Source organism: Akebia trifoliata, chromosome 9, assembly GCF_017979445.1.
Source record: "Akebia trifoliata isolate Shusen 1 chromosome 9, ASM1797944v1, whole genome shotgun sequence".
Taxonomy (NCBI): domain Eukaryota; kingdom Viridiplantae; phylum Streptophyta; class Magnoliopsida; order Ranunculales; family Lardizabalaceae; genus Akebia; species Akebia trifoliata.
In genome coordinates, this window is record NC_141383.1 from 26471848 (window position 1) to 26614563 (window position 142716).

Here is a 142716-nt window from a genome sequence, read left to right on the forward strand (position 1 = left end):
CTTCGAAAGTATCTTTTTTTATTTGGTTAGCTTCTCTTGGTAGGATTCTTACGTTGGATAATTTGATTGTGCGGGGTTGGATCACTCCCAATTGCTGTCCCCTTTGCTTGAGAGATGGGGAATCCATTGATCATATCTTAATCCATTGCCCATTCTCGTATAATATATGGTCTACTTTCCTTGATCTGTTCCATATAAACTGGGTTCTTCCTCGTAAGTTTTCCTCGTTGTTGGTCGAATGGACCAGTAATGCTTTCCAATCCAAAAAACGGGTACTGTGGACTATGCTTCCTTCGGCTATTGCTTGGGGGGTCTGGAAAGAGAGAAATAACAGAGTGTTCAACAATAAGACTAGTAGCGTCCATGCAGGTTACTTGGAGATCCTGGGGTGTTTATACATGTGGTCTAAGCAGGATATAGAGTTCGCGGGGACTACTTTTGATGACTTTGTATTTAGATGGCACTCCCTTTGTGATCATTGACGTTCTAATTTCTTTTTCTTTTCTGTGTTGTTGTCTGGAAGGCCTTCTCGGCCTCCTTGTACCTTTTTTGCCTTCTTTATCAATATATTATACCTTTCAAAAAAAAAAAAAAAGCATGATACAAGGCCTTCATATGACATGATTGCACAAATGCTGATTTTTTTTTATAATTGCAAGAGAAGCAATTACACATAAATATTACAAACCCACATCCATCACCCTAAGAAGTCCTCAAAATGCACATTGATCTATACCATACAAATCTGAGAAAGAATCACACTTGAAAATTTCCCTCTTAACCTTAATATATCCGAGAAAGAAATTACTTTCCACCAAACATAATACAATTGCTGCCTCCATACATTAGATAAAAACACAAAAGAAGATGCATAAAAATAAACATTTCACAAACAAATAACTTCTAACTCCACCAGGTGAAATTTAAAAAGAAAGAAACTACTAGTACCATTAAGGAGCTAATAAGCTAAGCATGAGAGATAATTAATATAGACAAAATAGCCAAACTAACCTAGTAGAAAGACAAAACAACTAGCAACAAACCTAAATCAGCACACCAATACACTAGCCCACAACTTTTTTCTGGCATCAAATTCAAAGAATAAATATAATGATACCAGAATGTCTCAAGTCCTTCCAGAAGATCAATATGTTGATCTCCCATCACCCTCGGTAATCACATCTTTGAAGGCCCCACCACTGGGAATCATGGGCAGTACATGCTCTTGATGAGGTACGATGACATCCAACAAGTATGGTCCTGGGGTGTCCAACATTTTCTGAATTGCCTCCCTCACTTCAGCTTTCTTAGTCACACGGGCAGCAGGTATACCAAAAGCTTCCGCAATCTTCACCATATCTGGGTATATCTCAGACTCATTTGATGGGTTTCCAAGGTACGTGTGAGCCCTATTTGCCTTATAAAACCGATCCTCCCACTGAACAACCATACCCAAGTGCTGGTTGTTCAAGATCATAGTTTTGACAGGAAGATTCTCCACTCGAATGGTCGCCAATTCCTGGACGTTCATGATAAAACTCCCATCACCATCAATGTCTACAACAATGGCATCAGGATTGGCAGCAGCGGCTCCGAATGCTGCAGGCAATCCAAAACCCATCGCACCTAATCCACCCGAAGTTAGCCATTGCCGGGGCCCTTTAAACTTGTACCATTGGGCAGCCCACATCTGATGCTGCCCAACACCAGTACTGATAACAGCATTTCCATCGGTTAATTCGCTCAAAACGTGAATTGCATACTGAGGAGGAATAGCTTCTCCGAAGGTCTTAAAACTCAATGGGTGCTTACTTTTCTGCTCTTTAAGCTCATCCCTCCAAGCTGAGAAATCAAGTTTAAGTTTTGGACTCTTCTCCTCTAACAGCCTATTCATCCCTTTTAATGCCAGATTCACATCGGCACATACCGACACATGGGGTTGCTTATTCTTTCCAATCTCAGCTGGGTCGATATCAATGTGAACAATCTTAGCCCGACTGGCGAAAGCTTCGATTTTTCCTGTGACCCGATCATCAAATCTGACTCCAAATGCAAGCAACAAGTCCGAACCATCCACGGCGTAATTTGCAAACACAGTCCCATGCATTCCAAGCATTTGGAGAGAAAGTTCATCTGAACTCGGGTAAGCCCCAAGACCCATTAGAGTACTCGCAACGGGTATACCAGTTAACTCAACAAATCGTCTCAATTCCTCACTTGAATTCAAACACCCACCCCCAACATACAAAACTGGTTTCTTTGACTCATATATCAATCGTAAAATCTGCTCTAAATGATATTCTTCAGGAGATTTAGGCAATCTCGATACGTACCCGGTTAGCTTCATGGGTTGATTCCAATTGGGCACAATAAACTGTTGTTGTATATCTTTTGGGATATCAATTAGTACAGGACCTGGTCTACCCGACGAAGCAAGGAAGAACGCCTCACGTACAATACGAGGGATATCTTCTACATCGAGAACGAGGTAATTGTGCTTGGTGATTGATCGAGTGACCTCGACAATTGGAGTCTCTTGGAACGCATCAGTGCCAATCATTCGTCGAGGGACCTGACCCGTAACCGCGACGAGGGGAATGCTATCCAGCATTGCATCGGCAAGACCACTAACGAGATTGGTGGCGCCAGGGCCCGACGTAGCGATGCAGACGCCTGTACGACCCGACACACGTGCGTAACCCTCTGCGGCAAAGATGCCACCTTGTTCGTGTCTAGGGAGGACGTTACGAATTGTATTGGAGCGTGTGAGAGCCTGGTGAATTTCCATGGACGCCCCTCCTGGATAGGCGAAGACATTGGTAACGCCTTCGCGTTCTAGTGCTTCAACAAGGATATCCGCGCCTTTTCTAGGTTCATTAGGGGCAAATCTGGAAACAAAAGGTTGGGGAATGGAGGTGGTGGTGGTAGTGGTTGGGGTTGGGGTTGTGGTGGTGAAAGGTTTGGGAGAGAATTCAGAGAGGGTGTTTTTAATGAAATGAAGACGACGATGAGTGGTTTTTCGGTAATTAGTGGAAATGGGGAGGGTAGTAATGGAATTTGATTTCAACGAATTGTAGTGAGGGAAAGGAGATGGATTCACAGGAGTTGTGTGGACGAGATTTGCAGTTGCAGCCGACGCCATTGGAAGAGAACTGAAGCTATGATTAGGGTTTTTTGAGGAGGAGAAGAAGCGGTAACCACAGCTTTGCTTTTATGTCAGATTTAAAACGCCCCTGTTTTGTTTTAGTTACTCTAACCTGACTAACTTAGTAAGATTCTAAGAACTAATTCTAAGAGGAGAAGAAACGGTGACCACATGAAAGTGTTTTTCTTTCTGTTTGGGGGAATAAGAGTTGAGCCCTTTCGGTGGTCCCATGTCAGATTCAACTTTAAATTACTTAAGTGCCCCCGTATTTTCTTTCCATTTGATGAATCAACTTTGCCCTTTTGTGGGCGAACGTGTCCTCGTGTAGCCACCACGTTTGACTTGTCTAATCGAAATGTTACGTGTCATAAGCGATTACTAAACATTTAGACTGAGGGTTTTCACGTTCTACTACTGGAGTTAGAAAGTTATCCAACTCTTAGTCACCGTTATATATACAGTTGTCCCTAAGATGTTTGGTGAACCTTTTTTGATGGACATTGAAAATCAGTCTGATCAGTGAATATCAGCCATTGATTTGGACACTAATTGTATTATACATTTTATATATTCTATATTCGAGTCACGATTCAAAATAATGTCCCATTCCTAAGTAAGCAACATCAAGGCATTTGGAAATTAAATTGTATTCCATGAATATAATATCTATCTCGTGTGATGTATGAAATATACGACATGATGAAGGTGGAGTATTTCTATAATTGGTCATGTCACATGGTGTCTACATGACATATTTTGATTGGATGTAAAATACATTGGATTGTGTGCACAACTTATTCAGATGCACTTACCAAGTAGACATCATTTATATTTTTAAAGGAATGGGACACCATTTTAGATCATGATTCTTAAACGTAAGACTAATGTGTATATTTTACATGACATCCCTTGAAGCACGTGCAGCTTCTCCCCCCAATTAGGGGTGATAATTCCTAACATAACTTGACAACGACACGAAATTTGCCAATTTGAGGTTAGTTAAATCGTGTTTTGGTTCATAATCCTCAGAGGCACGCTAGTCCCCTCCCCCGCATGACATCCTTCGAAGTCATGTGTAGTTCCTTCCCCCTCCTCCTCTGTTAGGGGTGATGATTCTTAACATGACTTGCAAACACAATTTGAAAACGGCACAAAGTTAGTGAATTTGAATTGAGCCAAATCGTGATTGGGTTGTAATTGTGTCAACACATCTACTTCGATTATTAAACAACATATGTTTAGGTTGGAGTGGAAATAGATTCATTTTTCGTCATAATTAATTTATGACGATGATAGGTAGATGGACATGGGTTATAATCATATTTGTGTTCATGTTCCTGTTAGATTGTAATCATATCATGTTCACAATTTATGTGTGCCAACTTGAATATGACACAACCCAACCTATTCCTTAAAATGGGTTACACATGTCGTGTTGTATTACTTGTCCAGAACCCCGGTTCCGGATCTTTTTTTATTGAAATCAATTAGAGTCGGGTCTAAAATAGAATTGAATTGATAGGAATCGAAACCATTATGTTCTATCCAATGGGTACTCAGAACTGATTTATTTTGTCATTTCTTTCCATCGATAGATGATTTAAGGTTATTTTTTTTCAAAATAAATGTATGTTATATACAAATTTTCATATAAACTATCGATTGAAGCTTAAAATGAGTTATTTTTCCAAAAATTTATTACTTTTAACAAAGATAATTTTTTTACTTTTGAAGAAAATTATTAATTTGTATCATTAGTATAACAACTAAATTAATAATTTTGTTGATAATATGTTAATTTTTTTAAGGAAATTTTTTGTTATAATGATTTGAAATACTTTATTTCTCATGCGATTCTTGAGAACCGGTACCAATGGGTATCCGTGATTTTTGGCAGTTCTTGTTCCATTTATTTTGGAACTGGACCCGGAACTAAACTAAATGTAATGGTTATGATTCTAAGTACCTTAGGAATCGAACCGGAACTAACCCATTCACGCCCCTAACCTCAATACAACCTAACAGACTCATCGCCACCTGACCCATGACACCTACTAATTTTTGGGATAATCCTTGAGGGTGGCTCTTAAGGTGGAATCCAAACTCAAGACCTAGACTTCTTGAGGAGTGGTCTTGCCATCTCATCAACCCTTTTGGGGTTAAATAATCAATTGTTATACTAAAAAAGATTCATTGAACCTTGCTGCAATGACTCGAAATAATACTGTGTGAACCATCGTTTTCCTCGAGTGTATAACATTCCTAACTTGAGAAACACATCTATGGTTTTCTGCATACTCATGTACCTTTTCATGGTACTTGGAGTGTAATTTCAAGTCAATTTAGCATTTTTCTTCTTTTTTAAAATGAGAGATCAATGTAGCAAGATCTAGAGTATACCATATAAAGAATCGATTTTATTATATTGATTCAAATCCAACTTGGATCCTACTAGATAAATCATATCCAAATCATTTTACTTTCACGTAATCTGAAATTGAATCCAACTTGACCAAATTGTTTGATCCAAGTTGGATAATTCTGGACCGTTCAACATTTTCCAACTAAAAATCTTTGTTAATTACTATAACATTCTATTTTATCATTGTACTCCTTTCATTTTATAAATATTTAGGTTAAATTAAAGTAGTAGAAAAAGATATTTTGAAAAACCTTAAAAAATGTAATTTTCAATGTAATATGTCATTTGGACCTAGGCAAATATAGGAATAGATCCGTAGTTGACTTGGATTCAACTTGAATCAAGGGACATCAACCATATTTGATCCATTTTATTATTCGGATCTACTCCAAAAGTCCAAGCAGTGCTAAATTCAGATTTCGGAACACTTGTATTTTGAATAAAATTCGACTTATTTTATTCTCTAGCAAGATTTGAGCTTTGGGGAAATTCCTCCTCTCCTAATGTTGTTTTTTTTTTTTTTTGCTAAGCCTCTCCCAATGTGTATTATATGGACTTTAAATAAATTTTAACGAAAGTAAATCTACAATAAAGCTAATGTTATGTGAATAGGTCTGTGAAGTAGTACAATCAAGGGTTAGTTGAGATGGTAAGGAATATTAAGTTTGCTCCCCAAGTCACATCTTTGAATCTCTATATGCCCCTCCATATAAAAGTAACTAAATTTAAATATTGAACACGTGCTGGGGTAATTGGTATATGCCTCCAAAGTATATAAAAAAAAAAAGAAGGTTCGTGAGGTAGTGGGCAAACATATTTGGGTAAGTATAAAATGTCACGTCTCTCTATCCCTTTTCATGAATATTTGTTATTGCCCATGTTCATTCCAATTCTAAATCATTATGTTACTTCTCTTGTTCTTATTGCCAAACAAGAAAGGTGGTTAGTAGTCGAGTGAAAGTAGTCTCAATGGGATTTGATTCTAGGTGGGATCGACACTCTACACTTCTTTTCTAAGTTGTCCCTTTCAAATCTTTTACGTTCTTTTGAGGAATAAAAGGAACAAGTTATGCCATATTCCATTCCTTCTTATAGAATGGTGTCTACGTAGTCTATTTTAATTGCAACCGTTCTTAACATGGTAGGGTTACAACTTAGACAAGCCAGACTCGAACCCAATGGGTTCAACCCGGCCTTGGATCAGGTTTGGGCACAATTAAGTGGGGTTCAAGTTTGGGTTTGGGCAAAATAATTTTTGATCCAATGAAATTGGATTGGTTCAGACAAAGATATCAAATTGTCAGTGCCCAAACTTTTCTCGATTTGTTCGAACCAACACTTAATATAGTTTATAATCTAAAAATATTTTTAAATATCATTTTTTCTTTCTCATTCACAATTCACATTTCAAACTTTTGTTAATCATCATCTTCTTCTTCTTGACAAATAATTATAAATATTATATTTTTGTATATACCACTTATTTTTTTCTTATAAACTATTATTATTATTATTAAAGAGAGTTACTATTGCCACTCCAACTGTGTGCAATTCTTCTGTGATTTACATGGGAATTGGTGTGGCATTAGTAAAAGTTGGTATGGCAATAACAGTTTTCTTATTAATTAAATTATTCAGGTATCAATGAAGAATGAGGCAACCCGATCAACCTGACTCGGGTTGAGTATTTTATGCCTGAGGTCAGGTTGGGCATGGGCACGGGAACAGGTTGATCCCAACCCGGCCGAGTTGCAGCCCTATTACGTGGAACACAAATACAAAACTGATATATTTAATATCCAATTAAAACATGCCACATAGACACCATTTCTAGCTATATGAACGAGACACCTTACGAGATCGCAACTCATATATAAAAAAAAACCTCTGTGAGCTTCTTAGTCTAAGTTATTGTTGAAATAGAAAATGGTACAATAGAAGTATTAATGGGCCATTAGATATTACCTCCATCAACATAATAGTCTTATTGATAAGCTTGCCACTGGATTCAATGGAAGTATTAATGGGCCCAGACCGGGCTTGATTTCAATAAGTTTCAAATCCCCCCGGCCTAGCCCATTACACAATACAAAATTCAGACCTGTGAACCCTGCATTGACACCACTACCTTCAATCTCGGACCATCACATATTTTTCAATGTTACATGGTTCATCGGTTTGATAGCTTGGTTTGAATTTCGGTTTGTAATTCATGGTTCATTACTCTAGGATGAACTCGTTTCGTTTCATATGATTTGGAAGGAATAATTTATTTCTTGGATCGCTAATTTGATTAGCTTTGGTTGGAAACGTTCAGAGGCCTTAAAGAAAGCCAAACATTTTTCAAAATAGGGGTGGGGTTAGAAGTTTTGAAATGAACTGATTTTTTGTGAGGATGATCTCTTACAAATTGAAGAATCGTGGACCATTCAATTTTTGTAAACTACTTTTGATGCGGTTTGAAACATATGTAAAAACAATCATTTTACAAAATATGAAGAATCTGATCTTCCTTTCGACTAGAGGAGGAAAAGCAAAAGGTAAATTCATTGGGACCAACTAGTTGCACACCAAATTTAAAAAATTTCTTCTTTTGTTTTGTTTTTTTATAACTTTTATTAACCTATAGGTTGCACCTCAACATGTAGCCTTCTAGGGTTTAAAATTTATTTGTCTTCGTGCATTTTGTATTCTTTGCTTATGTTATACTTTGGTTGTGATCTATTTTTCTCGTGATTAATCTTACACTTGGATTTTCATGAATCATGATCTATCCAAAATATTGACAAAGATGTTTATTTTTACTTCTATATTGTAGAATCATTGTACTTTTATTTACTCTCTTGCAATTGTTCTTCTTTTAAATAGAAAGAAGAAAAGAATTATAAAAATTAAGTGCAACATTTTTTTAAAACTATTTTTGGAGTGTAATCATCTAAATGGAGTACAAAAGGTAATGGGTGGTGTGCAACTAGTAGGTCTCAAATTCATTTGATGACAACTAGAAGATAAGATAAAAAAACAAATAGACTTTTCATTGACGATGACTTGCTCATAAAATATATGGAAAGATCAAAGATGCCTTTGATTAGATTTAACTAAGGCTATGTTTGGTAACACTTATGAAGTCTAGAAACTAGAAATCAAATTTCAGAAGTTTCATTTAACGTCCTCCCATCACTGGTTCAATACTTCTGAATTTTAATTATGAAGTCTGAGATCTGAAACGAAACAAACAGAAATAAAGCTTCTGAAGTTTGTTTTAAAGGTACATCACCTCCTTTTAGATTTTAGAAGTGTTACCAAATATACTAAAACTTGTCAGCAAAAACGTTGTAATCGCATTTAGATTAGTCTCAACTCTCAATACTATATGCCTATAATTAATCTATCGAGCCCCATTAAAAGATTCGACAAACCGTGAAGATTGGATTAACAAACCGCGAATAAAGGTTGAGTAAACTACACTTAACCCTAATTGTCTGACATCACTACTAATATGAATCACACAACAATAGATCCACCCATCATAGGAAGGTCAACACCATTCAAATAAATCATGCCATGTGGTGTCATGCCTGAACATCAGATCTTGATGTGATTACGTCCTAGTGAATCAACAAAAGACCAAGTGAGAACCTTGAATCTAAAATATTCTTGAACTAAATGTGCCCTTTGATTATTCAATTTTTTTTAAAAAAAATTTCTAAACATGATTTGTCTAAGTTTTGGAGGCCTACCTTTCTCCCTCTCTAAAACTACATTTCAACTGAAAAAAATAGTAATAAATGTAGCATGACATGTCAGCCAACAAACGCTGTACCCAATTATTAATGAGTCCGACTAGCCTTACTAAGTTAGTAAGGATTTCATCCTCACTAAGGATCTTAGGGCTCAACTTGTGGCATCCAAAAACACGATCCAATGCTTCTGGGTTGTAGAGGATAAAATTCTATGTACTTTGAAAAAAAAAGTTGTTTTACACCGTTGAATTTCAATTTTAAGTTTGAGAGTTATGTGAAAGTTCGTTATCCGTCCATTTTCAAAACCATGGATCAAGTTCAACAAAAATTGTTTTTCAATTTTTTTTTTTTTGTAACTATGTTTTTGAAGCAACTTAGAGGGTTGAGGTGTTCGATTGCTGAGGTGGTAATCCATTCGAGCGAAATGACTCTTAGTAAGGTTCAAAAGTTTATTAAGTCAGTTAGGAAAATGTTTCTCATTATTTATTAGGGATGTACACTATAGCATATACCTTAGGACTTGGTCAGAAAGAATTAAATTTTTTGCAATTTGAGTTCTAGAATTTAGTAGAACTAGTGAGGGAGAAGACCACATAATAGCAATTAAAATAAGAACAATTCAAGGTATACCATTGCTATCCAAGACTTCATACAATAATTATAATTATAATTATAATTTGTTTGACTTGTCAACCCATGTGGTGGAAGATTTTCAATACTAAAATCACAAACTTATATATATATATATATATTTAATCCTTTGAGGGTGAAGTCATGTTGAATTTTCTTGGAAATTAATTGAAATTAACCAATAATGTCGAGTTCGTTTTTTTATTCACTTTCGATTTCACCACTTTTTATTACTGTCGAACTTCAGGTTTTTTATTTAATGTCAAACTCACCACTATTTATTATCAAACTCACCATTGGTAAAACCCACCTAATTTTGAGTTTTTTTATACAAAAATATATGGAAAGATCGACAAAAAACTTGAGACAATAACCTGTTTAGATGATTTCAACCCAAAAGAATCATTCTTGATTGATTTTTATAAAAAAAAATTAAGAAAAAAAAAAAGTGAAAAGACCCTTTGAAATTGGCTTCTTATTCCTTCTTAAATCCTTTCCGACGGAATTAAGCCTTCAAAACTCGGTTGAGATGTCCAAAATCCAATGTTTTAGATGAAAACGACGAGTTTGAATGGTCAAGGCATTCAATTGTGAGAAATGTGGGAGATGAGGTCCAGGGATAGTTTAAAAAGAAAAAAAGTTTACTAAATGAACTATTAAGAAACCGTCCAAAACTTAGGGATTATTTAAAAAAAAAATCCTTTCATAGGGTCCATTAAGTAATTTTACCTAAATGTTGTGTTGAATCATGGTTTTTAAACTCGGTATCGTGTCTCGTCTCGTTCAGCTTCGATACCGAGTCATCTCGAATGAGTTTTCCGAAACGCTTGAGATGTCTCGTGAGATAACTCGAAAAATTGTACGTGAGATATAAAACGCGGTCAAAAAAATGACTTTGTGAGTTGGTCTCGTTCAACTCTGATACCAAGTTAACTCGGATGATATGTCTCGATCTCGGACGAGTTTAAAAACCATATGTTGAATTGTTAAAAAAAAATAAAAAAATGTGACTGTTGGGATGGTAGGCCGTATCAATTTTCCACGACCAAAAGTACAACCATGAGCCTAAGACCAAAAGTTAAATGTTATCTTTAACTTGTGTGAATGTTTGATGTGGGCATGTGGTCGGTAAGACTAACGCTGAAGTGATCTCGAGATTGTATCTCATTTCGCACACCTTGATAATGCAATAATGCAATAATCAAGCATCCTATGATCATAAAATATATTAGAACACTAGGATTTGGTGTAGTGTTACTTTCATTAATGTAAATTACTAGTAAGGCGGTGCACGAGAGAACCTTCACCATTCCATAATTAAAGAAAATTCAAACTAATAACCATTCATCAACATTCGAATTATTTTTCAAGAATAATGCTGAAGTGACTTAAAGATTGGACCTCACATCGCACACCTTGACATGAAAATGTATGGGAATCATAGATGTCTTTCCTTGAGATACGAGAGAAAAATCATCAATGGTTCCTATCCACTTTCAGGTCAAGATGTGTGGTATGAAGTCCAAACTTGAGGTCACTCCAGCACAACTCTATTTTCAAATGTTAGTGATCTCATCAATTTTGTTAAATACTCATTTTCTTAATGAATTAAATTGGTGGGCCAGCAAAAATTTCACCAAAGAAAGATAGGTTTTAATTAAGCCTTTTCATATTTATCTTTGTCAACATTTTAGACGTGTACGTTAAAAATATTTTTCAAGTAAGTAAGGCCTTTAGACTTTTGATCTTATGGGAGCAAGTGAGATGATGATGATGTGTAAATACCTGATTGGATTTGGATTTAGACACGCTCAAGAGGCGCGTATTGATAATAACCAATCAAAGATTAAAATAATAGATTGGGTTGCTTGATGATGAGTACTTGGACCAAGTGTTCATGCACCAAATATTTGCAAAGAAATTATTAGAAGAGGTCACCCTTCTCTTGTTATTCAAATTATGCAAGTTGTATTATTCTCTTCCCTTGGGTACTTTATATAGCCATCCATGGATGAGAGGGAGGGTGTTGAGAAAGGAGAAGATTATTAGTTCAACAACTAAGGAGATTAATTTTAAGGGATGGAGTCAAGGAGAGGGTTGTATTTGATGTTGGTGTTCATGATTCTAGGGAGGGGAGAAGGACAATTGATGGAGAATTTCTATGCCTCGAGTTGCCCAAACGTGGAGTCGATCGTGAGACAAACAGTTATGACCAAGTTTAGCCAGACGTTCGTCACTGTTCCGGCCACTCTTCGTCTCTTCTTCCATGACTGCTTTGTTCAGGTATCTTTATTAATAATCCTGGTTTTAATGGAAGCTAGAATTTTTTGCATGCACCATTTAATACAGAAATATGGTTTGTTTGTTTGGTGATATGTCATTGATATTGCATCTTATCTCGAGGAATATTTATAGAAGTGTATGCTCATTTATCTTGATGATGACTAAGCTTTTGAATTTTGTTTGAAGCTATGCGATTAACTTTTGGATTAATTTTGATATCTTCGTCGAAGTTCATTTTTAACTACCGGAAAATAAATTGGTTTTTAGTTTTGAGGGTGTGGGTATTGTGAAAGAACAACATTCGGAGGACACAACGCCTGGCTGTAATCACCCGCTCCTTACCAGTCGATCATTCAATTTTTAGGTCAAGTTATGCAGCAAACTTAGATTTCTGTTTTGCCTTGCAGGGATGTGATGCCTCGGTCATGATTGCATCACCAAATGGTGACGCAGAGAAGGACGCACCAGACAATCTGTCCCTCGCAGGAGATGGATTTGACACAGTCATCAAAGCAAAGCAAGCAGTAGAAGCTGCATGCCCTGGTGTTGTTTCTTGTGCTGATATTTTAGCCATTTCTGCTCGAGACGTCGTTGCCCTGGTAAGCTTCAAACCCTACTCCCTATGTGTTTCGTATCGCGGCACTTCCTCACACATCTCACATTTCTTTCATGTTCTTTGTTTGTAAAATACTTGAATTGAATAGTCTGGTGGTCCTACATTCAACGTAGAACTGGGGCGCCGTGATGGGTTAATCTCTCAAGCATCTAGTGTCGCTGGAAATCTTCCGGAACCCAACGCCGATCTCAGCCACCTTAACTCCATGTTCAGAACACACAACCTCAGCCAAATCGACATGATTGCACTCTCTGGTGCTCACACTGTTGGATTCTCCCACTGTAACCGCTTTGCAAACCGCATCTACTCATTCAGTTCCTCATCACCAGTTGACCCTTCCCTAGACCCGGACTATGCCAAGCAACTGATGAGTGCTTGTCCTAAGAATGTTGACCCAAGTGTCGCCATCGACATGGATCCCCAAACACCTCGATCGTTCGACAATGTATATTACCAGAATCTAGTGGCAGGTAAAGGCCTATTCACTTCTGATGAGGTGCTCTTCTCAGACCCAGAATCTCAAACAACAGTGAATGATTTCTCTACAAACCAAGTGAACTTCTACGGAGCCTTCGCCACGGGGATGATAAAACTAGGGAGGGTAGGCGTGAAGACAGGTAACCAAGGAGAAATTAGAAGAGATTGTTCAGCCTTCAATTCTTAAAGACCGTGGAATTTCTTTGCTAAGCACACAAAATAAGATGACAAGGGCTAGGTGCTGATGGAGTAACTAGTTCTTGCCCTTCTCATGCCACTCCTGATTATGGCAAGATTCATTGGTTTTAGTTGTAGTAACTTGTTATCCGGATATTTGTAAGTAAATCACAGGGTGTTCATAGTTTCCACATATTGATGCATCCAACCTTCCTTTGGTGTACTGTACCATGAGTTGTCTGGACTATCAAAATAAAACTACAAACAATTATCTTGGGTGGTTGTTTATCTGAATAACATTGTTGGGAATCAGTTTGCTTAGCTTCTTTCCTGACTAGAACCAGGTAGTTTTGTAAACTAAGATTATGTTCATTTTAAAGTAACAAATAACACAACACTAAAGAATCCCTTTATAACACAAAATTTTTATTTAATCATATTTTAGCCTCTTTTTTTTGTTCTACCGGCAATGGATCTTAGAATTTTCAACAACACACTAACCTTTGAAATATTTAAGAGGGTTTTCCAACTAATGTAAAAAAATCACAGACACCATCAGGACAAGTAATGCAACTATAAACTGCCCACAAAAAAAAAAAAAAATTAAAGTAATGCAACATGAAAAGAAAATTTTCTCCTTTATTTATTTATTAGATACGAAAAATCACTAGAACAACTCATGTCCACTGTTGCAAATTCATTTGCTCGGTAACATTGCAATGTCCTACTTAATGCTAAAAACTGAAAAATAACAGACCGAAATGGCAGATGTTGAATATACCAAAGCTACCCACTGCCAAAGCTTGTAATCTATATCTTCAGGCCATGCCTCCGCTTGTCGCAGTCCGGATTATCTGAAATAAAGCTGAAATGGAGCAAATAAAATTCAATTAATAAACCAGCTAAGACACCACACAGACAAAAAAACAAACCATTTCACTAGAAAATAAATGTATGATGCAGGATTAGGACAAAAGAGATAATTTCCATTAGTTGGTTTAATCATGAATAACGCCATTGGAAACAAGCCATCGATATCTATCGGGTAACCTGAAACTAGGAATCCTTGTCAGGGAACAAATAACAATCTCTTTTCTCTGTGTTCTTCAATTGGGTATTCAAATTCTTAATGAACTCCAACGGATGGGGTAGTCCTAATACTACTAAATTTTCAGTAGTTGGCCTCTAACATTAAAAAGGGATGATATTATTATCAATCCCAAGTGTCCCAGCTTGTGGCAGCATCTTGAAGATTTAAAACATCGAAAGTCAGAACCCATGGGATGATCCAAACCACCTAAGCAGTTGTATTCTTTATTGGATGATAAAAAATACATGAGTGGGCAAAGTTTCTACGAATCAAATGGAAATAGCTAAATCATAAAGTCATTATCTTGGTCAAGAAGGTCCCCTATATGGTGTCCATCAAGCAAACAATGCACATTTGTAAGATAAGATACATGGCACTATAATTTTTTTTTCTTTTGTGATAGAAAACTATCAAAGCAAATTCTATAACATAACTAAATAAGTCAATGCTGACGATCCAAGGAAACAAAGATAAATGTTATCTACATATCAAATGGCAGTATAAAATCTAGGTTGTTGGAGGTCCAGAGTTTGGCCGAAAGAGGATCCTTTGGAATTTGATTCCCCCAGCCATCTGTTGGGGTTTGTGGAAAGAAAGAAATGGGCGAATTTTTTAAGGGAAGGAATTGTCATTGCAGGTAATTATCTTCAGCATCATGGGTTTGTTGTTTTATTGGTGCAAGCAATTTAAGGAGTTCAGGGGATTCCGTTTTGAAGATTTTTTGTTTAGGTGGGATTTGTTATGTAGCAAGTGATCTCGTGGGATCAGGGCCTTTTCTTTAGTTGTTTTCTTTGTGGTTTGTTTTTTCTCTTCTTGTTCTTGCTTTGTGCTTTTTCTTGAGGACTTCTTGTTCTCCACTACTAAAATTTTGGTTATCAAAATAATAATAATAATAATAAAATAAATAAAAGGGAAAAACATGGAAGAAGCATACATGATCCGATTACAACAAACACGAAGAAGCCGAGTACAATGGGTCCAACAGGATAGTCTTTCCCTTTCTTTGTAGTTGATTCAGGCACTGTTCCTCTCCTAGAAATGTTCTTCTCAAACCTCCCCACCTTCCTGTCTGCGAGTCGCCTTGAAGTTGTCTATAAATATCATTTTTTTTTTCAGAAAAATAAGTAACAAAGATAACAACTTGAAAACAGGTTTAAACATACACAAAGAAATATCAAACAAGCATTAATTAACAAGTACATTGAACCTTATGTTCATCTCATCTACAAATAATGTTTAATTTGGCTAATTCTAAAAGAAAATTTGAATTTTTATGCGTATGCAGCTCTCCAAGACAAATAAAAATCACAAAATAAAACTTTTTTCTCACCAAAAAAACCCTTATAGCGCTAAAGTTGACAAAATCTAAACGAGATGAGATAAATCCACAAAAACCCTAACTCCAACAGAGGGATCTAAAAATCGAGCACCAAAGATCTAACAACACAATAACAAAGTCAGTCAGATATCGGATCCCATCTTCTCTTAAAAATTTAAAATTAAACAGAGAAACACAAGGTCGAACCAACGACGATCTTCGTAGAATTGTGTCAAATCAACACATTGAACCGTGATTTTCAAAATGTAAAAAAGAGAACAATAGAATTAGGGTTTCGAGATTACCATGTTTACAGTGGCAAAACCTGCAGACGAAAACGGAGAGAAATTGTGTTCTGCGAGTCTTTCGGTTTTCTTTCCTCGTTGAGAAAGAAAGAAGAGAACGTGTTCCCTCTGTAACAAAATATCGGGTAACAATAAATTCCGAAACGGTCTTGTCTCGTCGTTATATACACAGAAAGAACCGTAAACGCGGAGTCCGAGTCGATAATGACCTCTCTCTCTCTCTCTAGTTTCCTTCTAAAACTACGATTCTGATTTGGGTTAAAAGCTAAAATAAGGGTGATTTAGGTATACGCCTCTACTTTTTGGATAATATTTGATTTACCCATATGTTTTCAAACTGATTAAATCTCCTTGACCTCAGTCTTCTCTGTGAACCTAATGAAGAATGACCCATCACCCCTCGTTTTTAACCTCTACCCAGAACCCTTTGATTTTTTTCCTTCCAAAAACCAGTCATCTTCAATCTGGGATAGAATATTTTACTCGCATTCGTGTTCCTTCCAACCTTGAAAATTCACATGAAATGACCTAACTATCGTTATCTCCAACCCATGGTGAAAATCCTCTAATTTCTTTTCAAAACTAGTAATTTCCAATCTCTTTAGATAAAAAAAAAATCAAGCAAATAAGGATTAGATTGAAAATAATGAATTGAGGGGATTTTTATTTATTTATTTTTTTTTTCGCTTCATCGGACCGCACGTACCACCATCCTACATGACCTGTGTACAATAATTAATTAACCACATTTTTGGTGGAGAGATATATAGAGATTTGAAGTCATGGCTTGAGGAGCAAATCCAGTCAATCTTACCATCTCAACTAACTCCAGGTGGTTGAAATGAAAGGAAGGTTAAATAGTTCAAAAAATATATATATATACCGTAAAGATTAAAGAGCTTGAATGTATTTTAGAAGGAATAAGAGATATTTATCTATAAGATGAATGTGAGGACATTTAAGTTATTTTCTATTAGTCTTCCATAATAGAATGAGGTCAAGGGGGGGGGGGGGGGGGGGGGGCGGCATGACATTATTTGAAAACACATAGGTTATTTCAAATATTCACCAAAACATGAAGGGACTTTGCTTAAATCAACCTTAAAACCACCACCACCCATTCACTCAATGGACCAATACAAATTGACTAATAATAAACTGACTCAAAAAAATCCACTCGAAATTCACTCGCTGGAATGGATGTGTGAATGGACCCATAGATCTTTTTCCTTGTGTATCCTGAAGAAAAAGATCTATGGTTGTATGCACATGCCACAAGTAACTTTCAAGTGGCTTTTCTCGGTTCAGTTTATCAACTCATACAAATTTCTTAGAATTCATTTATGGTAAGAATGTCTAGGACTAGCCTTCCATTTCATCAAACTGGTCAATTTCGTGCCCGTGTTCTTACATGGTTGAGATCGTGTGTTTTTTCTAGAGTAATTTTTCTCCAAGTCAACAGAACCCAACCTGAAGCCAAACTTGTACGTGTATCTTGATCTTTTCAATGTTTGGCTAATTGAAAAACCATTGTTTTCTTCTCTCTTCTCACTATGATTTGATGTATGTTAGATTGTTGTTCCTCATAAGTCTTGTTTGATTCAATATTTGTTTGCCAAAATCTATGGAGCATGGGCTGTCCGGAATTTTACCCCGACAAACCCAGCAGTATCCTCATCCTTCAACCCATTCTTAACTCGACCAAATGGCGCCATGGACACCGCCTTCTGCACCTTTGAAGAGACCATGTGCCTGAACGTTCATTCCTTTTGAAACCAACTATAAATGGATTTCAAACACCGCAATATCTATGCTTCGATCTGGTCAAGAAACAATGTAGGATGATAAAAGAGTCGTACTAGAGTGACCTCAAGATTATACCTCATATCGCACATGAAAGGGGATGGGAACCCGAACCATAGATGCTTTTCACTCGTATCTCGATGAAAAGCACCTTTGGTTCCTATACACTTTCACGTCAAGATGTGCAATGTGCGGTACAATCGTTAGGTCACTTCAGCATTATTCGTGATAAAATCTTGTGGTCCATCATAACCCAAAACAATGTGTGTGTGTGTGCGCGTGTGTATTTGTGTGTGGGTGTTGGGGGGGCAATTACAGCTCAATTTAGATTTTACAAAAACGGCATTGATAGAGCCTTTTTTATATATATATATAAGAAAAAAAGAGCTCCTCTATGGTGGCCAAAGCTCGAGAATCTTTCAGCAATAGCAAGCTATGAGATGAAGCTGAGCTTGTAACTGTGAAATTTAATGCAGCTTGTATCATATTATTAAGCAATGAAAGCGAGGTCTACACTCGCTGCAATTGTGTTTCAACCCGCTTTGACTGCAATGGGCACAAAATGTAGTAGAAGTAGCTACTAGAAAAACCAGATATTGAGAGAAGCTCTAAACTCTCAAGCAGCTCAGAACCTAGTCTAAGAATCAGATCCAAAAAGAAACCATCTCCTGCAATTAATCAAGCTAGTAGAGCTACCAATTGGAACCTCTCAAAAAATGGCATAAAAAAACGGATTGAATAAATTTCAATGTCCTTAATTTGAATGAAAAAATTATCATCAATTGCAACAGTGCAAAAAAGTATGTCGAACCATATGTTGAACAAATTTGCTTCACAAGCATTGTGAAATTCACATAACCAAATCCCGACATACGAATAATTGTAAAAGCAATCGTCAAATTACAATTTCTAGCATCTTAATACACTAAAGCAAGTGTTGGTTTTGAAACATAAATGAAATTTAGTGTGTCTGAACTCTGAACAGTCTAGCAGTCTAGGTAATAGACACCCCTTCAATGGGTCCTGAAGAAATCTTGGTGGGCATTACAGATCTTTGATCTATGATTCTGTCTGTCAAAGTGATGGATGAAGTAGAAAGGGGTTCACATACAGCTTTGGCTGGTTGGTACAAAGAGATTATGTTGCTGAGGAGGAGGAGATGTGTGGGGGTATTACCCTTTTCTCAAGGAATTTGTGTATGGTTGACAGGGTTCAGAAGTTCCTACTTTTCCACGTGATTCAACAATGCAGAACTAAGGTCAAGGGGGCGATCTTTGTTGCAAGAAATACATGGGGGGGCTTACTAGTTCAGCCTATTCTTTGGGGGTAGTACTCAGATGCCTTGGCTCACCACTTGTGTATTTGATGGGAATTTAATGTCCAGCTACATTCAAAAGTGAACCACTGATCAAATAGTTGGCTTGGGCAGGACACAAAAGTGATTGCGTTTAAGTAACTTGACAATCTTTCCATCCATCTTTCCAATGAGACAATTAAGAAGGCATTTCCGTGCTTAAATATTAGCCTCCACGTCTACAAAGGACCAAAATACCATCATCAGTATAGCAACTAACGGTAGATGCATGCAAGATCAAAGTTGCTGGAGCGTGAGAACCTGACCTCTCACCCGAGTCAAAGTCCTTTTGGGATTTAAAATTCCCAACTAATAAGATGATTTGTCATCAAAATTTTATCTAAAACAGCAATCCCATAGGGGGAATGCCTGGATTCCACTCTGCTTTACTCAGAAGCACCTCTATTTTCTTAAGACACATGAACTACCTTACTCTCAACTCTATCCAAACAAGCAGAAATGATGTTAAGCTCTAAACATTAACAATTTTTCTAAATTTTTTTATAGGTTTATTTATGTCAAGGGGTGGGTTTTTATCCCATGCTTGTAGTGTTACCATACCCAATCTTTGCCACCAAAAAAGCACCATTTGTGTCCTTAGATGACACTCAGTTATAAGAGCTCCTCAGACATTAGATAATGTGTGTAGGGAGTCCTGGCGGATCGTGCTTCCCCATACCATAAATGTTCCCAAATCCTCAAAGCTTCCTAACTCCGCCATAAACCGATTCGACCAGTGAAAAAAGGGAAACATTCATAATAACTTTTCAAACACCAGAAGTTTCCAGCTAAGCCTAGTTGGTAAATTCTATGGTGATGATACCATAGAGCTAGGTTCATTTCCCACCATTAAGTTACTGATCTCATTGAAAACAGGATTACCAATAATTCAAAAAATAAATAAATAAACCCAAACACCAACCCGTAAGACAGCCTAGGTTCATTTCCCATAGAGCTAGGTTCATTTCCCACCATTAAGTTACTGATCTCATTGAAAACAGGATTACCAATAATTCAAAAAATAAATAAATAAACCCAAACACCAACCCGTAAGACAGCCTAGGGGCCTTTGGAAACCGATAGTTGTCCTTCAAACCATACAATCCACAACCTACCTCCCTAAACAGTCATAATCCTCATCATACCTCCACAACCATACTCCAAACAAGCTACATTCGCATCCTTAAGGTGTTTGAAGACTAGGTCAAATTCAAATTTGGATCTACAAGCCCTATTACAATCAACCAAAGGATTTGTAGCAGTCCTCCCTATTATCCATTTCTCCAAAAAGAAAAAAAACACTCGTCAGCTTGGAGATTAGTGTACTTTTAATTAAGTTATCCTATCCCCTTTCGATAGATACATATTCATCCAATTCGCTAACTTTCTTTCCATTCAAATCAATAGCTTTGGATCTATAGTTAATGTGACACTATAATTTTCATTTCCATGTAGAGCACTGAGATTTTTCACCATCGTGATCTTAAATACTTGCATATATGCAGAGTATAACATTGTTGATCTTCATTTCCACATATGGCCACTTATTGTATTTTGGTAACTCAATAAGTGTGTTTTAAAGTCTACTTTTCATTTTCCATAGTTTAAATGAAAATTTCCTCAATATTTTCACGATTTCCACAATATTTCCTTCATGTCCAAAAAAATGAATTTATTTTCACATTGATTGAATGTTATCACAAAATACTTCCATTTCCAAGCTGACTGAAATAAACACCAAAATTGAAATCTAATACCTTGGTTATGAATGCAAGATGAGGTGCTTTCTACCGTCTTTTCAAGCATTGTTTTGCACCCATTTCTCTACCTAGCAATCATGCCATAAAAGAATGCGAGAAATGAAACAATGGGGAGACCATCCCGCATCTATGCCACGTCAATGCGCAAGAAGAGGATTTCCTCCGCACCTATGCATGCCTTCCTCAATAACCCTTAATGCCAAAGTTATTCCAAAAGCAATGTCCAGTTTTTTTTTTTTTCCTTCTAAACCAATGTCTGAGTCCCCAAAAGATATCACATTCTCCTCTCCCCCTTCCTTCGCAAATTCTAATTGAATCAGCACTTATTAGCTTCCAAAATTTACATTTCAAGCGAGAACCGAGTTGTGTAGCAGTCGATCCAAGAACAATATATAAAAATAAACAAAGATACAAGCAAACAAAGAAACACCGAGATTTACGTGGTTCCCTCAAGATTGAGGTTCCCTTCCATGGATCCATACTTTTTTATGGGTAAGTTGGACTTGAACCCACGACCTTAAAGTTGCTTTGCAATGAGTCAAACCAACTGCGCTACAAAGAGAAAACTGATTCCACTACAAAGAGAAAACTCTCTGTACATCTTACACCTCTCACCAAATAAATGGAAAGATATACCTCTTAAAAAAAATAACTAGGGCTTTACAAGTCATCAATGAAAGCTGTTGAATGATTAGCAATAACTCCTTGCCAACCCGTATTATTGGGCTCCACAAATCATAACAAATGCGTCCAACCGACAGTCCAAAAAAAGTCTCCTAAACTCGAGGCTAAATATTTTCCCAAAATGACACCAACAGGTTATCTTGGAATGGATTTTATTGCAAACCCATCATAAAAATAAAAATTAAAAAATTATTGCAAAACCATACTACCAAATTCAACTTCAAAGATCCAACTCTAGTTCTTGATTCAATTCAAATAACTTGGTTTATTTAACTCCCAAAACAACAATAAAAAGCAAATAACAAAGCTAAGAATATCTCCAAAAAACACAATCACACATTAACAACAATTATATAAGAACATAAAAATACAAATAACACAAACCCATTGCATCCATTTCATTTACTAACAGAAATCCAAATAAGATTAAATGTTTTGCTCTTTTTCTAAATAAAACCCACATCACATAATCTTAAAAAGTCCACATTTTCATAATCCCTTAAACCAAATCCCTAACAATTCAAATTCTACATTCATTCATTCTTTTTTGAATTAAGAATCAGGCGAAGGTTGATTCACATACCCTTGCCCATCCAAATTAGCCTGACCACCACTGCCACCTCCGCCATTCGATCCACGATCCGATTGCCAGACCGACTGCCACGCCTGCGATGGCGGAGGAACATAAACCCCTGGATCAATCCCAGGCAAAGCAGGCCTCCCAATTGTAACACCTGGAGGTGCATAATAAGGAACCCCTAACCCTAACCCAGATTCATCCTTGATTTCATCTCTCGGAACAATATCCACCAAGAAATCGAATATATCCGTACGAGTAATCGCTGCAGCGATGTCGTTCTTCTGAAGGGTTCTTCGTTTGTTCTCTTCTGCGTGGATCCAAGATCTGATTGTGAGTTCGAGAATGAAAAGCTCGCATGCCTTGGCGAAGATAATGGGTGCTTCAGCCGAGATCATGCGGACATCTTCATCAGCTTTCATGATCTTCTTGATGCGGGCCAATGGAAGCTGATGGTTTTTGAAATCGTTCGCTTGTTCGATCTCTTGACGTTGATAAGTCCAGAACATTTGGAGTTGTTGTTGCTGTTGTTGCAGAAGTTGATGAAATTGGGGTTGTGGTGGGTATGAAGGTGGTTGATTGTTCTCCATTTTTATTTTTTTTCTGTTAAACTGAGTAGAGATTTTGGATTGAAATTGAAGATCAAAAATGGGGATTGGGTTTCAAAGAGATTAGGTTTGAAATTGGTACAGATTCTCACGCACGTTGTCTGTACCGTATCAGTTTTACCCCTAAAAATTTGGTGTGCTCTTAGCAAAAGTTGGTGTAGCAATAGAATCTCTCAAAATTTATTGAAAAAAGTGATCCCATGATGATATGATACAAGTTAGTATAATACATTGACTTTAGGCCATTATATTAAAAAAAATTATCATTTTGTTAGGAAGTTTTCTTTAAAAAGAATTTATATTACCACACCAACATTATTAATATATTTTTTTTTATTACGATTATAAAATTAAAGAAAATTCCAAAGACGTGTGATAATTTTACTTAATTTATCATCATCAAATCTCAACCATGGTTTTCAAACTCATTTTCACGTCTTGTCCTGTCCATGAATGAGATCGAGTTGTCTCAGACGAGTTTTCCAATACATTTGAGTCGTCTTTTTCAACAATGAGACAAATGAACCATGATTTTAAATTTCGTCCGATATATTTAACTTGTCTCAGACGAGTTTTCCAATACATCTCGCTATTGGACGATACCAAGATGTATCAGATAAGATTTAAAACCATGATATCCACCCCCACCCCAACCCTGTTTATCAGACAAGAAATTAGCTCACTTCTTGGGTTGCTCTTAATAAAAATTGGTGTGGCAATAGAAGCTCTTGAATAGCGACCCTCTGACCAATACAGGATATCTATCTTTTTAGGCTCAAATTATAATCTCAACATTATCATAATGGTTCAAACAATTTCAATAGTTGTTTACAATTAGGATTAGACTCATGTAAAATCCTACAGGATTTTTCTCAAATTGTGCCCAACATATGTCCAAATTCCAATTTTTATACACTGTTTATTTTAATTCCCAAAACATGAATTTCGAGTGAATTCATCACTTTTATAGTCAATGAATTTACTTGTAAATCTACAAATTCGTATTTGTATTCTATTCGTAGATATTAAAAGTGACGAACTTGAGTTCATAAGTTATAAAAATGAGGAATGCATATTTTTAGAATTAAAATGAACAGTGTACCTAACTCAAAATTTCATCATATTCAACGCACGAAAGGAAGACTCACCCAAATCCTAAACCCAAAAGAAAAAAAAGAAAGAGAACTTCTATTAACACTCTTCTACTTATTCTCAAGGGTGAATCTTCATTTCATGCTCTAAATACGATGAAATTTCAATTTCAAATACACTGTTCATTTTAATTCTCAAAACATGCTTTTAAAGTGAATTCATCACTTTCATAACATTCGAATTCATTGATAAAATACCAACAATTTTGCCTTATAAGCAATCTCATTGGTGATTTATCAATGAGTTTATGAAAATGACGAATTCACCAGAAAAACATATTTTGGGAATTAAAATGAACAATGTATCGAAACCGGAATTTGAACATTAATAGCGCACACTTTGGGAAAAACCCCTATTCTTCTCAATCACTCACTTATTTTCTTTATTTTTAATTGGAGTGTAACACGTAAAAAATTGGGGTACCACTAGCAGCTCCCTATTTCATTTTTGCCAAGTAAATAAATTTCTTTATCAAAAGGAACTCGATATAAACCAAAAAAGAAAAAAGATAAAAAAAGGACCTCCATGAAAGGTTGAGGAAACTTACCAAGCGATCTAAAACCCAACCCAGCAAAAACTACAATCCAGACCACCACATTTCCATCCCAAAGAACTCACAATTACATCATCAAAAATCCCATTTAAATACAAAATCCTCAAAAAATAATTCCCCTCGAACTCTCTCCCTTCTTCAAAAGTGATACCACGTACATGTTTCGATTTCTTCGTAACTGTTGGGAAAAACTAATTCCACTTCATCGGTCCAGCAGCATAGATGAGCAGCTCCACGAAGTACTCAAGAGATTCGAATAGAACTCGGATAAAAAAATCCCACCTTCACCCACTTACCTATCAAAAACAAAAAACAATATTAGCCATAGTGAATTGTGCTACACTCATTAAGAGATGAGTGAATCTGGGAAGAAAGGACTTGATCAAGAATGTGTATCAAATTGCAACCCATTAACAGAATGGTCCATAAAAGAATTGGCAAGTTTAAGACATACCAGCAACATTTGTACTTAAGCACAAACTGGATTTAAATCATTCATATTGTAGGCTAGAGAAGTCAACTTGTTCTCCCAAAACCAGATTGTCACCCCTGATCATCTTTCAGCATAAACTTTGTTGTATTTTTTTGATAAGTAGAAGTTTTATTAATGAGAGGACAAGCAGTCCTTGAAGGAAAGGAGCAAACAAACAACAAGCAAAACAACAAACAAAGATACTATCACTCCCTCGATAAATTTTCCCATCTAAACATAAAATCTTCAAAAAAGAAGTTCCTAAACTCCTTCAATTGCTTGCACCAAAAGAAGAGCAAACCAAAAGTATTAAAGAGAAACTCCTGCATATTGCTCTCAGTCCCATCAAACGTGCACTTATTCCTCTCTTTTCACAAACTCCAATATATTGCACAGGTCGTTGACTTCCAGAGAATCTTCAACCTCCCAGAGAAGGATGGGGACTTCCAACCAAAAAGAAAAGAAACAAGCAAGCAAGGAAGACACCAAGAGACCTTAAATAGAGAGAGAGAGTATCTTGTTGTATGCTTAGTTCTGTTATGAACTTGAGATCACGTGTCAGATGCTAATTGGCTGGTACTACCAATGTTAAGGAATGACATGTAAAACAATGACCGTTTAGTGTTAGCCAAGTCAGGGGTAAAGCTTGCATCATCAAATGTTAAAGGGAAAAAAATTACTTATGTCTATATAAAGTAGATCGATTCCCATATTCCCCATCTCCACCAAGCAATCAAAACCTGATTTTAACTTTTCAGTACAAAAATCAAATGCTAGAGATAGTTTAGGATTGAAAATAAGAGAAACTAAGGGTCAAGAACAAATGGCATGTATAAGAAAAGAAATTAATATTCAAGTTCTCACTCATACCATTCTACACAATTTCAAGCCACTTTAGCGAAAAGAAATGAACAAATAATACTACTGATCAACAAGCATAGGTTGAGCAATAAATTCAAATCGACTTATAATCTATAATATTCTTTTGGATCTGTAATGAGAGCCAAGTCACAAATGAAATGGAATTCCTCAGATAAATATAGAACAAGAAAATCAATTAAGTAAATATTGCACGGTACATGAGAAAAATGGTAGCCCATTGGTACACTTAATATGATTAGCTACAACTTGTAGAAAAATTGTTCTTTGAGGTAGAAAAACAGTTGCTGTAGTACAGAAAATGAAGTCCCTTACCGTACACATCTTTGAAAGGAGCTCCAATTAGTAGAGTAAAAAAACTCCCAAAAATCATATCTCCATGATTATACAGCCATGGAAACTCAAGAAACACAGAAAGAGTCTTCCTTTGGTTTTGCATCAAAAGATCAATTCTTCTATGAATGGGTGGCCTACATAATCCAGAATACAACTAACTGGTTGTTGTATGGCATTTTTTTGCTACAGCATTTCCCACGGAATTCAACTCTTCGTCCTTTGCTTCTATTATTACCTGGAGAAGTTCCACAGGAGTAGCTGCCGGGTCAAGCTCCCGACAACCCTTTGGAGCATTTTGAGCTTCATGACCCGTAAGCAAGTAAGAAGGAACCTGATGAGAGAATCGGAACAACTCTTGTTTCGGGATCCTCTTGACTTCGTCAGGGTCCAAGTGTCGATGAAAAACTGTCTTGAAACCAGCGACCTTAACTAGAGGAGTAACAGACACTCCTTGCTCCTCATCATAATCATCAAACACCTCCACCATGTCATACTTGTGTATCACTTCTTTCGGGGTTTGTTCATTCCAATCTGGGGACCAGTTGCGGTATAGGGCCCACACATCACCCTTTTGGGGAAATATTCGAACAGCTCCTCTTGTTCCTTTAGTCCAGCTAACCTTATGTGAGAAAGAATTGAGGGAGTTGTTAACTTCATATCTTCCCACCCTGAAATCCCCACAAGTTTTGGAGAAACCAGATTTGATCCAGTCTAAGGCGCCCAGTTCACTGTTGGTTTTGGAGTTGAGCCAGCCAATCTTCATCTTGAATGGATTCAATGAGATCACACTATGAACCATAGCATAATACCGTGGCATCCCATCATCAACATCGTATGCAGCCCAGACCTGGTTATCTCCAAAAGATCTTTCGGAGCGATCCATGTCGAAATCATGAAAATCAGGATCAGGAACATTGATCGACACGGGTTCACTGACTTCAATATCCAAATCCACACTAGGGGTATCAAGAGATGCCTTAGTATCAACGGACTCACTTGACTTGTTCCGATTATATGTGCTACCATTTACTACATCTGTGTTTTTCTCTCTCTCTTTTTCTATCTTGTTTTCTATCTCTGCAGCCTTGACTTTAGCATTGGAACTCCATTCACGTAACTTCTTGCGAATTTCAATCCTTGCCTTCAATGCCAACATATTCCGAACCTCAAGCTGTGACAACTCTCTTGTACTATTAGGTTTATTACTAAAACAAAAACCATTAGTTCTTCCCATTTCAAAACCACGGTGTTTAAATCCTGGGCCTCGATTTCCTGCACCAGTTTGATTTACCACATTTCTTCCATAATCATTCCCACTACCATTGTCTACACCTCTTTTTCTTTTTATAGGTTTATCTCCTTTGAGAACAGGGCTAGAACCAGTACCAGAGAACCCATCATGCTCTCTCTTCTCTTTCCCATAAGCCTTATGAACCTCATTCATAGTTTGAGCAGCAGAAGTCGAGGCCGTAGGTCTCTCAACACCAGCTGTTCTAGAGAGTGGACCCCACTGAAAGTTTGTTTGATTAAATGAATCATGACCAGTGAACTCAACAGGTCCCACATTTGGTGCAGTACCAGTGTTCCTTCCTGGACCATAAGCATTCTTGTCTGACATATGTTGGGAGGACACCGGCGTGGATGAATTAGACACAGTTGATGGTGGGGCGGCCGTTTCTACGGCAAAAAAGGAACCATGGCAATTGGGGCATAGTAGATTCTGGTTGAGATACATCCGCACATACTCATATTGCATCTTGCACCGATGGCATGCAGTCCAAAACGTATTGGATTTTGGAGCAGTTGTGGGACCCACCCGAGTAGTTTTCTTATGAGCTCTCGAATTTGAAGTTGTACCATTGGCGACATTATAGAAAATGTTTGCACCCGATGGGACGGCCGACTGACCCCGACTTGAGGATGGAGCTTTGTGTTGGACTGTTTTTGAAACCCTCTTATAGTCATAAGCTATTTTCTTAGTCTTATCAGACAACAAATTCCATGCCTCCGAAACAAACTTAAATGCTCCATCTGCTCCGATTGACTTGTTCTTGTCAGGGTGAAGCAAGAGAACAAGCTTTCTGTATTGTTTCTTGATTACCTCATCATCAGCAAATGGACTCACACCAAGAATCCCATACCAATCCTCTTCCCCATTTATTTTGCTCTCTGCCGAGAGATACACGTCAAGAGTTGCCAGCATTTGAGGAAGACCCTCGAGCCCAGAATACAAATTTTGGGCTTTCAAAGCAAATTTCTTTGCACCAGTAATGTCCCTTGCCATGAATTTTTTTTCGGCAATTTCCTTCGCCCTGGAAGCCTCATCTTTATTGCATTCCATTTTTCCACCCCGCCTTGCTCTTTGTTCTTCGTCTTCTTTTCCTTTTTTTTTTTTTTAGTTCTTTAAAACTATTGGGCCACCACCAAATCAACAACTCAACCACAATTCAAGTAATGAGCCACTTACAGTTCTTCACACCCTGATTCACAAAAAGGAAAACCACTTCAGCCAAAAGGGAGGGGGAGTCGAAAACCCAAAAAACAAACCTACAGAAATAGAAGCTTTTTATTTTCAATTGTCAAGCACCCCAAGATCTAAAGTCCCTTCCAAGAAAATAGGAAAAAAAAAAAAAACAATGCACAGGCAAACAACACAATTTTAGGTACCCAAATTTCCAAACCAGGCACTTTGTGTGGAACTTGAAAATTAGAATAAAAAATCTAAAAACACTGACAGACTAAAATATCGTTGAGCTTGCAAACAAAAAAACAGTAATTCTGACACTTAAATTTTCAGAATAGTGGAATTGGATTGACATTACAAGCAAGTCAAAATTTGATTTGCAACAATACCATCCACATTAATACCTAAGTATCTTAACATGGTGAACAAGAAATAAGTCTCATTTATGTGCAAACTTCAAAACCCTAATTTCATTCATTTTCTTCTTCCCATAAAAATTGTACATGAGCTCTAACCTACCAGATACTTCAAAGAGAAACAAAAAAGCCAGAACATATAAAACTTGATAGAGTAACAGAAGAACAAAAACTAAAAGCACCAACTTCATAAATGGCTCCAAAAAAAAAATTCAAACAACAGAATCAGTCATGGATCCACTTGAGATCGATGTTTTAAACTACTTCTAGAGGTCGGGATTTGACCTTCGAAGTCCCAAATTTCACTACTTTACTGAAACCCTAGAATGTCGGATCTCGGTCTACAGTTCACCATACGCAGTAAAATTATATGCGACATAAAGTTCGAAAGAAGAGTAAAGCTGGAAGAAATACCCATTTAGTCAGAGACCATGTTTGTGCAGGAATTTGAATCGCAGAGCTGCCATGGAAAGACCTTCATCCCCAATTTTGCCCCTTTCTTCAAACCCAAATCCAAAATCCTCAAAAACAAGACCTTTGACATACCTCAAGAACCTAAACAATTTTTTTAATATATACTAACATATTATTAAATATAAATATTGGTTTTTTTTTTTTTTTAGAAAAGAAAAAGAATATTAAAGGTGGTGCACCTAAACAACTCTTTTAAGGGATTTTTCTTTAAAAAGACTACCTGTTACCGGAATTAAACGAGATTGTAAAATGGGTTTTTTTTTCTCTTTTTTTAAAGTTTCTAACCTCATTCATCTCTCTTCCCCTGTATAATTTCATAATATAATTTCAAAAGTTCTTTAGTTTTTCTGATATTAATCCAGAAATATAAAAAATTATAATACAAAAAACTGAAAAAAAAAAAAAAAGCAGAGTAACCCAACTATCCACTTTTTTTTTCTATTTTCTTCTTCCCCTGTAGTTGGTCTCTTTCAACTTTCAAGGTTGTTCAGTCGTACATAGGTACCCATCACCAAGTCCAAGGACACCTCTCCTTCAGACCTTTGCATCCATTGGACCCCATACCCTAGATTCTCTCTGACCATTTCTCATACCCAACTCACCAAACTTGATTCTTGTACTCCAGGTGGTCAACTCAACACTACACAACAGCCGTAATCCATAAAGGTCCAATTTTGGTGCAGAAACCCAGTTTTTTGTCTAGAAAAAAAAAATTACCATTTAAGAGTTTTAAAGTTCAAATTTTTTAAAGGTGCACTGGGTTTAAATGATCACATTTCTTCTTTTTCTCTGTCTGAAAATTCTCTATGTAATCTTCTTCAGTGAAGTAGCTCTACGAGGGAGAGAGAGAGAGAGAGACTGTTTTTTTGTGTGGGAAGAAGGAAAAAAAGCAGAATTCATAAGCGAGGGAGACGAGTGACGCTCTGTTTCTCTATGGTGGAATAAAGTAAAGGAGGGGTTGTAATAATTAATTATTAATTATTAATTAAATTAAAAAGAGAAATCTTTTACTTGTAAACCTTGGGCACCGGTCATCAAGTGGGTATTTTGTCGTTTAGTGGGGTGGTATTTGTGCAACCTAATTTAAAATTAAAAAAAAAAATAATATTTAAAAAATAATAATTATATAATAAAACACAATGGTGGATCCCATTTTTTTATCTCGAGATTTATAATATTAGAATGTATCTCGAGATCATATTTTATATAGGATATTTTAAAAACACACTAGTTAAATAGGTGATATTAGGTTTACAACCTTATAAAATGCCCTTACAATAAATCAACGTTATTTTTTCTTGATGATTTAACAATGAAATTTTGAATATTTCCAAATTTTGATTTAGTAATTTAAATATTTGAAAATTATTATAAATAATTTAAAAAAATCAAAATTTCATTGTTAGATCATCGAGAAAATGTGATGTTGACTAACGATTAAGGGGTGTAAACCTAACGATTAGGTTTATCTTTTTTCCTTAATCCCAATTTGCCATATTTCTTTGTTCTTAACTTGGAGTGATTTGAATCTCCTATTCTCAAATCGTGGGGATCAAAGAACGAGAATCCCTATAAAAATGGAACACAATCTCTTTTGGTAAATTGTGATTGACTCGGTCAATCACTCGTGGATTTTCTTTTGGTCTTATTTCAAAAAAGAGCAAGACCAAACCCTAGAACCTTTCCTGTTTTTTGTGATTCTACTTTGTGCTCATAACCCATATCTACTCAAGCTAGGCTGGGCTAGATGCAACTTTGGGTACCACTGATCTGAGTTAGATTCCTTTTTACTCAGCCTTCACTCTTTCCTAGATCTTTGCACTGCAAATCATCGCAAACACAAAACATTACGTTTATAGAGTCTTGCATTTACTGTAACTTATTCAATTTTTGGATTGTATTGTTTGGTTGGGTCCAATGAAAAATGTTACGTTTGCTTGGTTACCCCAACAAATGCCAAAAAACACACACACACACACACACAATTTGTATTTTTTATTTCTTAAAATTTTGTTTAAATTTAAATAAAATGTAAAATATGGCTTTATATATCATTTTAAAGCAATTTGAATAATTACAAACAAAACATTTTCATATGAAATTGACATTTGGCCATTAACCTGAATTAATTTATTATATCCAAATGACATCATAAACATATTAAACCATGAAAATCAAACCCATTTCAAACTATATAAAAATATATAAAAACACAAGATAAAAACATAGATAAATATAAACCCAAACCAAAATAAATTGACCAAAAAATAAATTATAGAAGCTTACATTTACCAATTTTCTTAGCACAAATATCTGTAAAATAAATAATAAAAAAAAAACATTACAGAGATATTAACCATAATAAATAGAGATTGATTATATTATAAAGTAAAGAGATTTCTGTGTGAAATTAGTTTACAGATTGAGTAAATCTGTTTCCAAAGTGTTTGATTTCTTCAGCATAAACACGTTCAGTGTGAGAGAATGGGAGAGGTAGAGAATTACACACACACACACACCTATTTTTTTAACAAAGAGAAAGAGAGAAAGAGATGCATAGTTTTCAAGTGGAAAGTGCATAGATAAAAAGAGGTGAGAGAGCTGAGTTGCTCGGTTGTATGGATTTAGAAAACGCATGACGGATGAGGAATTGAACATAATCATAAAATTTTGTGCAATTATTTCCTCTGCTTTATTTTACGGAGATTCATATAAGATTTTGACTGAATTTTACCTTACTTTACCGTGGGGCACACTATATTTATAGCACCCAAGCACACGCAATCAGCAAAATATTGTGAAAGTATCTTTTTGTGATGATTTGTGGCGCAAACAAGTGGGGGCCTAAATTCTACTTTTACCCCATAAAATACACAATTGACTTATGATGCCTCATTGTATCCAAATACCTCTCATTTTCTTTCTTGTTTGATTGGTTCTTCATAATCAATTTAAAATCATCCTTTTTGAAAGAATTTGTATTTTGATTTGTCATATATCCTTTCTCAAAAAAAAAATTATATACAAAAATTAATGCTTTACTTATTTATTCATTCGAAACTCATTATCATTATCATTCGATTTTATAAGGTGTGTTTTTCCTTTTGTAAACAAGAAAAAGGTAGAATCATAAGAGATCACAAAGTAAGATGGCATTCTATCTAAACAACAGATCACATAGATGTCAAAAATGCACTAATTTGAGACAAATCACACACACACACACACACACACACACACACACACATGTTTTAAAAATAATATGATCAAAGATCTCACTTTGATTTGGGGATGATATTTTTTTTTTTTAAAAGGTACTTACCTTGATCGACAACTTCAATTGGAGATCGACATTCAATCAACTAGCAGAAACCTTTCATCAACATTTTGGTTTCTGGGGTTTGAAGAAGTCCAACTAGTTTGATGTTTTAGTAGGACAAATAATGGAAATTATGCAAACATTGAGGGGGCATTAATGCCTTTTTCTACATATTGTTTTAGCTTTTTGACATCACAATAATTTGAAGCAAGTTTATCAAACTTCGGTGAATCACATTTTTGTGCTTCTCAACAAAGCTTGAATTTGAAGCGATATCATAAACATGATTGAAACAAGTGCTTTTGGTGCAAAAAATGTCGAAAGGGCGCTTCTAGCACATTTCAACAGCGTTGTCAAATATAATCCTATTTTGTATTTGGAAAATTTCATCGACATGCCAATATATACCAAGGGCCCTCATATTCTTCAAGTACCTTTAAAATTTAGAAAGATGTTTTGGGCACCTAATTTCAAAGGGCACTCTGATTTCAGCTACTCTATCGAGTTCGATGACTTCATCCACTCTAACAAGGTTTATTTATTCAATGTTTACTTGATACAGTCTGTGTTTAGAGATAAAGTCTTGGAGTGTGAAAGGAATCTTTTCAAATGGGCATGATCAAGATTATCAGATGTGGATGAAGAGGAAACAAATGTTTTATATGTTTAACATGGATGAGGGCATTGTCAACAAACAAACACATATCAAAATGATGTTTGCGTAAAAAAAATATATCGACGTTATTCATTGGGTTAGATGGACCTAGTTGACATGACTTTATCTATGTTGACAAGTTCTTGTTGGCAGGGGTTTTGCTCTAAAAATATTATTGATGTGTCGGATGGCCCTTGGTGACATGGATTTGGCCATGTCGACATGCCCTAAATTTGATGAATAATTTTGAAAGTTATGTTTATGAAATCCATTTGTTTTAAAAATGGGTATTGTTTGATCTTGCATTGCATTTCTAATCATCTAAGACTTACATTGCATTGCATCTATTAGGAGAGAGAAAAAAAAAATCAATGTATAACTTGATTTAAGAGATTTCAAGAGTTCAATCATGAATGAACATTTGGCATAGTATTAAGATGGATGAAACCTTTTCCGACGGGATTTAGATGTTTTCGACGTCTAGAATGTTTATTGTAATAGTGTTCGACGTCTAATTTTTTTTATTAATTATTTACATCACCATAGTGTCTTGATCATGTTTTTTGGTACATATAACCCATGAAGAAAAGAGATCGGAGGGAAAGAGTTGTAGTTGAGAAAAGAAGAGGAAGAAGAAAATGAAGTGCCTTTGAAAATTTTAATTTAATTTCAAAATAAAAAATAGGAATCCCCTATAAAATTCGTGGTGTGTCAATGTAAAAAATAAATTTTTGAATAATGCTGAAGTAACATTAAATGTGCATTATGGGGAACATTTCTAACGTGAAAGCATCTATGATTCTGACACACACTCACATCAGAAATGTCTCCTACGATGTACATTTCAAAGTTACTTCAACATGGCTCTATTCTTTTTAGAGTAATGACAGAATGACTCTCCCATGTGGCATACTCAATCGACTCCCTCGACGGTTGACATGACATGTGTGAGTACTGAAGACTTGTACTCCTCGGGATACACAACAACACATCTCCATAAAAATTATAATTGTGTAATCGGAGGAGTACAGATCTACAGGCCTAGTACATTTCACGTTAGCCATCAGGGGAGTTGATTGAGTATGACACATAGGGGAGTCATTTTATCAAGATTCTTTCTTGAGTCATATGGGAGTAACCTCAAGATTGTACCTCATATTGATGAAAAACATATATGGTTTCTATATACTTTTACATCAGGATGTGCAATATAAGATACAATTATAATCTAGAGGTTACTTCATTGTGATCCTTATTAATTTATTTAGATTAAGGTTGAAGGTGAGAGAATCTATAAACAAGGAGGGCAACTAGGCCATTTTTTATTACGTTTTAGGGTATCTCAAATATTCAACCAATTGTGGAGTGTTATATATCTAAATCACCCATTAAAGTCCACAATAAGACAACTGCCGAGCACCTTAAGCTCGTTCATAATTCCCCCCTCTCCTCCATTCTATATAGAGAGAGAAGAGAAGAGAGAGAGAGAGAGGCGAGGACGATGGATCCCGACTCTGTGTCAAAGGCGTTTGTGGAGCACTACTACACGACATTCGATGCGAATCGTGCGGGTCTGGCTAACTTATATCAAGAGGCTTCGATGTTGACCTTCGAGGGCCAGAAGATCCAAGGGTCACAAAACATAGTTGCCAAGTTGACCAGTTTACCTTTCCAGCAGTGTCAGCACAGCATCACTACCGTTGATTGCCAACCATCGGGCCCAGGTGGTGGCATGCTTGTCTTCGTTAGTGGTAATCTACAACTTGCAGGGGAACAACACGCCCTCAAGTTCAGTCAGGTATTTCATCAAACACCTTACATCCCAAACTACGTTTTTAGGGTTTTTTTATTTTTTTTTATTTTTTATGATGGGGTTTAATAGTTTAATTTCTTGGGGATTTTGATTGACCCATTAATTGATTTGATATTGAAACTCGATTGATGTTAATGTTTATGAATTAGTTGATTCAAGATCGAAATTTGATGACTGTGACTTGTGATGCGGAGTTGTTTGAGTCATCAATCGCTTGGAAATTGTCTGTGTTTATTATTACTTCTTCTATATATTTTTTAGATCTATTTGTATTTGTTTCCCCCCCTCTTTTCCCTTCATCATTTGGCGTTTGTTTGATCACAAATATTGATGTTTTTTTAGTAATTATTTTAATCTCGTTGCTGCTCTTGATTTTTTTCGATTAAGGTTTACTTTATTTCATTGAAAATTGTATTCGATATGCCGAAATGCAAATTTCCCAGACAATAGAAAAAAACATCAATCACTATCAGATCACCAAATAGATGATTGTATTTGCAATGTAATTGGACCCTCATGTCGATCAGAATGAACCAACCTTTCCACGACGGAGTTTAGTCTTTGCCTGGTAGGCAAGTGGTTATCAAGTTTCAAATTCTGTCTTGGTCCAATGTATTTATATTATTGTCAAATTTGTCATGCTCATCAAAGCCTTATCCCCATAATCCATGTTTGGCTGCTTAGATATGATGGTTATGACTTAAGTGTTGATTTTTGCTCAAGTTATATTTATAAAAAAAAAGTGTTGATTTTTGCTACAAAAGAAACTATATACAATATTAAATTAAATTGCAACAATAAATTAAGGATTTGGGTTTCATTTCATGCAAGATTATTATTATTATTATTATTTTTTTATAAATCTTCGTATATGATTTATGTTGTTGGCCACAATTGACCCGAATTAATATTTGGGATAAGGCATAGATGATAATATTATGTGGGTTATAGAGTGCTCATTGTTTGTTTTGTTGATTAGTTGTTGTTGTTGGAATGATTCACTCCTAGATGAAATATTTGTTTTAATTCCTTTATTAACCATTAAGTGAAGACAAGTGAGCTGACAAGCTTGAAAGAAGTTGCATGCAATAAAATTTATCATATTGATGTTTTAATTCCTTTCTCAAGTTTTGGATAAGATAGAGAGAATTTTCCAATGAGGTTAAGCTTTTACTGTTGGAGCTTGGACCATCCCAAGTTGTACCATGTGAATTCATCAAATTTATGGCAAGGTAATCTTGTTCACTTTCCATATCTTCTTTTTCCCTCCTCACTCTGGTTGTGTAGATTTGTTTGCCTTGGTAATTAGGGTTTGGTTTAAAATAATGGTCATAATTATGATGACAATGAAGATGATGTTGATGACGAAGATTGTGATAACTAAGTTAAGGTATTTTTAGGGGTTTGAGGACACAAAATCTAGTCACAGAAATTCTAGTTTATGAACTTTGATTTCAATGATAGAGCAAAACAATGTGTTTTAATTCTTTTTAACCTGTGTTGTTGTGCAATTCTATTACTTGTCACGGTGTCAAATTCTGACAATATTTGACACTGATGCTTTAAAATGGCTGTCATATACATACTGTATACTTCAATTTTAATTGAAAATGTCTTATCCATGTATTATTGGTCTCGTGTCCATGTTGTATCTCAATTACATATAAAATAGAACTCATAAATGCAACGTAAATGGACTTTTTTATTTTTATCAACAATTGATTATTTTATTTTCTTTTAGGGTAAGTTTTAAACGAATGAGGTGTGTTGTATAATTTTTTCCATGTACAACATGTGTATGAGACAATGTATCACAACAAAAAATATTTTATCTTGGTTGCACAACCATGAATTAAAGAACGAAGCTGAGCTCGAAAACTGAAAACAAAGCTGGTGGTATATAACTGATTGCATGATAAGGAACAACAGAGAGCTATAGAAATTTAGGTTTCTCGAACTAGGGGTTTGGGGTATGTGTCAATATTCTCAACAAACATTTAGGTTACTCGAGTGATGGTTTTTTGTTGAACTACTAGAGCAGTCTGGAACGGGAATTGGTAATGGGAAGCAATCCTGATGTTTGAACATGGAACAAATCAAGGAATAGTTTGATTGAGTAATGCAATTTTGTTACTATTATGTCAAATCTGGAGAATAAGAATTTCTTTTAAAAAATTTGGTTGTTAGTATAATTAAGGCATTTTTTACTCATCACTATGTTAGGATTGGAGAATAAAACACTTCTTTTTTAAGAATTTAGAAAGTGTACCAGTGCCTATATAAAGGGTTACTTCTAGGGCTGGCAATGGGTCGGATAATATCCGTTTACCCGACTCATCTTATCTGAGATATTTGGGTACGGGTACAAATTTTTTATCTGATTAAGAATTTGGGTAAATTTATCCGCAATTATTTTTATCCTAACATTTTTAGGGTCAGATATGGATATACGTCCTATCCAACCGAATATCTGTTTATCCAAGTTTAGTACAATAAATTCACAATAAAATATATGTATAACCTAAAATTAAGATTTTTCCATTATCTTCACAGTTGAGGTATATATATCCAACTTGAATATTCGCTTGAACTTTGGGTAAAAGTCGGATACTTAAACACAACTGATCACATAAAAACACTCCAATATCCTTATATAACGAAATCCATGTGCACTTGTCATTTTTATTTTTATGAGAAAGTTAGCATTACTGTTCAACAAAATTCATTTTGACCCTAACATTTGGTTTTCTGTTCATTTGATAATGTTATTGACTGCATTCCTTTTACTGTGCTTCCTCTCAGTTGTTCCATTTGATGCCGACACCTCAGCAAAGCTTTTACGTGTTGAACGACATATTCCGCTTGAACTATGCTTGATGAGATAAGAGAGGACCAATCTGGGAGCCTCACAACAAGCATCAAAAGAGGAACATGTGTCGATTTGAATGTCAGGGCTTGTGTCAAAGTTTTCTTGATTCTGTTTTTTGTTTTTAAGACTAATTAAACAAGGATTGGGGATTTTTTTTGTTCTTCGCTTGTGCTTTTAGTATTCCAACAGGAATACCCATGTTCTTGTGATTGGATGGAATGATAAAATTGTTCCTAAATACCTTTCTTTTATCTCCAGTAATGTGTTGTGCTCAGATTCCTTGCGTTTCCTTTTTTTTTTTTTCCTTCTTAAGCAAGATTACTTCCTTTTGTTCTTTGGTGGGATATGTAACTCATCCTTCTATATCCCGGATAATCAATCTCAGTCTTGAAGGTGTCCCCAGTGAGATGTACAATCGTTCATCTTACTGAGGCTGATTTTGGAAAACTTGGCTGAATCAATTCGCTTAATTTATTTTCATGTATGCGAATGATTGCTTTTAAGAACCAAATATCTGTTAATCCGACCTATAATATGTAAAGATATACGATCGGTGCCTCGTGATTTAAAACATGAAATACAATGATTGGGGTTTATCTTTGGAATTAGTATCAATGGGGATATGTATTATCACTATATGGATAAATTCAGACCATTGGATTTTGTATTTTAAAGGTCGAGATCAGATGGGACCCTCATTTAAATTAATATAATATATTTAAAACTGTTTGAAAGGGCTCGACTCGTCCGAGTCATCTAATCTTAATGGGTTTAAGAGATGGTAAATCAGTTAGAAAACAGCTGGTAGAGGAAAAACTGGAGATAATTTTTTCACTTGGTTTCTCTAATGGTTGTAGTCAAACAAATCCCAGTCACTCTTTAGGCAGATATAATTAGAAAGCTGCTATTAACACACCAACTTCTACTTAGAGCACACCAATCCATATGTAAACAAGTGCTTAATTTCAAGGGCAAATATCCAAAACGTGCACTGAATATACCGAAATTCCAGTTTTGATATACTGTTCATTTTAATTCCCAAAACATGCACACGGTACAATGTCCACTTTTTACGCGAATTTGTAACTTTTGTCACTTTTAAACTTACTAGTTTGTAGACGTGTAAAAGTGAATAGTGTACTACGTGCATATTTTCGTAAATAAAATGAATGGTGTATCGAAATCATAATTAGAACAGAAGTAGTTCATGTTTTCGTAAAAGTTGGTGTGGCAATAGAATTTCTCTATGCCTATGAATGGGTGGATCCATCACTGATGCAACACAAGCATCATGATGGTCCCACCATTTTCAACCACACAATGAGATAAATCAGATGTAGGGGTCTTTGTTTCACTAAATGATGAATAATAGGATCCTACTTCCACATAGTCTTACCAGCTAATGGCAGCATGGTTTTAAGACTCATTTTGATGTCTCGTCAATGAAAGAGACCTAGTCGTCTCAGACGAGTTTTATAATATGTTTGAGTTGTCTCGTCCAACAATGAGAAAAATAAACCATGGTTTTAAATCTCATCCGATACATTTGACTTGTCTATCTGTCTCCTTGGTGGATAATAACTAGACGTATTGGACGAGTCATCTCGGTCTCTGACAAGACTTAAAACCATGAATGGAAGGAGCAGTTTATAATACATTAGTACTTGGTTTTAAAAACACATATATTTGTTACAACTGCAATGGCATACATACCAGTGGTGTACTAAAACTATGAAAATGGCACAACATGACTTCAAGATTTAAGATAAAATTATGTATAAAGTTTTATAGAAAATGTATCAGAGGAATCAAAATGGGTTAATAATGATGAATTTATTAAGGGTGGGCTGTGGATCTAGTGGTGAGAGATGACCTCATGTCTACAATGGCAGACTCTTGTGCACCCAATCTGATAGCCTCTTTGCTTGCTCTTATAAATCTTGACACTGCGCCTTTCACATACTCATGTGCCTCCTTCACCTTCATTTTCTTACTTATCTCATCAGGAAAGCTACTCAAGAAGTGGTCACCATTAAGAACTGCAGCCAAATGGACTACCTCACTTTGAAACTCCGATAGCCCGCTATCTTCTTTCGCTTCTGTGCTTCTCAGAGGCATCACATCGGGCAGAAACTCTATGGTTGATCCACAATACCCAATTGTTAAAACTTTCTCCTATTGTGATCAAATTTGATTGAAACTAGATTATAGGGGAACAAGTAAGAGATACCTGGACAATCGGTTCTGGGCGAGGTTAATTCTCCCACAACTTGCTCAAATGTCCCAGCCCAAGCATCTCTGTGAGTCAAGAAGTTAGAGGAGAGATTGAACATCTTCTTTATGGTTGCAGGTATTGATGAGTGCTCGAACTCGGAGTTTGAAGTTGGGCCCTTTGGACCACTTATCACTGAACAACACAAACCCGGATGAATATGTAACATGGCTTAAAGAAATATTGGAGAAGATTTCTTAGATCAGTATCCATCCCCTCCAAAACATTCAATCACACACACACACACACACACACACACACACACACGCACACACACAAATATTGGAGAAGATTTCTTAGACCAGTATCCATCCCCTCCAAAACATTCAACCACACACAAATATTGGAGAAGATTTCTTAGACCAATATCCATCCCCTCAAAACATTCAACCACACACACACACATTAAAAAAAAATCTACCCAAATGTGATTAGATTAATACCATCTTGTTGAATCTATTTCCTTAAATGTAGTTCTAACTTCTAATAATTAAACAGCATTAAAGTTCAACAAGAAGTAAAGAAGAGGAATGAAGGGAAGAACAATACCAATTCCTTTCTTGATCCAAGGAGATACCATGATTGTCGGCACACGAACTCCCAACCGATCAAACTTGAAGAAATAAGGAGCAGGGCCTGTATTCCCATCAGGATTGGGCACATTCACATATGGAGTACTAACATGATCGAAGAACCCACCGTGCTCATCATACGTAATTATCAAAAGTGTCTCATTCCATTGTGGACTAGATCTCAAGGCCTCATAAACCTCCTTTACGAGCTTCTGCCCATTGGCGACATCATGAGAAGGGTGATCGTCGTTGGCAGGAAATCCTTTGAGATCAAAGTAACTAGGCTCGATCACAGTTAAACTAGGCAATTTCCCATCTCTAGCATCCTTTTTGAACTTCAAACCAAACTGATGGAACTTAAAAATGTACTTCAATTTCCTCAAATTTCGATAAAACAGAGTTGTGGGTATGTTTTGAAAGTAGATTCCGAAATCCTTACCATTCTCATGGAGAGAATCAAAGATGGTTTTTTGTGGGTACCCTTTCGCTAGATTCCCCTTAACATGACTCGTCGACCCATGCGAAGTTCCCGAGTAGACGAACAATCTATTAGGCTGTGTTGGTCCAGGAATTGAAGAGAACCACCTATCAAATACGGCGAATTCATGAACTAAGGAAGCGAAAACAGGTACTGATTCGGGTCTAAAGCCTTTCATCACTGTTTGAGAGAGGTTTGATGTCATGGTTAAAGCTTGTTCGACAAATCCCAACATTGAAGGAATGGGATTGGAGCCAAATACTTGTTGTTGGACAGCTTCAAAAGAGTGACCAGGATCGGGGTCGACGAATTCTGCATTGTCGTGAAGCAGATTGATTGGGTATTTGGAGATTGGGTTGAAATTGGGTTGCATTCTTTTCCTGTGACACCATTGATTGATGGGTTGATGGATTTTTTCATCCATCCAAGCATGTGATCGAATGATCGATTTTCCAAAACAAGGACTACAATTGTTTTGATGGGTTGTTGGTTTGTAGAAGCTAAATGGGTTGATTGGATAATAGAAGAGAAGGCAAGGAGGAAGAGAGTGAAGAGGAAGGGAAATGGTTTGGTTCTCAATCTTTCCATTTTTTAGGTGATGAAGATAATGGGTCTGTTGTTGTTTCTTTTCTCTTCTTTCATGGCTTCTCTTTCTCTTTTATTATTTATTTGGAATGAAAAAGCTGGTGGTATAGAATTGAGAATGGTACAATCATAGGGTGACACGTGTGTATAAGTTCTTATCAAGTATGTGGCTCTTCCATGGCATGTTATTGATGTTTAAGTGGCTCTATGCCAATGGACCGACTACAAGATCAAATGAGCTTATTATATTATATAGCATAACTTGATAAACAAATTAAAATTTATTTATAAATGAGTTGGGATAATCTGATGCCTCCCCTCTGACATACACCCCCATCACAAGAAAAAGATTTATGATTTTATATATCCTAAGATAAATGATCTATTGATTCTATGATGGGGGCGTAAGGGGGTATAAGTCTGAACGAGTGTTTGAAAGTCACTATTCTTTATAATATAAACTATTATTTTCTTCTATTTAAAGTAGATAAAAGATTTTTTTGTCATAACGATTATTAGCTTTGTCTAGACAGTTGTCAAGATCACCTTAATATCTCACTTACCTAATAATTGTAGAAAATATGAATTTTATTGAGATTCTTGGATGAATATTACAAAAGCCCCAATAGGGTATTTATAAGCATTACATCAACCAAGATATATGAAAACTACCTAATATAACTATTCTAGAATATCCTAATTGATATATTCTAAATATCAATATCTGTTTTAGAATATCCTTCATCACAACCTTCCATTTGTGTGAGATACACTAACAATGATACAATGTATCTCATGCATTTTAATACAGTTCATCTTATTCTCTAACAATAATTACCCTTATATTTGACTTAATTTCCCACCTTACAAAGGTCTTAGTTATCAACAAACTACACATTGAGAGAGAGAGAGATAGAGAGAGAGAGAGAGAGAGAGAGAACAATCGGTAGTGTTGTATGTATCACTTAGAAAAAAGAAAAAAGAAAAAAGAAGGAAGAAAAGCTGGCGATGATAGGGTGAAGATCCAGTTTATCTAGGAAAAAACAGTTTTTTAATAAAAATCTATGGGTAGAGATTGAGAAGAAAGAAGGTGGTTTTGGTATTTCTCTTTCGAGAATAAAATAAGCTTTTTTTTTTAATCATTTGAATTCAACTAGCCTTACTATGTTAGTAAGGATTTCACCCTCACTAAAGGTCTTTGGGCTCAACTTGTGGCATCCAAAAACATGATACTTCAAGATTGTCAAGCATATAATACTATGAACTTTGAAATTAAAAAAATTAAAATCCCAAAAGATAAATATTTTTTTCTGTTGATTTTCAATTATAAGTTTTGGAGTTATGTGGAAGTTCCTTAACCGTCCATTTACAACAGTTTGGATCAAGTTTAAAATAATTATTTTTGAATTTTTTGTTTGTTTGTTTTGAATCTAAGTTTTTCTAAGGTGGTTATCCATTTGAGCAAAATGGTTCGAATCTTTACTAAGTTAGTTACGACAATGTTTCACTTTTAATTTTGTTTTGAGAATAAATCATAATAATTTAACTATCCAATGTGTTAAACTCAATTGACTACCTTGATGTGATAGGTTCGAAATCGTAGATCTGCGCTCCTCGAGGTACACGGTGGCACTTCATCCCCACCCAAAAAAGGTGTATCTCAAGGGAATTGTATATGCTGAGGAGTGTAGATTTACGATTCCCAGGGGCAGAGCCAAGATTTTCTTGTAGTGGGGGCAAACTATAGTTAGTTGTATGCTTGAAGATGAATGATTTTAGCGAGAAATTCATATATTTTTTGTTAAAAGTTGAAGAAAAGAATATTTAGGTAATCTCCTTTTAGTATGACCTGATCAAGAGGCAATGTCATCAATAAAAAATTGAAAGGAGGGAGAGGGGGTGGGGGCAAATGAAGAGAGAAGAGAGGGAGTGGGGACAAATAGGATATGTAATTAGTTGAAAATATAGGGGTGTCTCAAAGTTTTGTGGGGGCAATTGCCCCCCACCAACCCCTTACTAGCTCCACCCCTGGCGATTCCCAAACTTGTCACGTCAAGTAACGAAATTGATTGAGTTTGCCATATGCATAGTTAGATTATCACGAATCTTTAAGAATACTTCGCTCACTACCTTAGTAAAATTTTAATCTTACTAGGTGGGTCTTTTGAGTTCAAATGGATTACCAATTGGCAATCTAACTCCAAATCCCTCTAGAATTTTGTGGAAAAACTTAGGTCTAATTTTTTTTTTTTTTTCTTAAAAAAAAAAAGTAATCTCTTTGGACTTGATTAAAAATTTTGAAAATGAAAACTTTAATAAAATTTAAAATAAAAAAATAATTTTTTTGTGAAATTATTTTGTTAAAGTTCATATAATTTTATCTTCTACATCCCTGTGGCATGGGATCATGTTTTTAGATGCCATAGGTGAGTTGAACGACCTTTAATAAGATTTGAAATCTTACTAAGTTAGTAATTCTAGACTTACTCGTTTATTTTTCATATCTGAACTCTGAAGTCTGTACTTGAGCGAGGAGTCATTAATGAGATGTGGACATTTGGGAACCTGGGAACCGTTATTCTCTTCCTTCAGAAATTGTAAAATATCTCGTACCGACATTAATTACTTAAATTACGGCTAGTCTGGGTTGCCACTGCAGACTCTATACCCAAGGTGAACACTTAAACGTCTCTAACAATGCTCTTTAAAACTTTAAAACAGAGAGCATCTTTTATTAAAAAAAGTAAAAGAAATGTTATTTTAATTAGTGTAAAATTTGATTCCAACACAACACTTTTTCACTATTCTTAATATTTAATATTATTTTATTTTATTAATAAATATTTATCTACTTAAATCTTGTAAGGGTAGTGGGCTCACATCTTACATCTAAAAACATGATCTGATGCCATAGATTTGTGGAGAATAAAATTATAAGAATTTTGAAAAAAAAAAAATTATTTGTTAAATTGTGTTAGATTGTCGATGTGGTAATCCATATGGGTCCAACGACTCTTAGTAAGATTTAAAATCTTACTAAATTAGTTAGGAAAGTATTTTTTATTTTTTAATATTAAAATAACTAATTTATTGGGTCTCTACATGTAGAGTGTGAAAGTCCCCTCTTTATTTTAATATTTACATTTAAAGAATTTTTTTGAAGATATTTTCACATTTCACTATTTAAAGTAAAGAACCAACAAAATATAAAGAGTCATGATTTTCTTACTCAAGTATTTTCACTGAGTATGACATGGCAAGAACACAGAATCATTGATCGTTTTCATGGGGATTCTTCTGGATACACAAGAAAAAATCAACGATTATGTGTCATTGCCTCGTCAGATGGAGTGAAAATACTCAAATTAGAAAATCATTAGCTAATTATAAATAGAGGTAACTAGTTAACACAAAACAACTTTTCATTTATTATATTTTCTCTTTAGTAGAACAGAGGACAAACAAGAAAATTAAGAACAAGACTAATGATTTTCTAGTTCGATCTTTTCACTTGGCCTGCATTCGACTGACATGGTAAAAACACAGAATCATAGATTTTTTCTCCTTGTGTATCTCAAAGAAAACGATCTATGGATTTGTGCCCTTGACATGTCAACCAAGCACATACTGAGTGAAAAAAATCGAGCTAGAAAATCAGGACTGTAAGAACAAACACCACACCATTTTGATTTCACATCACAAGTTCACAACTTCTCTACCTTTTGATCCATGATTCATCTGATGCAAGTCATGGAGATCACTCGGTGTATCTGATTAACGGTGAGGATGATGTGTTGCATGCTATAAAGCTACAAAATAAAGTAGCACGTATGAGGTGTTATTTAATCATGTTTTCATGAGTAAAAGCAAGTCTAGTCAAAAAGCACGTTGATTGCGCTAATAAAAAAGTCACATAAAGGCAGTGATTTGGTCGTAAGTGAGAAAAAAGAAAGTGAGAGAGGTCAGACCACTCACCGACAATTCAAAGTGGGACTGTTGCAAAGCTTGTTTCTTTTAGGCAATTTTGTTAACGTGTGCCCTTGTTAAGGTGCAATAATTGGAAATTGGATTTTGTACTCAAAATACCCTTTAAAAAATATTGTATTGTCCAAAAATCTCCTTAATTCCAAGGTGTATTTATTGCACTTTAATGTGTGCCCTAAAGGCACACATTAACATAACCTTCTTTTAGTGATTAGGGTTTCAAGTGATTCTCCCAATCCATCTTTGCCAAGCCAGTTCACGATAATGTTAGATATTTATCAACTAAATCAAGTCACGACTCAACAGTATAGTCCCACGATAAGCATAAGAGTAAGCAAGGGACCTACAATTGGATCCCATCTCTTTGGTGAAAATGAGAGTATGTAACAAGTATTATTATCAGAGTACATTAGCCTAACTAACATGATCATTAAACTCACCTCGTAGCCTCTAAAAACATGATCGGATGCCACATGAATGTTGAAGATAAAATTCTATGTTTTTTTTTATTAAAAAAAATTATTTTTCATAGTTAAATGTTAACTTTAAATTTGGGAGTTCGATAGAAATTCAATAGTAGTATATATATATATATATATATATATATATATACACACGGTCAGGTTCAAGGGCCATATGAGAAAACATATGAGAAAACTTTCGTTTTTAATAAAATTTTAAAATATGAGTTAGAAATTTTGGATTGAGCTGATTTTTGTGAGGATGATCTCTATGATGGGAAGATCATTCAAAAAAAAAAATCAGCCCAATCTGAAACTTCTAACCCCATTAAAAGTGATTTAGAATGTGGACCGTCGATTTTTTACCACTTTTTATCACTAATTTGTAAATCACTTTTGATGGATTTAGAAGTTTCTGATTGAGCTGATTTTTTGTGAGGATGATCTTCTCATCATAGTGACCATCCTTGCAAAAAATCAGCTCAATCCAAAACCTCTAACCCTTATTTTGAAAAACGAAAGTTTTCTCATATGGCCCTTGAACCTCACATATATATATATATATATATGTGGGTAGCGTTCAATGGCAAACTTTTCGGCAAAACATTTTTCAAAATATTGAGTTAGAAATTTTGGAATGGGTTGATTTTTGGTGAGGATGATCTCTATGGTGAGGAGATCATCTTCACCAAAAATCAGCCCATTCCAAAAGTTCTAACCCATGTTTACAAGCTGAAAAATTGTGGACCGTCCATTTTTTGTAAACTGTTTTTGATGGGGTTAGAAGTTTTGGAATGGGCTGATTTTTGGTGATGATGATCTCCTCACCGTAGAGATCATCCTCACTAAAAATCAGCCCATTCCAAAACCTCTAACTCATGTTTTGAAAAATGTTTTGCCAAAAAGTTGGCCACTGAACGCCCCCCTCTATATATATATATATATATAATAACATTTCTTTTTTAAATCGGAATTTTTCCATGAAATCTAGGGGTCTTTGGAGTTGGATTGCCAATGTGGTAATCCATTTGAGCTCATCCAATGTTGGTAAGATTTGAAATCTTACTTAATAAGAAAAATGTTTCTTTTTATTGAAAAAAAAAATGTTTAACTCAATAACGTTGAAGGGATGTTCTTGAAAATGGGAGAAGATGATAAATAATATATAAAGTGAAAAAGAAAAGAAAATTTAAAATTGTCCACAAGATTCATGATGAGATTAAATCTCAATTCTCAACCCTTATTTATAAAAAGAGAAAGATCGAGATAAAGAGAAAGTAACAACCATCCTGTTTTATCAAATAGATAGATTACTTGCGGCAATCCGCTGATGAAAAATTCTTATATCCCATGATAGATTTTTGGTAGGTCTATAATGCTACAAACATTCCCATAAATTTTGAGCCAAAATAGTATCTTATGTAGTGGTTCCACGGAACTCCACATGTCTATAAATTTAGGATATAAACAAGTTTGTTTGGTGGTTAGGATTATAATCACGATTAATTACACTCGATTAGAAAAAAATTATTCAAGTTAAAAATCTCAACAAAATATATATATATATATATATATATATATATATATATATAAAAGAGGAAGACCCAAAAGAACGTAGTTAGAAGATATAAATAAATTTTTGAAGAAGATATTTCTCTGAACATGATAGAATAGGTGATTGGTTTAACAAACCCTAAATAATTGAGATAAAACTTCGTTGTTGTGGTAGTCAACTTGAAACATATTTCTACATAGGTTGGTGCTTTTAAATCATCAAGAGACCAAGACCTCTAAATATCACTTTAACATTAAGCAATAAAAAGTAGGAAGCGTAGCTTATTTGTAAGAGCAAACATGATTAATAAAGAAATATTTTCCCTTGCCTTTGTTTTGAGTGAGAAAAAAATTTCAATCCTCACCATTTAAACCCAAGACAGACAAATCCATTTGGAGGAGCTCTGTGATGTTAATAGAAGGGAGAGAACGGGGTTTGATCAGAGAACGCTTCAATGCAGCCTCGAACTCATTCAAGCCAGAATCCTTTACAACATTAGCATCACCACGATTTAGAACCCCGGAAATCATATTTCCAAAGAATCTAAAAGGGTGGCTCAATTTATTCTTCACTATCAATATGATTGAGACCTTGGATAATTGCCAAACAGCAGTGACGACAATCATGATCGAAAGAAGCCAATGAGTAATGGAGTTTTGCCTACTCAACTTCCTTAGCTCTTTTACTATTTCTTCGGTTCTCATTCCTCCGGTGTTTACACTACGCGGCTCACCTTTATCAGTCTCATCTTTTGTGTCCTCTTTGACAACTGCAGAAGAAAGTGAATCCTTTGTCTCTGTTGGTTCAAGCTGCTTAGAAGTATTATCTTCCTTTAATGATTCCAACTGTTAATAAGAGAAAAGTTTGGATATAAAGGTTTTAGTAAACTATAGATGCTTGGATGCTTGTACACTACACATACACACAAACATGTGCACAAGAAAATACAAACTCATCCACCCATCTATCTACACAGATGTATATGAGAAAATATACATTCTGTTTGTCCGATTTTCAAATAAATTTCTCAAGATTCATTCAATCCGGATTCTTCAGCTATTTAGTAAAATAGCTACATAATGTATTTATATTTCAACTATATAGATTACCAGAACAATTCAATGATAAAAACACATACCGATCTGATTTTTTGTTGGTAAAAGAGCTAACTTGCAACATGTCAACCAACTGAGCTATGGGTCCAAGCCCCTTTCTTCCATGTGATAAATAAAATAGAAGCATAACTACCTCTTATTTAGCTTCCAAGATGAGATCATGGAGCCGGGCATATATTGACTGTTTTTTTTAATTAATTCTAATTGGTTTTGTATTAGAACATGTATTTGATTGTAACAAATGAACTATATCTCCAAACGTAGTGAAGATCGTTGTGGGGTGCTCACAGACATCTAACACACAGACGGTGTTACTGAAAAAGAAGGATAAAGTAGAGGATCATGATATGAGAGAGGTGGAAAATGTTGGTACACAAGAGATGCATGATAGCTAGTAAAGATGGAGGTTAAGTTCAAAATATGAGAACCAAGGATGTCAATCTCATATCCAAGTATGATTATCACTTAATTTACCAAAATCTATATAATAAAACACAACTATAAACACTACTTTGTTACAATTTTATTGGAGACTAACGTCTCATCTAGTTACAAAACTGTGGGGGTCCTCCATACCTACTTTATTGCATTTCCTTTTCACCCCCTTCACCTTTATTATCTTTCCTCTGCCCCCCTTTCTATTTTCAATAATATCCCTCCAATTTTATTATCTCTACTTTTTTAACCATTTTCAATAACACTCTTCTATCTTTACTATCTTTCCTCTTTTACACCTTTAGCCCGCTTTATTGTTTTCCTCATTTCCACCTCTGTTAATAATACCCATTCAACTTCATTATATTTTTCCTTTTTACCCCTTTAACCTTCATTTTTCTTTAATACCCCTTCAATTTTACTATTTCTCTTTTTACCCCCCCCCCCCCACCCCTTAACCTTAAAGAGGATGCTCGTGCGTAGAACTCTAGTCTATGTAATAAAACATAATGATGGGTACTACTCCAACTGCATCACCTCCTTCAACTTTATTATCTTTCATCTCCCTTGCCTTTAACTAACATCCCCCCAATTTTACTATCTTTCCTTTTTTACCCCAATTTTCAATGATCCCCCTCTAACTTTATTATCTTTCATCTTTTGCTCTTTTAACCCCAAACTCTAGTATCCTTATAAATTATAAGTTATTTATAATACAATAATAAATATTACCGGACACCTGGCGTACATGATGTTAATTATGTTGAATATTTTCAAAATAAAAATCAATTTTTGTGGTTTATTTGTTTCATTTTTCTTAAGTTTGATTTTGGATTTTTAGAGTATATAAGGTTTAGTCTCACATTGCTCACAAGTGAGAAAGTGATGTACCTTATAAGTAGTAGTTAACATAGTTAGTTATACTTGTGCAACACTTTTAAAGTTTTGATCCAGTACTTCGAGGTGGTGTCGTATGTCATGCAAAAGGGCGATTGGGCATTTAAAGCGCATTGGGCAATTTGAGGTGCACTTTGCACTTCGCAAGGAGCTAAGGAGCCTTAAAGTTTTCGGGATACGAAACCATCCAACGATTGCGGTTGATCCGTCACGTGTGATGGATCAATTGATTATACGCGATCAGAGCCATTAGATTATATAGATTCAATTAAAAAGTGTTGATTAAAAGACATGAGACACATACCTTCAATAGGATGCGATCTGAATCGTAAGATATGAGATTAGACACAATTCAACAGCTATTAAGCCAAGAGACATTAAATCTTAACTCTTAGTCAACAGACACAAAAATGATTATAAAAAATCAACTAAAAATCAGATTTCTTCACTGAAAATTTTTGTATTCTCTTCTCTTTCTAAGCTTAAGCTCTTGGCATCCTCAATTTCTTATTATTCCTAAGTGTTCTAGACTAAATCGGACCGTACATAATCCGATTTAATAACTTTAGTGTAGACTTTTCTGTATCTTGAAGGCACTTGTTCTTTGATCCCTTGTGTACTGTGGTTCTAACTAGTAGGGGAGAATATTTGTCTAAAAGAGATCAAATCATATTTGAGCCTAGAAGTTCCTTTCTTCCTTCATTGAATTATTTCTGATTTTAAAGGTAAGAATTTCTAACAAATTATTTCATACAAGCAATATGACTACGCGAGGATGAAATTTAAATTCTCATAGACAATTCCCCTAGCTAAAACCCAAATTTAATTTAATTTATTTTTTAATCAAAGTTTTAATAGAGAATTATAGACCATCATTGCGGATCCTCTTACAGTATCGAAGCATTAAGAAACCCTAACAATCGAAATTGATCTTTTTTTACCAAAAAAAAAAAAAACATTTTTTTACCTGCGAAAGCAATCTGGAGAGCAGAAGCTGGTCTTCTTCATGTCCAACGAAGCTATCTCCAGAGTCTTCGTCCCTCAAACCTCTCTTACACTCTATAATTCGCTGGATCGCGAGGCTGATGAGCTCCACGTCATCCTTCGCCTCCATGGTAGGTAACACTAGTGAGGACTGATGAGCGATCATTATGAATGAATCTCCACTCTTCTAGACACAATTCATTTGAACCCCTGAGTCAAACATTTCCTCGAATGACACGTGGAAGTAAATCCTACTTCGGCTTCTGCTGACCGCTTGATTTGGACAGTCTTAACCATTTTTATAATGGGCCCAAATATTTCTTACCCATGGTCCAGACCCATGATAATATTAAAAAAAACTCAATTACTACATGAGAAATTCTATTGGCACTCCAACTTTTACTTATTACAACCCAACAAAAAGTCCATACCCCATTTGCTTAACATAAGATTTAACATTTCCCCATCAAAATTTTCTTCCTCACAAATTGCCAAACCAATAAAAAAGAACCAAGTTGACATCAACAACAATCGTCTACTTCGACCTCTTGATGTTGTTCTCGTGCTGTTCAATCTCTCTCCATTAAAAGAAGAAAATATTGACACTATTAATTTGGTTTGTTTTCTTTCAAATTTACTTGGGAGTGTAAGTAAGTAAAAGTCGGATGCCAATAAAAGCTCTTTTACTATATTTGAGTTAAAACCAATACTATTTTCAACAACAGCATTGCTTATTCAAAGACCATATACACCAATTACATCATCAACAAAAGGGCGTGCTAATGATACACATATTCCCTTGTAAAATCAAAACATTATTTACACAAATCATTAATTCTATAAAATCATCTACCAACTTAAATACTAGGTTTCAGCAGAAACCCCCCGCATGCACGCACACGGTTGTTGTCATCAAGTTTGCTGCCACGAGAACTGAAGCAACCCATTGCTGTCATCATTTTCCATATTGCCATCACTGCCAGATACTTCAACCTGAAAATATGATATGTTAAATAAATAATTTAGAGAGCCCATGGAAATACAATTAGAAGGGATACAAGTGTAGCATAGGAAGGGTGAGCAGCTTATTCTCGGCCTTGATATCATAAGTTAGTGTGGCAATAGAAGTTCTAGACCAGCCTTGAGTTCATTCAGTTCCAGAGTGAAATTCTGTAGCCCACTTACCTTAGCTTGCATGTAGTTTTCAAGGATGCGGCTGTATTGTCGGCGGGCCACGGGAGATTTGACCATGGATATCACCTGTTCGAGAGCTTCATCTACAGAGACCTCCACTTTCTGTTTCCGGAACAGCCTGAGATAGACCTCATATCCACTTTCATCATTGGATTCCAACTGCCTTCGGAATCCTCGTAAACCAGAAGTTCTACGGCGCCACCGCAACACACCCTTGTCTAGAATACCAACAGCCCATAAAATCACCTTATACTTTTGCCTTGCCTGATAGCCTCGCACACGAGCCTGCCAAAACAAAATTGAATAATGTGTAAAACCCACCATAATTAATTAGAAGGATTTCCTCATATATTTAGGGGGAAAAGGGTCACATAAAAAATATATAAAAGTACTCTTTTAATGTCTAAACGATAAGGTAGAACTGTCCAGTTCACACCAGTATCAAGTATCAACATAAATAGAGTCTAAATCCTGTTCTACAGAGCATTAAAGAAATATTACAAGAAAAGGAAAACTCCAACGTTGTAAAATATTTCAATTTCTACACAGATAGTAGACGTTTTCCAGTTTTTGATGATCTCCGAGAAGTATCGCAAGAATTTTTTTTGTTTTTTTCAGAAATTATTGGTACTTTGATGTTAAGAGTAAATTACCTGTATAGTCACTACTTTCTGGCGCAAGTCTAAGAACTCCTTACGCCCTTTCCATCCACGGTATTTCTTCTGAATAGACAGAGCTGCGTTACTTAACATTCGATCACGAAGACGACGGAAAGTCAACTTTGATGCTACAGAAAGCCTATAAATTTCATCTGGAGTGCTACCAAATGCTTTCTGTTGCCTTATTCTGAACGAGTATGCTCGGAAGGCAGAGTGTATACGTGCAGCAGCCAGAGCTGCATTCCTGACTGCAGCCAAGGAATCTTTGAGAGAGAATTGATCTTCAGTGAAACGTAGGCCCCCATTTAAGATGCTCTCAACAGTTTTCTCTGCCTCCACGGCAGCAGACCCTTTAGAAATCTCATTTTCTTCAATTGTGAGGGATGAAAGATGGCTAGTTAGTGCCATCTCTGAAAGATATCCGGCAAGTCCTTTGTGGCCATTGACAGCTGCAATGGAGCCCGGGCTTTTGCCTGCTGGGTCTTGTGGAGTAGGATCTGTCACTGCCCCAGGTGATGCACCAGCAGCTATAAGTGCAGCAACCATTTTCTCCCTGTGATATGTCAATATTGCAATTAAAAACTCTTACACAACCAAATTTCTTTCAAATACCCAATATTGAATTCTATGAGTTGCATAGGATCATAACTTTTAGGTACCAATCCAATAAGAATTTGATTGGATCCGGTACTGGTCAGATAAGTATCGGATCTCAATATTATGTCCCAGATCTGTTCCATTAACAATCGGATCAGGTAAACCCCGATTTTGTATACAAAATCTAAATAAACTTCATATATATCAACAAATATATAATATAATTTATATACTTTCTAACATATTATCGGATCGGGTCCTTATCGGATTGGGACATGATTGAACCAGATCTGACCCAATAAGATATCAGATTGAAACCTTACCAGATCAAATCCTTATCAGAATCCAAAGCATCGATCCAGACCCAAAGTTTTCAGATCAAATTTTGGTTCTGATCCGATCCTCTATTTTTTTTTTTTTTTTTGACAGCCCTACTTTTAAGTAACAACTTTCCAATCTATATCGCTCACAAGGACATCCTTCCAATTGGCTTGGTGGAAGATGTATGGATGCAGGGGTGATCTAAAGAAAAGACCTTTTGATGATTATAAAATCCAAGATATCAACTATTTTCTTTTCTTTTTTGAATTTTCTCCTGGTTGGGATCCCCATGCATGGATGGGTGTTTGCCCACCTCTACATGAAGAACCCTCTTTACCAAATTGGTTGAAAATTCCCTTCGCCAGTGTCAAGGACATCTATAGAATTATATATTACAACAAAACTACCACATATGCTAGGAAGAACATATACAGAATATTCACTTACCTTCCAAAACATGCAGCCCAGTGAAGGGCAGTCCATCCCTTGTTGTCACGGAAGTTTACACCGACTCCATAATCAAGAATTGGAGTTAGGGACCACTCGAAACCCAAGCAAGCCACCAAGTGTATTATCCCTCGCTCTTTCTTTGATAGGGGACAACCTGACGTGTCTCCTTCGTTGCATTTGGATGAAAGCCACTGCTGAAACTTTTCTTTTAGAAGTTCTTGCAGAAGCAACTCCATTGTAAAAGCCGGAGTCTCACTGCCAACAAAGATTGTCTCTATAATATGTCCCCATGCATCTTCATTAACTTTTGATTTTCCCAATACATTCATTAGTGATTCAATACCATCTTGTTTATGAACAAATGTATCACACAAAAGCATCTGTGCAAATCTAACAAGCAATATCAGTTCCTGTGTGCTCTTAGTCAAATCTCTTTGGGGTGAACTACAGTTACCACAGATCCTTGGGATAGAACGATATTCAAATTCTCTTACTTCACTGCAGGATTCCCGATTGCAGGATGTTATGCACAGAGTGACCTTTCCAGGACTGTGTCGAGGAGCCTGGCATTTGAGAACACCTTCCTGAATGATTTCTACTGGAACCTCAATGTCACCGAACATACATGTCCAAGTACACTCTGACGGATCACAAAGAAAAGATCCAGTAATGATGACCTGCATTGAGTAGTTTATTGTTGAGAATGTCAGACTTGTGAATGAAACACATGTTTTAAAAAGTATGCCTCAAAAAATGTTACCCATACAACACAAGGAGAGATGCAACTGCAAGATACAGGCCTCAAGTTTTTTTTTTTTTTGGTGACCCAGGTAGAATCCTCACATTGGTAAGACTATAACTACCTGGGGGCCCACACAGAACCCACAACCACATGTGCCATTTTAATCAGGGGGAGTTTGTAATTACTCAGTTTCGAACTCACAATCAGGGGGAGCAAACCCATGCTGCTACGTCTTACCGCTGAGCCCCCACCAGGTAAGACTTCACCCAGATGAGAGCCATAAAGCTCAAAACAGGAATTGAAGTCGAAGCTTAAACCACAATTGTGTGTGACTACACACATGCCAAACATGGTTTTTTTGTTTTTTGTTTTTGTTTTGAATCTCACCTTTCTTTCCCAAATTACCCTAGCAATAATCTATCTGCCAAAAATAACTCAATTTTCTACCACTTACTTGAGTGAAAACTTAGAATCTAACTCTTTGACTCTAGTTTTCCATTGTGGGAGATTTAGGGGGCGATTGATTGCGCTTCAAAACGCAATTTTACCGGCGTTTGCGTCAAAACGCGGCATTTTATTTTATTTTTCGTGTTTGATATAGCGTCAAAACGCGGCGTTTTGAAATTTTTAACGCAAATTTCCGATATGTACCGCTGTTTTGAAAAGCGGATGGGAGGAGTTTCGCACAACAGCGTTTAAACGCAATTATATGAAATGACGTTTATGCCCTTCAACATTTTAAAAAATTCCAACAACAGTCCGCGATTAAAACGAGCTTACCTTCTTCTCTTCTCTGTTCGGTCTTTCTCTATTCGGTCTCTCTCTCTCTCTCTCAGATCTCTCTCGGACATCTCTCTCTATCTCGCACATCTCTCAACCTTGTTTTCTCTTCTCTGTCCTTTTCTCTCTTTCAGGTTTCAACTTCTCTTCTTTGCAATATTGTCCTACACTACTCATCCTTCTCCATCAATGGAGGTGAGTGTAATAAGGAAAAAATAAAATAAGTCTTCTGCAGAGTGAAGACTGAAATCTATTGAATCGATAGAAGCTTGCCGACACCCACATCGATCATGGGTTCTTCCTCTTTCGTATTGGGATCATCTGAATCTGCTTCTTCTTCGTCCAATCCTCACAATCGCGTTTGTTCTTTCTTTGATCATGGGTTCTTCTTCTCTTTAATGAATTAATTGATTTAGGTTGGGTTCTGGCATGGAAGTTGTTGCTGGTTCACGTCCCTTTGGTGTAAGATATTTGCAAAAGTTTGCAGAGGAAGAAACTAAAGCCGAAGCCACCAACTCGTCGGGTTTCCCAATTTTACAGAAGTGTCGATGCTCATCATTCGATTAGTGCCTTGTAATTCCATCCCTTTGATTTTTAATTTTTTTTTTTTAATTCATTCTTTCACTCTGTTATTCTATTTAAAGTGATTGAAGGGAAGTTGTGATATTTCCATGGTTCGTTTGTACTTTTATCTTATTTTTGTTTCAACAATTATTTGGAATTCCTCTACTTATTAGTTGTTTGATAAAATGTCACAATGAGTTTGTTTAGTTTGAGTACTTCTGAACTTTTTACACCAATGGATTCAACAAGTGTTTGGAATTCTTCCACTTATTAGTTTGTTTGATAAAATGTCAAAATGGGTTTGTTTAGTTTGAGTACTTCTGAAATTTTGACAGTAAACCAGAATCTTATCTTATAATAACGTTGTTTTGGGTTGAAAGAAGAATTCTCTATTATTTGGTGATTTTGTACCCTCTCCTCATTATTAACTGTTTGGGTTTATCTACTCTTGATTATGTATCTAGGTGTCCAGTGGAGGCACTCACTCAGTAGCATTAACACGTGATGGGCGAATGTTTTCTGTAAGTACCTTAATGCTTGTGTTTAAAAGATCATTCTGTGCTTGTTGAATATAAGATCAACCTGGAAGGAAGAATTTAGCTATAAAGAAGAAAACAAAATATAAGTGTAAACAAAGAAAAAAAAAAAAAAACAAAAAGACAAATAAAGTAGAATACCGACTTGTATATCCCTCAATGTATTAAATTTTGGTTTCAGTGTCTATTTTGGTCAGGTTGAAAATGGAAACATTTAATTAACATTTTGATTGATGAGATATAGCAATCAATGGGAGTTGCAAGTTTGAAAACATGGGTACCATTAATATTCACCAAAACTTGAAGGGTATGTCAAATTAAATTTCCCTAATTCCGGTCATCATATGTTTTATTCTTGATCATTGTCTTCATGCATGGTAGTTGTTATTAGTGAAACCGGTAAACCATTCTTCTTAAGTCTTGCAAGCACTCAAGAGCTATGAAATGTGCGTACGTGCGTGTCCATGCACATGGGTGTATTTTGTTTGGTAGGCAGCGGAAGTACTATGGTTAATGCACCGTCTTGGAATGTTTCAGCCAGGACTTGAAAAATTCGTTTTTTCTCTTGACCAAAACATTGCCTCAAATGGAAGCCGAGGCCGGGGTCAAAACTTCCCATTAAAAGCTACCTATCCTGAAATATCAACTCATTTTTTCAAATCTGCAAGACCCAATTCTCGTTTCTCCATCCAAACCAATCAAAATCCCAGGTTTAGATCAGCCCAATCAGCTTCACCTAAGAAAAGCTTGCAAACCATTGATGCTTCTACTAACTATCATGCTCGGTATGAAAGAAAAAATGTCATTTTTTCTTATTAAATATGCCCTATTGATTTTATTTTATTTTTTATTTTTCGTTTATGATTAGAACTATTAATGGCTATTTGGGATTTTGACCATTTTACTCCCAAAGTAGTGAAAGAATTCTATTTGATTTTGTTTCTAGTTCTGTTGGACATTTTGAATGAATGGGTATGCTTGTACTGTTGTCTTTTCTTTGATTGATATTTGAAATTTTGATTCTCTAATGTGTCTGGGACTCATAATTTCTTGAAATTCCCATATTTATTCTTATCAATGGTGGAAAAATTTTTCTTCTTTGTGATGGTTCTGTATATTGTGAAAATTTCTTGAAATTGGAGTTTTTTTTTATTATTATTGGAATGGAAGGATCAAAGGAAAAAATGTGGGTTTGTTTTTTGTATGGGAGATTATAATATCAACATATGTTACCGATCAAAACAAAATAATATCAACATATGTTTCTTGGATTTTTCTAATCGGGTGAATTATGCTTGTTGATCAAATGTTGGATTCTAACACTCCATTGAACTAGCGTGCCATTTCGGGATGTATTTTTATTTTATTTTCCTCAATTGCAACATATTAAATGTACCATAGATTATGAGTTCGACCTTTTCAAGATGAAGTTGCCATTGTGGATGATGTATCATTACATATAATTGTTATGTTGTCTATGGGTATATGACATGAATCATATCACATTACATTACCCATTATTATTCTTATTATCATATAAAAAGTTTATCCGTAAAAGATTATGGAGAAAGGACTACCTAGGGGTTTTTACTCTTGTACCCTTCTATATTAGTCCCCCCAAGTAACCCTTCCCCTCTATGGTGGCATTCACTTTAGTACCTTTTTTTTTTTCTTTTGGAGCCCCTAGGTAGCCCTTTCTCCATGTCTTTCATTTTGGGATTCAAGCCCAAGATGTGGCGTTTGCTCTAATGCCAATTGAGACAAACCTAACCGATACACAAAAAGCACTGAGGTGGTAATGGTGTAGATATAGCTCTTGTCTCTTGGAGTTATAACAAAGTAGCACTAAGGTGATACTCGGGTTCCCCATTTTGTTTGAATTTGACCTCGTCGATATTATGCAGGTATTTGTTTATCAGGAAAATTTCATATGTCTATTTTTAAGATGAGATGCTGCCGAAATTTCTATAGAATTATAAATTTTTCTATAATTTTTTATAGAATTATAAACATTTTAAAATTAAAATAATTATTTTTTTTAATTTTTTATATAATTTTATTATATTTATATATATTTAGTGTAATTATATATGTATAGAGGTATTCTGATAATTTTTATGCATTCTGGTTGCATTATCAACCTTAAGGGCATTCTGGTCATTTTACCCTACTACAGCAGATTTTAGAAGCTGTATCAAACAGTCCACAGTCAGATTCTAGTCAACAGCACAACAGTTTTAAAAAGCTCTATCAAACAAGTTTTTCAGCTTTTCAGATTCTGACAGCAGATTCAGACAGCAAATTCTGACAGCAGAAGCTGACAGCAATTTTAAGAAGCTGAATCAATCAGCACCTTAGGGCCTGATTGATTCAGCTGCCAGAATCTGCTGTCAGCTTCTGCTGTCAGAATCTGCTGTTAGAATCTGCTGTCAGAATCTGAAACACTGAAAAGCTTGCTTGATAGAGCTTTTTAAAAGTGCTGTGCTGTCAGAATCTGCTGTCAGAATCTGGTAATTACTGTTTGATACAGCTTCAAGAATCTGCTGTATTAGGGTAAAATGACCAGAATACCCTTAAGGTTGATAGTGCACCCAGAATACATTAAAAATTATCAAAATACTCCTATAAATATATAATTACACTAGATATATATATAAATATAATAAAATTATATAAAAAATTAAAAAAAATAATTGTATTAATTTTAAAATATTTATAATTCTATAGAAATTTTGACAGCATCTCCTTTTAAAAATGGATATATAAAATTTTCCTGATAAACAAAATACTTGCATAATACACAATCCAACATCTACATTACATCATATATATATAACACATCCACATAACATGGATATGTATAACACAATACAACAATTTTCTTCTTTCAAAAGCAAGGTTCAATAGATAAAGGTCAAAATCAAAAGAAGAAATTTTTTTCCATCAAGCAACACTAAACTGAAGAACATTTCTTATTAGAAAGGCAGAAAATAGTTGGACGCACCTTCTTAAGGGTAACCTCGCATTCCAAATGTCTTCCTACAACTTAACAATATTGCCCAAATCCACTTTGAGACAAACAATTTTGTTGAGATTGAAATAAATAGTGGAGGTCCCCATCCTAACCAGCGTTATTAAAGGTGGCTTATGCCACAAAGCGTGCCTCAAGACGAGGCTTGTTAAAAGTGTTATAGAATTGCACTCCTCCAAAGGCTACTAGGTTCCTCCTGGACCTCTTAAGAAATTTCCCGAACAAGATGGTATCCAAAAGAGTCGTCCTGACTATTCCACAAAAAATCCATTATCATTCTATCTAGTTTTTTGGATAGATAACTCACCCAAAAGAGAATACCAAGATAAGAAGAAAGCAAGCAATAGGTTAGCAGCTAGCACCTTGCATCCACCCCATAAGCAACTCTAAAAACCTAGATCTTAGTAAGATTAATATAAGCCCAAAAATTGTCTCAAAATAACAAAAAAACACTTCTCAAAAATCTTAGATGGAAATGAGAAGCACCCAATAGAAATGATGTAGTGCCAAAAAAACTAAATATGAAGGACATTAAGCTAACATCCACAACACACATCTTCAATAAGAACTCCTTCCAAGATATGCCAACCCCTAAGCCCATAGATCGATTTTATATTTAAATTATATATATGTCTTACCAAAAAAAAAAAAAAACACCCATGACATATACCTTAACAAATCAAAGAAGAAAGCCTAAAAGGACATATGGTGCAAAAGAAGCACATATATGAGATTACCTTAAAATCCTCTACCCACCCCCCTTTAAAAAAAACAATCCCTATTAAGAACCATCGTCACATAACCCCATTCTTATAACTAATATTTGGTTCAATATGAGGATAAGCTTTTGGTATGTCATTCCAAAATTTATTGTATAAAACTTGAGTCTTATCCAACCAAAAAACCTAGAAAATGGTAATAAAACCTTCAGATTATTTCAAAAATCTAAACCAAATCCACCAAACAGTCTAAAGTATAGCCCAAGAATTGGTGCCCAATGGCATTATAGCAATGCATAGTTCATCATTCCATTATGATCCAAAACAGGGGAACCTATCAACTATCACTTTGTTTTTCTTCTTTTTCGGTTATTTGAGTGAATAAGCTGGAACTGGAATTAAATCCAGGATTCCAATTCAATTATAGGCAAACCCAAATAATTTAAAGTATAGTTTCATTCAAGATTTATCTGTGTCAAATGGATTCTTCAGTTGTATAAAAAAAATTCTGAATTATTTACAAAATCTCAACTAAGGATTCAAATACTAAATCGAAATACAGATTATATAAATTTTACATTGAAATCTAAAATCGAAATTAAAGAAAAAAGGACCAAAATGATAATGAAATGGAGAGATAGATTTACCTTCACAGCCAATCTAGAAAGGAATCCCAAATTCCCAAGGTGTTAGAAGTAAGATTCAGATCTAAAGTACTTTCTGAATCTGTAGGTTCTTCAATCATATTGAGATTTCCAATATTTTTCAATTTCTCCTTGTCTAATTTCTCGATCAACAGTCCTACACCTAAGTAATCCTCTTCATCTTCATCATCAATGATTTCTACACCAGCCATTTTCTTTCCCTCTATTTCTCTTAGCTTTTCCCTCTCAACTTCGGCTAAGAACTCATTAATGGTTGCATCAGAAGAAGAGCAGAAAAAGCGATGGTGATGATTTGATAATCGATCCAAATGACGAAAATTCGAAATGGGTTTGTTCAAGAAATGTAAAAATTGAGGTTGGAAAGTGAGGAAATAATGGATTTTTTGTCTGGAGAGATTGAGAGGGGGTTTAATGGAGGGTTTGTTTGAGAAGGAGAAGAGCACCAGCACATTGTGCTTTGGTTATTGAGGTAGCCATTGTTGTTAATTAATTGTTGATGGGTTTCGATTTAACGAAGACAACGTTGTCGTCGTCAATGGGTTTCGATCTGAAAAATGGTCGTCGTCGTCGAAGTGGGTCACCGCTGCTATCGAAATCGATGAGAGAGAGAGAGGTTGATAAGGATGATCGACTGAGAGAGGTATTTTCAAGCCTTAGGGTTTACCATCGTCGTCGATGGGTTTCGCTTGAACGAAGCTAACGTCGTCGTCGTTGTCATCAATAGGTTAAATCGGTGCGGTGGTCGTCGTCGTCTTCGTCGTCGTCAATGAGATCAGTCGCCGCTGCTGTGAAATCGAAGGGTGAAGGTACAGTCGACGAACGAACTCAATATAATCGCGGATAGACGATAGAATTTCCAAAAATCTAGAAGGGTATAAACGTCATTTCACATGACTGCGTTAAAACGCTGTTGCGCGAAGCGTCTCTCATCCGCTTTTCAAAACAGCGGTTAAAATTGGTAAATTGTGTTAAAAATTTAAAAACGCAGATTTTAAAAGCTCAATCAAGCACGCAAAAAACTGTAAAACTCCGCTTTTTGACGCAAACGCAGATAAATCTGCGTTTAGAAGCGCAATCAATCGCCCCCTTAGTGATTGTGCTCTCATTTCTTGTTAGATTTTGATTTGGTCAGTTACTATGAATTCTTGCATAAAGGCTGTTCAAATACACATGACTAATCAAATCGTTACTTGTCTTCTGAGATGAGCATGTTTAAAATGTTTTCCCCGTTTTATAAACAAATAAATCCAGAATTATTTTAGTTTTTTTTGTTTAATTTATTTCCTGATTCATATGGATTATGTTTGTTAAGGGTTAACTTACTTACTATCAGTGTAGTTTTACTTGTGGTACTTCAACTTGTGAATTATATCAGTAATTGCTAGATGTATTAGATATGCGGTTCTAAAAGGTAACCCCTTAAGATAAATTATATAAAGGAAAGTTAACAAGCTTCCTTATTTCCTTTTATTTTACAATTGATAAAAATTTTTCAGCATTGTTGTGACAATGGATTTCTAAAGCATTTCGAATAAGAGAGATTGACAATCAAGCAGAAATAGAAGACCAAAGCATGTCTCCAAGCAGTTTTGGGATATTATCATACAACTCAAGTAAGAATTTTTATTTTTATTTTTATAAATATAAAATTTTCCATTGAAAAGAAAGGAGAAAAGATGGCTGAGATAGCCCCCAAACAGCAAGACAAAAAAACACGACCATGCCAAAACCAAAAGAAAGAACAAAGGAAAAGAAAGTTACACGCTTGAAGGGGGGCTACGAGTCACAAATGGTATCCCAATTGAAAACAAAATCTTGGAAGCACATGCTCTCGAAATCCTTACTCATCTTCGACCAAAAGAAGAGTAACCCCAAACTCCCCAAAATCACCGTATAAGATGAGCTCTCCTTACTCTGGAGCACTTTGTTGTTGTGCTCTTTCCAAAGACCCCACGCAATGGCTAAAGGAAGGATAGTCCAAAGATACATCTTTCTAGAAGAGAAGATATTGAATCTCCAACCCTCCAAAAGTGCGAAAAGAGAAAGAGGGAAAACCCAAACCACTTGAAAACGAGATAAAAAGAACAAAATACCACGTGAGAAGGGACAATGAATAAGAATGTGGTTGGCGGATTCCCCATTCTTCGAGCACAGGTAACAAAAGTTTGGGATGATCCACCCCCGAGAGATCAGATTGTCCAAGGTTAGGATTCTACCCAAAGAGGCAAGCCATAAGAAGAAGGAAACCTTGGGTGGTATAAGAACGGACCAAATGATGGACGGTGAGAAAGAGACCTCACACAACGGAAGCAAGCAATTATAAAAGAATTTAACAGAAAACCTCTTGTCCTTGGGCTTGAACCATTCCCTCTTGTCCTGCTCAAGTAAGAATTTCTTTAATAGAATATTTAAAATAAGTGTCCACATGAAAAAAATAAATAAAATTGGCAGTCGCCTGCCATTTGAGATACAAATTGATGAATTAGTGCCTAGAAAAAAAAGTATGATGAATCGGTGAACCACACGTATGTTGTCAAGAAAGATTTCATGAAGAATGATGGACCTCAAATCCTCAAATATTTCTCCATATAAAAGATAACAATCAACGTATCAACATTCCCAATAAATTAAAAACCACCCATTGTAAAGCATAGATCTGAAATTTCTGTAAAGATAATCAACTTAATGATGGAAATATCACAATGCATTATGCATCATTGGAATATGTAATTAATGAATATAGGAACTCTGAGGTGCATACCTTCGTATCCTCAGTGTCATACGCCCACTCGGGGGATATTTCTCGAATGCTAAATCTCTGTTTCTGTGATAGAGTCAACCTTGAATCTGCTCCAAGAGGAACATCTAGCTGATTTTCTTGCTCAAACAACATTTGGTAGTAATTAGGGTTAGCTTCAAGAGTACTTGTCCTAGAAGAGTCTGCAAAGATTTTAGAGTTCACAACATCTTGAAGTAGTGAGGTTGAACTGGGAGATACAACAGGGTAGTTGGAGCCTAATTGAAACTGTGTAGATTCTGAAAGCTGTAGACTCAAATTATTCTCGAATGTTGGGTGGAAATTATTTCTAGTTTCAGTGTTCCATTTTTCCTGTTTCTCAGGTAGGTTTGCAGAGATTTTCTCCCTTTCTAAAGATGAGAGTGAGTTCCCCTGTACAAATGCCAAATATCAGTATGAATCATAAATGTCAGTGTAGCAAACTAGTTAAGGATTATGCCACTTATTTAAGAATGAAAGACAACTCTACTATGACTAACTACACAAAATTAAGAGGAAGAAAAATTAAGGTCACACTCCCAACTAACTCACTTTAGAAAACGGATATCTGTTATGAAACTGTAACTATTTGGTGTTGAAAAATGAATTGTTTCAAAATGACAGAACATGAGTCAGTCTGACATCTTCTGAGGGCCAAGTCTAATATAGGAGAATGATCAAGTGAACTAAAGAAAATGCTGTGTATTTTGTGGATTACTTACACTTGCATCCAATGTACTTAAAATTTTGTCTTGGGAACCTGTCCAAGTTGAGACTGGCCACTGCTCCAGCATCTCTGTAATATAACTGACTAATTAGCTGTTGTGTTTTTCTTCCTCATTTTTTTTGAACGGAAATTAAAGAGAAAAAAATCATCAATTACTAAAAAAAATAGGAGAGAGTAAATCATGTTGATAAGGCATTCACAGACTATGCAAATCTGAGATATACTTAATAGGCCAAACATATTTTCTAACGGACAAAAATTTATCAAGATCAGAAGGATTCTCCAATCAGCTAGATCAGAAAAGAAAAATAAAAAGGAAGTTCAAAGTTCAAGTGTTGGTTAACTATTAGAGTCCTTACAGCTGCTGCCCTCCTTTCTGACAACCACTCAGAAGTTCGATGGAAAACATCACTGTTTAATTTATGTTTAAATAAAGTGGAGGCAGGAAAGTTCAAAATTGTAATTCCATTTCATTTGTATTTCTAAAATGTTTCATTTCCAAGGGTTTGTCTCTCTGCGCTTCATTAACTTTTGAAGTAACTGAATGGTATTTCAGGAAGAAAAGAACAGTTAAGAGATTCTCATGCACCGCATAACCATTCTCTCTTAAAATGGAGTAAACCAATTAAACAGGCCAGAGAAGGGTAAAAAGATCCATTTCAGACATTACTGGATAAAGAGAGTAAAAACATGTGTGAGAGATCCTAAATGTAGTTAACAATCATGAACATATTCATCTGCCATGTTAAATCATTCGACCAACTAAAATGTCAAGAATAACCCTGATAAAAAAAGCATTGCCAAATTTCAATTCTGTTAATGTAGTCCTTATTCTCAAATAAACCTAAGGACTCAACCGAACTTACCCATTTAGAACATCATAAGAAGTCTATCAATGGCATTCTTGTATGTATGGCTACAAATAGGTGATGAGACCCAAAATTGGAGGGTTCGCATTTAAGTAGTCTTGTATGACAAAAAGAACTGATTATAACCATCTGGACTAAATCATTTTTTCTTGAAAGTTTTCCATGTATTTTCAATTCAATTTGAATCTCAAAATAGATTAAAAACATTAAGTTGCACATGCTGATGACACGAGAAATATTAGCACTAACTGAATGCTAAATTATTGCAAATATCAAACATAATATGTTATAAATCCATTCAAGCAAAAACTTACCTACATGAACCTACAAGTTTTAGCACCATATGTAAATCCAAGACCAGTTCAACCACCCTGATTACTTAACAAACAAGAAATACCTGTATTTTGTAGAAATGGACTGCAGTTTGGATTATTTAGAAGCCCAGCTTCTCCACTACAACGCTGATAATTTTCTCTATACTCTGATCCACGTTGCAGAGCTACAAGTTCATGCTGGTTGGAATTCCTTTCATAATCTGGAACCCCTATATATTTTAACCTCTCATTCTCAGTAAGGTATGGAGAAATCTCCGCTATGTCATCATCGTTCAAATCTAACTGTTCCTCAAGCCTTCGTAGTGCTTCACTAAACTCATCTGAAGGTGAGCTACTAAACTCCCCTGTTATATCCGTCCCATCCAAGTGATTGTTTCCATTATTCTTGATCAATAATTCAGAACTGACTTCCACAGAAGCCGGACTGAATGAACTCTGGTGTGGTTCGTACAATTCACTAACTGTAGAAACAAAGCCTTGATTTTGGACTGGCGACAGCTGTGAGGTTGATCCAGTATTGTGCCGTCCCTGCAAAAAGAAAAGAAAAAAATGTAAGCAATGATGTCATAACTCATAACTGAAACTCACATCAAGAACCACTTAACAGCTATTGCAGAAGGTGAAATTATTACAATGACGAAGTGAACTATAAACAATTAAAAAGAAGTTACTTCTGAAAATGTTAGTCAAAATAGTAATCCAATCAACTAGGATGGTCTTAGTGCTTTTGGAAACAAGTGATCAGTGCTGGCATAAGTATAAAACAAGTCATTTTGGGTCAGCAACGCCAAATTATGAGATCCAGATATGAAGTGCTAACTGGAGAAGATTCCAGAAACTACTCAAGGAATTGACATAATGACAAGAGTCTAAAAACAGTTCACAATGAAATTTGTACGAAGAGCATCTCTTCTTCTTCTTTACTAATAAAGCCTTCTTCATGGTAAAGTGCCTGACAGGGTAAATTCCGAAATCTAGACTAACAACACCAAAAACTAATTTTAATGCCTGATACTGACTCTGAACACAACATTAACATTAGCCTCGTTTGGGAATGATGTGTGTTCTGTGGAAGTACTTCCAGTGGAGGTGTTTCTGCTCAATTGGTTGTTTAGTGAGTGTTTAGGAGGTGTTTCTTTGGATTTGTTGGTAATTATATTATTATATTTATTTTTTCGTTTTTGGTTATTGATTTAATATTTTAGAACATTTTGGGGAGTGTTTTAGTCACGAAAAAAAGAGAGAAAACGATCAGATGATGCAACCATCACTATTTTCTGACTATAATCAGGTATCAATGACGCACCTTGCTGGTTTCTCTATAGTGAACAAGGACGATGTGCTCATATGCCCTGCAAAAACCACATGTAACCAAATATGCCATTTCAGAATATGTAATGCATGTGCCCTATATATTCATTACTAGGAATGCCATAAATGGATAAAAGTATACAACTTATTTTGAAGTGTTAAGAGTGTGAGTAATTTGGTAATACCATATTTTCTAAATCTTCAGTTACTGTGTAAATTAATAAAGCCTTAGTACAAACTTTTTACAGTTCAATTCAGTTTTCCTTCACAATGTTAAAATCCAACTAGTTTTTCATAGGCATATCCTCTTCACAATCAATTTTCACAGTTTCCATAAAGGTTTAGTAATGTAATAAAAAAAAGCATTTGAAAAGATGAGGCACCCTCATTTTTGGCTAAAGTTTGGTCAAGAAAATAATGAATGAATCATAATGGATTATAACCAAGAAAAATTATGCTAGAGAGGTTCGAGGAATAACAACTACATATTCTCCAGATATCAACATAGGTATGCATAACTTACGGATCCAGTATCCAATAACTTCGCCTCTGAAAATTGGGATTCTGCTCTCCATGTGCATAATAACAATTCAAAGCTTCAACATTGTTGACCTAATCACAAACATATAAAACAATGTCATTCCACAAGCTGAAAGATATCATATAAAGAAAAGACTTTCTACTCAAAGAACACAAGGCATCTACAAATCACATAGTCAGTGAAAATAATTCAAAGGTTCAACATTTCTGACCTTATAACACACCAACATATAGAAACAATGTCATTCCACGAGCTGAAATATATCATATAAGAAAATATTTTATACACAAATATCGGGGGCCAGGTCGGGCATTGCTCAGCCTAGCCCAAACCCGGCCCATTAGCACCCCTTTAAATTACACAACTTTAGGAGACCAAAGACAGACTCATACATCTAAATCAAACTATTTCGACAAGTTTTTTAACTGTGATAGCTCATTCATAATAACTCATCTAATACCACATCAATCCATTGATGAAAGAAAAGACCTTATTAAAGCTACAACTCTTATATAAAAAAAACTATTTAAATGTCTTTAACAAACCTTGAGTCGCTCATGTCCTTCCCCAACAGTTCTCCCACTCTTCTTCTTTCGCCAAACATGACCATCTTTACGGAAGAACCGGATGACCTTCTTGTTGTAAAGGAACAAAGAACCACCTGTTGAGCAATCTGGTCAGTGTAAATCTACAATGGTAGAATCATAAGGATGCCCTAAGTCCACCAACTGCTGGAATACCACCACTGTGACTATGTAGAAAATTGGCAAACGGGATTACAGGTTAAAAATAGTATGCAATGAGATATGAAGAATATGAAAGTTACTAGGTGGCTTTTGAGGGGTTGCCTCAGAGAGTTGGTGGGTCTCATAGTTCTTTAAAATAAAGAACACTTCGGCATTTTTTAGCCAACGATGCTGAGCTTCTTGAAAAAGTTCATTCATATCAAAACCTGACATTGGACAAAGACAAAGCAGTCATAAGTCAAAACATGTCCAGTAAACATTTCATCACACTGCAATTCTGAAGAGCTATAGTCAAACCAAGATATCCTTTTTTTTAGGGAAAATAAGCAGAAAGATAGCATTGAGACAATTTCAAGAATAAAATTTGGGGTTTATACAATAACATAAGCACAAAGCAACAAAAGTAAGAAATTGATGTATAACAGAGCATGGTCAAAAATTTTCAATAGAACTTTGACAAAGGAAGCAAAAAATATTATAGTACCAAACCTTGCTGTCTTAAAGAACATGGATGCACACACACCATAAAATAAATTCACAGAAGGTAATTATATTTTATAGGTTTGGGGTGCGAAATAGGCTATTTATAATATATTTACAAAAAAAAAAAAAAAAACAGACAATATTTCGGTAAAAGAGCCATATATTATTTTCAGTTAGCTAAAGGGAGTAAATGAGAGCTTGATAAAGATACCATACTGATGCACATAACATATGTTCAATACTATAATTATAATTCGCTAAAATGATAACCCGTCATCCTCAAAGCCTTAAACTAAAAATTTGGGTGGCAGACTGAATCCTGGTCTTTTGTTCAATTCCGATTAAAGCCATGTCTTTCATCAAATAAAGTGTGTTCATATCTCACTACCTCAATCCACATTTTTTTTAGGTCTTCCTTCCTTTATTTTTGTCGCTTTAATTATGTTCATTCCAACTGGGACTGTAATCAGCCTTCTTTGCACATAACCAAACCATCTCAATCTACTTTACCTCAGTGTATCACCAATTGGGTTAGTCCTATTATCTTAGCCTTTCAATTTACAAAAATGTTGTTTTATTGATTGCCCACATTGAGCTCCATAAAGCATAACCAGTCTTATTGCATCAAAAAGCCCATTTCCCTCCTTGATCTTTGACTTGCCTTCACTACGATACATTTCACTTTAATTAATTAAATTCACAATGTCTGCCAATGTTCCATGAACCATGTTAGTGTAAAGAAACAAAAAACAATATAGAAAATAAACAAAGATACAAGCACACAAAGAAACACAGAGATTTACGTGGTTCCCTCAAGATTGAGGTATGTCCACAAATCCACACCAACTCCACTATTAAAAGAAAACCCTCTATGCAGATTATACTTCCTCATCGAATAAAAGGAGAAATATATACCCCCAAGAATCGCAACTAAGATACGTTTCACCAGTAAAAGTATGAAAATACCCTTAGTGAAATTTCACAAGAGTTGTGGACCTTAAGTCAAATCCCTTGAATTACACTTCCTAGTGATGCCACAAAATTCTAAACCAACCTTAATATCAATGAATTCAAATCCAATCTACAACAGTTTCTTAAACAATTTCACTACAAGATATCTAACTAGCCAACACTCATAAAATCAACTCTCAGACGTAGAAAAATTTGTAAAGATTTAGCTTTGATAAAGTAAAACTGTACAAGAATTAGTAGAACAAAAATGGGGGAAAATGAAGAAGAAACTCAAACCTTTGCCAGACTGCATCTTCTTCGAATTCGATTTCTATGAATCAAAACTCCACGATTTGTACACTAATGTAGCTCTGGTGAAATAAAATTGCAAAAGAAAATTAGTAGATAAAAAATTGGCGGGGGGCGGTGGAGCTAGTAAGGAGCTGGTGGGGGCAATTGCCCCCACAGAACTTTGAGACACCCCTATATTTTCAACTAATTACATGCCCCATTTGTTCCCACTCCCTCACTTCTCTCCCCATTTGTCCCCACACCCTCACCTCCCTCCATTTTTTGCCCCCTCCCCTCCCTCAATTTTTGACCGGGGCTTCTCATATACTAATTGGAAATGACCTAAATATCCTTTTCTTCAACTTCTAACCAAAAACCTCTGAATTTCTCCATAGAACCATTCATCTTCAAGTTCTTCAACTATACAACTAACCATAGTTTGCTCCCACCACAAGAAAATCCTTGGCTCCGCCCCTGGGGGAGGGAAAAGAAACTCGAAACTTTACTAGATTACAGCATCTTCTTCGATCTCTATATATCGAAAATTGAAATTTTTTACTGAGAGATTCTTACAGTTGAGATTATTCGACATCTGGATCGCGACAAAGCTGAAGTTGGTGAAGTGAGCTCGATTGAAGGCACGAGGTTGGTTCAAAGAAGATTGACAAAGAATTGAAGATCACCGCGTTTACATCTCAATCAAATAACTTGAACAGTTATAAAAAAAAAACCTAGAATTTGCAGTAAACAACTTCGAATTTTGACAGAGATAGAGAGAGAGAGAGAGAGAGGCGTTATTAGGGTGATCGCGGGAAAAGAACTTCGATCTTTATACGTTTTTGGGGTTTTGATGGTCGACTTAAAACGATTAAAATAAAATAAAATTGCTACAAGTGGAAAGCTAGACTGTGAACCTAGCCGACTTTTGTATCAACGGTTGGATGATTCTCAAGAAAAATGTAGATCTCGATGAGATTCTAACTATAAGTCTTGTTGACGACAAATGTTCCTTATGCGACTTACTTTAAAGATTGATTGTACGAATGGGTTTGTGAGAGTGAGAAAAACGTGGCCTTGACCTTGCCATTGTAAATAAGAAAAATAAGAGAGTGGTGGTAATTTGACTATCCCAAGTGACATACTCAATCGATTGCTTGACATGACAAATTTGAGAATGGTACATCTGTGCTCCTTGTGATACAACCCTCGAGATACACTTTGTGCGGCCATGTGCGATTTAAATAAAAAATACAACCCATTATAAATAATGAATTTTTTTAAGATGGTTGAACGACACAAACAAAGACACAAAAGAGATAAAAAAAATGATGTGGTGGTGCGCACATAACCGTAAATGCTTTTTACTCGTATATCATGGAAAAGCATCTATGGTAATATGCGCGACACCACATCATTTTGTCACATTTGCGTCACCCCAACATGACTCATTTTCTTAAGAACATAATAATTTAAAGTAACCCCGCGTTAACAAACGGTTGAAATTGATGATTCTTTTCACATGTGCAAGTTTGGGTCTTCGTCCCTTTTGTTTAAGAGTTCATTGAATCCAACTTGGTAAGCGTGGATGTCACGATTGAAATAATATTTTTTTTAAGAAAATGCTGGAATGACACAAACAAAGACACAAAGGTAATAAAAAAAATGATGTGGTGACGCGTACATAACTGTAGACGCTTTTTACTCGTATCTCATGGAAAAGCATCTACGATAATATGCGTGACACCACATCATTTTGTCACATTTGTGTTTTCGTTTGTATCACCCTAGCACGACTCATTTTTTAAGGGCATATAATAATTAGAAATACTCCTGCGTTAACAAAACCCTTTTTTTTCCGTAATGATTGAAACTGGTAATTCCTTTCACATGCAAGTTTGGGTCTTCGTCCCTTTTGTTTAAGAGTTCATTGAATCCAGCTTGGTACGTGTTGATGTCACCACTTAGATTCAAAAAATTAATCATTAATTACTGACTTATTTCAAAAACTAAATTATTAAAATAAGATGACATAAATTTCTAAAATACTTTTCAATTTCATTTTTAAATGACAAAAATAATTTATTCATAAAAAATAAAAATAAATAATGCTCCCGTCTTCTTTCATTTCAATGTAATCATCATTATCATTTATTAAATAGTATAATTTTTATTAGTTTTGGGATCTCGTTTCTCAATTATTTGATAGTGATACCTTAATATGATGTTGAATATGCTTACCATTGAATATTTCGGAGAAAATACTCATTCGCTTTGAAATGAGAAAGTTTTACCAAATCGCATGATCAACTTTTGAACTGGTTGCATTGAGGGTACTCCAAAAATTATAATTTTGTGGAGGGAGTTACCCTCATTTACATTTTCATATTTTTCTTGGGAATGGAAATACCAATGTTAAAAAAAGAGTCATGCTGGGGTGACTCAGGATTTATTGTGACTCACAGTTCTGACGTGGAGATGTGTACATAACTGTAAATGATTTTTACTCGTATTACGAGGAAACACATTTATGGTTATGTGCATATCCCACGTAAGAATTGTGAGAATCGCAATAAATACCCTGTGTCACCTCAGCATTAGTGTTAAAAAAATTGTAGCTAAATTTTTTTAGTTCTTGTGATTTTTCATCTTCTTTAGTCAATGTGAATGATCTGGTTTACTTGAATGTTCAAAAAAAAAAAGAAAAAACTTGTGCAAGATTTAAAATGGACTGCTTGAAGATGGTGTTATGGAGATTGCTAATGCGAGTAGATGAGGAATAATGGATGACGGAAGAGAAAGGATGAGACATTGAAGATGAGATTGAATCCTACTTCAACTTTTGTTCAAGGATGAGGCCAATGGATTTGGAAGAAAATAAAAACAAGGCTTTTAGTTTAAGATTGAAGAGAGAGTACTGCCAGAGAAATGGTCATCAACTTAACATTGAAGAAATGTCTGTCAACATAAGTTGAAGCAGTTCGTACTCCGAACCCACTTGCTGGTTCGTTTAGGTGGGAGAAGATGAAGAGGGTTTTAGATGGGAGACAGATGGAATCATGGAAAAGCAACAATTTTGTCTTTTGTTATATAATATAATAATAATAATATCTACAAAAGGTTTTATCATATAACATGAATACATAACATATATATTTTAATCGAAAAGATATTATCGAATCGGATTTTGCAACATCCGAATTCGTATCTGAAACTCATTCGAATCTTAAAATAACATCCGAATCCAAATTCGATATTTAAAAATTTCGAATAATATCCAATTTTTCAGATTTGAATTCAGATTTCGGCTATTCATTGACAGCCCTAGTAACAACCTTCAATTGGAAATTAGCTCATTCTGAAACTTTTAGCTCATACTACAATTTTGGTTGTTGAACCCAACCCTACAAATTTAATCAAATTTCAAATTATTTATATATAGATTGTGTACTTATACCATATCATATTTTTTTTCATAGGTGTTGGACCAACCTTAAATTGGAAAGACCGATTAGGCATTTTAAGAGGTATAGGTGAAGGCACGTACCATTTGCACACCCAAAAGCCACCCCTAATGATGTTGGATCTAAAATCAACTAACGTCTTACTTGTTGAAGATTTCTAACTTAAGCTTTGCGATCTAGGAAGTGCAAAAGTCATTGGACATGCCTTTATACATGATAACATCGGAACTCTCGGGTAAGTAAATCACGAATACTATATGCCAAGAATTTTTTACACACAAATCGATGGTTATAGCTTGGAGTCCGTGGTATTAGAGATGATAACAAGTCGCATAGCATTAATGGATATGATAAATAATAGGGAATGGGTATGCCTAATTCTCGCCTAGGTTTTTTCATAAAAAATCGACACCTTATTATTTACCTTACGTTTTGCCCTACGTGTTTTTTCCTACATGGATTAGAAGTTTTGAATTGATTTACAAAACATGGACGGTCCATATATATACATATAAAAGGTTACCTCGTTGGGCGGGGGGGGGGGGGCCAAGTAGAAGTTAGTAGAAGTTGGAACTACTCTCTCATTTGGGGGACTGTTGGGTAGTCTCTTGAAAATATGATAAAAGCACATGATTCCAACTCGGTAAAAACTTATAAAAGTCACGTGCAATATTTTCCAAAATTAGTTAAGTTGGTTACAAGTTTTTACTGGTTGAAACTATTAGAAAACCTTCGTTGTACACTGTAAATAATCATAGATTTCTATTGCCCACGTGTTCAGCTAACGTAGTCTAGTATTATGAGGTTGGTTAACAAACGAAATAACAATTACGCTTATTGGTCAGTTTGCGGTGTGTAGTCAGATAACCACATGACTCTTGCGCCCATAATGACTCTTGCGCCAACAATTTGCGTTTGTTTTTTAATTATTAGTTGAAGAAAAGTTGGTAAAGCTAGTAAGCAGCTAGTGGGGATAATTCCCCCTAAATGCACACAACTTTGGGACACCCTTATATTTTTCAACTAATTACATGTCCAATTTGGCCCCTACACCCTCACCTCTCTCCCCATTTGCCCCTACTCCCTTACCTCTTTCCAATTTTTGCACCCACCTTCAATTTTTTGTTGATGACATTGCCTCTTGACCAGGCATTCTCGTATATTAATTAGAAATGACCTAAATATCATTTTTTTCAATTTCTTATCAAAAATCTCTAAATTTATCCTTAAAACCATTCATCTTCAAATTCTTCAACTATACAACTAACCATAGTTTACCCCCATAATAAGAAAATCCTGATGAGTGAAGTAATCCAAAAGTCGAATTTCTTGAAATCCAAACACACACATGTTCCATCTTCGTTCATGAAGACGAGTTCTTGAAGTTTTTAGAAATTCGTTGTTCTTCGGAAGACAACTTTAATTTGAATCATTTTCCTAAAATTTGTTTACTTTTTTTTCTTTGCTTCATTTATGATCTTGCAGACAAAATTGTTCTCTCTCCAAACAAGATTTTCAATTTTCCATTATGCTTAGTAAGTTTTCTTGATAACATCATCATTAGTTGGATGATGACATACAACCATGCACATTTTTTCCCGGGCTATCTTGGATAAGCATGCCACGTGTTTGACAAAATCAAATGTCATAATTATTAGAATTTCAAGAAATCTGAATAAAGATATCACAATGTATCATAGTGTTAAGATGTACATGTTAGATTCCTTGAATATTGTAGATTGTTATTTATTTTTCTTTTTTACTTGTATAAGAAGAGATATAGATATAGGGTCTTGTTAACATTTTTCCTAAGAACACACGTTTAAGTGGTGATAAAACACTTTGAAAATTGGAATCTGAGAGTATTTTGATAAAAATAAAATTTTAAGTAATTTTCGGTACAAAATCCAATTTATTAGGATGAACAACTTCCTTAATTTGGGTATTTTTTTAGCTTGGATAAAATTGAAACTGAATTGAAAATTTTGGGTTTGGCTTCAATTCAACCTCAAGATTTGATTCCCCAACTCAAAACTGAATCAAACCCAAAATTATTCAATTTTTTATGATTCATGTTCGATTTTGAATTTAAAACTAATTTAAAAATGATATTTCTCTTTCACATCTTATTGTCTTTTTATGCTTCTTTTATCAATAATTTGGTAAGATAGACATGATACAATGATTTCTCTAGGGGAAGTCTGGGATAGAATGTAGGCAACTGACAAATTATGGCCCTGCTTGTTTGCCGGCAAAAAGTCGTAAATACAAACTTTTACAATGATTTGCTGAATGCGGCTAAGGGGGTGAAAGATGAAAAATAATTCTTACGATATCTTTTTACCATCAGCAAATCATTGGGATCATGAATTGATTAGTACCACCCATTTCTTTATATCTCTGATGGTAGAAAGATATCGTGAGAATTATTTTTCATCTTTCACCCCCTTAGCCTTAAAAATTATAATACCTCTCCAACTTTATTATTTTTACATTTTTATCTCCTTTATCCTTAAAGAGGATGTCGTACCGTAATATTTGAGGCCAAGGGGGTAAATAAGGAAAAATAATAAAATTGAAGAGGTATTTTTAAGAAAAGGGGAAATGAGGAAAGACAAATAAAGTCGATTTAAGGGGTAAACAATTTTGTTGCCTAACAGAAAATGACTACATTTTACGTATTTCTTATTGTTTGTTGGGTAGTCCACATGCTCTTTGGGGTTAAGAGAGGTAAAACAAAAAAATAATAACATTGGAGAGGTATTATTAAAAAAAAAATTGGGGTTAAAGGATTAAAATAGGAAAACTAATAAAGTTAGATAGGTATTATTAAAAAATTGGGTAAAAGGGCATGGACTTCCTCTCCGAGTTGAAGTTGTAAAAGAGGTGTAGACACCCCAATTTACTCGAACCGAGCTCAAGATCTCACAAAGAATCTAGTAGAGAAGGTGCAACCCACAAAGCTTTGAATTCTTCGAGAGGGACCCACCTTTCAAAGATTTCCATAAAAATCAATTAAACTAAGCCCTTAGTGGCCAACGGCCAAGCTTGATTTTCCTGAGGCCATTGGTCACCCAATGCCCCCAATGCCTATGCACTTTTTTGCTTTGGCCTTCACTGGCCAAATGTACTTCATTAATTTGAACTAGCCCTTGCTTAGGTAGAGTCCAGTCGGTTAGGTAGTTGCAATTGGAATAAATGTGCTTGAGTGCTCTAGATTTTCTTAAAGGAATTTACATGTTAACCCTCTCTTTTTCTCAAGATAATAAAAATGTTTTCCATCTTTGCCTATGCATTAAGTTAACATTAATCCTCGAACCTTGACTTTCTAGTAAATTTGTAATTCCTTCAATCTTGACTCTTCGTCTCTACAAAATACCAATTACCTTCATATTCATAGTTTGTTGAGATTTAATACAAAATAATTGATCTTTATGGTTATCCTCTTGTGTTTAATTCAAGATCATTTCTCAACAATTCTTTGTAATTTGACTTAGTTTTAGGGATCAAAACTCTTTTATCCATCAAGAATAACTCTCTAGAACCTAGGAGTAATTACTCTCTTATCCTCAAGTTTGTTGGAAGCCTACCTAAAGTAATTGATTACAAAACCCCTACTCTCTTGTGTTAATTACATGTCATTGCTTTTATTTTCATTGAGATTTGACCATTTTCAAAGGATTTTGACACACTTACCCCTTCAATAGAATTCTTTAAAATCTTACGAGCTTTAACATTTTTACCATTTGATCATCATGATTGACAAGATTTTAAAAAGGTATAAAAAATAATCAATGACACTTTGAAGAAGGGTAAACAACATCATTCATTGAGATTTTGTTGAAATTAAATTAAACTTATGAAATTTGGACTTTATATCTCAAAGAGTCTTCCAAAGACTTATAATTAAAAGACCTTTCTAAGGCAAAAGGAGGAGGTAAGTCTATCTTCCTAAAATTATGTTAAATTCTCTTCTTGACACCTTCTAAAAACCCAAAACATTGTCCAAATACTTTTTCACTTTCTTTGAAAGCTTATAACAAAAAGAAGAAAAGAAAGAAGACCAAGTTGGGGAATACCTTTAATTTTCTATTTTTTACTATTTATACCCTCTCAATCCCACTTCTACCCCCTCACTTTAATCTCTTTACTTTCAAGCAATATAATGTAGTCTTTTTCTTCTTTATGGCCAGGGTGGTAGAGATTAATCTCTCCATGTGAAGTTCAAATATTTTGTTTAAATATATGATATTTATTAAATTTTTTTTGTATCTTAAATGAGATTCTTCCCATCAAGGAGCTAAAATCTTTGCTTTAATGTTTCTTTTTTGGTTAGGATTTCTATTTGAGGTTTCCTTCACAACTTGGCTTAGTCGAGTCTACACAAACAAATTCATTCGAATCATGAGTTATGATTGACTGGAACATATCCTTTGTAGTACTTTGGTTTCGTAGTTTTCGATAATGCATTTAAACAATTGATAGAATGCCATTTGACAAAGACATCAAAATCTAGTCGTTGAAATGTTGGAATTCACTAATTGTTCATTTTCAAAACCATAGATAAGGCTAAAAAAGAATTTTTCTTTAATCTTTTTTACACATCAGATTTAAGTCATAAATTCAAGACCTCACCAGGAAGAGCACTACAAAGAACTACAAAGGATCTACTCCCCCGATTAACTAGGGTTGTCAATGGATTGAGTCCTGATTGGATCAAGGTAGCCGTGGTACCTATCCAATAAGGATCCGATCGGATTAAACTCATATCAGAGCATATTTTTTTACTAGATCACAATATTAAGATTAAGATCCGATCCGATCCATTATTAATCCAATTGGGTCCAAATTGGACAAATCTAATTATATGTATAATCAAAAGAAAACTTTCTATATCTCAACAAATATATAATATAATTTATATACTTTCTAACATATTATCGGATTGGGATAGTTAATTCAGATTCAGTCCAATAAGGTATCAGATTTCGGGTCTGATCCGATCCATTCCGTTTCCGAACCGGTTGAGTTTTAAATTCATTTTGCCACGTGAAGAAAGCAGTACAAATGGGTCGGCTGAAACCTGGAGCAGGTTTTCGAATGAATCTGGATTCTGGAGATGACTTGATACCTCAACATTCTTCACTTTGCTCTCTCTCTCTCTCTCTCTAAACCTCATTTCTATAAAAACAGAGCTCTTCTTCCATTTCAGCCATTATCTTCCAACTGAACTACTTGTGTTGTGTGAGAGCTAGAAAGAGAGATGGCAGACTGGGGACCAGTGTTCGTAGCTGTGGTGTTGTTCATTTTGTTATCTCCAGGTCTGTTGATTCAATTTCCAGGTCGAGCCAGGTTCATAGAATGTGGAAACTTTCAAACCAGTGGCGTATCAGTTCTGGTTCACTCCATTCTCTACTTCTCCCTCATGTGCATCTTCTTGTTGGCGGTTCGGGTTCACATGTTTATCGGTTCTTAATCTCCACAAATATCAATAAGACTATCTATTCTATACTGTATTGGACTTGATTCTAGGGTTTCTGTTGTTTCTCTTCGATTTAAATGTGTCACATTTGTCTGATTCTCAATGTTATTTCTATTTCTTGTTAATTTTTATTGAGCATTAATAATAATAGTTAGAAATTCGACAAATTCGATTGATTCGCCTCTCGTTTCTTTGAGATTAAAGGTACATTATGATTAAGAGGCTTTAGTATTAGAGATATCGAAAATACGAGTAAACTTCTTGGGCTAGACTTTACATTTTACCAAATTTGTTTCATAATTGAGATTAAACTGCATCTGATCTCATGTTCTTCTTTGAGAATGCCGTTTGGATTGAAAATTTGGTTTCTAATATTGGGGAAATGTAATTTAAAAGTCACCTTTTTATGCCCAGATTCAGAAAGGGCTTGCCTGCATTGTAAGGAGACACAGATATTACTCTTGTTTCTGATTATGAATCCAATTCAATCACTATGGAATTTATTTACTTTGTGCAAATGTTCTCTGAGCGATAGTCCCACATTGCCTAGGTATCATGACCTTGGGCTATATATAAACCTGGGGGAATCCTCACCTTACAAGCCGGTTTTGTGAGGATGAATTAGGCCCATGGGATTCTACATGGTATCAGAGCGGGTAATCACAGGCGTGTAAGAGACACGTTACACGCGAGGGGGAGTGTGAGCGATAGTCTCACATCGCTTAGGTATCATGACCTTGGGCTATATATAAATAGTGTTAACTTATATGCTGCCTACAATCACGGGCAGGAAATTTAGTACATTTTAAAACCCAAAACAGACAATATCATATTGTGTGGGTCAGAGGTGTTGCAAATTTTATACATTTGTTAAAATTTAGTACATCGAGATTTGAAAGTGTTAAAAACCAAATATTTGCATGATTGAGATAATAAAGGCGGTGTGAATGAAACTTATTGTAGGATCGAAATTTCAAGAATAGGTTAGGAAGTTGGATAGGTATAAGATTCTTGTGATTATTCATTTTATGGGAACTGGCTATCGGATGAGGACTTTGAGCGGAATTGGGAAATATTCAAGAATCTCCATCAACATGCAATGATGTCTTCAGCCTAAGGACCATGATATTTATGGTTTTGTGTATTCCAAGGCAAATGATATGAAGCAATGTTTTCAGATGCTAAGGCGTGACGTAAGGTATTGGGATCTCTAGTGCCTCAAGGCCTAAAGCATAAGCCTCTTGAGCAAAATAAATCAATTTGGAGGACTTCAGAATAAATATGTATGTGTTAATGACACGATGGCATAAGAAAATCTAATCAAAGTTATAGAAAATACATCAAAAGAAAAAGAAAAACAATGTTTAAAAGCAAAAATTTCTAATTTATACCTATATGACAACATATTTAGTAGTATGGGAAGTGTAAAGAGTTAATTTGGCAAGCCATCTGGACCATACACGTGTCCAGATATTAGATTAGCGGGAGAACAAAACTAACTGATTTTTTTTCTAAGTGGTATCTGAGACGCCCAACTCATCTAAAGGGCAGAGTTTGAATGTCAGCTTTGCCCAATATATAAATCGAGTCGGGTAGACTTCTGAGTGGTCTTCGAATTAATTCAAATCCCATGATTTCAGGGAAGATCCCAGGAATCAAGGGAATAGATAACGGAGTTCGAGAGAATCTTTCTCTTCTCAGTATTCTCTCCTAAAGGTAAGAATTCCCTATTGGAGATTCCTGAAAATCAAGGATCTTAAGGAGATTCAAAAAGGAGGGGTTCGAAAAAGATCAGAGAGTCCATTATTGATTAACTTTAGAGCTGACTTTATCATCGGAGAGTTTTTGGCAGGTACCACACCAATATCACCATCATGGATCGGAGGGAACAAGGGACACAAGACGATCATAGGGAGCTAAGTTGTAAGAGCTAACATGAAATTGCCTCTACAGGAAGCATAGGTGTAAAATAATAGCTAAAATGAAAACAAAAATAAGTTATAAAAAATAATTTCTATTTACAACTAAAGCTTAGGCCTCAGCAAAAGATGGTATGCCTCATTCATGCCTCGACTCAGGTGTACGCCTTTTTTACGCTTCAGAATGCCTCATCAACGCCTCTAGTGTATGAACGCCTCAACCTATCTTCCCAATGCGTTTTTGGTGCACCTTGAGGCTCATGCCTCACACACCTCTGAAAACATTGATATGAAGTGAATCATCAGCTGGTTGTAGAACTATCAGTTCTGGTAAAATTTTATTATTGATTTTTCTTTTTTAGTTTTGGTGTGATTTCAGACACAACGTCAAAATCAGGAAAAATATATATGTATGAATGGGTAAACTTGCTCAATCAATAGGATTTAGGTAATGAGTCCATCATGTAAAGATCCTATAGTGGTTCTTCTTCAACTGTTACTACTTGCTATTTCAAAGTTGGTAATTGCATCTTGTTAATTGTAACACTTTTACGCCCCAAGTCTATTTAATATTGGTTGCTTTTAGAAAGAATAGCATTGGTGTTCTTGAGATTCAATTCTTTAATTTTATTTCTAGTCTTGTTTACCTAAAGAAGAATCAGGATGGCGTAGCAGGACTGTTGTGCATTTTATAATTTAGCTTAATGAAGGAGTACACAATTGATGGAAACTCAGGCTTTTAAGTAGATTTCTTTGATCTGTTTCTTGAGAAAGTGTTTGGTTGCACTTTGAATTGTACTTGAATAGCTTTAACAAGCATTAAAATATAATTCAAAGAACTAAAGTAGTGGATGCTAAAGCACCACTTATAGACATTGGAGGTCATATCTGAAAAAAATATATAGTAAATCAACACCGAACATGTGTCACCTCAAGACCTGCACTGAGTAGGGGTGTGCGATTACTCTTGGTCACCCAATCGGATAGTCAATATTCCTAGCTGGAATGTAGTTCTAGGAACACAATGGACAATGTGAATCCAATATATTGACAATCTTGGATCTCAAAGATCACGAGAAAGTTGTAGTAGAAGACAATTATTAAATTAAAGTTTAATTAATAGATCGACTTCTGTTACATTTAAATATAATTTAAGCATTTGAGTCTCTTTGGCAAGTACAACATCAATATGTCCAACAACTAAGAAAAAGATGATGGACTTTGCTTCAACGATGGTGATCATGAGGTATTAGTGGTTGTGGAAAAACCATTCTACAATGTACGCCTTGGCCCATCGAATTTTCCTGTCAAACCTAAACTTGAGTTGGGATTCACTTTTAGGCCCAAGCCCAGTATAAATTCTGAATATCTCAGCATGAGTTTGGGCCTGAGTTCCTTTGTTTGGGTTGGACCTATCCAAGTTGAATCCCTGTTATTTATTTTACTTGAGAAGGAAATCAGAATCTAATCTCTTTTTACCTGACAAATAGAACATGGAACAATCAGTCATCCACTTTTATTCTCTTTTTCTTTATTATATGCTTATCCTCCATTGTGGATAAGCATCTCGATAATATATGATAATTAGGGAAGCATCGAGGACGGACGTGTAATTGTTTAATGGAAAATTATAATGTTTAACGATCGGTGGAGATGGAAAGATATTCCCTAACAAACTGATCGCTAGGAAACTATTGTCAATCTGTAGGAAATCTGTTCTCTTTATGCATCTAGGATGATTGTTCACTGTTGTTGGTCGCTATGAAATTCCTTGATTAAACTTTAAACTTCAAATTGATGCTTTGTGTTTGGGTGTAACATTTACATATCCATAGGGATGAAAATTGATTAAGAGATGGTTTTTGGATCATTCGATTCATTATTTTAGCTCTGATCTACCAAAGTGTTTCAAAGAATAGTTACTTTGATGTCAATCTATCAGATCCTACCTAATAAGTTTTGATCGATTCATCTCCTAATATCTTCCCTATGGAGTGATTTTCTTTCATTTTATAAAAGTAATATAAATATTTCCCTAGTGATCTACCTTTTCAAATAATTTTTTATTACTCATATTCAAATTTGAAATACATAGCATAAAAGTGTGCATGAAATTGGATTTATGTAATAGGGGTAGTGCAAAATTCCTTATGAGATGAACCCCAGTGGCATTTTTGTAATAATCATAAAAAAAATTTACTTTCGGAAAAGTCAATATTAGATTTTACATAATCCAAGATTAACCAAACGCTTGATGTTGTATGTATGAAAGGTTTCCATGTGAATATTTTCATAAATTAGGGTTACCCTCAATACACACGACATCTTACGATTGGCCAAACTGGATCACAAGAAATCGGACTTATCTTTTGTTTTTCCAAAAAATTTCTTATTGCACTCTATCAAACCAACGGTAATAGATTACTATGATATAGAGACGGATCTCTAAACGATTATCACTCATCTCAACCGTATGTTTGAAGGTAAAGCCTTGACCGTTGATTAAGATTTAAAAAAAGTGCTTTTTTCAGTCATTATATATAACAAGTAAGGACACGCGAGCTCTTTCGGTGGAACAGATTTTGTGGTTGGCAATCGTAAGCGATTCCAAACTTGTGAGAGTGGGTATCATCTTCGGTTTTATAGTTTTGAATCGGGTATTGGCGAGGCAGTTGTTTGTAGAGTTATAGTGTGAGCTTTCTTAATGGCGGATTGGGCACCCATTATAATTGGCGTACTCCTCTTCATACTCCTCTCACCGGGAGTACTGTTCCAACTACCAGGTCATACTCGACACGTGGAGTTTGGTAGCTTCAAGACTAATGGAAAAGCCATTGTAGTTCACACTCTCATCTTCTTTGGTGTCTTCACCATCCTCATCTTGGCTGTGGGTATTCACATCTATTCTGGCTAAATCACCCACACAATTTTTAATTTTTTTTTTATATTTATTTATAATTATTTGTAAGAGTTTGGGTTTTTGTTTTTGTTTTTGTTTTTTTTATATATATATATTTTTGGTGTTAAATGGACTATAAAGGAAAATCTATGTGATCTGTATGTGGGAAGAATAGATTCTCTCTCACTGGTTATTGGTTATTGGTTTTGTTTTTTTGTTGTTGTTGTTGCTATTCTCTGTTTGTTCTGCTGTTGAATCAAATATCCATTTGTTTTTTGGTGGGGTGGGTGTGGGGGTTTGTGTTATGGATCTCTCATTCTTTCTAATTTTATTTTGATGGGGCCATCAAAGCTTCAGAGCTAGGCTTAATTTCTAGCAAGTAAATGTAGGATTTGAACAAATCTTGTGCAAAGCTTTTCTTATTTAAAATTAAAAAAAAAAAAAAATCAGCTCAGTTTGAAACTTTTTAAGTCATATAGGAAATTTTTTGTCTCCCAAGGTCATCTGTTGTCATCCAAACTATATATATGGGTGGCATTCGACAGATAATATTAGGAGATAATATTGAAAGGTAAAATTTATCCTATATGACTTAAAAATTACGGATGAGGAAAATCTATATGTCGAAGAGATCATCTCATGAAAAATCAACTCAATCTGAAACTTGTAACTCCATCAAAAATGATTTATAAAATAATGATAAAATTGACAGTTCAATTAATTACATATTCTTTGGGCTTATATTGGAATGATCAAGGTTGTGTTAAATCGAGTTGTATGATGGAATCAAATTCCTATTGCCAACCTTAATTTTTACAATGAAATCGAGATGGCTAATACCAATTCTATTCATCACTTAACTTTTGCACCTTATCCTACTAAAAATAACAAAATTACACTCATTATAGTTCTTCCTCAAATGTGTTTGAAAAAAAAGGCTGAAAGATTGAGATTAAACAAAATGACCTAATTCATTATGTTATTACTTATCCTTGATCGACTACAATTAGTATGTTCCCCTGAAACCAGTCCCAAGGAAGTAGTTGATTGCTGGTTTTCATTGTCACCATCATCTTCAATCAATCAAATCTGTAATTTAGCTGAGGCATCAAGAGAAGATGCTTGCAATTGTAATCATGGTTTCAAAACTCGTCTGAGACCGAAATGTATCACCCAAGTCATCTTGGTTTTAAAACCCAACAATGAGACGGACGGACAAGTGAATGTATGGGACAAGATTTAAAACCCAATGTCTATTTTTCTCATTGTTGAGCAAGTCGTCTCAAACGTATTAGAAAACTCATCCAAGAAGATTTGGTCTCGTTCATAGACGAGACGAGACATCAAAACGAGTTTTAAAATCATGATTATAATTTTGGGGATGAAATGAGTTGAAGGATATCACAAAGACTCTTCGGAAAAAGAGGAGGGAAGGCAACTAATAGGATTAAGATGACAATTATAGTACCCTAATAACTAGTGATATGCAAGAGGTCATCCCCAATCGAGATAAGAGAAAGATAAAAACTAGCCAATACAATTGTTGCGGTGCATAGCTATGCACCCATCACATGAAACTTTTGGAAATGTAATTAATCGAATTAAACGTTACAAGAGTAATAACTAGATACTCATTATGACTTAACCCAAGCATCCTACCATTGAAGAATCAAACAACGAGATTTACTTGATTCATAGCATCACTTGGTTTTCTTGAAAAATATTTTGTACGAAACAAAAAATTCATTTCCATATAACAGAAACAATATTATGACTGCGGTGGTTCAAAGTTCAAACACAATTTTTTTTTTCTGCAGAAAAGAAAATTACAGGCTGCGAATCAAATCGAATCGATACTATAAAAAAAAAAAAAAACAAAAAAAGGGAGAGGGAGTTGGAGGAAGGAATAACATAAGCATAAGAATAATACACTTTTTGAAGTGTGTAGAAGTTAAAATGCTTTGAAATCAATCATCCATTGGCATGTATGTGGACACCAATGGCAACAACCAAGATAGTGAAAATACAGAAGTAAATGATGGCATGAACAAGAATAGAAATGCCACTAGTGTACATGTTCCCAAACTCCACCACTCTTGTCCTTGCTGGTAACTGGAACAGAAGTCCTGGTGATAACAAGATGAACAGTACCACTCCTACTACCACTGGTCCCCAATCTGTACCCATCTCTCTCTCTCTCTCTCTCAAGTTTCAACAGAGAAAGAATGCGAAGGTTATGGTGCAACAGTTTATGGTGATGAAGTAGTGAGTGATTTTCTTAGTGGAGAAGCAAAGATACAAAACTTAGAGTGGAAGAAGACAATGGGTTTAAAAAGAAAAGAAAAAGGGGTGTTAATTGGATGTTGATGCTTTTTATGAGATTTTTTATTATTATTATTATTGATGTTTCTTTCAATTATTGTTCACTTTTGGTTTCTTTTTCATGCTTTGGAGATGGATGAAACCATTGAGATACAACTTTTGAAAGCCAACAAAAAAAAGAAAAAGGGGAAAAAAAATAAAAAATAAAGGAGAGGTTGCGTGTGGAAAGGTTGGGTGAACTAAAGCTCGGTGTGGGTTTTTGGATTTGGAATGCTAAGTGGGAAGCTAAACTTTTTCTTTCCTACCTGCTTTTTTTTAAGAACTTGTTTTCATTTTAATCTTTTTTTTTCTAACACTACTTCAATGATAAGAATAAATAAATTTTAAAGATGTGAGAATAACTCCATTAAATTTTTCACTATGACTTCCCACACTTCATATCTTTAGAAGCCAAATAGAGGGACATGGAGGGAGAGATGGGGACAGAAAGGTAGAGTCATAGGGGCGGAGCTAGGATTTTCTTGTAATGGGGGGAAAACAATGGTTGGCTGATAAGTTTGAAGAACATGAATGATAATGGTTTTGAGGCGAAAATTCATGGGATTTTTGAAAGAGATTTTAGAAAATGGCATATAGGTCATTTCTTAATAGTTTATTTGAAAATACTTAAGTCAAGGGACAATGTCATCAGTTGGGGTGGGGGCAACCACCAAAAGTTGAGCGGGGGCTTAAGAATATAGTTTTTCAAAAATTTTATGGGGGCAAAATTTTTTGACTTACCCCCACAGTATATCTATCCCTGGACAGAATAACCAATTAACTTCATTCAAACAATTAACTTCTAAGGTAAATTAGTTTTAACCAATTCAATCTTCTTCTTTGGTTCATCATATTCAATGTCATTTATTTCTATGCGAAAATACATTGTTCTAATTTCCCAAAAAATCTTAGATTATTCTTGAGATTTGTAGCTAGGAGAGCTGTTAACTTCTTTGGTAAGTTATTTTTTAACCAATTCAATCTTGTCTTCGACCAATTGTTTTCACTAGTTGGTAAGAAACCTTGATTTTTCTATCTAAAAAAAACAAACAAACAGAAATCCTTCAACTTAAATGTCTAGGTTTTAAAAAAATAATTAAATCTTAAGATTAAGAACAAAGGTTTAAAAAAAATAGTTTGACAGTGATTGATTTTTTGGGTGAAAATCAAGGGTTTTGAAGTAAAGGTTGAAGATGAGGGCATTAAGATTATTTATTTTAATCTCAAATATAGGTCAAGAAAGCATGTTATCACCTTCAAAATATAGGGTATCTCTCATATTGACCAAAACATTTTGGGGTTGTCTAAATCACCACAAAAAAGTAAAAAAATAATAATAATAATTGAATGGGGGTGAGAATAACCACTTCTTCCAGCTTTAAGAGAAAATTAGTTGGTCGATATCAAAGGAAGTCGAATGAGATGAGTGTAGACACCCAATTTGATTGAAAAAGCCCAATAGAAAATTACTAACGCCACACCAACTGTGCACAATTATTTGGTGATTTACCTAGGAATTGGTGTGGCATTACCAGCCCTCTAGATTTAATCTAAAAGTTGGGTTGAGCATAGAAATTAAGACAACTAAATCAGAAGTCATTTCTTTATTTTGTTCCCTGTCACACTACATGAAAAGTGTACTAAAATTAATGTTCTTGTTCCTAATTGTTGATCAAATCAATGCACCCCATAATAAAAAAGAAAACACTGAGTTTGGAATCCATTATCAGAATAGTTCCAAACAAACGACTAGACATCACCAATTAAGTTGATTTCTTATGTCTAATTCCATTAAATAGTACTAGTAGAGTGAATAATTCAATGGATCAGTGCATCGTAAAACATGTCACATGATAATTTTGGCATTAAAGCAGGACTCTAAACTGCAACCAAATTTGTGGTAGGTAGACACTATTCCTATTCTATAGGAACAAAACACCTTCCTTGATCCTGATTTTTTTAATGTTTTCTTGTCTAGTGTTTGTGCCATGTCTTCTAAATAAAATGATAATTTATGAAAGAATATTGATAATGACTCAGTAACGTGCAGCTCAATCGACTTACCTCTTGACAGGCTCAGGAATCGTAGATGTGTTCTCCTCGGGATATAGAACTGTGGTTCTTCATAAAAAATTACAGTTTTGTATCTCAAAGAGAGCACATCTACGATTTTTGTGCCTGTCATGTCAGGTAAGTCAATTGAGTATGCCACATACCTAGGTTAGATTATCACAACCCTTTATACAATATTAAGTAAATAAATAGAACTGCGATTAGCACCTCAACTTTTACTTATTACACCCTAATTTTATAAGTTATTTATCACACCCCCAATTAAATATTAAAACACACCATTCAAACATTACAAAGGGTTAGCTCAAATTATAATCTCAAATAATATGAAACATTATAACACTCTTCAATAGTTGTTTACAATGATGATTAGGCTCATATAAAATCTTGAACCCCAAAAAACAGAAATGCATTTTTGAGAAGTCTTGTTAGGTTGCTTTGGTGTGAGAGCCACTAATAGAAGTCAACATCGAAAGATTTCACCCCTCATTCTTCTTTAGCTCATCGAGTAAACAACAAAATAAATTCGTCCTCTCTCTATTACTTCTTCTACTACTATTTCATCAACTTCTAAAAGAACAAGATTTTTCTGAAAATAATTTCCCAGATTCTGAGCTTCTGCTTTTCCTAGACACAGAATCCTGAAGCAGAAGCTGCACTCTGTAACAAACAGATCTAAGGTTTTAAGAGAGTTATTTCATAGGTTTGGGTGGTTTGCATGGTAAATGACTCCTGAATTACTTTTGTCTTGGACGTTCGTGCTAAAGATCTAGCCGTCCAAAAAAAAAAAAAAAAAATCGATCTATGTTTCATTCCTCGATTGCCGTCCTAAGCAATGGACGTCGATTCCTATGCAACGCTTTAACCTTCTCAAAGCATCTCACTGTTGATTCCATTGGGGGGTCGGTGATTTTGTTCTTAGTGTTTGTGTCGCTCTTTTTTTCTTCAACCTTTAAAGCCTCTTTCTTACTTTAAAAAATCGCTTTTTTTCCTCTCTCTCTCTCTCTCTCTCTCACACACACACACACACACAGATGGCAGATTGGGGACCAGTGGTGATAGCGGTGGTGTTGTTCGTGCTGTTAACACCAGGACTGTTGTTCCAACTACCAGGGAAAAGCAGATCAGTGGAGTGTGCAAACATGCAGACAAGTGGGGTTTCGATTCTTGTACACACCATCATCTTCTTTGGTCTCATAACTATCTTCCTCATTGCCATCGGTGTTCACATCTACATTGGTTAACTTAATATCTCTTCCCCATCTCTCCCTCGCAAGAAATATATATGTAAAGGAGAAGCAGTTTGTTCTCGACTCTCCACTGACTTTGTTTTATTTATTATAATTTTGGTGAGTGGGTTTTTTTAATTTTTTATGTTGTTATTCTTGTGGGAGATGTATTTGTTCTTGGAATTTTTTGTGCTCCTTTGTTTGATCTTGTTAATGGAGAGGGGAGGGGTGGGTGCATGTTTGATTTCATTTCCATGTAATTTTGTGGACATGAAATTATTTTCCTTATGAGGGATTTCTCTACCATCATCTCGAGATTCACAACACCATCAAATCAAATTTGTAAAAAGAACCTTCATGAGTATCGATGTGGTACTTGCTAAAGAATCTTTGATGCTTAAATAAAAATTAATGTAATCATTTAAAATGATTCAATTAATTCATAATGAATAGAGTTATCTCATATTTATACCTTTAGGATTCTTTTTTCGGTTGGACTTTTTCCGTCTTTAATCTTTGTTCTCAACTCAACTTCTTTTCATTTTAATAAGATTGCATCTTATTCTTGAATCTTCCCAAGTATATACTGGAAGGAGAATGGCACCATTCGTTCTTTGTTTGGGAATTGTATTGTTGGCACAACGTTTTCTCGATGCTTTCTTCCCCAAAGACTTTCCTTCACTCGTGCAAATATCTAGGATGATGTTACAATTTGTTATAGATACCATATTATGTCCACACATTTTGTATGTAGTATAGAAACAAGGTATCATCTATCTATTGATAAACCATTATGGGTTTCATCCGTGTTGGGTTTTGGTGATATAAAATCATCATTATTTTGTTTCTTAAGGTTAATGGATTTTGTCCAAGGATATTTTGGGTAATATCATTTCATTAGTTTATGAGAAACAAAAGGATTTCTTAGATTATAGTTGTTGTTCATAAAAGGTATTTCTCTAAAAGGGGATCTTCTCTTTGTTAGAAAGTGTGAAAAAACATTGAATCTCTATGTATGTACTTCTCTTGTAAAACCTAAAAGCTTAAGATACTTGAGGGTGATCTACAAATTGTTGTTGCAGGTTTGTGACAACGAGATTGAGATTGATTTCTTGTTTGGGTTCTTGTTAGAGTTGGGTGTAGAGATTTTGTGGGTTTCACCAAAGATAGTTGGAGATAAATATAAATCTCCATACTTGTAATTTCTTCATTGAATAGTGGATATCTACTTGCCGGCTTGTCCTGGATGTAGCCACATTGTGGGTGAATCAGGTATATCTTATGTTGTAGTTGTATTCATTTCTCTATTTTTTATTATTATTACTTGAATTTGCTTTGCAACACATTTCTTGAGGTTTTGTTGTTGGAATTGATTGCTTTGGTGTTAGAAGAGATTAATTTCAATAATCAATTTTCGTGTATTGACTTGGGATTTAGCCATACCAATCTCTCCTTGCTACTAATGAAATTCCTCTAAAAATAGCTAAGCAATCGACTCAAACCCTTGGGAGATGGTTCGACCATTTTTGGGACAACTGGTTTAAACTCTTCATAACTCATTCTATAAGGAGTTAATTACAACTCCCTACTTATAAGGTAATTGAGTTGTAAGTTCTTGTTAATTAAAATAACCTGCTTAATAGTTTGCTAAGCTTATAGCCTCAATAGAACAAAATAAATGATAAGCTAGCAAAATTTATTGCCAAGTAAAGGCTGAGGCCTTGAATGTGAAAATAATCGAGGAAGAGATTTCCTAGGAAGATGAAAAGTAACGAACACATAAAAGGGTGTAAGATTTACTCCCATTTTAATTATTTTATTCCGGGATTGGATTGATTATGTGAAAGATCTTGATGTGTTGGATTGATGAAAAAAATCCCCAAGTAAAATTGACATTTTCTAACAATGGACTCGTGGTTGCATATTGTTGAAAACCACGATAGCAATCAGAAATATATAGAAAAAAAAATGAACAAATAAGAATACAAGTTTTACGTGATTCAGCAATATTGCCTACATCAATGACCCCCCGCAAATTAGCAATTGGCATCAATGTTGAACCCCGACAGAATACAAGGCACGTGCATAATATATACATTGGTCCTTAGTTGCCTCTTTATTTATAGATTTTTCCTTAACTAACCCCTACGAATCCGGAATATTTTTCTTGGAGCCCAACTTCGAAGCAACTAGGCTGCTTCAAAATTTTGGAGAAAACCCTCCTCTTGACGTGACACAAAGTCTTCATGAATATTTCACGTCCCTTACATTTTCATTAATATTTGGGATACCTCGTTGGAGACACCACATGTCATCTAAAGGAGAGGGTTCTACCAAAATTTTGAAGAGGGATGGGTGCTTCATCTGATGACCGTTAGGAAGGGAGGATGTCGAAGATTTGATTGTATCTACTTACCACATTGATTATGACCCTTCAAATGATGTCAAAGATTCTCTCATTGATTCTTGGACATCATCCCATGACCATTAGAAAGGGAGGATGTGAGCATGGGAGACAATGCGCATGACTCATACTTCCGATGGGTGAAGAAGTTTCTTCTCTTATTTCCCTTCGAGATTTTATATCCTTTCTTCGCAAAACTATTGTAAAGAGATATTTAGAAAGAATATTTAAAAAAAAAAATGGGTTTTGAAGGAGTTATTTCAAGTTTATGAGAGAATTGGTATATAGTACATAGGATAGGACTTGGGAGTTTGCATGGCAAAAGATTTGTGATTTGTTTTGTCTTGGATGTTCATGTTAATGATCTAGCCGACCACAAAAAATAAGAAAAAAAAAATCGATTCTATACTTCCTCAATTTCCGTCCAAGTATGGATGTTGATCATGATGCCATGCTTTAACTTTCCCAAATAATCTGTTCTTACATAGGATAGGACTTGGGAGTTTGCATGGCAAAAGATTTGTGATTTGTTTTGTCTTGGATGTTCATGTTAATGATCTAGCCGACCACAAAAAATAAGAAAAAAAAAAAAAATCGATTCTCTAACTTCCTCAATTTCCGTCCAAGTATGGATGTTGATCATGATGCCATGCTTTAACTTTCCCAAATAATCTGTTCTTCTTCCTCAATATGTCTTTCTTTGCTTTGTCCGATCTTCATCACACACAGACACACATACAAGAGAAGAATGACAAAGTGGATGGTAATGGTGATAGCGGTGGCGTGGGTCATGTGTTAGTGTTATTAACAGGGGTAGAGCTAGGATTTTCTATGTAATAACTCAGCTTAGAACCCAATATCAGAAAACAAATGATAAGCTATAAAAGTTTTTTTTCTTTTGTTTTTTGTTTTTCAAAAAATAATAATTTTATTCCACATTGATGCTTAGAAAGAATAGTTGGATTGCTAATGTTAATGATGTAGATGTGTTGGATTCATAAGAAAAAATCCCCAAGTAAGAAAACGACATTTGATAGTGTCCATCAGAAGGGACTGGGGTGGATAATATAATCACATTGACAAATTTGAATCAGGGTCCACTAAAGACCCCCAAATGACGGATTAAAAGTTAGAGAAAACAATCAGACAAATATTTTATTTTAATTTTGGTGTTTCAGGTGCAGAGGCGTGAGCAACAAACTCGTGTGATAAGTAGATCAGAAGAGTATTTTTTGATCAATCAAATTTAATTTCCTTTAATTTTAGTTTCTACTACTAGCCCAAGAATTCTCAAATGAATTTAATTTCAATGTTTTCTTAGTCTTCCTAGTTGACTCGAACGAAATTTTTTCTTAATTGACTAAATGCAATTTTTTGACAAAATAATCAAACACTAGAGCATAGAAAAATAAGTAGATCATAAGTCATTTCTACATAGAAAGTGTATTAAAATGATTGTTCGTGTTCCCAACTATTGGATCAAATCACTCATTGCTTGGAATCCATTATAAAAAATGTTCCAATTAAATGACTATACATCACCAATTAAGCCGATTTCTCATGTTTTAAGATGTGTCACATATAATTTTGATATACGAGACTACAAAATCACTCTCTAAATTTATTTATTGAAATGTTACATCTATAAAAAATCATGATGTTTTATATCAATTTTTTTTTTAAATTTTTTTCTGATTATTGTAATTTAGCTTATTAAAGACATTATAGTCAACTAGACAAAATAATATTTTATATAATCTTAAGTAATTTATGTGTATATTTGTCGTTTAAAAGTAAATTTTGTTATAAAGAGGGACTTTGTAAGAATGTATAAAAAAATGCAAAACACTTTCCATACTAAAATAGTAAGAATTTAAGCTTTACTATCGGTCATTTTGCTCAAATGGATTACCACATCAGCAATCAATCACAAAGTCCTCTAAGTTTCATCAAAAAACTCAAATATTCTTTAAAAAAAAATTAAAAAAAAACAAAAACTCTTTTGAACTTGATCCATGATTTTGAAAATGCTTGGCTACTTACTCACAAACTTAAAATTAAAATTCAGCAGTGAAAAATAATATTTTTTTGAAAAAATAAAAATTTTCAAAATTCATAGAATTTTGCACTCTATAACCGTAAAGCATGGGATCATGTTTTTGGATACCACAAGGTGAGCGCAAGACCCTTAGTAAGGGTGAAATCCTTACTTAGTAAGGATAGTCCAAGGTTTGCTTTTTTTGTCTTGGACGTTCGTGTTAAAGATCTAGCCGTCCAAAAAAAATCGATTCTATGCTTCCTTGTTGGATTGCCGTCCCTAGCAATAGACTTAGATTATAACACCACGCTTTAACTTTCCAAAAGCATCTCACTCACACAATCGAGTCCGTTGGGGGGGTCGGTGATTTTGTTCTTATTCTCTGTGTCTATTTGCTTCAACCTTTAAACGCTCTCTCTTTACTCCAAATAATCTCTTCTTCCTCCTCAACACTTCTTCCTTTGCTTTGCTTTGCTCTTTCCTTCTCTCTCTATCACACACACACACACACACACACACACACAAACACAAGAATGGCAGATTGGGGGCCAGTGGTGATAGCCGTGGTGTTGTTCGTGTTGTTAACGCCAGGGCTGTTGTTCCAACTACCAGGGAAAGGTAGAGTGGTTGAGTTTGCAAACATGCAGACAAGTGGGGTTTCGATTCTGGTACACACCATCATCTTCTTTGGCCTCATCACTATCTTCCTTATTGCTATTGGTGTTCACATCTACACTGGTTAAAATATTATCTATGGATGAACCATTAATATGGGTTTCATCTCTCTCTACTAATCATGAAATTCCTTTAACAATAGTTAATTAATGGGAGTTGGATTCAACCATTTTTTGGGTTTTAACTCTTCATTGATCATGGCTAATTCTATTAGGAATTCATTACAACTCTAAATGACTCCCTTAGTAGCTAAGTTTAGAGCCCAATATAAGAAAACAAATGTGAGCAGTAAATTTGTTGAAAGTAATAGTTGAACAATTCAGCATTGAGTGAACATATAATATGGCAATTTCTTAGAAGGAAGAAATTTTAAGATTTTTAATAATTTTATTCCACATTGATGCTTTGAAATAGTAGTTCGTTTGATCATGTTAATGATCTGGATGTGTAGGATTGATTAAATTAAAATTCCCCAAGTATAAACTACATTTGATAAAGAGGTGGAACCCCTCACAAAGATAATATATGATCAAATTGATAAAGTTGATTAGGGCTCCACCAAAAATTTTAAATTAAAAATGAACAATTAAAACCCGAGGACAATCAGGCTAATATATTTAATTTTGGTGTTTTAGATGCATAAGTACATGGAATAAGTGGTTCAGAAGAGTGTTAGACATTTGGCATCTTCGTGGTGGGTCGTTAAACCACGCCAAACGATATATAAAAGCTACTATATTTTCTTTCATTATTTGATTCAATCATCAAACAGTAAACTAATCATAAAATTGGACAGGTCAGGATGCATTATTCTTTAGTTTTCAAATCCTCAATATCTTCATCTCTGCTACATTCATTTTACGAACATATACCTCCTTGATTGCCTGGCATTCAATTACACGTTATGTTGTCTTATATAATTTTAAACCTTTAGTTCTGTCGGTAGTTGAGCACCTAGTATAACATAGAAACCATCGTATGAAATAGACTCAATTTCTCTATCTTTATTAGAATTCTCTCAAGGGAGCGGTTCGGAGGCCCTAAAGTAAATCAAGTTTTGAACTAAATTTTTTGGACTGTTAGGTCTGGACACGGATCACAAACTCTCTCTCTCACTCTCTCTCTCAAAAAGGGTTCAAACGAGAGCTCAATGGAAAATGTGTTTATTTTATTTTTTTTCCTTTTAGAAAATGCAATTTTTGCAAGCATATGATTGCAGCAGATTTTCTTATACAAAATCATTATTCTGGAAAAATAATATTCCTCTCTTTTAGGAAAATATTTACCATCCAAGCCTTTCGGAAAAAGATTTTCTCATCTCCTGATGTTATTCCCAACATTTAAAAACCAACACTACTTTTTCCTCATTTCCCCAAGCGCATTTAAACACCAGATTTTTTTTCTCTTTTCACTTTTTCAGGAATTTTCAATTTTTTTCCCTTAGTTTTCTTTTAAAGTTCACATCTCACACTACTACATCTGTTCTTAAGCAATCCATTATCTGAGAAGTTCGGAGATTTAAAAAAAAAAAACAAAAGAAAAAGAGGGGTAAATCTTATATGGGGAACTAGATATTTTCATCTTATATTTGTTTAATTTAAAATTAAGTCAATAATAATTCAACCAAGGATTAGGGAAAAACAACAAATAAAAAAAATAAAAATAAAAATTTAAACCTTTCAAGATATTATAAATAACCACCACAACATCACCACCCATCTTGACGTGCAAGCCACCTCAAACGCCATGTAAAAAACTGATCAAAATGTGAGAAGTCTCTCTGATTGGGTAGCCTCAGAATGTGAAATAATTTACACCTTCTATTGACCTCGACCTACGCAGAAATAAAAACGTTGTCGATGCCCTAATTGTATTTCTTGAACTACATGTATTTCCTTCTATAAATTAGATCACATTTTCTGTGTATTCAGTAGTCAAAAAGTACTTTATGTAATCGCTGCCAATCCCAACAATTCACTCTCTTCGGTGCTGGCTTCTTGCGCTGAAGCAGAGTTACGATTTCTAGAGAGAGAGAGAGAGTGTGTGTGTGTGTGTGTGAGGGATTTTTTAAAGAATTAAAAAATTGAACAAAGGGCAACTTTAATTTTTTACTATTTTATCTTTAAAACCATCAGACGTTTGCGATCCGTCGAATCTGTCCATATCTAACAGTTTAAAAAACTTGGCTCAAAACTTGGTTTACTTTAGGGCCTCCGAACCACACCCTTATCTCAAATGCCATATTTTGGTTGAGGTGCTAACTTGCCAAGATGTTTAAAGTTCGTCAATGTTATCTGTTCAAAACCCACCTTCATCGACTAATTATTGATCACAAATCTTACTTGCCTAGCTAAAAAAATAATAATAATAAAGACCACCATCCATCATTTTTTGAACTTTTCTCTCCCCTTTTGCAACACTCCACTTATACCAAGGCTAGCACTCTTATTGCCATCCCTTTACAATCCTAGTCTTTGAAAAGCATCTATGGTTGTGTGCACAACTCAATGTGTGAAACGATGTCAATTTCAATGTCATTCCAGCACGACACTTATCTCCAAGTGTTGTTCCCTTCCCATTAGTTCAATCATATTGATGCTCACACACTAGGCAGGCAGACAGTTCAATCAATACTTCAAATTGTGAATCCTGTGTTTCTACAACAGATTGGATCTTGCACCGTTACTGCCATAAAAAAACTGCACGATAGAAAGTGTTCTACACAAAAAACAAGCCTATGTTGAAGTAAGAGAGAATAGCAAATATATAATCCCACTATGATTTTTACGAGGATCATGGGGACCATATATATAGTAAAACAAGGGGCAATGAGGGCACTTTCTACCCCCAAAAAAGAAGTTTTAAAAATTATTAGGCCTTATATGTTGATTAATGATTTTCTAACACCCCCTCTGACATACACCCCCGACAGACAAAGAACCGTAGATCGTTTGCCTTGGGTATGCATAATCATAAATCTTCTTCTTGTGTATCCCAAGGTAAATGATCTACGATTTTGTAAAAGAGGTGTAGCGGGGCCTATGTCAGAGAGGGGCGTCAAATTATCACGACTCTTTATATGTTACTACAATAAATAAGAGCATCAAGAAAAAAAAATCTGTCATTCTTACCCTCACAAAAATTTTTAAAATTTGTAAGGGTCTTGTTTCTCCACCCTCCCAATAGACAAAATCATTGATTTTTAAGTTGATTCCCCTTCATTCACACACTTTTTTTTTTTGTAGAGTTTGTCATCGATCCAATGGCTATGTATGGTTTTAAAACTCGTTTTGACATCTCCTCTCGCCCATGAATAAGTCCGAGATGTCTCAGACGAGTTTTCCAATACATTTGAATCGTCTCATTCAACAATGGCAAAAATAAACCGTGGTTTTAAATCTCGTCGGATCTCATTAGTGAAATATACCGAGACGTATCGGACGAGTCATCTTGGTCTCGGACGAGATTTAAAACCATGCCCATAGATTCTAGAGAGCCATTCCACTAAAATCCAAAGAAACCCATGTTCCATCCTAGTAACAATTTAACAATCATAATTGTTCTCTCTCTCTCTCTAGTTTTAAGCGGGAGTTGGATCAGTAACTTCATGGTTTTGATGCTCGTAAATGGTTTAAATTTCTCATCCAAAATAGATAAATAAATAGACCTAAGAGCAGATTTAAAATAGAATAAAAAAAGGATTTTAAGTTGCATTAAAAACAAATCCAAGTAGATTACATACAATCAAAATAGCAATCCAGAGTCCAATAATTCTCCAAGAAAAACCCAATAATCAAACAAGACCCAAAATTAAAATGGAACAATTGGGAAAAACCCCAACATCGAGCAACGAAAACCCTTACCAGAAATGTCCTTCCGCGATGAGGCCATTGGAGACGAAGCTGGACAAAGAATCGCTCGTCCCAATACAGACAAATTCGAAACAATCCCAAACAGATACAAAACCATAACCAATCCAAGAACCCAAGGCATCAATATGAACCCAATAAGAAACGTTAAAGATCCACAGAGCATCAAAGCTAACGAAACCCCAAGAAGCAAAGAAGAGATCCCAGCAAGAGAGATCTGAGTCGAAGACGTTGTTCTTCTCGAAGAAGAAGAAGAAGAAGAAACAGAGGAAGGAATGGAAAAGGGGAGGTGAGGCTGGGGAGATCGAAGTATACTGAGAATGATAACGCAGAGTTGATCGAAAAGTCTGGAATTTTGATGTCGATCTCTCATCTTGTCAAATATCACTAATAATGATGAATGAGACCCTAACCTTTGAATATGCAGAGAGGAAGAAGAAGACTTGTGAGAGCGAGAAACTCCAAAATCGTCAATCAAAATTCCTGAAATCGAGGCGAATAGATAAACTCAGATTTTGTTATTTTATTTTTATATTTTCTTCCTTTATTCTCTCTTTCATTTCAGAGTCTGAGTTAGCGAAAACTTGGTTAGCTTGTTTTGATTTATTTTATTTTATTGTTGTAAGTTAGTGCTGCTGCATTTGTTGCATGAAAGAAGCCAGAGAATTAGGTTACTAATGACACAAGAGAGGGAGAATCAAACTCTATTCAATTATTTTGATTTTTTTTTTCTAAAATTAATCTCACTATATTGCTTTGTAATATGGTTTGTTGAAGTTGGATTGATCCACTTAGTTTTGGTGCAGTTTTATTTATTTATTTTTTATAATAAGGTATTCCTGTAGACAGCGGATTAGATTCGTATCAGAGCTTAGCCTAAGATACATACAACGTCTGCACATCACACACACTAAGTAAGTGAGAGTGCACTCTCGTGGGTGACTCCTAAGAAATAATACTCATATTGGATATCGAACTCACGACCTACTGGCATCGATCGCTTATCGATCTGATAATGCCATAGAGCCAACCCTTTAGGGTATGGTGCAACCTAATTTGTTTGTCTTGTGGTTTAAAATATCAGAATGCATGGGTCGATATGCATCATGCCCGTAGTAAAGACACCCAAATTCTTAGTAAGGACAACCATCTTTGTAAGGGTACCCACAAACTTATTTATGATTTGAGCATCCCAACATATTTCAGCTCGTTTGTTTGTTTTTTTTTTGTGTCGATATGCCTCCTTCAATGTCGACATGAACATCTCAACATAGGTGAGGTGCTTTAATCATGGTAAAACTTTAGTAAAAAAGAAAACATTTTCAATAGTCCATGAGCACCTTATTAATACGGTGGGCGCCCTAACTGCAGCCTATGCATCAATATGGAAACTCTAAAACATTGAAGTTTTGGGAATGTATCGAAACGTATATATTGTATTAATTCACCGAAATATTCAATTGGCACACAACATTTAAACATTTGTTCTACTTGACTTTTGCACAGAAGGAATAGAGGAACAAACCCAAATCTGTGGGATTAGGTTTTGTTGATGTTATTATTATAAAATCCTAAATGAAATCTGGTTTTGATATGTAGATTCCAAATGTTACACACTTCAAAATGTTTAATGCAAACCAGATTTCCGTTTCTGAACTCCAAATTAAAGTCACTATTTGGTGAAAAAGATTAAGAAGTCCAAAAACAGGCCAGGAACATTAGCTTTTGCTTCTAACATTTGTGGCAACTTTCACAATTATGATGCACAATGTGAAGAGAAGTTCATTGGTAAATCTCGTATGCGTCTCATTGTGAGGTTGCAAAAAATATAAGAAGGAAATATTGAAATCGCATTTTATTTTGATTTGTGATTTTCTGACACCCTTTCTAACACACATCCCTGACGTGTCATGGGTTAGAATCATAGATTTTTCCCTCTGAATACACAACCGTACATTCTCATAAATATGTGCGGTTGTGTATCCCACGAAAAAGAATCTATGATTCTAGAGGCTCACGTATAGGGCCACCCAATGATCATGGATGCCAAGAACAAGCTTGATTCTAAATATGAATCAAACCAAGTCCAGCTCGACCCAACACAGAAATGGACCTAGTACTACTATCCAAAACCCGGTCCACGGATGGACCCGACAGATCAGTTCATGAATCCAGTGATCTAGATTCCATCCTAAAGGAGTCATACGGGGACGACACGTCAACCTTTTTTTTTATATTTATTATTATTATTAAATTTCTGCAGAATGAATGATGGAGAAGGAGACTTTCGATATGAAATGCTAGTGAGACCATTTTGACTTGTTGATAACGTTAAATGTCGAATTCATGAAGGTGGGGTGGGAGCTTGAAAGATATGGGCCAAGAGATGTGGGGTTCCCTATATTTACTTTTATAATTGTATGAGAGGAAACATGTATTATAAACTTCAAGTCAACGTTTTATTTTTAAATTTAAAGAAACGTTAGGGACCTTTTTTTCTTGTTGATGGTAGGTTTCATGAGTACACACCATCTTAAATCATGAGAAACTCTTGATTTTACTACCCAAAAATTACATAATTTTTTACACTTCAACTAAAATCCTAGGGTAAATTATCATTTTGTGAGCCAAATTTATTATTCTGGCCAACTATTCCTTTTAATTATCGAAATGTGAACGTGTGAAATCGTTGGTTTTTCAAGTGATGAGATTACAGGTTTAAAGTGATAAATTCGCTGATTTACATAAAACCATAGCTTTTAGATCACTTATGGTTTGGGATAACCTTTTCACCTTCCAAGAAGTTGCCCCCTAACGTGACATGGACTATAATTATAGATCTTTTTTCCTCGGGATACATAAATGCACATATTTATGAGGATGTGCAGCTGAGTATCCCAAGAAAATATTTGTGGTTCTAGCCCATGCCACATCTTGGGGCATATGCCAAAGGGGGCGATAGAAAATCACGGCTCAAGTTTTATTCAGAGAAGTTGAATATGACTATTTTGAGAAGAAAACTCAAGGGCTTTCAACAAGAGCTTAAAGAAGAGGTAATTTGGGTCTTTTTCTATTAACCTAAGAAGACTGAGGTCAAGGGAGCATGTCATCAATTTCAAAACATAGAGGATATCTCTAAAATTCACCAAAATGGAAGGAGGGAGGCATGTCTAAATAGTTTACATTTTCCAAGTTTAAGTTGGTCTTTAAGCTCATAATTTTTTTTTGAATTAATATCCATTGGATCATAGTTACTCTTATTTCTCATTTATTTGCACTCTTTTTTACTTGACCTTAATCAAACTTCAAGTTTGTAAATTGTAATCAATTTGATTAGAACAAAATCGAACTCTATAGGTAGAAGTCCATCGTGAGTCTCATAACAACTTATTGGGTGAAGTGGAAATTAAGGACCAATATGCCTTTGGACAATCGGTGCTTTGACCTACAGATATGACAAGTAAGTTAGAAACAAGAGCTTCTTGAACCCACTTTTGGTTTCTTGTTTTAGTGGGAAGCGAGACGGGAATCCAAAAGAGCATGCAAAAGATGATTTTGCCCCCCAATTTGTTATCAATTTGATTAGAACAAAATCAAACTCTACAGGTAGAAGTCCATCATGAGTCCCATAATAACTTATTGGGTGAAGTGGAAAGGATTAATATGCCTTGGGACAATGGGTGATTCGGTCTACAGATACGACGAGTAAATCAGAAACAAGAGCTTCTTGGACCCACTTTTGGTTTCTTGCTTTAGTGGAAGTCGAGATGGGAATCCGAAAAGCATGCAAACGATGATTTTGCCTCCACCATGTTATTTACCATAATTATCTAGTATGACTAGAGTCGTCTCTTGATAATAACCCTAATGGGTTGGGGTTAATTTTGAGGCTTATGGAAATATTAATTGTATGCACCTTTGAGAGGTATTTGGAGTTGTTTAATTCTATTTTTGTCAAAATAAGGGTCCAATGAAATCAATTCTTTTTTTTTTTTTTTTACTTGAAGGAGAATGTTCCCTAACTAGTCCATCTATAAACAAAAAACTTTATTGTTTGTCCCCTCTTTGTCTAATTTATTTCTCCCCTTATAAGAGAACATGTAGAATTTAAATATGGGTCTTGTTAAGATGCATTAGCTACATCTCAAAAAAAAAAAAAAAAAAACAGGCCCTCAAATGCTTATTTCCAAAGTGTATTTAATGCATCTTAATGTGTGCCCTTAGGGCACACGTTAACAAAACCCTTTAAAGATAAAAGAATATTCTACGTTATTATATATGTTTCTCTTTCATTTTTTTACTAATCAAATATTAGATAAATTTAACAAATCACTATAGTTTTATTATTTAATTTAAATCTTAATTTAAATCCATACATCTAACTATATATTTGATACTATGTGTACATAGATATATATATTATAGTAGAGTAGCGAGCCGGGCCAGAGAGGGGATAATTAGGCTTTAGCCTGGCCCAAGTTTAATGGGCTGGTCGGGTCGGGTTAGTCATAAAAAAGAATGTTACTATTGGCTATTGCCGCACCATCTGTGTGCAATTCTTACATAAGAATTGGTGTGGTAATAGTAGCTCTCTTAAAAAAAACACCCATGAAGTGCAGCGGATGGGGGATCGACACGTTTACAAACTTTATTGAAAATTTCAGTCACTTGGACGCATGGTGGGTAGCCAACTTTCTAATTGATTTGCTACTCAGATTGCGACATGTGGGCCAACCATTTGTTTTCTTTTGAGATACGTAAACACCCTCAACACTAACTATAATTACGAAACAACCCACTATTTAAGACATTTTTTTTCCTTCTAATTTTCTCGAAAACGGAACGGAGTGTTAAATCCGTTACTCACCGTTACGTGGAACGGTAAAGCGCTGAATACTGTGTTGGAAATTTAGCCAATGATATGGCGAAAAGTGTTCCCTTTAAAAATCACACTTTTTGGACTCGTTTTTAAGTTTTTTCTCTCTCTTAAGTTACTTTCTTGAAAAAAGTAATTGAAAGACATCCTATATACACTTGAAAGACACCCTTTATGACAACTCACGTGTCGACATGGTAATCGATATGAAGTAGAAGTAGAAGTGATTCTTAGGGTCATAGAGGGAGGGAGAGAGAGGCTAGATACAATATGTTAGAACAAAATTTCTTTAAGATGAAAGACAAAAGGCTTGAGGAGAGTTGATCCTATGGCCTAGATTCAAATCCTCTTGAATTCATTTTCACCTCCATTAACTACTAATCTCTTGTATATATGAGATCAATCCAACACCAAGTTATTGATCTTATTGAAAATAGAGTAATCGAGTTAAATAAAATAATATCTCTAATATCACAAGTGGTGTGACTGGAATTTTGGTTTGTTATGAAGGTAAGATCGTATATAAATTTGGTGGTTGGATCAACTTATTTAGTAATATGGATCAACTTAGTAGTGTTCCCCCACTACAAGAAAATCTTGGCTCCATCCATGCCCAAGATAGTTGACTTCCGATGATTCTAACTAATTATAGGCATCCAAGATTCCCTTGAACATTAGATATGACCACAATTAAGGGGATTAACACTGTGAAGTCCCTTGGCACTTAAGGCAGGCCTATTTTGGAGCACAAGTACATATAGCCTCACTATGTCTTTTTTATTTTTATGGGTAATCTTGAACCCAAGAACTCAAAGTTGTTTGCAATGTGTCAAACCTCAAACAAACTAAGTGATAAGTCCAATCAACAAATATAGGAACCCAAACATCGGAGGATGGATGTGTTTCATCGTGGGATTGTTGATGCTTTAGAGACAAGTAGACAATCGTCATGTGGTGTGATATAGTAGTTTGAGAGCGACATTGGGATGATGTAAAAGCATAAATCAAATATATATATATATATATATATATATATATATATATATATATAGGGGGCGGTTCAAGGGCCATATGAGAAAACATATGAAAAAACTTTCGTTTTTCAAAATAAGAGTTAGAGGTTTTGGATTGAGCTGATTTTTTGCAAGGATGGTCACTATGTGAAAAGATCATCCTCACAAAAAATCAGCTCAATCAGAAACTTCTAAATCCATCAAAAGTGATTTACAAATTAATGATAAAAATTGGTAAAAAATCAACGGTCCACATCCTAAATCACTTTTAATAGGGTTAGCAGTTTCAGATTGGGCTGATTTTTTTTTTTTTTGGATGATCTTCCCATCATAGAGATCATCCTCACAAAAAATCAGCTCAATCCAAAATTTCTAACCCATATTTTAAAATTTTATTAAAAACGAAAGTTTTTACATATGTTTTCTCATATGGCCTTTGAACCTGACCCATATATATATATATATATATATATATATATAGATAATATTTGTTATAAAATAAATGTTTGTATAACACAAGCACACCCTAATTTTATTATGAGTATAATCTGGCTACCCCCACATGGCATATTCAATCAATTCTCTTGAAGTGACAAGTTCATAAATGTATGTACGTCTCCTGGGACAGAGCCAGGATTTTCTTGTAGTGGGGGCAAACTATGGTTCATTGTATGGTTGAAGAACTTGAATGATGGGAAAATTATTTGTACTGAAAAATACGATTAAAGGGAGGTGAGGGTGTGGGGGCAAAAATTGGAGGGAGATGAGGGAGTTGGGACAAATGGGACATGTAATTAGTTAAAAATATAGGGGTGTCTCAAAGTTCTGTGGGGGGCAATTGCCCCCACCAACTCCTTACTAGCTCCGCCCCTGTTTGTCTCGACACGTACACTTTTTTCTTTTTTGGAAAGTATAGTTTTGTATCTCGAGACTTACAAATTTATGACTTCCGAACTTATCACATCAAAGGACTCAATTGAGTGTGTCACATGGGGTAGTCAAGCTATCACGATTATTTTATTATTAACTTAGATCTAAACATTAAACCAAATTGGCAGTTAAAAGGAATATTTTTTCCTCCAAAAGAGATGACTTTTCCATGGAAAGAACGATAATGCCGTCATGTCAATCTAGTCATCTTCACAAGACTAAGGAAAACTCGTAAGTATGATTTAGTACTCTAATGAGGAAGCAGAAGCTGCGAAGGTGCATGCATGTATATATATGACTTTTCTAACCTCAAACAAATTTTCTAAAAATCTTCATTGTTTGGAACTATAGGTATCATCTGTTTCAACCGTTCGTTTGATGAATTGATTCAAACCACGTTTGAGGCTAATTTTTTTCCCTATTTATATCTCTCTGGCATCGTCTGCAGATACCCACCGTTTTAGCTTTCTGTGTGTGTGTGTGTGTTTGAAAGAGGAAAGAACATCATATCATGGGTAGAGGGAAAGTAGAGCTTAAAAGAATCGAGAACACAACAAACAGACAGGTCACCTTTTCTAAGAGACGAAATGGACTTCTCAAGAAAGCTTTCGAGCTCTCTGTATTATGTGATGCGGAAGTAGCTCTTGTTATGTTCTCTCCTTCTGGGAAAGCTTACCAATTTGCTAGCCAAGAGTTTGTACCTCATCCCTCTCTTATATTCTTTCTTTCTTTCTTTTTCTTTTTATTTTTTTATTTTTTTATTTAAATTGTTAGATTCTTCAAAAAAAAAAAAAAATGAATCTAATATGATAGAAACATGAGGTTGGTTTAATAGATTTTGTGGTTTTGGTATCAGCATGGATAGGACGATCCGAAGATATCGCAACGAAGTAGGATTGCTCGAATCACACCATCAACGTTCCAGAACTGTTGAGGTATTTATTTTATTTTATTTATGTATGTTTGCATGCAGGGACGGAGCTAGTAAGAGACTTTGGGGGCAATTGCCCCCACAACTTTTTTTTTTTTTTGGCATGTTAAATGCCTTTGAATTTATGTTTAAATTTGAGAAACCCAACTACTGACATGCCCTGTTTGCCCCCACTCCCTCGTTTACCTTCAATTTTTGCCCCCTTCTCCTCCAATTAATTATAAGTTTGCCCCCACTAAAAGAAAATCCTGACTCCGCCTCTGTGATTTTGTAAAATTTGAAAACCGTTATAACATCCGTTATAATGGTAACGGCATCTCGAACAAATATAAATAAATAAATAAAATAATTCAACATGAATCCACTTAGGTTTCTGGGCTGGGCCAAACCTATGTAGTTAGGGGGTCGGACTTAGGACCCATTTCCACTGACCACTGTAGAAGAGATGCTTAACTCTGTGTTTGAAGCATTTCTTAACATGAGCTTTATAAAGTCTGGGTTATTCGTTGATGGTGATGAAAATTAAATCAATAAACCTCTAAACAATTTGATTAGTAGACTTCAAAATCCTTTCTTATGGGTGATTAATATTCAAATTTAATTAGAGGAGAGGAAAGAACTTCATATGGGATTATTATACAATATTATTTAATAAAGGTGGCCATCAAGTAGCACAAATTAATTTGATTAATCAATATATATATTGATGGTGATGGTCTTTCCTTTAATCACAGTTTTGGAGGTCAGAAATGGAAGAGTTACAGAAAACAGTAGAAAAGTTGGAGGCAAGAGATAAGTAAGCACCACTGTTTCTTGCCCTACTGCAATTATTATATGAATAATTAATGCTGAAGTCACCTCAAGATTGTACCTCTTATCGCTCGTTTTGACATGAAAGTGTATAGGAATTATAGATGATTTTCATTGAGATACAAGTCAAAAAAGCATCTATCGTGCCTAAACACACTTTTACGATATGAGACATATATAATGTAGAGGTCACTCGAGTACGACTCTTATTTTATATATATATATATATATATATATAGGGTCCCGTTCAACAACAAACATTTTGGCATAACATTTTTCAAAACATGGGTTAGAGATTTTGGAATGGGCTGATTTTTGGTGAGGAGGATCTCTATGGTGAGGAGATCATCCTCACCAAAAATCAGCCCATTCCAAAACTTCTAGCCCCATGTTTATAAGTTGAAAAGTCGTGAACCGTCCATTTTTTGTAAATCATTTTTGATGGGTTAGAAGTTCTGGAATGGGCTGATTTTTGGTTATGATAATCTCCTCACCGTAGAAATCATCATCACCAAAAATCAGCTCATTCCAAAACCTCTAACCCATATTTTGAAAAATATTTTGCCAAAATGTTTGTTGCTGAAAATTTCCTATATATATATATGGGAAATGTTCAGCACCCTAAGTTTTACCACACACTTTAACAAACGTTTTTTGTCCTACATAGGTTAGAAGTTTTGGAATGGGCTGATTTTTGGTGAGGATGATCTCTATGATTAGAAGATCATCTTCCCCAAAAATCAGTCCATTCCGAAATGTTTAGCCCCATGTTTACATGTTGAAAAATCGTGGACCGTCCATTTTTTGTAAACCATTTTTGATGGGGTTAGAAGTTTTGGAATGAGCTGATTTTTGGTGAGGATGAGCTCCTCACCATAGAGATCATCCTCACCAAAATTCAGCCCATTCCAAAACTTCTAACCCATGTAAGACAAAACACGTTTGTTAAAGTGTGTGGTAAAACTTAGGGTGCTCAACGGGACCCTATATATATATGGGTAGCGTTTAATGGATAACTTTTTGGTAAAACATTTTTCAAAATATGAGTTAGAAGTTTTGGAATTGACTGATTTTTGGTGATGACGATCTCCTCACTGTAGAGATCATCCTCACCAAAAATCAGCCCATTCCAAAACTTCTAACTCATGTGTTTGAAAAATGTTTTGCCAAAAAGTTAGTCATTGAACGGGATATATATATATATATATATATATATATATATATATATAGAGGGTCGGGTTTCGTATACCCTATTACGACTCACATTGCGACACACCATTTTGTCTTATATGGGAAAAAATGTTTGGAATGGGCTGATTTTTTGTGAGGATGATCTCTATGGTGAGGAGATCATCCTTGCCAAAAATCAGCTCATTATGAAACCTCTAGCCCCATGTTTACAAGTTGAAAAATTTTAGACCGTCCAATTTTTGCAAATCAATTTTGATGGGGTTAGAAGTTTTGAATGGGATGATTTTTTGCCAGGATGATCCCCTCATCACAGAGATCATCCTCACAAAAAATCAGCCCATTCTAAACATTTTTTCCCATATAAGACAAAACGGTGTGTCGCAATGTGAGTCTTAATAAGGATCGTAATAACGCTGCCCATATATATATATACCCACCCTTTATGTCTTTGTTTAATTTTCCATGTAGGCACCTTGCAGGAGAAGACCTAGTTTCTTTGGATTTGAAAGAATTGAAACAACTTGAACGACAAATAAAGACTGGAGTTGAACGAATCCGCTCTAGAAAGGTAAAAAATAAAATTATTAAAAAAGGTCTAGTACTTGGATCCGACGACAATGAACACACTGATCTAGATGCCAGTATTACACAAACCAAGCCGTTCGATTTGGTTGATGACCCTTATTTGATACTAACCATTGGATATACTGTGATGAGATCTTGTAACTTCAAAAATCTAATTAACCATATGATCAAAATGTATTTTTAGCTATTTTTCATACCATATGGCACACTCTTTGAGCTCACTACCTATAAATATTTGGTCCATCCTTTTGTGAACCTATAAATCAAGAAACAACTTGCTTGGTGATTTCTAGCCCTTGGATTTAAAAAATTTTGACAATAAAATTTGATTTCTAAAAATCTACCAAGAAGTCTCTCCATGGCAAAAAATTTCATGGGTCAGTGGATCAGAAAGAATGTGACAAATAGAGTACCACGGGCAAGGAGTATGGTATGTGTCCATATTGGCCAAGATATACGAAACATTGATCATGAAATATTTTTGGGAATGTATCGGGTTGTATTAAAATGTTTCATGATGTTACGCTTGATATGGTATTGATTTTTTTCATGAGCGAAATATTTCTCCAAAAAAAATATTATATTTTAAACATATAGGAGTATATATAGTGGAAAATGGAAATATTGCACAAGAGAGTGACCAGATTATTTCTCAATTGAACTTCGTTAATTTGTAGAAAATTTATCTGATTTCTGAGCCTGTTTAACAGAGGCGTATAATCTCGGAGCACATCAACTTGTTGAAGAGAAAGGTGAGTTTCTTTCTATTACGATGGGCAATGGATTGGATCAGACCTGAAATGCAATCCAATCTGACCTGATAATTTTTTGGATCTGGAGCGAGGATTGGGTTCCAATAAGGATATGACCCCATAGGAATATGATATTACAACGTATTGGATCGATTCCGAATCAACTATGTCCCAATCCAATAAGGTCCTGAACCTACAAAATGTGGGAAAGTATATAACGACCCCAAAGGACCGATGTGTCATTTGGGCCAATGTGACAGTCCACGTGACCCAAATGGGGACCTCAGTCTAGGCTCCATATATCATTTGATTCACTCGATTTAAGCCTTACATTAATACATTGTGATTTATTGGATTTTACATTCTTGTAAATGTAAATTATTACTTAAATATTTGGAATATCTATTAGCAAAATGAATTGGTATGATTAACTAGTTATTTTGACATAAATGTAGCAAAGAGCTTTGCAAGACGAGAACGTTTATCTCCAAAAAAGGGTGAGAAATTTTATTTGAAATTAATCAAATTATTATAATTTTCTTTGTTTGGATAAATTTAGTATACTTGGTATATGTTTTGTCCACCTTAAAAGAAATATTAGTCCTTAATGCTTTGAAGTATTGAAATCCATTTTTCCTTCTTGCGAGGTAAAGCTAAACGAGATCAACATAAATCCTGGAAGTTTAAGAGGAGGGAACACGTGCGATGCGTTTGAAAGGTAATATCAAGTATCTTCAGCTGTTATTGTGATTTTTATAGTCTTTTTCTTTAGATAATTATAGGGAGGAAGATGTTAATCCACCTATGGTATGTATGTCCCATACTCATGTCGTGGACATAGTAATAGAGTTCGGATTAGGTAATTATTTGATGAGGGTTCAATTCGATTAATTTGGATAAATTCGAAAAGTTTCATAAAAAATTTTGGCAAAATATCTGAGATTATACAAATATTTTTTTGGATTTCTTACCAAAACCTATAATCTTCAATCTTTCTTAAAACCCTAATCTTTTTCTTAATTTTCGAATGTTGAAAAAACTAAAATTTTCGAGGTGGAGGGTAAAAATGTTATAATATTCCATGATTAGTTGAGGAAACCTCGATTAATTTGTGAAATCATCGATTTAATCGATTAACCCTTAATTTGGAGAATTTTATGAATTTTTTTTTTTTTGAAATATTCGGAGAATTTTGTGACTATGGTTGTGGCCGAGGTCAGGACTTCATTTGGTAGGTTGAAATTTAAAGGTGTCATTGAAAAATATCAACTTGATTGGATAACAAAAAGTCACTATTAATCAATCCACAGCTTTCGATTATCATGTACTTACATCTTTGATCTCTTTTATTTCTTTTCTTTGTTATTGCTGTGGTTATTGTTGCCATCACAACGTGAAAAAAAATCTATATTTGACGAGTCAAGATTGTTGAATTTCATAAAATTTGAAGGACCAAGTCATCAAATTCTTCATTGTCAAATTTTTTTCTTCGACGGGTCAAAACTGTCAAATTAATGGAGGATGAGAGAAATTTGATGGCTCTAAGCCGTTGAATTGAGGACCGTCAAAATTCAATTTCTAATATTTGTAGGCTTTGGCACGTCAAATTTGTTAGTTTTCACGTGGTGCATTATTTCATTATTGTAATTTTATTCACTATTAATTATTCTTTAACTTTAAATAAAATATTAAATAAACAAATACATGAAAGTATTCCTCATTACTTGTTTATCCATTAGCTGTCAGCCAGTGTTCTTAATGATTAATATTGATTTTTTTTTTAATGCAGGTTTGCTAATGTCTTAGATGGAGCCCCTCCATTATCATAAAAAAGAGAGGAATGAATAACCTAAAGAATCCCTTTATATAATGTTGGTAATGTTGTTATGGGTTTTAATGTATAAGTTATATTTTCTAAGTTGTAAATTAAGACATGTTTGTGCTTAGCTAGGAAACTTCCTAATTTATATGGATTAAATTAACAAAAAGGTGTAACTTTGGACAAAATCGAACCAAGAACATAATTTATAGACCCAAACCCCAATTTTTTTGGATAACGATTTGAGATGCGATGATGACCACTTCGCTATATCACACGAACATCTCCCTAGTCCCAAATGATCATAAGGTCATCTATCAGATGGACTTCCTGCATCGATCACGTCCCACCCTCCATGTGATGATAAGAAAATACCCTATACATGTGCAATGGACATGTTTGGAATTACATTTCAGGAAACCTTTTCTAGAAAAGGAATCTGGTTCATTTAAAATTTCCAATTGTTGAAAGGAATATTCCAACATAGTTCAGATATTTTCATTTTTATTTTTATTTTTTATCATAATTTAGGGAATATTACTTTCCAAGAAATTGCAATTCATTGGTTTCAGAAAGCCTTCCTTTGCTTAATGTCTCATAACTCCATTCAAATATTCCACAACTTTCGGTGACACTGAAGCTCTAAATTTAAGCATAATTATGTTACTTGGGAAAAATTGCTACTTTACTTTACTTAAAAGTATTTAGTTGCAAGGTTTATTTCAGTAGTACATAAATATTCAATACCAAGCTATAATGAATGGTAGTAATAGTGACTTTCTAAGCGATTTCACAACGTCAAAAAAGCCTATATTTTACGGTCCAAGGCCGTCGAATTTCATAAATTTCGACAGATTAAGGCATCGAATTTTTTATTGTCAAATTTTTTTTTTATGGATCGAAACCATCAAATTAGTGGACAATGGGAGAAATTTGATGGCTCTAAACAGTCGAATTGGGGAAAATAAAAAATCGCAACAGTCCAATCGAAATCCAATTTCTAAAATTTGTGGATTTGCCCCGTGGAATTTTCTTGTCAAACTTTTCAGTTTTCACAAAGTACTTATTCTTCTCTTGTATTCCATACCTAAGTAATAGAGGGAGGCCACTGCAATGGATGGAGATTTTTAGATTTAAGTCCCTTCATGGCCTTCAGTCTCTAATTTCGATCAAGGGAAAGCCCTTTACAATGGATCGTAGGTAGCTAATCCGTGGGTTACATAAGGGAAGAGAAATGGGATGCCTGCTTGAAACATGATTAATAACTCTTAAATCCACGCTTATATGATCATTACCTCCTCAAGATGTTACGTTCAAATCCTAGTTACACTATTGCTTGGCTGAAGCCGAACACGAGAGATATACATATAATCAAGTTCGAATAAGGAAATGGAACTTTCAATGTTGCATCTTCGTAAGTGCTAATGAGAATTTAAATGAAATAAAATCCTTATTCATTGAGACAACTTCATAATGTAACGAGAAGCCATGTTTATGTTACAAAATTCATACAACTAAGATCAACATACACAAATGAACCTAATATTTTAAGTTCATAGAGCTCTAAGGAACATAGCTAAAGACGATTAACATTTATTAAGACGTCATTATAAAAAAAAAAAAAAGGCATGTCCTAATATTTTCTTAGATCTGAATCGAGATCAACTCGTTCAAGCCTAAATCGTTCCTGAACATAAGATATGTAGGTTGAAGCCTTCATGTCGATAGTTTCTTCGCCAATGGCACCACCACCGTTGTACGGGTTATCAATCATACCATCTGATTTCACAAATGAAATCTTCTGATTTGGAGAAGGAAGTGAAGCAGTCGAAGATGTGTTAGGCTTAACCTTGGCACCATATTGCATGAAGGAGGAAGGCTTGGTTACTCGATTGAATGACATTACGAGCTTCCCTTTGAAGGACCCTTGACGCTGCTTCCGATTTGACTCCATTTACTATGTGTTGAGTCCTATATATTGATTAGAAGATGAGTTCTTTGATTCTAGGAAACATGTATTTATAGTAGTTGTGTTGTGTGTAATATATATGAGGTGATATTTGAGATAGATATGAAACCTTTGTATGGGTTGTGGGTCCTTTTCTAAGTATCTAAAAACATAATCTCTTTAGTGAGCCCAATAAAGTCTATGGGTTCCAAAATTTGGTTGAATGGTTAGATATATATTCCCATCTACAATTATATTAAGAGCTTTACAGGATTTGGAGAAGATATGAGAACTTGATATAGATGCTTTGCTAGCCAAAAGATTTGATGGGCTTTTTCATTGTTTATTGCTTTAAAAATTAAAATGAATAAATTAAATAATACTTAGATAAGTATTAAAAGAAAAAAAAATTTGAAAAACAACAAATAAGAAAAGATTAGTAACATGGCTCAAGTGCTCAACTGATGTGAGGTGGTTCATTATTGATTATACTCATAAAAAAGAAAATAAATAAATACTTGAAAAGGAGAGGAATAAACCCTCACAATTTATGTTTCTTTTCGTTACCTATATTAGTTATGAAAAGAATTAAGGATAATGCTGAAGTAACATGAAAATGTACATCGTGGGGGACTTTTCTAATGTGGATGTGTGTCAGAACCATAGATGATTTTCATCGATATCCGACTTATAACTCGATGAAAATCATCTATGGTTCTGACATACATCTACGTCAAAAATGTTCCCTAAGATGTACATCTCAATGTTACTCCAGCATGACTCAAGAATTTAATATAATTAAATAGTAGGGCACTGTTATAAAATAAAAAAAATTAATGCTGAAGTGACCTTAAGATCGTACTCATATTGCACATCTGATGTGAAAGTTTGTCGGAATCATAGATGTTTTTCAACGAGATACAAGTCAAAAAACATCTATATTCCTACACACTTTCACATCAAGATGTGCATATGAGGTACAATCTTGAGGTCACTCCAACACAACTTTAAAAGAAATTGTGCGAGAAAATGACAATACCTATCAAACTAAAAATGTAAATTAGAAAAATAAAAATAAAAAGAAAAACAACTCAAAATTGACATTGTTCAACAAGATTGCCTATGTCCACGGGACGATGAGATTCTTGGACTTAATCACTATTCCTTCTGAAAAACTAAGAAAACCCTCAATCGCCAAATAATGAGTTGGCTATGAATTTTAGTTCACACGAAGATGAAATTGCCCTTAGGAAAAATGTTACAAAATTGCAAAAGTACAAATTACTCCTTGGTGTACAATGCAACTTGCCGATACAAAGCTACCTCCAACAAAAGACAACATATAAATAGTAATAAATACTCTGCAACTAAATATAAACGGTTAGATCTAGTCTTGTAACGAATGGTCTAGACAACATATAAAAATATTTCCCTTTATAAGTATAAAATAAATATTTAGGAAACTCAAACTGTCCTACTCGAACCTAGGGATCGCCAGAATTTCATCGATCTATGCTTTGAACCCTTGGATGGGAACAAGAAAGATTTAATTTCCTAATCCTCGATCATCATCGATGGACTTTCTTGAGATATGGTTTATTAATGGATCATGGTTGGTATGTTGTTTATTAACAAGGATCATGCACCATACAGGATAATCTACTTTTCATTATTGTCGATAATATATTCCTCCTAAATTTGAGGTTCTATGAGCTTGAAGATTCGACTTCATGTACAGTTGTAGAATGAGTAGATAAGATTAGTGTCCTTTTCAAAACCTTCCACCATTGTGAAAATGGAATATAATATAAGCAAGAAAGTGCCAATTCCCTTGTCGCTGTAATTATACGTTATTACGTAAGTGGTCCTAAGTATGCCAACGTTCGTAAGAACTATTAGTGGTCTATTGTCTTGTAGAGTGTGATTGTGGTCTATAGAAAGTGTGTACGAGACATTACACGAAAAGCTACCATTAATTAGATGATTAAGAATAATGATTTTTTGACTCCCCCCTCTGACATACTCACCCTCGACTCTCCCGATGTGGCATGTGATAGAACCGTAGAATTTCGTGGGAGAGTGGGGGAGTCAAAAAATCATGATTCAGATCATTAAGAATAATGATTTTCTAACTCTCCCCCCCTCTGACATACTCCTTATACTCTCATGATGTGGCATGTGCTAGAACTATAGATTTCCTTGGGAAACACAATTACACATGTTTATGAGGATATTCAATTGTGTATCCTAAGAAAAAAAAATCAATGGTTCTAACACATGCCACGTCAGGAGAGTATGGGGAGTATGTTAGAGGGGGTAGTTAGAAAAATCACAACTCGATCATTAAATAGGTTTTATTAAAACGTGATGAAGGAAATTTATTTCACTAAAACCGTCCCCTAGTCATCAAGCCTAGAATCATTGAGATTATTCTCACTATTGTGCAGAGGTATCTTAAGTTCTTAAGTATTTAGTTTGTGATTGAAATCATGTCGAAGTACAAATATATAAACCTAGGGTTCTTTTATTGTCAAGAGAAAGTGGGTCTAAGAGAAGGACACATACAAAGGAATTAATCTCTTTGTAATTAATGATGTATATTTTCCTCCACTTAGTGTGTCATACCGTAGTTAAGTCTTGTGACCTTCTTATATTCATAACTCTCCCCCTCTCTAACAGATCAATCTTTTGAAGTAGTAGGTGTTGGTTGGTTAACAGTAATTTTTTATATTTATTTATTGGTAAGCAAGTTTTTAATGAGTTCAATAATTCGATGCTGGTGGGATTTGAACTTAAGTATCTGGTATCATCACTCAGAGACGTTACCAACTAACATAGCTGGCACTTAGTGTTAACAATAATCATTTGCTTGTGATAGTAAAGACATATAGTCGATAAAGGGTTTTTTAAATCTCCAAGTTTGTGTTTTTGGCTTTATTTTACATTGTGCACATGTTATTCTTAGCTATTTAACCATTATGATTTAAACAAACAACTTGATATGAAGAACGCCTTTTTTCATGGTATTTTTAATGACTTGATTTATGTGAAACAACCACACATCGATCCAAGGTTTTAGCATCATAGGATGGGCATGTTAGATTCTAATTCTAGACTATAATTTTTTATTGTCAGATTCTAATTATGGATCGTCAAAATTGACTCTAGGAATTAACTTTCAGAATTCAAAATCATGTTTTGTAAGAAATCAAGCTTTTCATTCTTTCTAGTTTTAGTTAATTTCGGATTTTAATAATGGGAGAATCGCTTTTATAATCCAAACTAAATATAACATTGAGTTCTAGAATTGAATCATGAGTAAGAATTAGTTTCTAGACGAATCAAACGCATCCTACATGTGCACCGTTTGGCTTGTGTTCAGCTATTTTGTTTCTAGACATATTTTGTTTTCTTCCCCCTTTTATTTCTATCTGGTTTGGATCTGGGCCAGATTGTGTTCCGCCCAAGCCTAATGTAATTTGTTCAAATAAAGCCTAGGTCCATTATAGGCTTAAAAATCCAAAACACAAGCCTAGACAACCGGATTACATGAAGCCTATTAATCCAATAGGCCTGGAAGCCCATTGGGTGGACTCGGTTGAGTAATATTTGCTGGGCAGCTACTTTACCGAGTGGGGAACAGGTGAGTCCGATTAATACGGCTGAAACTCGTGTGCTCGTTACAGGTCTCTCGTGTTCGACTGTTTGTTAAGGAAGTAAAAGAAAGAAGAAGAGAGCATCGTTTCTACTCCAGAGTAAGATCCTTAATTGTTCCTAATTGTTTCTTCTTCGAAGTCCAAAACTTTTGTTTAAATCCCTGATAATTTGATTTTTAAGCGCAGGTGCAATCAATCTAGGGTTTTGGGTTTAGGATCAGAACAGAAATTAGGGTTTACAGAGTAATGGCGTTGACGAACTTCATTCTTACTGTTGCTGGCGTTAGCGCAGTTGTTCTTCTCTTGAGGAGCGACGTCAAACAATCTGCTTCGATTTTCAAACGCAACGTTCGCCAAATTCGAAATTGGCTCGAAGAAGAGTCTGCTCATGCTTCCAAGTAAAGCTTCCATCTTTTCTCCTTTTTGTTGTAATTCTGTACTTTTTGTGTGTGTGTTTTTTAGGGTTCTTGTATTACGGATTGGTCTACTTTCGTTATATCTTGGACGAGGTTTTGCTATTTAGATAAAGAAAAAACACATTTTCAATTATAAATTGTTCATTTGTGTTGCATTAAAAACATAAATATACTTCATTTGAATGGTGTAGACTCAAGGGGCTACACAATAAACAGTCTTTCCTTCAAGATATTTATATTAACCAGACTAATACACCAAAAGCACTTAAGGTGTTAGTGGAGTGGAAAGTTAATCCCATATCTCATTGGGGTTGTAAAACATCACTAATGCACTCAGCATATGTGGCGGCTTTCTTTCTGATATCCTTCTTTTGGGATACCCAAGTAGTGGTGATTGTGGTGGTTTTCACTTTGATACTCTTTTGGGTTCCCAGGGTTGCCTCTTCCACCGACGCCCTCAACACCCGTTCTGTGGCAACTTTCACTTTTTCCAAGGTTTGAACCCAAGATGTGGTATTAGCTTTAATACTAAGAGCAACTCTAACACAAATAGGCATGTCTATGAGTCATCTCTGCTAGGTATTTTATTGTGGAGAGTCCTTTTGCCTATTCAAGAGGTCTTTACTCCAACCGTACTAGCAAAAACCACTCTCCACAAATTTTAGCTATAGTAAGATGTGTCACAACTTCCATTGTTTTTTACCACCAACAAGTAGAGAGAGAGAATTCCACTCTCTTCTTTTGCCTGTCGCACTTTCTCTTTCTCTAGAAAATTTCGTAGAGAGCTAGAGCCTGAGTGCGCTGGAGCTCTTTTGGAGGGCTTTGGCTCTGTATAACGGGAGTTGGGAGAGAATACAGAGTGAGAGCCCGAGTGCGTTGGAGTTGCTCTAAATGATATGAACCTAACTAATACAGGAAAATCATTTGGGAGTTAGTTGGGCAAAAAGTTAAGTCCATATCTTTGGGGTTGTAATAGACAAAAACTAAATCCTAAAAAGAAACCAAGAAGATTTCTTCTTGATTGGAGACACATTAGAAGAGTATTTAATTTCATCAACAAGAGGTGCATATTTCACCTATGGCCATGTTAGAATCTGTGAAACGAAAAGATTGGATATCCGAAAACAAAAGATTGGTCAAAGACTTCATCTGATTTGCACTTCAATTATGGCCATTAGATTTATATTTTGGTGGTCCTGTTTTTATTCAAGTGAGTCATCTTTCTAACTCTTGATTAATTGTTCCTGAAGTTGCTCAATGAATCATCAGACTTTTTTTTCACTTTATCAAGAAACAAATTATAGGGTGCATGTCACATCTTTTACTTTGGTGTATGCTTTGACGAATCTCTGAAAAATTTTGAAATTTTTTTTTCCCACCTGGGTCTGCTTTTGTAAGGTTGGTTAGGTTATCTTGTTCTAGAACAAGAGGTATAGCTGTTAATGAGTAATGACATTCTGTCTTACATGCAAAAAGTTCTAGCATAACCTAAACTTTCATTTGATCAAGTTTTGGAAATGGAAATGATAATCTGAAAAAGAATTTCTTTCAATACTGAAAAGAAAAAAATTCAAACTTGCATTGTACACACTTGCAATAACATAAGACATGGCTCCAATTTTTGGGATTCATTCAGCTAACCCGTAGTTTTTGGGATAAGGCGATGGCGATTTTGATGATGAATTTGTATCTAGGGACCGAAGCGTCTAAGGATTTGTAATACAAGTTTATCCCAAAAAATAAATTATTGTTGTATCCACCAGCTATTTTTTTCTTTCTCTATGACCCACTTTGAATGCTAAGGAACTTTTAGTGAACTAATAATATTTATGAACTCAATTTTGCAGAAGATAGAACCCAATATGTGCTTGATTCCACCATAGAGAAGACATTCAATCTAGAATAGTAGCCATTATTATGACTTAGTCTCCTGTTGGACCTTAGTTTAATTTGTATAACCTAGTGTATGTCACTAAAATTTCTTCTCAAGTACCACTTGGTTCTGACTGTCATTTTAAGTTTTGGTGCTTCTAAATTTTAACTACTAACGAATAACTGTTTATATATGCTGACCTGTTACATTTTCTTTAATACCACAACAATCCCTCGGTCATTGTTTAAGCAAGGAATACTAACATCACTGATTTTGCTTTTAAAAGTGACAGATATATGGCCTTATCATTCACCGTCAATGAATGAGTTCACCTTCCTGGGCCAATGTTCCTATACTACATTATTCTGTTGGATTGTAATATGCATGGTTTTAAATCTCGTTCGAGACCAAGACAACTCGTCCAATACATCTCAGTATCATCTACCAACAACGAGACAGATGGACTAGTCAAACGTATCGGATGACATTTAAATCCATGGTTCATTTTTCTCATTGTTGAATGAGATAACTCAAACATAGTCACTAAGTCAGGGTTTGGGAATAATTTAGTAAGGGAAAAAGTCGAAAAAATCGAAATAGTGTTAAGATAATGAATTTTTTTTTTCTACTAAGTGGTGTTATCATTTATATCATCAAATCCTATTTTAAACTATAAGAATAAATAGTCTTTGAAAAACCCTTTTAAAATAGTTTGCTCAGCAAAAAAAAATCACATATTTTTGTGTTTAAATCGTGATTTTTTCAAAAAGTCAGGCTTAAATCGTGACTTTTTCAAAAAGTTGTGATTTAATCACCAACCTTTAAAATCGTGATTTAAACGCGATTTTTTGAAAAAGTTGGTGACTTTAGCGACTATGGACTCAAACTTATCGGAAAACTTGTCTGAGATGAGTTGTAAAAACAAATTTTAAAACCATGGTAATATATGGGACATAATCTTGGAAAAAGAAAGAGAGACTGTGATGATAAATATATTTTTGATCTATAAGTATTTGCATTGAGACCCTTTACATGTTTGGAAGGTGTGTGTCGAAGACAGGAGGGGAGGGACTTCTTCCTGTTCTTCCATTGAAGTTTATGCATGCATATGGATAGTATTTGTTATTTGTATTTTATACATCTCATTCTCCTTAACGGGGAGAGTGGTTTTTGAGATTAGTTTATTATTATGACATTTGTTTTCATAAACTAGCCCAATTTACATATTTTTTGTGGTGGATCTCTCCTTTCAGAGCAGCTGAGAAGGCAAAACCCAAGGAGCTGGATTCACAAGCTCCCCAGAAAGAGATCCCAAAAGAGGATAAACACTAATGTTCAAATATAGGCAAGCACGTAAAAACTTGATCGATATCAAGGTGAATATCCGCAATTGAATCCTTCTTGGTGAGCAGGCTCATACATTGGTTTTGTTTTTAAGTTTCTAGATTTTGATGTCTACCTAGTGAAAAGAAAATGAGGGAAAGAGGGGAAATATGTATCTTGTTACTCAGGATCATGTGTAGTTTGTTGGTTTTTTTTTAAATAATCTGATTTGGCTTTGTTTGAGCATGGTCTTGTTATTCTTGCTTTAGTTTCATATTTTGGATTCTTATTTAACACCTCAAGCAGAGTCTGTCTGTGTAATAAGTTGCAATCTAAATTCAAGAGATTTTTCCCAAAATGTGCGCAACTTTTGTGAAATTTCCAACTCCAGTACTCTGTTCATTTTAATTCTCAAAACATGTTTTTGAGAGAAATCGTTGGTAGGTATTCTAATTTAAAGAGATGATCTCGCTGATAATAAAAAAAAGTGATGAACTTGTTGGTAAATTTAATGGTGAGTTCACTCATCATTATCAGTGAGTTCATCACTTTTTGTCTGCGAGATCATCACTTTAAATTAGAATACTTACCAGCAAACTTGCTCGAAAGCATGTTTTGAGAATTAAAATAAAGCTAGGAATTTTGACTTATTCAACACACGAAATGATAATTTGCTCTCAATTCAATACAGTAGACATGGACCTCACAGGAGATGAGGCGTTACTTCCCTGTTGAGAGCTTCTATTAACACACCAATTTTTTACTTATAACACACCAAACTATATGTAAATATTCCTTTAATTCAAAAGAATTGGTCTGTTATAAGTAAAAAACGGTGTGCCAATAGAATCTCTACTTGTCATTCCAGGGAATCGGGATGATCCAACAGTAAGCAAAGCAATGAAATATCGATTACGAAACAACAAGGAGGTTGAGAGAGAGAAAACCTTTTTATTTATTTATTTTTGCTAACAAGACCAACTTGTTGCACCCATGAGCATGGTGAAGATAACTTTCCAAATTTGGTTTATAAAAATCATTATTGATTTAGAAGAACTATTATCTTAAAAGAGCAATTTTTCCCAAAATTTAATTTTTTAAAAACCTTGGATTTGTTCAAGCAAAATTTGATCTTTTATTTTCATTCAAATAAAAACTTTATCGGCATGTTTTTGTTCCCAAATTCAGTTAAAAGAAGGGTCATTAATTTGGTTGGGCAATTGGTCCCAACTTTTACTTATTGCACCCCCATTAAAAATAAAGCAAATAAGTGAATGCTTGATACTAAGTAAAAGTTGGGGGATGCCCATAGAAGCTCTCTCAATTTTTTATTTTATTTTTTCTAGATTTTAATATTTTGGGTTTATGATTTTATATATGACTCTAATCCTAATTGTGAAACAAGTATTATAATGTTGAGATTATAACTTGAGCCAGGTTTTGTTAACATTTGTCCTAAGGGCACACGTTATTGCACCTTAATGTGGGGTTGAATCTCCATTTCGTGTATTGAATATGACAAAATTTCATGTCTAATACATTATTTTAATTTTCAAAACACGTGTTTTCTATTGAATTCATCACTTTTATAATCAACGAATTTATTGATGAAGTACCAGTAATTTTGTATATAACAACGATTTCGTTGGTAATTTAACTGAGAATTCGTTAATTATAAAAGTGACAAATTCACTGGAAAAACATATTTTGGGAATTATAATGAATAGTGTACCAGAACCAAAAAAAATTCATAAATTTTGAAAAATATCTTTAACATTTGGGTGTGGAAAATAATTTAAAAAATTGGAGTGTAATAAGTAAAAGTTGGGGTGCCAATAACAACTTTCAAACAATAATAATAATAATAATAATAATAATGGGCAAAGCACATCATCAGTTTGAAAACATGGGGGTATTTCAAATATTATCCAAAACGTGGAGGGGGTACCTACTGAAAAGTTGAAAGAAAAATCCTAGAGGGACTTTGTTTTTCACTGTGTTTCACACTGCATTGATGTGGTGGCGATAGATTATCTCCTCAACTTACGAGTGAAAAGCATCAATGGTTCGTCACCAAAGTGTGACACGCAGTGAAAAACGAAGTCCTCCAACACAACTCTAAAGTGAAAATCCAAGCTCAAGTGCTCAACGAGAGAGAGATGGTGGGATGTTCTCTGTTCTTCTCGCCATCTTCGTTTGGTTCGAAGATGGTGGAACCTCCAATCACAAACTCAGCAAAACCACCAATCAGGTGAGAACAACTTTCCCATCTCATCGTATATAATTTTTTCCCCCTAAATCTTAGATTTGAAAGAAAAAAACACATAAAATTCGCTCATTTTGTTTGTCCCCAATTTATTCTTCGATTGTTTTTTTTATTTTTTCAGGTTGAATTTCAGAAAATCCCAAAGCTTGAAGGTTTCCTGTGATTACTCTTGTTTCGAAGTAAATTCTCTCTTCTCCACATTCTTTTTTTTTTTTTAATTTCCATATTTGCATCTCTTATTTTCTGTAAATTCGAAGTTCATCGATTATGATTTTCAATTTATCTAGAAGCCATTCTGAATCACTGAGTTAGGTTTAACTGGATTTTGATAGTTCACTGAACTAGAGCTTATATTGCTGACTTTCAACGACTATAAACTGAGTTGTTACATCTTTATAATAAATAATAAAAAGAAAAAAAAAATTCGTGAAATAATGCTAGTAGAGTTTTTTTTTTTTTTTTTTCACAGTTGAACTAATCAAAGAATTCCCAATAACAATATAGTTCAACTGGGTTTGGTTATAAAATGTGCTCGGTGAAGTATCTAAATGTTTTATTTTTGGTCCCACCTTGTTTGGTGTGAGCTTGAACTGATGTCAAGTTATTACAAACCGTAAATTTTCTTCTTTGAGTCACTGGTGATGTTCAAACAAGAATTTGGTGTAATGCTCATGTTGATCTTGGAAGAGGATGTAGAGAAATCAATCCAAGAATAAAAAACAAAGAAAAGTAAGTGAGATGCAATCACACAAAAAACACTACAGATTTTATGTGGTTCCCTCAAGATTGAGGTAGGTCCACGGATCACACCTATTCCACTATGAAGAGAAAATTCGCAGTTACATATTACACTCTTTCACTGAATATATATATACCCTCCAGGAAAACCTAACTAAAGTTTTACATATTACCAGTGAAATTTTGAAAATACCCTTTGGGAAAATTTCTTTCAGGGGGTTTTGCCCCCGAACCTCCTTAGGGGGCCACCTCCCCCCGCCGCCTCCAACCCCCAGTGAGCTCAACCGGTGAGGATGAGTGGCTTGATTAACAATACCTCCTTATTGACGAGTACTATTAGGCTCCACAAATCATAACAAAGGATACCGATGTCTATCATTATAACTCATAATGCTTAAATAAATTATGTTTGAGTAATGTGTTAGTTATTAATATTAGAGAGCTGTTATTGCCCCCACCAACTTTTACTAGTGCCACACCAATTCCTGTGTAAATCACCAAAGAATTGCATACAGTTGGTGTGGCAATAGCAACCCTCTTAATATTATTATTACCAGTTTTTTAACAAAGTCATGTTTCTATTTTTTTTATTTGATTAGCGAGTAGTTTTTTTGTTGGTTTATTGGAAAATGTTGCAGCTATTATCTTTGATCTATTCCTGTAATATGCATCTGGTTTCTTTATTAAGGTTAAGGGTGTTAATTATCATCCCCCTGGGAACCAGCACAACCTTTTGAATGAAGTCAGTTTTTCCCTTCATGAGAAAAGGTACACAAAAGATGGTCTTGATTTGTATTATTAATAAGTAATATTTAGTAAATATCATCAGTGTGCTAAGCTGGTAAACTCCGTGTGGGTCAATAACACAGATCTAGGTTCATACATCTAAGACACCTTGTTAGTGGCATCATGATCTTACAGTGAATGGTTGTCTACCAAATCTAGGTTTGGGGATGATCCAACCTCTTTTAAAGGGACCTCCATTCAATGTGTCTTGCCTTGGAGATCTCTTGGGACAAATATTATACCCATCAAATGATGCTAATCAGATATACTGAAAATTTTATCCACTTTGATCATTCAAAGGAATCAATAGATTGATTGGTTTTGATCATCCAATTAGGTAGGTTTTTAGTTGGAGGTTCCAGCTCAGTGAATTGATAATGTCTGCTTGTTGTAATGCCGCAGATCTTGGGATCAAAACCCCACCTTCACACTTCACCAACCAAAAACAAAAGTCGTGCTGGAGTGACCTCAAGATTCACCTCAATTCACAGTTTGCTGACGTGGAGGTGTGCACAGAACCATAGGTGCTTTCCACTCGTATCTTGATGAAAAATATCTATGATTCCATACATACCCCCACGTCAGCAAAGTGTTAATTGAGGCCACTCCAGCATTATTCAAAAAACAAGATTGGTGGTTTTTTTTTTTTTTTGACAGATCTCCAAGGCAGTAATTATGGAGTGATGCCCCCTCTCCACCATGCATGTTCACTGCTTGTACTTCTATGCTGCCAATAGACTTGTCTACCCAATTAGTAGCTTTGATGCCATATACTGCTGGTATTCTCATAGAAATAGGTTAGCCATTCATCGGTGAGCTTGGTATTGCTGATTGCTGCAGCTTTGGCTTGATTTTTGGACGGAGTGGAAGTGGAAAAACTACTCTCTTGCAGGTCTTCCTCTTCCCTTGTGTTTCTTCTCACACTAATCTTGTACATTACTTTTAGCTCACTGCTTTCTGAAATTTTTTTCTTTTCTATAGCTTCTTGCTGGATTCTCCAAACCGACTTCTGGGTCCATTTGTATTCAAAGATATGGAGATGATGGGATCCCAATTCATACCCCTGAACCATTACCTCCAGAAAGAGTTGGCATTGTTTTTCAGTTTCCTGAGAGGTATCTTGTTATTCATCTTTTATTTTATTTTTTGTTAAAAACTCTTGGTTGTTTTTTCGTTGTATGCTGCAACTTATAAAATTTGGAATCAAAGAAAATAATTGGTGTGGCCAACACAAATAGCACAAGGCTTTGTTGCTTTATTGATTTATTGATTGATTGATTGAACATGTGCATGCAGACATGTGAATTAAGGTGCCAAAATTTTTGGGGTCATGGATATGATTTGGGGTTGCTAAGTTGCACTATAATATATGTTTTTTGTTTCCTTCCAATCATATAATTTTGTGGGAATTAATGTATGAGATTAATAGGGAGTTTACGAGGTTGGGTTCTAGTCTAAATAATCTATTAAATTATTGAATTTTTCAAAAAAGCTCAGTTGAAACTCAAAATTTCCTTTTTCTTTGCTTCTGCTTTTATTTCCACACATTAGGGAAATGAAGTATTCAATATAAAAGAAAATTTATTTGGTTGCCAAAAGTTCATCATGTCCGTAGGAACTCAATGTATTTTGACTTTCTAGTACACTGTTGAGTTTCACTTGATATTAAAGAAGATAATTTTTTTTTCAGTGGGTAAGATAGGATAAGGCTTGTAAACCTTCCTGAATTATTATACAAAATTACGTGTGTTGATATGTATATCTGCAAGCGTCCTTATATGTGATACACAAAAGTTCGTGATGGAAGTTAGTAGGATATATCTCAAAATTGTTTGGATAACAAGTTCTCAAACCATATGGCTGCCTTTCATATGCCACTCTTCACATATAATACTTTCCAAATTGAAATCTGAAGCATCTTCAGCTCACCAAGGCAAGAAGAAAAACAATCATTGGCAAGAGAGGAACATATCTGGACGGAGATGCTAGAAATAGAATTCTAGCAAGTTAACCACTCAAATTCTCTTTTTTCCCCTCAATGTTTTTTGGTTGGTGTGGTGTAAGCATAAGAAATGGTGAATGTTCTCTTTGTATGCATATTTGCAAAACTGTCCTTACTGTTCAACCGTTCTTGTTGAGATTTTTATCTTTTTCATTTAGTTTGGGACATCATGAACTAGGTATTTCTTGGCTGATACTGTGCTTGAAGAAGTTACATTTGGGTGGCCAAGACAGAAGGGGGACATTCAATTAAAGGAGCAGCTTGCTTTAAAACTCCAAACAGCTATTAATGCGGTATTTGTGCTTCCTTGAAGTCTAACTCAGTACCTGCCACAATTTAAATGCTGTGCTTTGTTCATATATTTTGATTGCTATACTAATTTTTTTTTTTATAAAATCCCTTTTCTCTTGTACTTTGTTATAATTATAGGTTGGATTGAATGGGGTCTCCTTGGATGAAGATCCTCACGCTCTAAGTGGTGGCTACAAGCGCCGACTTGCACTAGCAATTCAACTAGTAAGTACATATATTAATTTTTCATTTTGCAGTATGAGAAAACAACCAGGTGGCAATTGATTGATTCTTATATAAATTTTTTTAACTTGTGGCACAGTTTGATCCCTAATTTTTGTTTTTAGGTACAAGTTCCAGATTTGTTGATATTGGATGAACCACTTGCTGGTCTTGGTATGTAGATACATTTTTGGCTCTTCAATCCCACCTGCTATTCTACTGTAACGATAATGATTATGTCACCCACTTGTAGCCTCTTTGTGGGACAACCTATCATAAATAAACTCAATCATCAACTTGAGGGATTTGATCTGACTCATTGAACCCTATCAGGAATCGTTGAGACTTTCCTACAACCTGACTTGACTCCGATAATACTTGGCAACTCTGCCACTCAGACAACTTGAGAGACACTGTCATTGTTAGAGGATGGAGACTTAGGAAAACTTGGCAAACCTTGCTCAACTTGTGACTCAAACACCAAGTAGACTCCCCTTGTAAATAACTCAAGTTTGAGTTGAGTCTCGAGATTGTAGATATCGTCATGTACTTCAAATTCTTTTACTTAATAACATGTTGATTGTGGTTATCTCCATTTCGAAGTTTTAAGGAAATTTGTATATCTACATATCTGCTTCGTAAGATTTTTTTTTTTTTTCAGCATGTGGATATTAGTTCCTTGTACTTCATCTCCCAAAGGGTACCCCCTTTGAAGTTTATGTTTTTTTTTTTTCTTTTTGCTGGAATGTTTTATTGCTTTTTATGCCCCTTTGGAGATCAGATTGGAAAGCTCGTGCAGATGTTGTAAAGTTATTAAAGCATCTAAAGAAGAATTTGACGATACTTGTTGTCAGCCATGATCTGAGGTAAGTTTCTATTCTCAAAATTTTGACCTTTAGGCAAAACTTAATTTTTTAATAAATACCAATTATCACCTCCCTATTCCTACAACATTTAACCAATTTGTATTCTCATTTTAACTTAGTTCTACTCTCATTTCAGTTCCCTTTTAAGTATTGATTTACTGTTTTTTACAATCTAACTACATTCTCTCTGTCTTCTACTCCTTAAATCATTTGCAACAAGTTCAAGAAGAAAAATTGAAGGATTTTTGCAATATTCAAGAAGCAAGATTTCAAGTTTTTTTTTTTTTTTTTCCATTTTTTTCAAGTTTACACATTCTTACAAACTTGTTAGACCTGCAAATGTAAGAAATTATAATGAAATTGAAAATAAAAATATTACAAAAAAAAGAAATAGAATTATTGTAATTTTTTCTATTATGTTATTATTTTATTTATTTTACTTATATTAAAAAACACAATTTGTTCATGTTATGCAACATCAAATGCTATTGTGCGATTGCATATGCTATTTGAAAACATTGAATATACCCCTAGCACTGACACTTTGACACGTGGCATGGATGCTAAGTGTCAGGTCCAAAGGTATCCGACACAACAACTTCTGGAAATTCCAATACAGCTGCATGTAGTAAAAAAATCAGTTACTTGTATGATAGATCTTCTAGGTGGTAATCTGGTAATTTGTGGGACATGGAGGAAACTTTGACTTGGATAGCTGTCCAAGTTTACTAGAGTACATGATCGATACCCTTAATGTTAATTCATTTTAGGGGGGAAAAAAAGGGAAAATTGATTCTACCATATCTATGGAAAGTGCTTAGAAGTGCTATGTCATGCCTGTTTGGAGCACTTGGAGATAGTTGAAAGGGTTCAGAAAGCAGGATGAAGGGCAAAAAAAAGTGTGTTGAGATAGAAAAGAAAATAATTAAATACACATGCCTTTATGGAAGATATAACTCGAGATAGAGCTGAATGACAAAATAGGATTCATGTTGTTGCACTTAATATTTGAGGATAAATGGGGAGCGTATCAAATATGGATGCTTGCATGTGAGCTATTTTGTTTTTGTTATACTTATATTGTTCGCTTGTTTCATAAGTTTGTAGTTTCATAATTTTTATCATATTTCCCCCTTTTGGTGTCACGGATTTGGTTATAATTTTTCTTCTTCTGGTGATGTTGGTGGGGACGTTTTAGGGAGTTATCATCTCTAGTGGATCAGTCTTGGAGGATGGAAATGGGTGGGATTCTGAAGGAAGAGCCTCTACGAATTTAAACTAGGTACCCTGCATCATCAGCATTGTGATGCTATCCATGAGGTTTGATCTTGTGCCTACTAATTATGTTTGTCCTCTTATTTATACATTTATACTCTGACAAAAAAAGAAAGATGAATGCTTCTCTGGCTCGAATAAGTTAAAACCCTCATACGATTTCTGAATGGCATGTTGTTGATGGTTGAATGTGGTCAAGATGATCTTCGAAAGGTATATGACTTGACACAAGACTTGTTTGGATCCTTCTGGTTCACCTCGACTTAGATGGTGGGGACTTGCATGGACTGGCCATGCCTGTTGTTCACATGGGAAATCGATAATGGTTCCAACAACACTTTGAAAGACTTCGGAAATACTGAATTTTTTGGTGAACTCAGTTGTTCAAAAATACTTTGAAGACCAAGAAAGTTTTAGATAAATGGACAAAATTATCCTACCTATATTCAAGAATAATAAAAGAGATGTACAAAATTGCATCAATTAATTTTGGTGTCCCTGCAATCTGATTAGTGGATTTCCTATGCAAACTCCCATATATTTCACATAGAGATGGCCATCTTTATCCATGTTAGTTAGTGTGAATGATCAGATGTGAATAATTTTTCTTAAAGGTTCAGATGGAGATCTACTAGCTAATGCCAACAAATGGAAGCAAGTCGCCCGCCCAGGTTTATGGAGTGTTGGAGATTGTGGAGGAAGAAATTGAGGTGCACACCTCTCAAGCAACTCACCAAGTAATGTTCAGTTATCTTTGCCGCTGTTTTTGTTTCCATCGACTTAATTGGAGACCCAAAGATGAGATAATTCTATCCTGGAGGGTACTATAGTTTGGTCTACTGTACCATTCACATTACTGTCTGTTCCCATTGTTTACTTGCATGATTTTTTCCTCCTTGATGAGTTGTTACTCTTTTTTTCTTTATTATATATGTGCACTGAGGACTATATCTAATTCGTTGCGGATGAGCTTCGACCCATTTTATTACCTCTGTTTCTTTTCCAGTTATGTTCTTGATTCATATGGGGATGGTCGGTGTTGCAGGTTTGGGTACAACTGGTTCTGAACCAGGAGTCCCCATTTCAAGGAGTTCATTAAGTGCTCCGAATATCAAATCACATTAAATTATACATATATATATATATATATATATATATATATATATATATATATATACATATAGAGAGAGAGAGAGAGAGAGAGGGTGGCATTCGGAGGCCCTAAAGAGAGCCAAACATTTTTTCAATGTATGGATTAGAAGTTTCGGAATGGGCTGATTTTTTGTGAGGATGATCTCTTTAAGGCCTCGAACGTTCCCCTATATATATAATGGTGATGCCTGTAAAAGGAGAATAATGAACATATTATGATGTGCGAGTTAGATAGAAAAAAATTAGATTAAAGGGGAATGTGTTTTTATCCCCTCTATAAAATGTTTTTTGATTTGTTTAATTTGGGAAAAGAATAGATCATGAATAATTCAAAAAAGATCAAAAAGTCATTATTATTATTATTATTATTTTGAAGGATTTGAATTGGATTATTGTATCATTCAGAAAATATGGGTATAATCACCAAATTATTTGGAAAATTGTTGAGTAGAAACTATGAGCATGACTTTATACAATCAAGGGAAAGTGTGATACTTTCCTTTTGCATCAAAATTGAGGCTAGAGAGAGAGGTATTTTATTTTAATTTTCTCTGGTTGGGCTAAAAGATTAAATTCTCATGATTGGTATAAATGGTTGAAATAATTCATTTGCAATAGTGATTACTGTTGTGTAAATGTCTTGTATTCTGTCATGCTATGCGGGGGTGCAGGAAAGTCCTTGTTAGACTGTTGAACCACATAAATCCTTATCTGTTTGTGCGATTGTGTTATCTTTGCTATTTCGATTTTTTTCACAATTATCTTTATTTAGTTAATTGGTGTACATTGACAAATCAAAAAAGATCATTATGATGCCGAACATGGTCCCAAGACACCCGATACCAGCAAGACCTCTAATAGAAATATCTTCATTATAAAATATTTGTAATATGTCAGGCAATAATATCCTTCACTCTAAAATATTTAAAAATAATAATTCAAATAGTTTCAAAATATGATTTTATTTTTTTTCTTCACACACCCTATGAGTAAAATACAGAATGGGTGTGTGATTGTGTTCTTTTTCACCAGTGGGGGTGGAGAAAGGAATTTATTAATTTAATATGAGTCCAACTAGCCTTACTAACATGGTAAGGAAAAAAATGCTTTACCAAGTCTTATCCACCATCAAAAAGACATCGAGATTTGTAAACAAATCCTCAATTTCGTAAAAATTCTTGAGGTCTTGTTTTACGAATCTCAAGGTCTTTTTGATGGTGAATGAGGCTTAGCAAGGCATTTTTCCTCACTATCATAGTAAGTAAAGGGTTTGTCATTTAATGTTGGAAAATAGAGAGACTTATTTGAGAGTCCACGGGCATGTTCTAGATAGCAAACATGACTACATGGTGTACCACTTTTTTTTTCCTCTCTTCAGCCATTAGAGATCCTCCTTTGTTTTTTACTATTTAGTCCAAGACTTGTTTGATCTACTAAAAATCCATGGTTTCTCAGTGTTGTCTTGTCCATACTGTGCTTTGGTGGAAGACAAGTGGAATGCTTTGAGGGGTCATACTAAAGTTTTTGTCTCCACATTTAGTTTTCCTTCTCTTTGATTTGCTCATCATGGGAAGATAAGATATAAATCATTCTCTAAGCTTTAAATAATCCAAAATCCATCCCTCACTATCGTTTATGTTTGGGTCTCAGTTTTCTACTACAATCCAAAATAGTAAAACTGTTGAAAAATAGTAAAAATTCTAATTCATCAAAACTCCTCTACTAGCTCTTTTAATATCTCTATTTACTTTATTATGAAAATGTCTTTGTATTTTTGTTGCACTATGCAAAGTTGTAGGGGGGGCATGGTTTTAAAATTCGTCCGAGACCAAGATGTATCGTCCAAGTTAATTCGGTATCGGAGCTGAACGAGACCAATTCATTAAGTTACTTTTTTTTATCGAGATTTAGGATTCATGTTCAATTTTTTTATTTTTTGAACGAGACATCTCAAACATATCGAAAAACTCGTCTGAGATAACTCGGTATCGGGCCTGAACAAGACGAGACGAGAAACCAAGTTTTAAAACCATGGCTGGGGGACCTGTCAAGGAGTTTTAAATGTTTTGATAACTCTCGATTTTATAAATAGAGAGATCTCTAGGACTAGAACTTATGACAAGTAGGCACACTGCCTAATCACGTAAATTCTTGTGTTTTGTGCGATTGAACTATCTTTACTATTTTTTTTTTCACAAGTCCTGCATTAAGTTCTATAATGTCAATATGGGGTTTAAGAATACTACATCTACATGACCCATTAGAAACTCGGCCAGGGATCGTAAATATATTAATAATTGATCATGGGCCTATGTTAAAAATTAAGGCCCACGCCAATTTCAAAATCATACCACCAAGCTTCATTAGTCCCTCTGCTATGAAAGAACGATAATTTCTTATTCAACGTAATTCGTAACTCGATTTTCACTATTTAATTTCAAAAAAAATTATTATGATTTCGTCGACAAATCGTGTTGATTGGATGGTCAAGATCAATTATTTTGGTGATGATGATGTGCATGTGGCTTGCACCACTGTCTCCCTTGTCATGTCACTTTGGCAAGCTTTTAATGGAGCCCAAATAGTAGGTCCACTGGGCGGGCTGAAATATACATTCAATTGGCTTACAGTAAGCCACTAATCTAAAGTACGTTTTCTTGATAATTATCACTATATCTTTCTACCATCAGAGACATAAAGGATTGAAAAATAAGATTTTTTATTTTTATTTTTTTCTCTTTTTGTTGGACCAAGAAATCTCTTGAGTGGGACTAATCGATTCATGAACTCAATCCAGTCCACGTGGGTGCAGTGTTGTGGGTCCTACAACACATTTCCACATGTCATGCAATTAGAGTATGAGAAAGACATGTCAGTACCAAATGTGTTGCACATTATGAGGGCAATCAGAAACCCTTTCTTTACTACGATAGTGAGGAAAAAAAGGCCTTACTAAATCTCATCCACCGTCAAAAAGACCTCGAGATATGTAAAACAAGGCCTTGAGATTTGGACTATCTAGAGAGGGCGACAAATTTAACATGGGGTCTCCCATAAAAAAAAAAAAAAAAAAATTAATTTGAAAAAAAAAAAAAAAAAACTAGTCGTTAAGACAGGTCAGTGGGCATTGGCTAGGGACATGATGGGCCAAATTGATAAAATTATGGAACACTTTTCTTAGAGAGTGTATGATTGCCGACGAAAGTTTTTTGATAGATTTTTCGAGAATATGGATTTCGGAGAAATTATTATCGACGTATGATTGCATGTTAGAAATTGATAAAAGATATGGGGGAAGATACATTTTTAGGATTTTTCAATCTTGTAGAGAAAATCATTTTTCCTTGGTCGGGCCTTATTTTCAAATGTTTTCTTGCTTTGGCAGATAAAAACATTTTCTCTAAAAATGAAAAAATAGTATTCCCATAAATGCATAATCAAACACACTAGGAATTGCATTTTTGAGAAAAATTATTTTCTTCATGGATTTTCTTGGGCAATCGTGTAGATAGTAAGGAATACTGTTTTGTTTCTTGTTAATTTACAAGGTCAATTGAAAAGAGTTTTACAATCATTTGTGTGAGTATTTTCTTTATCTAAATTTCATGTTTGATCGGTTGAGAAGGAATTCTTTATTTATGGAGAGAACGACTTATGAATTTGATCTTCTCTGAGTCCATATCTTCTTTAAAATATTAATTCAAAATTCAAATCTTTGTATTTATAAGTTTAAGATAAAAGTCAGATAATCTAACATTCTTTTTCTCAGACACCCCCATCACAAAATCGTAGATCATTAGCCTCGGGATACACATGAAAAAGATTATGATTCTATAACTACTAGGTCAGGGAACCTACGAGGGGTGTCTGAAAAAATGAGCATCAGATTATCATTAGTCTTGAGATAAATTTAATTTTTCGATATCTCAAAATTGATGGAATTTTTTTTATTTTATTATTCTAAATATCAAATTAAATCACTCAAATGATTTTAAATTGATATTTGTATCCTCCACATTTTTGACAAATAGAATAGCCAATAACTCAAAAATGTCTATATAGGTACTAAAAAAATTAATCTCTTGTAATTGGTGGTCACATCAATCACTTTTTTTTTACTATTCTTGTCTACTTTACCAAATATCATAAACTCTTTCCCTTGTTTTGCCAAATCCTTTCACCATCATCTCCAATCTTTACTATTAATAAAAGGTAAAAGGTGGAACCTCACACTTAATTTAAAAAAGTATATAATTTCATTTATTCTTCACCTCACCTCATTTTTTTTTTTTTTTTACCCTTTTAATTTAATTTTTAATTTTTAATTTTTTACTCAATTCATTTTAAATTTTTGTAATAGTTTTATAAGTTAAACCTCGCATCAAATTATAATTTCATGAGACCTACTTTATTTCATTTATTCTTCATATTCATTAATTTTACTATATTTTCTCTTTTGCCCATTTAATCAATTTTATTATTTTTAATATTTTATTTTTTTAATCTCAATTTTTTTTAATAATATTGTTTCAATTCTTTTCTTTTTTTTTTGACTTTTAACCCCTTAACCTGAAAGATGATCCCCATCTTCTAACTTGACTATATTTTATCTTTTACCCATTTAATCTTAATTTTTTTAATAATATCCCTTACATTAAACTATAATTTCTTGAGACCCATATTATTTTATTTATTTGCCATTTCCCCTAATTTTATTATATTTTTTTTTTTACCCATTTGATCTACTTTATTATTTTTCATCTTTTATCCTATTAATCTCAAATTTTATAATAATACCCCTCCAATTTTATTTTTCTCTCTTTTACCCTCTTAATCTATTATTTTTCTCAAATTTTATAATATATATATATATATATTACATAAATTATATAACATAGTATAATACTAGTTGAAATTTCAAAAATTATTTCTCAAATTAAATATAAATGTCATTTTAATTTGACATAAATGCTAATGTTTAAAACTCATTCAAAGGCAAATGTATGTGCTTCATTAATTAAATTATTCTTAGAATCCAGCTGGACTAACATTGACATTGACATCATTTCACACATTGGTGTGCACTTTGAGAAACCTATGATCTTGCTCTTTATGTTTTGATAATTAAAATGAATCGTGAGCTAGAATGATTATTTCGTCAAAAGTTGATCACATTATGTGAAATTTCTTAAAAATAACACTGCCACTTTAATATTTCACCAACTTAATCGACAAGGTGACTCATATTGATTAAGATAGTACACCAAAAGAATTGATGGTTCAACTATATGAGATAGTAAACTCAAATATGATTCAAACCACAATTGAGTATTGGATTTGAATTTTTTTATTTTTTTTTAAAGAATGTGTGGAGTTAGGTAAATTGCACCTTTTATTTTTCAATAATTATTGAATTTTTTTTCAATACACCAATTATAAACTAATAACATGGATTCTCTTTTTTATCCTCATGAGTCTAATGGATCGACTATTATTAGGTCGAACCGTATTAGATTCAATTTCTAGAGTCGTGTTGGGGGGACCTCATTTTTCACTGTATTTCACACTGCGTTGATGAGGAGGTGTGCACATAATCATAAATATTTCACTTGTATCTCGAGGAAACACATCTATGATTATCACATCAATCTAGTGTGAGATACAGTAAAAAATAAAATCTCTAGGATTCTCCTAATTTTTATCAAAGAAAGAATTTTAACCATTGATTTGGACATTTAAATGAGGCACACAAATCAATATCTACAAATCACCAACAAATCTTATCTAACTGTGCAGTTCTATCACCTGGTAGGTTAATCATCTAGACACTTCTGACAGATAAAAAAAATAATTCTAGAAACATCTAGAAGGCCAGGTGGCTCCAAAGATGGTTACATTGTCATTTTGTGATGTCATTCTTAAAATTTTGATGAAGACGAATATCTTTCATACATTATAAATGTATTATTAGGGTATGCATGTGCCCTGCAACTGCATGTACTGCTAACCATTTTTTTTAATTATTAATAATTATAAAAATATATGAATAAAATAAAACTTTACTAATTTCTTATAAATTATTTAATTTATAAAAATATAAATATAAATTTTATTCGAACGAGGTTTTGGTGACAAAATGATATAGAAATTAGTGGTGATATGTGTTTGTCTTATTCATGATTTTAAAATTTGGTTTCGCGTTTCGTCTCATCCATGCCAAATATCGAATTTTCTAATACATTCGAGACATCTCATTTAAAATTTTGAAAAATGAAAGTGGAATTTTAAATCTCGTCCAAAAAATTGATTTTTCTGTCCGTCTCGTCCATGCCTGATATAGAGATGACTTGGGCGATATGTCTTGGACGAGTTTTGAAACCATGGGCTTATTCCGCTTGGGATTTGAACTATGGATGAGTTTAATGAGAAAAATGGAAGATTTGGAGGTTCGAACTTTGAATAGAAATGCCTTTTAGGTGAGGTATTGGAGACTTATTTTAGTGAGAGATGACCCATTTTTCATGTTTGAGTGTTGAAATTAAAAGCTATATACATACAAAGCTAACTATTTATATTGAATCAAGAAAGGGTTTTTGGAGAGATTGGGAATATTTATATTGAAGAATCTGTCAGCATTTTGAGTATTGGAAAGCTAGCTTTGCATACATGTAAGCAAATAAGCCAAAAAAAATTCTTTAATTCCACTTTAGGCATAATTGTAAGTGATGGTTTTCAACTATATCCACCTAACTTCACTAGTGCTCTAAATTAATTTATTGAGGATTATGCTTGAGATGTAAACATCAGGTGGAAACACTTTTTCTTAGTCTAAATTTGGTGGGATCAACCTTACCCCATCTTTCTAGATAAAAATAATTTTATATTTCAATCTAAATATTTAATATGGATATGACAACTTAATTTATAATATATTAGGAATTATAGCGATTTGAATTGAAAGCTAACACTTGTTTGTGTGTGTCTGTGTGTGTGTGTGTGTGTGAGAGAGAGAGAGAGAGACAGAGAGTTGGATTTATTTTGTTCCATCTAAGAGTGAAAAATTTTCATTAGCTATGTTCTAGAAATATAATGAATTTTTAACTAATGGTTTTCTGACCCTCTCCCCCCCTCAAAATATCACAAAAACGTAGATCATTTACCTCGAGATACAAAAAATCATAAATCTTCTTCTTGTGTATCCCAAGGCAAATGATCTACGGTTATGTGATAGAGGCGTAGGTCAGAGGGGGGTGTCAGATTATCATGACTATAAATTTTTTGAAAATTTTTAGTAAAATATGATAAATACAAGAGTTGTGAAAATCTAACACTTTTTACAGACAACCCCTGTACACCCCCATCACATAATCATAGATCCTTTCCTTCGAGATATACAAGAAAATGATTTATGATATTGTAACTGTCAGGTCAAGGAGCATATGGGAGTGCCTAAAAAACGAGCATGAGATTATCATTAGTCTAAATACAAATTCAATTGAATTGAAGTAAATAATAGTATTTTAAAAAATGGCCGTGTTGATTTAGTGGTCTAATCAAGTCTAATTGAAATTCTTAAAAAATTTAGTTTGATTAATAAATCATCTATTTCTCTAAGAATTTTTTTTATTATTATTATATTTCATTCGTAAATTTAGAACAAAAGTACATACAAATCAAATGGAATCAGTCCAACAACTTCAAAGTTGCATTGCAATGTGTTGACGAACCGAACAATACAATATGGATTCAACCACATGCAGCTTTAAATTATTGAACATGCCAATATATATTATTTAAAAATAAAATAAAATAAATGAATAAATAACTACGGCAATGGGACACTTTCTAAATCTCCATGTTACTTAATAGAGTCGTGATAATCTGACGCCCCCATCATAAAACCATAGATCATTTTCCTCGGGATATACAAGGAAAAGATTTATGATTCTGTGTACCCCGATGCAAATGATCTACGATTTTGTGATGGAGATATTTTGCCTTAATTTAAACATCCATTTCGAAAAATTTATAAAATAGATTTTAAGAAAATGCCAAATGTCACACTGCCATTGGCTCACTGACTTATATGAATGTTTGGACCATACAATCAACTGATATACGGTTTGTGGGTCCTTAGGTGGGACTAAATATCAAAACATTTTACCTCTTTAATGCACCACTCGAGTTCACCAACCAAATAATCATAAATTATTCAAGTAGTTTAGATGTACTCTCCACATTTGGTGAATATTTGATGAATCCTTATGTTTTCAAACATACTCCTTGACCTTAATCTTCTTGGTTGGACTAATATGGAATGATCTAAATGTCATCATCATCCACCTCAAAAAAAAAAAAAAACTCACCATTTTTCTTCTCAAACTAGTCATCTATACCTCTTGGGGAAAAAAAAAATTTCGTCAATCATAAAATTCTATTTGCATGGTTCAAACCTCAAGATAATAAATGATTTTTGAAGAAGTAGAAAATAATAGAATTTTGATCGAAAAAATTATAATTATCAACGATTAATAATATGATTAAAAATAATTTATCCTCATATGGAATATAACAGATTTTGAAGAGAAAATTAGGGATTTTATCGTTTGAGGTTGAAGTGGGTATTTAGTTCATTTTATTAATTGAAGTGATTCTAGAGCCTTATAGACTGTGGACTAGGCTTGTATTTGGGCTTTACCTTAGTCCATAGACCATGATCTTGTCCAAGGATTAGTCCCGTGGCACATGCAGCGCTTGCACATCACACACGCCAAGTAGGTGAGGGTGTGTCCTCGTAGGTGGTCCTAAGGAATTAATACTAATATTGGGTATCGAACTCACGACCTACATGCATTGATTGCTTATTGGTTCAAAATTACCATTGAGCCTATCTTGGAGGGTTGATTATAGAGAATTGAGTCAATGGGCAAGCATGTCACGCAATTGAAAATATAGGGGTATCTCAAAATATTTATCAAAATGTGGAGGGGTATGTGTCTAAATCACAAAGAAATATCTAATATTAAAACATTTATTGTTCCTAAATTCAATTATCTGTTCTTAACTTCCTTTTTTTTATTAAAACATTTATTTTCTTTCCTTTTTAAGATATATATACTTTATTTAAGGAATGTTATGGAGGATAAACAGACAATAAATACATTACTTGCTAAATTTTTGAGGAACTATACAATGTTTGTGCATACAACTACTTCTCAGTGGTCCCGATCAAATAATCAGGTCAACCCTTTCACCTGATTAGATGATCGTAAGAAGTAAATCTATCATGATCGTTTTTACGATTAGGTCACAATTGTACGGTCAGAATCATTCCTATTAGAGTATCTTTTCAAGTCTGGTGTCCAAAGTCGCTTGATTTGATTGGTGGGATGAGAAATATAGATTTCCTAGGGATTAGCATTTATAAAATCTCAACCGTTCATTGACACTAGAATTTTTCTAACATCGATGGTGGTCCAGTGCAATCGATCAGTTCGTAAGAGCCAATACGATCCTGATCACTTGATTGATCTACTTGGTCAATGATCACAATGTACTTGATCAAGGCCCAAAACCCTAAAAAGCTACTGCTAGATTTGTCTTAAACTGTAGTCGGACCGTGCGCCCCTCCTCCCTTGCACGTGACACAACTTACCATATAAGTTGTACGTCATAGTAATGATGTGATGAGAAAGGATTTGGATCGGATGGCCAATAACCAAGAATAATAGAGACGGAGAGAGAAAGAGAAACTAAGTGAGAGAGTGAAGCCTATTCAATTGGCTTTATAGTTCTTATCTACGCTTCAGTTGAAGCCGAAGCCCTCTCTGTGTTTGTTGTTTTAGTAACTCCAACCAGAAAAGGAAATGGGGGAGGTAAGAAACCCTAATTTGTTTGAGTTTCTTTGAAAGATTGATTCTTTTCGTACGAAATTTGTGTTGTTTTGGTTGTTAATTGGAATTTGTTCTGGTTTTGATGGATTATTGCAGGAAGAGAAGAAACCAGAGGAGAAGAAAGTAGAGGAGAAGAAACCAGAAGAACAAGCGAAGAAACCCGAAGAAGAAGCGAAGAAACCAGAGGAGAAGAAAACAGAGGAATCGAAGGAATCGAAAGAACCTCCTCCACCTGAAGAGATCTTATTGAGAGTTTACATGCATTGTGAAGGATGTGCGAGGAAGGTTAAGAGATGCTTGAAAGGATACGAAGGTTAGATCTGATTTCAGATCGATTTATCTGTTTCTTTTTTATCCGATTTCATGAATCTGAACTCTGTTTCTTTGATTTTGTTTATTTTTTATTTTTAGGTGTTGAAGATGTTCAGACCGATTGCAAGACTCATAAAGTAGTTATTAAGGGGAAAAACGCAGATCCTTTGAAGGTTTTGGAGAGAGTTCAGAAAAAGAGTCATCGACAGGTCGAACTTCTCTCTCCAATCCCAAAACCTCCTACCGCAGATGCGAAGAAGATCGAAGAAAAAAAGGAAGTTAAAGTAGAAGAGAAGAAAGAAGAAGTTCGTTCCAGATCTCTCTTTGATTGTTAGATTATTTCGTTTTTTTGAAGTTTAATTTTTTATTTCTATTTCTGTCTCTGTTTTCTTAGCAGCCTGTAGTGATTGTAGTGCTGTTGAAGGTCCACATGCATTGCGAAGCTTGTGCTCAGGAAATCAGAAAACGTATAATGAGAATGAAAGGTAGAGTAGAGATAGAGAAAGAGATTCTCTTCAATCTCATCGATTTCTTCTTGATTCTTCATAGATGCACAACTGATTCAACTTTAAACACTTTTTAAAAAGGTTTTTTTAAGTCTTTTAAAAGTTCTTTCGATCTGAACGATTCTCATCCACAAATCCTTTAAAAAAAAAATTCAACTTTTTTCTTTTTCTTCCTAAAATCAAGTATTTAGATTTTAGAATCCAATGTGTTTTGTTCAATTGAAGCCTATTTGAGATAAAATCATGCATCTTTTTTCAGGAGTAGAGGCGGCGGATCCAGATCTAAAGAGCTCACAAGTAACAGTGAAAGGCGTTTTCGATCCATCAAAGCTGGTTGAATACGTTTACAAACGAACCGGAAAACACGCAGTGATCATGAAAACAGAGCCAGAGAAAAAAGAAGAAGAGAAAGGGAAAGAAGAGAAAGAGAAGAACAAAGGAGAAGAGAAAGGTGGTAAAGGAGAAGGAGAGAAACAAGAGAAGAAAGAAGGAGAAGAAGCGAAACCTGTAGCTGAAGAAGATGCGGCCAAATTACAACTAAATAAGAATGAGTTCTACTATTACCCTCAAAAGTACTCGATGGAATACGCCTACATGCCTCCTCCTCCTCAGTTCTTCAGTGACGAGAATCCCAACGCATGTTCAGTTATGTAAAAACTGATCTCCATCAAGGGTAAAAATGGAAAAAGACCTATTTTCCTTGAACTGCTTATTTTCTTCCTTTTGTTTCTATTTATAAATATTTCTAAATCTAAGGGAGAAAAGCTGTAGAATTTTGTGAGATCGTAGTTTTTTATTATTTTTTATTATATATGATATATGAAATCTCGTAGTTGGCTTTGTGGATTTGAAGG

The 142716-nt window shown here is 34.7% G+C and overlaps 18 protein-coding genes across 28 annotated transcripts in view; 10 read left to right on the forward strand and 8 right to left on the reverse strand.

The window, feature by feature from the left end:
- Positions 1-789: 789 nt before the first annotated feature.
- Positions 790-3305, reverse strand: CSR1 (chlorsulfuron/imidazolinone resistant 1). Its single transcript, XM_086453162.1, has one exon. The coding sequence runs from the start codon at positions 3140-3142 to the stop codon at positions 1145-1147; it is 1998 nt and encodes a 665-aa protein (XP_086309288.1). The 5' UTR covers positions 3143-3305; the 3' UTR covers positions 790-1144.
- Positions 3306-11815: 8510 nt separating this feature from the next.
- Positions 11816-13783, forward strand: LOC147395107 (peroxidase 55-like). The gene is made up of 3 exons (XM_086453917.1): positions 11816-12223; positions 12631-12822; positions 12928-13783. Exons 1-3 carry the CDS (start codon positions 12020-12022, stop codon positions 13501-13503), a joined length of 972 nt encoding a protein of 323 aa, XP_086310043.1. The 5' UTR covers positions 11816-12019; the 3' UTR covers positions 13504-13783.
- A 329-nt stretch (positions 13784-14112) lies between these two features.
- Positions 14113-16366, reverse strand: LOC147395108 (uncharacterized). Its single transcript, XM_086453918.1, has 3 exons — positions 16207-16366; positions 15518-15674; positions 14113-14358 (listed from the first exon to the last, which is right to left on the reverse strand). Exons 1-3 carry the CDS (start codon positions 16207-16209, stop codon positions 14312-14314), a joined length of 207 nt encoding a protein of 68 aa, XP_086310044.1. The 5' UTR covers positions 16210-16366; the 3' UTR covers positions 14113-14311.
- Positions 16367-22097: 5731 nt separating this feature from the next.
- Positions 22098-23169, reverse strand: LOC147395109 (nuclear transcription factor Y subunit C-1-like). Its single transcript, XM_086454264.1, has one exon. The coding sequence runs from the start codon at positions 22972-22974 to the stop codon at positions 22360-22362; it is 615 nt and encodes a 204-aa protein (XP_086310390.1). The 5' UTR covers positions 22975-23169; the 3' UTR covers positions 22098-22359.
- Positions 23170-24174: 1005 nt separating this feature from the next.
- On the reverse strand, positions 24175-30612 carry LOC147395110 (uncharacterized). 3 transcript variants are annotated; one of them, XR_015181461.1, is made up of 3 exons: positions 29679-30612; positions 26364-28864; positions 24175-24993 (listed from the first exon to the last, which is right to left on the reverse strand). XR_015181461.1 is itself a non-coding variant. In XM_086454051.1 (2 exons), exon 2 carries the CDS (start codon positions 28723-28725, stop codon positions 26539-26541), a length of 2187 nt encoding a protein of 728 aa, XP_086310177.1. In that variant the 5' UTR covers positions 28726-28864; positions 29695-30612; the 3' UTR covers positions 26204-26538. The 3 variants fall into 3 exon arrangements, 2 of the variants coding, with proteins under 2 accessions (XP_086310177.1, XP_086310176.1); XM_086454051.1 differs by lacking the exon at positions 24175-24993 and having other exon boundaries at positions 26204-28864; positions 29695-30612; XM_086454050.1 differs by lacking the exon at positions 24175-24993 and having other exon boundaries at positions 26204-28864.
- A 4502-nt stretch (positions 30613-35114) lies between these two features.
- Positions 35115-38668, forward strand: LOC147395111 (nuclear transport factor 2B-like). The gene is made up of 2 exons (XM_086453480.1): positions 35115-35510; positions 38328-38668. The coding sequence occupies exons 1-2, from the start codon at positions 35214-35216 to the stop codon at positions 38400-38402; spliced, it is 372 nt and encodes a 123-aa protein (XP_086309606.1). The 5' UTR covers positions 35115-35213; the 3' UTR covers positions 38403-38668.
- A 1341-nt stretch (positions 38669-40009) lies between these two features.
- Positions 40010-42473, reverse strand: LOC147395112 (non-specific phospholipase C6-like). Its single transcript, XM_086453479.1, is given in 4 exon segments — positions 40010-40529; positions 40625-40801; positions 41216-42040; positions 42043-42473. Coding segments are annotated over 4 exon segments (1563 nt in total). The 5' UTR covers positions 42305-42473; the 3' UTR covers positions 40010-40230.
- A 5941-nt stretch (positions 42474-48414) lies between these two features.
- Positions 48415-51909, reverse strand: LOC147395113 (uncharacterized). Its single transcript, XM_086453103.1, has 2 exons — positions 51716-51909; positions 48415-49146 (listed from the first exon to the last, which is right to left on the reverse strand). Exons 1-2 carry the CDS (start codon positions 51896-51898, stop codon positions 48655-48657), a joined length of 675 nt encoding a protein of 224 aa, XP_086309229.1. The 5' UTR covers positions 51899-51909; the 3' UTR covers positions 48415-48654.
- Positions 51910-52392: 483 nt separating this feature from the next.
- LOC147395114 (calmodulin-binding transcription activator 4-like) lies at positions 52393-71862 on the reverse strand. 5 transcript variants are annotated; one of them, XM_086453099.1, is made up of 14 exons: positions 71594-71861; positions 71363-71494; positions 71027-71100; positions 69376-69501; positions 69095-69210; positions 68532-68620; positions 68004-68049; positions 66760-67225; positions 65489-65562; positions 64752-65159; positions 54951-55630; positions 53580-54138; positions 52918-53211; positions 52393-52725 (listed from the first exon to the last, which is right to left on the reverse strand). In XM_086453099.1, exons 3-14 carry the CDS (start codon positions 71040-71042, stop codon positions 52645-52647), a joined length of 2955 nt encoding a protein of 984 aa, XP_086309225.1. In that variant the 5' UTR covers positions 71043-71100; positions 71363-71494; positions 71594-71861; the 3' UTR covers positions 52393-52644. The 5 variants fall into 5 exon arrangements, with proteins under 5 accessions (XP_086309225.1, XP_086309226.1, XP_086309228.1 ...); XM_086453100.1 differs by lacking the exon at positions 71363-71494 and having other exon boundaries at positions 71033-71100; positions 71594-71862; XM_086453102.1 differs by having other exon boundaries at positions 71033-71100; positions 71363-71862.
- A 7707-nt stretch (positions 71863-79569) lies between these two features.
- LOC147395115 (uncharacterized) lies at positions 79570-80128 on the forward strand. Its single transcript, XM_086454172.1, has one exon. It carries the CDS (start codon positions 79745-79747, stop codon positions 79955-79957), a length of 213 nt encoding a protein of 70 aa, XP_086310298.1. The 5' UTR covers positions 79570-79744; the 3' UTR covers positions 79958-80128.
- Positions 80129-84432: 4304 nt separating this feature from the next.
- On the forward strand, positions 84433-84981 carry LOC147395116 (uncharacterized). The gene has a single exon (XM_086454173.1). It carries the CDS (start codon positions 84587-84589, stop codon positions 84794-84796), a length of 210 nt encoding a protein of 69 aa, XP_086310299.1. The 5' UTR covers positions 84433-84586; the 3' UTR covers positions 84797-84981.
- Positions 84982-85522: 541 nt separating this feature from the next.
- On the reverse strand, positions 85523-87227 carry LOC147395117 (uncharacterized). The gene has a single exon (XM_086454248.1). It carries the CDS (start codon positions 86966-86968, stop codon positions 86753-86755), a length of 216 nt encoding a protein of 71 aa, XP_086310374.1. The 5' UTR covers positions 86969-87227; the 3' UTR covers positions 85523-86752.
- A 2824-nt stretch (positions 87228-90051) lies between these two features.
- Positions 90052-90732, forward strand: LOC147395118 (uncharacterized). The gene has a single exon (XM_086454563.1). The coding sequence runs from the start codon at positions 90250-90252 to the stop codon at positions 90457-90459; it is 210 nt and encodes a 69-aa protein (XP_086310689.1). The 5' UTR covers positions 90052-90249; the 3' UTR covers positions 90460-90732.
- Positions 90733-95213: 4481 nt separating this feature from the next.
- Positions 95214-95635, forward strand: LOC147395119 (uncharacterized). Its single transcript, XM_086454325.1, has one exon. The coding sequence runs from the start codon at positions 95420-95422 to the stop codon at positions 95627-95629; it is 210 nt and encodes a 69-aa protein (XP_086310451.1). The 5' UTR covers positions 95214-95419; the 3' UTR covers positions 95630-95635.
- Positions 95636-106695: 11060 nt separating this feature from the next.
- Positions 106696-112551, forward strand: LOC147395120 (MADS-box transcription factor 14-like). Its single transcript, XM_086454110.1, has 8 exons — positions 106696-106942; positions 107106-107184; positions 107915-107976; positions 109650-109749; positions 110477-110518; positions 110974-111015; positions 111172-111236; positions 112308-112551. Exons 1-8 carry the CDS (start codon positions 106761-106763, stop codon positions 112345-112347), a joined length of 612 nt encoding a protein of 203 aa, XP_086310236.1. The 5' UTR covers positions 106696-106760; the 3' UTR covers positions 112348-112551.
- Positions 112552-117886: 5335 nt separating this feature from the next.
- LOC147395121 (uncharacterized) lies at positions 117887-121799 on the forward strand. The gene is made up of 3 exons (XM_086454718.1): positions 117887-118040; positions 118128-118339; positions 121484-121799. Exons 2-3 carry the CDS (start codon positions 118188-118190, stop codon positions 121560-121562), a joined length of 231 nt encoding a protein of 76 aa, XP_086310844.1. The 5' UTR covers positions 117887-118040; positions 118128-118187; the 3' UTR covers positions 121563-121799.
- Positions 121800-123603: 1804 nt separating this feature from the next.
- ABCI11 (non-intrinsic ABC protein 14) lies at positions 123604-130987 on the forward strand. 4 transcript variants are annotated; one of them, XM_086454200.1, is made up of 11 exons: positions 123604-123804; positions 123941-123998; positions 125246-125325; positions 126184-126235; positions 126325-126458; positions 127524-127638; positions 127775-127861; positions 127984-128032; positions 128640-128724; positions 129923-130006; positions 130614-130987. In XM_086454200.1, exons 1-10 carry the CDS (start codon positions 123713-123715, stop codon positions 129999-130001), a joined length of 831 nt encoding a protein of 276 aa, XP_086310326.1. In that variant the 5' UTR covers positions 123604-123712; the 3' UTR covers positions 130002-130006; positions 130614-130987. The 4 variants fall into 4 exon arrangements, with proteins under 4 accessions (XP_086310326.1, XP_086310327.1, XP_086310325.1 ...); XM_086454201.1 differs by having other exon boundaries at positions 130620-130987; XM_086454199.1 differs by having other exon boundaries at positions 123605-123804; positions 129923-130044; positions 130620-130987.
- A 9851-nt stretch (positions 130988-140838) lies between these two features.
- Positions 140839-142716, forward strand: part of LOC147395123 (heavy metal-associated isoprenylated plant protein 7-like) — a 1946-nt gene continuing 68 nt past the window's right edge. Inside the window, exons 1-5 of one of the 2 annotated variants that reach the window (XM_086454204.1) lie at positions 140839-141026; positions 141141-141357; positions 141456-141661; positions 141751-141841; positions 142122-142716. The exon at positions 142122-142716 is cut by the window's right edge and continues 68 nt beyond it. In XM_086454204.1, coding sequence (XP_086310330.1) covers positions 141018-141026; positions 141141-141357; positions 141456-141661; positions 141751-141841; positions 142122-142516 — 918 coding nt within the window. In that variant the 5' untranslated portion in view covers positions 140839-141017 and the 3' untranslated portion in view covers positions 142517-142716. The remainder of the gene's footprint in view (positions 141027-141140; positions 141358-141455; positions 141662-141750; positions 141842-142121) is intronic. The other variant, XM_086454205.1, reaches the window with a different exon arrangement.

Bases quoted from the DNA above. Each gene is read 5' to 3' on its own strand.
- CSR1 (XM_086453162.1), bottom strand. From the start codon at position 3,142: ATGGCGTCGGCTGCAACTGCAAATCTCGTCCACACAACTCCTGTGAAT.
- LOC147395107 (XM_086453917.1), top strand. From the start codon at position 12,020: ATGGAGTCAAGGAGAGGGTTGTATTTGATGTTGGTGTTCATGATTCTA. The intron at 12,224-12,630 runs GTATCTTTATTA...TTTGCCTTGCAG, and splicing joins TCCATGACTGCTTTGTTCAG to GGATGTGATGCCTCGGTCAT. The intron at 12,823-12,927 runs GTAAGCTTCAAA...TGAATTGAATAG, and splicing joins CTCGAGACGTCGTTGCCCTG to TCTGGTGGTCCTACATTCAA.
- LOC147395108 (XM_086453918.1), bottom strand. The intron at 14,359-15,517 runs GTATGCTTCTTC...GCTCCATTTCAG, and splicing joins GTTTGTTGTAATCGGATCAT to CTTTATTTCAGATAATCCGG.
- LOC147395109 (XM_086454264.1), bottom strand. From the start codon at position 22,974: ATGGAGAACAATCAACCACCTTCATACCCACCACAACCCCAATTTCAT.
- LOC147395110 (XM_086454051.1), bottom strand. From the start codon at position 28,725: ATGGAATGCAATAAAGATGAGGCTTCCAGGGCGAAGGAAATTGCCGAA.
- LOC147395111 (XM_086453480.1), top strand. From the start codon at position 35,214: ATGGATCCCGACTCTGTGTCAAAGGCGTTTGTGGAGCACTACTACACG. The intron at 35,511-38,327 runs GTATTTCATCAA...GCTTCCTCTCAG, and splicing joins ACGCCCTCAAGTTCAGTCAG to TTGTTCCATTTGATGCCGAC.
- LOC147395113 (XM_086453103.1), bottom strand. From the start codon at position 51,898: ATGATCGCTCATCAGTCCTCACTAGTGTTACCTACCATGGAGGCGAAG. The intron at 49,147-51,715 runs GTAAAAAAATGT...TCTTATTAACAG, and splicing joins TCTCCAGATTGCTTTCGCAG to TTGGAATCATTAAAGGAAGA.
- LOC147395114 (XM_086453097.1), bottom strand. The intron at 65,563-66,759 runs GTATTTCTTGTT...GTTATATTACAG, and splicing joins TCCATTTCTACAAAATACAG to AGATGCTGGAGCAGTGGCCA. The intron at 65,160-65,488 runs GTAAGTAATCCA...GCATTTGTACAG, and splicing joins TAAGTACATTGGATGCAAGT to GGGAACTCACTCTCATCTTT.
- LOC147395115 (XM_086454172.1), top strand. From the start codon at position 79,745: ATGGCAGACTGGGGACCAGTGTTCGTAGCTGTGGTGTTGTTCATTTTG.
- LOC147395116 (XM_086454173.1), top strand. From the start codon at position 84,587: ATGGCGGATTGGGCACCCATTATAATTGGCGTACTCCTCTTCATACTC.
- LOC147395117 (XM_086454248.1), bottom strand. From the start codon at position 86,968: ATGGGTACAGATTGGGGACCAGTGGTAGTAGGAGTGGTACTGTTCATC.
- LOC147395118 (XM_086454563.1), top strand. From the start codon at position 90,250: ATGGCAGATTGGGGACCAGTGGTGATAGCGGTGGTGTTGTTCGTGCTG.
- LOC147395119 (XM_086454325.1), top strand. From the start codon at position 95,420: ATGGCAGATTGGGGGCCAGTGGTGATAGCCGTGGTGTTGTTCGTGTTG.
- LOC147395120 (XM_086454110.1), top strand. From the start codon at position 106,761: ATGGGTAGAGGGAAAGTAGAGCTTAAAAGAATCGAGAACACAACAAAC. The intron at 107,977-109,649 runs GTAAGCACCACT...TTTTCCATGTAG, and splicing joins AAGTTGGAGGCAAGAGATAA to GCACCTTGCAGGAGAAGACC. The intron at 110,519-110,973 runs GTGAGTTTCTTT...ACATAAATGTAG, and splicing joins TCAACTTGTTGAAGAGAAAG to CAAAGAGCTTTGCAAGACGA.
- LOC147395121 (XM_086454718.1), top strand. From the start codon at position 118,188: ATGGCGTTGACGAACTTCATTCTTACTGTTGCTGGCGTTAGCGCAGTT. The intron at 118,340-121,483 runs GTAAAGCTTCCA...CTCTCCTTTCAG, and splicing joins GAGTCTGCTCATGCTTCCAA to AGCAGCTGAGAAGGCAAAAC.
- ABCI11 (XM_086454200.1), top strand. From the start codon at position 123,713: ATGGTGGGATGTTCTCTGTTCTTCTCGCCATCTTCGTTTGGTTCGAAG. The intron at 123,999-125,245 runs GTAAATTCTCTC...TTCTTTATTAAG, and splicing joins GTGATTACTCTTGTTTCGAA to GTTAAGGGTGTTAATTATCA. The intron at 127,862-127,983 runs GTAAGTACATAT...TTTTGTTTTTAG, and splicing joins TTGCACTAGCAATTCAACTA to GTACAAGTTCCAGATTTGTT.